General features: G+C 41.2%; 7 protein-coding genes across 15 annotated transcripts; 3 read left to right on the top strand and 4 right to left on the bottom strand.

The window, feature by feature from the left end:
• Nucleotides 1-8453: 8453 nt before the first annotated feature.
• LOC121186167 (syntaxin-12-like) lies at nt 8454-11431 on the bottom strand. Its single transcript, XM_041044825.1, has 9 exons — nt 11332-11431; nt 11092-11161; nt 10888-10987; nt 10526-10663; nt 10339-10382; nt 9882-9987; nt 9713-9785; nt 9548-9630; nt 8454-9064 (listed from the first exon to the last, which is right to left on the bottom strand). Exons 1-9 carry the CDS (start codon nt 11429-11431, stop codon nt 8972-8974), a joined length of 807 nt encoding a protein of 268 aa, XP_040900759.1. The 3' UTR covers nt 8454-8971.
• Nucleotides 11432-28730: 17299 nt separating this feature from the next.
• On the top strand, nt 28731-87132 carry LOC121185962 (dolichyl-diphosphooligosaccharide--protein glycosyltransferase subunit STT3B-like). The gene is made up of 16 exons (XM_041044514.1): nt 28731-29364; nt 61129-61237; nt 62554-62841; nt 64378-64443; nt 71928-72027; nt 76752-76850; nt 77289-77435; nt 77567-77615; nt 77879-78033; nt 81436-81647; nt 81965-82152; nt 82778-82949; nt 83384-83557; nt 83758-83871; nt 84019-84228; nt 84670-87132. The coding sequence occupies exons 1-16, from the start codon at nt 29090-29092 to the stop codon at nt 84748-84750; spliced, it is 2439 nt and encodes an 812-aa protein (XP_040900448.1). The 5' UTR covers nt 28731-29089; the 3' UTR covers nt 84751-87132.
• Nucleotides 87133-87553: 421 nt separating this feature from the next.
• kiaa1143 (KIAA1143 ortholog) lies at nt 87554-89655 on the bottom strand. The gene is made up of 3 exons (XM_041044523.1): nt 89442-89655; nt 89045-89195; nt 87554-88738 (listed from the first exon to the last, which is right to left on the bottom strand). The coding sequence occupies exons 1-3, from the start codon at nt 89553-89555 to the stop codon at nt 88521-88523; spliced, it is 483 nt and encodes a 160-aa protein (XP_040900457.1). The 5' UTR covers nt 89556-89655; the 3' UTR covers nt 87554-88520.
• A 171-nt stretch (nt 89656-89826) lies between these two features.
• Nucleotides 89827-94773, top strand: LOC121185964 (transmembrane protein 42-like). Of its 5 annotated transcripts, XR_005894397.1 has the most exons (5): nt 89827-90188; nt 90860-91006; nt 91112-91256; nt 91790-91861; nt 93180-94773. XR_005894397.1 is itself a non-coding variant. In XM_041044521.1 (4 exons), the coding sequence occupies exons 1-3, from the start codon at nt 89940-89942 to the stop codon at nt 91253-91255; spliced, it is 540 nt and encodes a 179-aa protein (XP_040900455.1). In that variant the 5' UTR covers nt 89827-89939; the 3' UTR covers nt 91256; nt 93180-94773. The 5 variants fall into 5 exon arrangements, 3 of the variants coding, with proteins under 3 accessions (XP_040900455.1, XP_040900456.1, XP_040900454.1); XM_041044521.1 differs by lacking the exon at nt 91790-91861; XM_041044522.1 differs by lacking the exon at nt 93180-94773 and having other exon boundaries at nt 91790-91941.
• On the bottom strand, nt 93186-103370 carry zdhhc3a (zinc finger DHHC-type palmitoyltransferase 3a). 5 transcript variants are annotated; one of them, XM_041044516.1, is made up of 7 exons: nt 103194-103370; nt 101410-101875; nt 101089-101213; nt 100741-100837; nt 100324-100405; nt 99366-99496; nt 93186-93392 (listed from the first exon to the last, which is right to left on the bottom strand). In XM_041044516.1, the coding sequence occupies exons 2-7, from the start codon at nt 101749-101751 to the stop codon at nt 93186-93188; spliced, it is 984 nt and encodes a 327-aa protein (XP_040900450.1). In that variant the 5' UTR covers nt 101752-101875; nt 103194-103370. The 5 variants fall into 5 exon arrangements, with proteins under 5 accessions (XP_040900450.1, XP_040900449.1, XP_040900452.1 ...); XM_041044515.1 differs by having other exon boundaries at nt 101410-101821; XM_041044518.1 differs by having other exon boundaries at nt 101410-101821; nt 103309-103367.
• A 10629-nt stretch (nt 103371-113999) lies between these two features.
• mc2r (melanocortin 2 receptor) lies at nt 114000-116471 on the top strand. Its single transcript, XM_041044655.1, has 3 exons — nt 114000-114439; nt 114901-115446; nt 115761-116471. The coding sequence occupies exons 1-3, from the start codon at nt 114078-114080 to the stop codon at nt 115762-115764; spliced, it is 912 nt and encodes a 303-aa protein (XP_040900589.1). The 5' UTR covers nt 114000-114077; the 3' UTR covers nt 115765-116471.
• A 2408-nt stretch (nt 116472-118879) lies between these two features.
• mc5ra (melanocortin 5a receptor) lies at nt 118880-132091 on the bottom strand. The gene is made up of 5 exons (XM_041044506.1): nt 132020-132091; nt 124112-124355; nt 123905-124011; nt 121493-121681; nt 118880-119450 (listed from the first exon to the last, which is right to left on the bottom strand). The coding sequence occupies exons 2-5, from the start codon at nt 124277-124279 to the stop codon at nt 118880-118882; spliced, it is 1035 nt and encodes a 344-aa protein (XP_040900440.1). The 5' UTR covers nt 124280-124355; nt 132020-132091.
• Between the last annotated feature and the right edge of the window lie 8889 nt (nt 132092-140980).

Here is a 140980-nt window from a genome sequence, read left to right as displayed (position 1 = left end):
GTCCAAGTCATAGGTGACTCTGGCTTTGAAGCTCCTGACCCTCTGGGTCTGGTGGCCTGAGCCCCATTGGGCCCGTGGGTTGTCCATACAGCAGTCAGCTGGTCAGTGAACAGGCTCTAGGTATTATTAGATTTAATACTTACTGTCTGTATTACAAACCACTTACCTACTGACTTCAAATGAAGGTTATGACAGAAAAAAAAAAGGTTTAAGGAATCTGTGTTATATCAAAAATGACTAAGCTTTTATTTTGATAAGCAAAGCAGCTCTTTTCTAGTGTGTCTGTCTCTGTGTGACTTTACACACCGCGCAGTTAAACATGATCTGATAAACATAGCAGTGCTCCCCTTGGCCCTGATTCTAAATATGAAAGGGTGACATAGTGTGGTGAAAAGTAATATGAATTTAAATGAATAAAATACATTAATAATAAACAGCATGTGGCAAAGTGAGTGAGCAGCAGCTTGTACCGGTGCATCTGAATAAGAGACAGCCACAGAGAAAATGAACTGATTCGCTCAGATTTCCTCATTAATCAGAGTTATGGAAGGTTATGAGTGTGTGTGTGTCTGTGTGTCTGTGTGTGATCTTTGTGGACCAGAATAGCAGCAGTCCTTCCTCTGTGTACCTGGTCAAGGTGACTGTGAGTGTTTGCTGGATGGGAGGAAGTGAGTGTGGGTGATATATCTGGGCCAGCAGAGAAGGACAGAGAACCCCTGGGTGTATTTCACATCATGTCAGACATAAGGAGGTCTGGCCCTGGTTCCTCAGACGAGGGGTTAATGATGAAGTGAAGCAGCAGCAGGACGGATCAGATGCCAGTTACTGGAGCTATTTTTATTGATGAGAGAACGTGTGTGTGTGTGTGTGTCTGGGGGATGTATCTGCGTACATGTTTGAAAACATGCATAAGGGATTTATTTCCATTCAGCATATCACCAGACACTGAGAGCCAACTATTTTTAGACCATGGACAGTCTGTGTGTGTGTGTGTGTGTGTGTGTGTGTGTGTGTGTGTGTGTGTGTGTGTGTGTGTGTGTATGATTATGTGCACAAGCAGGAAAGTGTGTGTGCATACATGCAGACATGCTTTTAACTCTGGGTAAACAGCCTGAGATCAGACATCAGCACATGACAATGTGCCCGTCAGCACAGATGTTGGTGTGTGTGCAGGGAATAAGGCCGTGTGATGTCTGTGGTTGAGAAACAGGTGTGTCCAATCACACACCACCTTCCCCCAAACACACTCCGGAGAAACAATGGCAATAATGAATCTCCTTCAGAAGATAAGCTTTGGTGTTAACTGCCAGTGCTCTTTTATTTTTAGCCGTCCCTGGATGGAGCGCTAACTTTGTTGGCACAGGAGCAGTTGGTGGGATTCTCGCTGGTGCCAGAAGGTCTCAGCTTCGGTGTGTGTTGAACCTTCCTGCACAACAAAACTGAAACCTGAGTGGGTCAATCCCAGCACTCCTTTAATTCCAGGACTGGGGACATTTAAGACTTAATATATTTGGTTTAAACAAATGTCCATTAGGCCACAAATTAATAGTACATTCTGATGTTTTCAGAGATTTGAAGCTCTTTATAATAGTCAAAGCTGCACAAGTCAGTATTTTTTTATCTGAAGTGTCAAAATGACGTGAAATACAAAAGGAGGCTTTAATAATGATACAGAATTATCATCAACTCTGCGGTTCCCACAGCTCTTTCAGCTCATTGCTTTCACCTTGACTGTTAAGGTTCAGTCTCAGTGCTCTGTTTAGCCTAGTTTCTAGCAGCAGCAGCAGTTTTGTTCAGTGGAAAAGCTCTGATAAACCCGCTGCACACTGCTCAACACTAAACTGACACCGAAAAGTCAGAGAATAACTGATGAACATAATGGAGAGTCCGTGGACTAATTAAGAGAATCGGATACTGTGTTCCAAGATGGTGCCCCATTCATTCCAGGGAAAGCTGCTTACTGGGTGCATGTGCTGAAAAACCTGGTACCTTCCTGGGACCTTATAACCATTTAGCAGCTAAAGAGCCGGGTATTTTTCTCAGGAGCTGGTGGAGACGGGAGCTAAATAAAGGGATTTCCTATCATTGGGGGACACAAATATGAAATAAGTATTCACGATTTAACGTGAACAGAATATACATAAGCACCACTGTTAAGGTATTGCTAATGGTAGGGAACCACAACCACCATTAGGGAAGATCATGATCTATAGGTTGTCTCTTTAACTCAGCTGGCACACAGATCCCAGCCCTCACTGCTCTGGCTTATTGTTTTGTAAAAGCTCATTTCACCTGGTACAAACTGAAACAGTAAGCCAATGTTTTAATTCATACACTCTGGCAACCTTAGAAAAGCTTAGGAGAGAGAGGGAAAAAAGGGTCAGTGTACAAACGGAACCAGTTTATTAAGGACACACTCTCAGTTTGACCTTCAAATCAAGTGGTTTAGAACATCTGAGTAAACTGTTCTCTTGTTTCCAAAGCTGTCTGATCATCTGACTGTTTGTGTTTCTTAACCTGTCAGAATTTATTATACTGATGTCTCCATGTCCTCCAGACCACTGGCCAGGTATCTCTAGGAGATATGTTTATATCAGACAATTCTGTAAAGCTTTCAAAGTCCTGGATTTACAGTGAGTTCTTCTTCCACACCTTCTACCTGCTCAATCCTGTAGCAAAAATGGAGCTTGCAAATGTTTTCACAGCCTGAGCAGATGAAGTATAAAGACACTAACAACATGATCAGACTCACATTAACCTGTTGCAGCTTTTGGATTTGGGAGCACTGAGCAGGAGAATTTGCTCATTAACTGACAGACAGGTTAGGGACTAGCTTTGATTGAACCTGGTCTTCTCTCCCTGTAATAACTTCCTACCTCTGGCATACCAATAAGATGTACTCCTGCTACCCAGTACACAGAGGTGGTTTGACATGCCTGTTGTACCTTAGAGGAACAGGAATTTGCAGGGAGTGAGAGCACTGGGAGAGCGAGACATACAGTACGTGGCTGCTGACGATGACCTTTTAGGTGGGCTTGAAATGTGGGTAGAGTAGATCTGAGGGTGAAATCAGAGAGTAAAAGGTATGTGAAATAAAGCAGTGGTGGACTACCCATTCTAGGCCAGTTCATGGTTTTCTCATCTGTATGTCTGTGAGGGTCTGTACGGGTCCACATGATGTAAATTTTGGACAGATTTTAGACAGTCACACATGCTGTTATATTTTTTTATTTTGGTGATTTTTTTCATGTTGGTTAGTCAAGTACAACATGGAAGCGCGTCCATGTCCGAGGGCAATCGGAAACCATTAACTGGCCTTTATTCTGTCTTTAAAAGCTTTTTGATGGTGTGAGAAAAAGGCAAACCGTTTGGGATAAGTGCACAGAAAGAGGTTGTTCGCCATCTGATGTGAGGGTAATGTCAAAGAATTTCTATAGCCATTTCTGTCTGGACCAACCCATCAGACATCCATCAAAAGACATAAAATCTGCTCCCTTTCATTTCCCACACTCAAAGAGAGTCTCTGTTGCCTCTCTTCATATATAGAGGGGGAAATCATTGTCACTCTCGCTTGTTGTCTGTCCATCAGTGGGACAAATCAGCGCTGATGATGTGTGTTCAAGTCTTTATGACAGAGGAAATGAAAGAAGAGCACGGACGATGGGTTCAGCCCCCAACAAAAAGAATATGGAAAGCAGATTCACCCTCCTTTTATCCTCCCTGCATAATGAAAGAAGAGCAGACAGGCGATTTCAATCTGACCTTTTTTTTCCTGGGTTACCCTAGAGACGTCTATTCTTTCAGGGAACAGAGACTTTCTCTGCTCTAAAGGCCAGGGGAAAAGAGGAAGAGGAGACCGACATTGTTACATGGACCTCTTCATATTTGCTTTTTAACCCACAAAGATGACAGAGGCTGCATGTAAGAGCTACCATATGTGCACACGTACACCATGAAGCCATCCATATTACCAGTCGTACTACAGTACTACCATCCGTACGACAGTCTGTTCTACCATACTGTGTCTTTGTGTTAATTTGATGAAACAACTGTATCTGGAGCATTCTTCATGTCCACGGTTCTATTATTCTATTTTCATTTCTTATTGTAACCATAACAACAGAGAATCTCTAACTTTAACAAAGTACCTCTTTTAACCCAAATTGTGACCTCTTCCTAAATTTATCCAAGGTGTATTTGTGCCTGAACACTTGCAGACTGTCACATTATAAAGGGGTTATAATGTGACTTTATCAGGAACACCACTATAATGCTGGACAGTTCCTCCCTTTGCTCTTAAAACAGCCACAGTTCAAGATGTTGGAAACTTTCCCCTGAGATTCTGGAACCTGGCGTGGTCTCTGCTGTTGTAGTCCATCTTCCACATGGTTGGATGTGTTGTTCGTTCTGAGATGATGTTCTGTTCACCAAAGTTGTAAAGAACAATCTATCAATATATGGTTGTTTAGGTCAGAGGACTGGTTGGATTTTAAAGAACAGTAAGAAGTATGTTCATATATAGAGCTGTTGACACTGGCTCCGTGTTAGTCAGTGAAGGTTTTAAAATAGTATAACAGCACAGAAAAAAAAGTCTTCTCACACTGTCACAATAATGAAAAACATATGCAGTAATTATAATGAAGCATTTTGTAATAGTGTTATAGTGAGAGACTTAATATGTCATTCTAATCACAGAAATCTTCAGAAATGGATGAAGGTGAGTATTCAGTTATCAAGTTGAACTTCCTTTTAGGGATAAAACACCCTGCTACATCGTTCTTGTTCAGTCATACACATGGGACTCTGAGTATGTGGACACAGAAAAGGATTTTGTCTACACTGTGATTGTGTTGGAGAGCTTTCTAACATATTTGTTAAAAAGTGATACCAATATACTGAAGTTGACACTGAAGACCTGACAAGAAACATTTCCAAAGTGAACAAGTATACAGTGTTCCTCTAAGGAACGTTTCTTGTCACAGTTAAAAGCCTCTAAAAAAGTCATTAGAACGACTCAGGAAATTAAAAGTCTCGTTGAAAGCCTCCTTCATTAAAATTCTCCCGCTGCTCAACAAGCTTCAGGCAACATGAAGCAGCTTTCATGAAAATGGGCCAGAGCAAACCTGCTGAGTGAAATCCTCCTGTACCACACTGGAATGATGGCTTCCAATCAGACGTCTGATAGTAAAACCCCACAGGAGCAATGAGCAGTGCTAACATGCTTACAGTGACAGAGCTAACATGAAGATGCTGTCATAAACATAAAGATTCATACTCTGAGGAAATTCAGCATCTGGTGTGTTATGTTATTAGTGGCTAATGCAGCCTCAAGCCACTGTCCAGATCAAAGTGTTTGACCAACCAAGTGATGCTACCATCTCTGGAACAATGGCTCTAATGTAAATAAAAATACTGATGTGGGCATAACTGTGTGCATCAAACTGTGTCATCAGAATCAGTTGAGAATAAGAGTGTGCTGTGGGCAGTTTTCATAAATAATTAAACTAAATTTTGTCTTCCAGAGTTTCATGATTGTGATTGGCTGACACCTGACACAACAGGCCAGTGTGCGAGTGCTCAGACAAAGTTCACGGCATCATGTTGAGTCACGTCAGCGGGGGTGCAGCAGAGCTGCTGGGACCTGATGACCTTACGGAGATGTTGAGGACCACTCGCTGCAGCCACAAGACGGTGCGTAACCAAGACAACCCTGGTGTTAGCCTCATTACATCCCACCACACTCACTTATTCTCACTTATTAGCTTTTCTGTCCACACTTATGATGCTAAGTGTCTCATTCAGACATTTCAGTGCCTTCTGCCATTTGAACGTCTTGACTTTAACTCTTGAGGACACAAACTGACGTAAATAATAGATAAATATCTGCAGTACAATAACAAGACAATCAGAAAACACAGCGAAGTGCAGTTTACAGTAGGATTTCAATCAGCACAGTACATCCGGATTACAATTACTGCACAAGTCTTTCAGTATATCAAATCAGGCCTCGCTTCAGTGGCTACAAGTGCAATTGAGGTCTGATTTCACTGGCAATCAAATAGTACAAGTGATTAGCTGACCTAAAGCACAAGAGGTACTGTAGGTAATATGTTCTGCACTAACAACTTATTCTCCAAAACTTTCCATTTCCATTGAAATAGCCCACAAGAGTCAGTCTTACTTTGTTTTGTGTACAGTGAGTAGAACATTTAACTTAGCAGAGAAAAAGCAACGATGTCCTTTTATATTTAATGATCACATTTGTGTTTGTGGGTAATATCTGAGGGGTTATACCAGTGATTTAGTACTGTGCTTCCATGGATCTGAAAGGCCCAGATTAAATCATTCATAGCTATTTACACTTAGCATCACCCTAAGCATTTTTTTAAGTTAAAAAGTCGGGCACTTTTTGTAGGATCTGTTAATACCCAGGATAGCAGCGTATTGCTGACCTGACTACTTTATATCAAGACACATTTGAAACATTACTACCCTTTATAGTCTTGTTAAAACAAACCAAAAAAAATCTCTTCATAACAAAGCAAGTCATTGTAAGTTGTTGCCTTGACAACAAAAAGGTCAAATCAGTGCCTAAAGAGAAAACAGTGTTGCTACACTGGCTGGAAACACACTGTGTGAGAGGCAGAGATCAAAACTGAACAGGTCACCAATCAGTCACAGGACTGACCCACACAGGACGACCGTCATACTCACAGGGAATTCAAGTTTGAGGTGCTCTAGGTACTGAAAAATTATATTTGAAAAATCCAGCGACATCTTCTCATTTTCTGCACTACTACTCTAATAGTTCTGATGAAAGCTTTTCACAGCAGGTAATACAACTGTCAGGTACAGAATCAACAAGTGATGATTCTATTTATTTAAGAAGAGACAATCCACATTAATTAACATGACAATGTGGCATCATGTAAATTTGCCTGATTTAGCCATAACGGCTATTATGACAATTAGTAAAACAATGCCATAGCCCCTACTCCAGATTATGACAGCATGTTTGATTGTCCAGTACTCACCGTTTTATAAATTCAGACCATAAAAATATTATACATAAGTGAACTACCTGCAAATTTCCCTAATTTAAGAAATGATGTTTATTTCATATTTTACAGTGATGACATGAAAATGACTTTTTATCCAGTGTGTTCAAAGCCTGCTCAGTTTGTGTTTTTGAATGTAAGCTGTGAATCTTTTATTATGCCTTAATATTTATACTCATACATCAGTGATAGTCCTCTACCTACTATAGCATCGGGGTCTGGATCTCTGTTTGCAGACTTTTAAATTAACATACACACAGTTCTGCTGACACTGAGATACAAACATGAGTTTGTTGACCAATTTCAGATATTGACCATTAAAGATATATGTTTTATATCTGTAAGCTTTAACCCATTTAATTACATTAGGTGAAAAATTAAACTTTGATTCCTTAAAACCTGTTTCAAGCCTTAAAATTTTCCAGAACAAAACAATTTGCAGTTCCAGTGAAATAATGTATTCAAAACCTGAATTGCATAGGAGCAGGAAGTAGCCTTCAAATGTGACATTACCTATTTTTTCTCCAATTTTAGATGCTGTTGGAACCACAGTGAATAGCTCTGTAATTACTAATGACCATGTATTCACCTGATTTGAACACCAGTGTAATTATTGCAGTTTTCCAAGCACTTGGACACTCTCCTTCATAAATGGACCAATTAACAATTTTTGAAATAGGAGCAATGAGTGCCTCCTTATGGGTTTTAATGAATACTTTGCCCGTCCCATATACACCCTTTGCCCTCAAACAATTAAGAGAGGAAACAATCATTTGTATTTTGGAGTTATATCCTTTTATATAGCTTTATGAATCAATGAATAAAGAAAAACGTACTTACTTTAACATTTAGTGGCTTTTACTGTTAATACTTATGTACCTTTATGTGAGTATAGCAGTATGTTTCTGCTATGGTACAACTACATATACTGAAGTAGAATGACAGCTGAAAATATTTTATTTTAATATTATTATTTTATTATATTCCAGGACTGGTTATTTACTGAACTGGTGTCTTTGTTATAGACCCTACTGACTCCCATCATGCTTAGCACACCATCTAATGGACAAAACGAGACATGACACCAGCAGTGCTTCTTCAGGGGGAAGTATTAAAATTCTGTTTCAGGAGGGCAGAGCCAATGAAACGAGGTGTTTACTAAAAACACACAATCACATATGAACACACTTCATAGTCAAACAAGACAGGGTTTATATGGACTTATAGTGTACAAAGTTGTGCAACACTGGATGTGACAAATCACAGTCCTACAGCAGTAATAAAGGCTACACAGGAAATGTTTACTTTAGTGTTGGGATGCAGGGTTAATTTGTCGTACACAGAATAATGTGCAGACATACAGCTCTCTCTGTCACACTCTCTCTCTCTCTCTCACTCACACACACACACACACACACACACAGACAAAGCTAAAGCATTTTCCACCTTGTTCAGGCAGAGCCACACTCCAACATAACTACCTTTAATCTGAGGCTTAGTTAACTCAGTTTGAATGTTGTCAAATTTACATACAATATGCTGTATATCCTAAACTACTCATCTCCTCCTGTCTGCATTATCCCCATCTGATTATTACCATTACTATTAGCTGCAGTAGTGGGGGTAGTTGAAGTACATGGTCTCTAGTGGCCTTTTAATGTCCCTAAACTACAGGAGGAAGCACTGAATACGTCAGGTTTTGACTTAAGGAAAACTTAGTCTGGAATACCATCACGAAATATTGGCAGATTTATTCCTAACATGTTGCTGTTAGCCTTCAAAGACACAAAACGTAAGAAACACGCTGTTATTCCCGCTCATTTATCCCACATAAATACATCCACACATACCCACACACACACACACACACACACAGGAAGTCATCTGAAGGTATCACTGGGCCTCCTCTCCTCTCATTTGATGGCCTGCCAGATGATGATGATGAGGATGATGAGCACAAGCGACAGCACCATGGCCAGCATGCACATCCTCTTCCGGGATTTCCTCTGCACACAACAAATATCATGTCACAATAAACAAATGAAATGAAACTATCCTCCATCTGTGTTTGACATTACAGTGGTATTAGTTTATCAGGTTCAGAACAAGACATCGTGTTAAACTTTATTCATCCTGGTATATTGTACTATTGTTGGAGACTATAGTCAGTCTTTCCAGCAACAGGACAGTGAATGTGGGACTGAGTAAAAATAAACCACAGTGTGTGTGTGTGTGTTCATAGAAATGAAGGACAGTGTGGCTCATTGATGTGTTTTCAGTTTTTGGACGACACTGGAGCTCGATGGCACAGAGGAATAAGATAAATCAAACTCTGATGCACACACAGTTCTTGTTAGGGGGATCACTTCATTGTTGGTTTGGTATTTTTCATGGGATGTAGAATGTCACCAGACTCATTCTTTAACATGCAACCAAACACTGTGGAGTCTTCACATGTAGTGTTTCCATTATTGTCTCCTCTTTCATACCTGGTAATAGGATGCCTTCTGCAGCTGGACTGTCCCTCTGTCTACATGAACCTCAGCACTCTCCACATTGGCCTCGATGCTGTCTGTTAATCAGAACACAGCAGCTTCCATGTGAACACACATGCACACATCTAATGTACAAAGGCTGAGCTCAGTGACACTTACCAATCATATCTCCCTGGTCGTGGATCATCACAGCCAGGTCCTTGAAGATCTGGTTCACATCCATAATGTCGGCCTGTAGAGGACAGAAGCATCAGGTGAACAGGATTGCGTGCGACATTGCTACAGGTGTTCCTGCTCGTGTAGGATGTCATGTAGTTTGGTTTTATACCTCTAGCTGTTTGATGTTAGTCTCTCTCTCCCTGATGATCTCCAGGTCCTCCTCAGTGATGGTGGGCTCCTCAGTCTGAGTCTGGCTCTGACTCCATTCATCTTCCCTGCAAAATCATACAGATCCAACGTTATTTGAAACTTTATTTTACTTAAATTTCTACAGCTCGAATCAGCATTCAAAAAGGCTCAGTTTCAACTGACTGATAGAAGCAACATGATCTTAAAAATATTCTGACAATAACATTGTGTAAAAAGTGTAAAACTGTGTCAACTTTAACTCAGTCTCCTTAAACTTAAACTTAAGCTTACATATCCCAGAATGCCTACAGTGTGTAGTCACTCAAAGCACAGAGAGGAACATATTTTTTCTTTCTTGTGGCATTTTCACACCCTACTGCACAAAGAAAGATAGAGAGTGGACTGAAAATATTTAAAAATACATTGAAGAAACCTACTTTTCAAATGTAACAAGCTGGTCGTTCACATATCCTCTGTCTCCCTGTAGACAGTAACAGATACAGGCCTAATCAGCATCAGCTCACATCACTTCTCCCATCATGTATGTACATTTATCAGGAACAATTCAAATCATCACTATGTGTTTAAGAGTAGTGTTACTGGCTGTAAGAGCCTGGTGTTCACCGTGACTCTGGATCCAGCTCGAGCTCTGGCCACCGACTCCTTCTCTTTCTCAGCTGCTTTCCGCTGCACCACCTGGAAGTTGTTGAGGGCTGCGGAGAAATCGTTCATCAAACGTTCCCTCTGCAGCTTTTGCTGCCTCTGGAAGAAAGAAAAAAAGAAAAGATTTTTTTTAACGGGCTCATGTTGCAGACACACACAAAGGGACAAATATTAAACCTTTAACTTGACCTTGCACAAAATATATAGTCAGTGAAACAGACATTATCTTACAACTCTTACAGTTACAGCTTATCCTGTGGGCACACATACATGGAGCCTGGTGTATGAATAGGTCATGAATGACGGTATAATAAAAGACTGACCTGTTCTGATGGAGACAGTGGCGGGGGCAGTGAACCCAGCTCCTTCAGGTTACTGTTGGTTTCTTTAGCCAGCTGGTTGGTGTAGTGCTGGAGCTGTTGGCTGCAGGGGAGCACAAACACAGCTAAGAGCTAAGGCTTTACTGGTCACAAACTGAATCTAATAAGGACAATATGGGTTACTGCTGGTCCCAGACCAGTACTTACAGCCTCTCCTGGACCTCTGAGGTTTCTTGCTTTGTCCCCAGTTGGTGGAGAAGATTTTTGATCTGACCAGCTGCAGAGAAAAGGAACCACCTCAGCAAGTTCCTTCAGGCAGTTCATTTATGTGTAGAGGTGTTTGCAAGTGATGTGAATATGAACAGGTTGTCTGCTGCTGCTGCTGCTGTCTGTGTACATGCATGAGTGTGTATGTGTATGTGTGTGTTGGATCCAGGAAGCACTCACAGTTTTGGCTGATCTTCTGGATGTTGAAGGTGCACGCCTGGATCAGGCTGCTGATGTCCCGTGGCTGGGACCAGCTGCTGTCTGACCTCATATAGGACATCCTGGCTGTAGCCCACTGGCCTGTCACACTGAACACACTCTAAACACAATCTAAACACAATGAGAAGAACAGAGCACATTAAGCATTTCCTTAAAACATTTTGTGTTAAAAGAATTTTAAATTTCAAATAAAAGATGCTTTTGCTGTTAAACTCATGTACTAAATTTAACTGGCTGGTTATATTAGAAAACATCATAATGTAATAAAATTGGTTAGCTCTGATTTATCACTGACAAGTAAATAAAAAAAAAAAATCAATACAGCTGTTATACATTATATCCAGTGGTAGAGGAAGGATTCAGATCCTGTACCTAATTAGAAATACTAGAATGTGAAAACTGCATTACAACTTCAAGTCCTGCATTCAGTATTATTAAAACATACAGCCTAAAAGTGTGAGACCACATTGAAAATCACTAAAATTTTCACATAAACCTCAAAATAATCATAAAGTTTGATGACTTGGAAACATTTCAAAACACGTGGTATTATGTCCTGTAAAATAAAGAAGAAATATTTAGGATTCTGCTGTTTCTAGCTCAGCAATCAAATTTAATCTTCAAGATGCCTCCTGTATGGAGAGTCACTAGTGTATAGCTCAGGTGTGAGCCTATTCTTCCACACAAAGTCTTCAAATCTTGATGGTTCCGTGGGCCTTTTCTATGAACTCTGATCTTTAGTTCTTTCCATAGATTTTCTATTGGATTCATGTCAGGTGATTGGCTGGGCCATTCTAGCAGCTTTATTTTCTTTCACTGAAACCAGTCGAGAGTTTCCTTGGCTGTGTGTTTGGGATCATTGTCTTGCTGAAATGTCCACCCTCATTTCATCTTCACCATCCTGGTAGATGGCAGCAGATTTTTATCAAGAATGTCTTGGTATATTTTTCCCACTCATCCCTCCTTCAATTATATGAAGCTTGCCAGTGCCATATGCTGAAAAACAGCCCCACAACCATGATGTTCCCACCTCCAAACTTCACTGTTGGTATAGTGTTTTTGGGGTGATCTTGCGAGTAGCACCTGGTCGTGGCCGGTTTATGGTAAAATTATTAAATTTCCACTTCTGGATTATGACCCCAACAGTGCTCACTGGAACATTCAGAAGTTTAGAAATCCTTCTGTAACTCATGCCATCAGTATGTTATGCAACAATAAGGAGCTCTTTGCTTTTACCCCGTCATGATATGTTTCTTGTGTGACACCTTGGTAATGAGACACCTTTTTATAGGCCATCAGTTGGGACTGAACCAGCTGATTTAATTTGCACTGACAAGGGGCAGGATTGCTTTCTAATTACTGATAGGTTTCAGCTGGTGTCTTGGCTTTCCATGCCTTTTTGCACCTCCCTTTCTTCATGTGTTCAGTTCTTTTTCCCTGTGTCATTTCTTAATTTATTTGTTTTGGTTTTTTTGTATGTATGGATTACTTGGGTTGTTACCGACATCTGGTGAAAATTTCATGTCAATAGCACCTTTAGAAATATATTTACTGAGGAAAAAGGGGGACGTGTTCAAAAATTATTTTAAAAGAAAAAATGGCACCAGAACTAAGTGAAAGTGTCAGAAGTCAAATAGTTATTCAAAGCAAAGAGACTAAAGGTCTCTCTGAAACACTTTGCAGAAAGTGGGTCAGTTGTATCCCAAGCACGATCAGGCAGAACAAATATGATGACCATCCTCGGAGGATCAATACATCAAGCTTAGTTCCCTGAGAGATGGAAAAACAACTTCACCACAGATACAGAATCTGCTAAATGAAGAACACAAGACTCCAATCAGTAAGAGTACTGTCACAAGAAGCCTGTAGTGGTCTCAGCGGACGAGCAGCAGTTTTTAAAACACTTCTCGGGAAGGGAAATAAGGCCAGAAGCTTTGGGTGGGCTAAGAAATACCAGAATTTCACAGTGGGTGACTGAGATTATGGCAGTAACAGAAGTTTATATATATCAAACCCACAGAGAAACATGGAGGTGGGAAGATTCAAGTCTGGGGGTGTTTGCTTTCTGTGGAGCTGGACACCTGAATGAACTCATTACACCCAGACAGAGGAGAAGCACCACTCCATTGTTCAGAGACATGCTGCTCCCTCTGCTTTGCATCTTTGTGGAGAGGGATGCACACAGCAGCAGGACACTGACCCCAAACACACCTCAGACCTCTGCAAGAACTACTAGAAGACCGGAGAGGACCACGGAGTCCTCACCGTTATGGACTTTCCTCCACAGTCACCTGACCCCAACTCCACTGAACATTTATGGGGGGACTTGAAGACTGAATATAAAAAAAAAAAGCAAAATAGACTATATCTGGACTTGTGGCCTCAGACTTTTGGACCCACCTAACTATTATATTATTGAATAAGTATTAGTAGTAAATTAGCATGTACAACAACAAGCTTTTTGACACTGTTGAGTAACTACTTGGAGTGTAAAGTGTTCTCCTCTGTATTAATACAACATGTTTCACAGAGCTGATAAGTTGATTTTTCGATCAGTCAGCATTTGAAAATTAATTATTACTTTTGACAAATGTGCTTGTCCCTGCTTCTCAAAAGTGGAGATTTTCTAATTTCCTAATTCTTACATTACAGTAAAATTAATATCTGACAGTTGGTCAACAAAAAATAAAAAAAATAAAAAAATAAAACGCAATTAGAAGATTTGTGTATCTGCTAAGTAACTGTTCATTATAGCTGTATAATGCCAGTAGTGAAATGCAGAGTCCAGTAATTGTCTCTTATATAGTATAAAACACCATGATGTGTAAATTCTCAGGTTAAAAGCTCAAAATTGAAGTGAAGTACAGAACTTAAATAAATGTATGTGTGTTAGTTACATTCACCTACTTATATATTTATATTACTACATTAAAAAAAAAAAATTTTTCACAGCTTTTGCTGACAAACTTCCTTTAGGTCAATTCAGAAAAAAAATGTCGCTGTTTCAAATGTGATGGAGCCAAAACAACAACAACAACAACAGCAACAACCGTGTGTGTCACAGCTCCTCTCTCCTCCTCATCCTCCTCTCTCTGTTTATCAGCAGAAAGCAGTAACCTTGCCCTGAATCCCCGGTGTGATGCTCCGGTAAAAAAGCCTCGGACTCAAACGCAGATCAACAGAGGCCAGCTGGAGCCAAACCCATGGCATCACGTGGATTAATCTTCCAACGGACACTTCGGTAAGGAAAATAAAGCAAACGGCCTACAGTCTACAAAATCTGAACACAAGATTACTAGAAAACCTCTCTTTGACTGAGTATTAAATGTCATTAAAAAAAAAAAAAGGTACTGTCAGGTAAACAAATCATAAACCGACTGTCGTTATTCTGCGTTAATAACAGGTCGCACTGGGTCTCGTGCCTCCCGCTCAGCCTGGATATCAGCAGGTTAAAACAAAGCCTAGTCGAGCTCACACAAATGCCCACAGTAAATGTCTTACTTTGCCGTGAACCTGCTGTGGACAGCGCCTCTTGCTCCAGATGTCTCAGATAAATAATTTTTTCTGTGAGAATGAGCAAACCCAGCCCGTCCGCGTGACGTCACACGCTCACAGCGCTAATCCCCGACGGCGGCTTTGACGCTGCGTTCACTGTCAGTGGGAAAGGTGAGCAACCCACGTTGAGATAACGGCTTCATGTTAATTAGGCCCACTGCTACTATACAACGAAGAACAATTCCTATTTTCTACGTGCTCTGAATGCATTATGCACAAAGCAGTCTGTTAGTTCGTCATGTGTTTCCTCTTACCTTATCCTGAATCCTGAAACCTTAACCAGTCGTGTTATGTACAACCTGACCCTAAACTTACCCTAAACCTAACCAGCTAAATCAAGCCTACTCCCGATCTTTGCAATCTTCTTGGAATTCTTGGAATGTTTACCAAAACGAACAGTTTCAGCTTCATAACGTATACATATAAATTTTTGTTATATCAATTTTGCAATCCTGGAGCCAACCTCTGTGATTTGGAGACAGATACAAGTATACAAGAATCAGAAATGTCCATTAGAATATAAAATGTTGGCTCAGAGTTAATGGGCCAGTTTCTCCCGGAATAATAATCCCGTGCCTGTCCCATGACTCTCCCACAGGCTCTAATAATAAGTCTGCATGTGACAACAGACAAAAGTCAATTCAAACCTAAGGAAACTGTGTGAGTGTTTACTATCTGTTTATAATTACTCTCTCAGTGTGTTGGAATAAGAGTGTGTGTAAAGCAGCAGGTTAGATTAAACATTGTGTTTCTGGAGGAATGCTGTATCCATGAAACAAACATATGAGGTACCATTTGAGCAGAATCGCAAAGTAAAAGCTGCATTACAGTCATGTTCTGTACAGTAGAGAATTCTGTAGAATACATACAATATGACCGTACTGCTACTTGATATACTGAAAACTGTTGTTCCTGAAACAAAAGAGGACTTGGTGGAAACCTCATTGGTCTCTGGGCTTCGGGTGAAGTTTTAGGACAGTGTGGTGGTAACATCACTACATGTGCAGCTGCAGGAGAGAATAGGGTCACACATGGACCAATAATGCTACTATTCTCCCAGTGTTCCTTGCAGAACTGTTGATGGTGGAAGAAGCTATGGAGGGTCGAGAGTTTCCCAATTTTATCATCATAAGGGACAAGATGATAATTTTGTGGGTTTCATGGTATTGTAGGGGACAGCCCTTTAACCTCAGAGATATGCATAAGATCTATACTTTCTTATATTTTTCTTATATCTTTGACTTTTGTCAGAATTATGAGCTCTAATTTGTATTTTTTTCTACTATACATTGAGTTTTAGAAAATATTGGCTCATTATGGTATAGTACTAGTAACTTATACCAATATGTGACTTCATAATATCATCAAATCTAGCAACAACTTTTAATGATTTGTATACTCCGGTTTATAGTAACATAATTAAAATTTTCACTTAACTTTCAATGCTTCCTCTTAACTTTTAATGATTTACGGTTCTCTTCACACAGTTCTCTTTACTCTTCATACACATTGTCAGTGCTTTACATACTACTGCTGGTTCTTTGGTGGGATTGCAGAGCCGTTGATGGCAGGAAATCTTTGAAGGGCTAACAGTTACCCAGCTTTCATCACGGTCCACTGGTTCAGGAGGTGTGCCAATCCCATCCAAGCATATCTTTACTGGGGGCATTTTTTGTGCATTTGTTTGACAGCCAGCTGTAGAAAGGTGACGCAATGAGGGCAGAGAGATGAGAAAAGACAGACAAGAAAGGTCGTTGTACTCATGGCCAGAATCTTAACCCCAACGCCACCAGGACATTAGTGCAGAGGCGTCCATGAGGGCATCCATGGTACTTCAATGTGAAATCACAGACACACATATGTGGTACAGAAACATTTGAGCTCATTAGTTTTAGTAGCTGACTTTTTCTTCTTACATCATATTTGACTGTGTCCAGATACAGTATGTATCTGGATACTGTGTGTCTCTTGAAATAAACTTTAGCTTCATGTATTCCCAGCAGACATAGTAAAGTATGTCCGCATTTTGTCCACAGGGTGGTGCTAGAGACAAGGCTGTAAAACCAAAAGGGGGTTACTTGTCATGTATCACACAAATCTTAAACCTGCTATCTGCTCAGTGAGATACCATTTTCCAAGAAATGGAGAGTTTTAATGCTCACAGGAGGTATCCACTGACACCACTTCTTGGCCCCACTTAAACCTCATTATAAAAGTCTTGCATGATGAGACTTTAAAGCTAAAAATGAAAAAGGTTTGACCCAAACTGGAATTCCTGATGTTGCACAAATGACTGGGAAGGATTACAGAGCATTAAAGTGAAATAACGATAGAAAGACTTTGACAATTTAGAGTAAGACACATAGATAAAGTTTTCTAATTCATATCTCATCTGACAAAGTCACTTCATAATCTGTGTAGACTTTGAGAAGATAAAGTCTCATGTTCCAAATATTTAAACACTTGGGGGATGTCTTTGTATCATTTGACAGAAAGACTCCACTGGTTCTTGATTGCTTACAGTTAATAAGGGTATACATGTCATAAATGCAAAAGACAACAGAATCTAATAAAAATAAATAAAACAATGTATGCATCAATCCCATTTAAAAAAGTGACACAGGTCTCCAGGTCCCCCATTCAACCCCTGGTTCCCTTAGAGTTACAAACCCACATAAGCCTTACCACAACCCCACAATCAGTCTTTTTAAATACACTTAAACGTACAACATTTTGCCCACGTAACTCAAGCAATCAGTGCCGCAGGGAAAATTACCGCCTGATGCCACAAGGCAGTTGATGTCAAGCCAGCACACTTCCCCTAATCTAGCTTGGCACCTCCTTATGACGTCAAAAGCAGAGTGTCCCGCTACTGTAATACCCCCCAAAAAAATCATAATACTGCAGACCCTTACATAAAGGATGCAGTCAGTGGTCAGCTGAGTGGTGCAATGAGTCAGACCCCTGTCAAGTCCCGTGGCTTCCTCTGCTGCAGTGCCCTTGAGCAAGACTCTGAGCCTATGTCAGCTGCAGACAGAGACGCTGCTCCGTAGCTGAGGTCTGTCACAAAAACCAACAGCAGAAGACAGCAGCGCTATCTGCAGTGATGTGGTGTTGACACATTTTAGAAAATCTGTTGTCACTTTGCTGGAAGTGACAACAGATTATTCAGAAGAGGAGGAGCTGTGGTGTTACAAACCTCTCATCTGACTCAGCCTTTTCAGTTTCCTCCCTCACTACATCGTGCAAGTCTGCCTATCCCCCTATCTACTGTACACATGGAAAACCACACGAAAATGTACACATACACACTTTATTGTGTTTTGAAACCAAATCATGAAATTAAAGCTAACATCAAAACCTCTGTCATCCTTTAGTGCCTTAAACATGGACACAGCATCAGATCAGTGATATTACCCACAGACAGTCCAACAGAAACATTTTGGGTTTCCTGCTCTCTACCACCATTGCACTCACTGAAGCCAGAAAATCCTAGTTTGCCCAAAAAGGTGGAGCCTGGATGGAGCTGCATTTCTGAAGCTAGGTCTTACAACACCCCTGTACTGACCACAAAATGGTGGTTGGCCTCAGATGAGTTGGCCTTATGTCACAATTATGACTTACTATCTCCTAATTACAAGAAAAGATCATAGTTCATTCATTATCTATACCACATGTCCTCTTAAGGGTTATGCAGGGGCTGGAGTCCAGCCAACACTGGGCGAAAGGTGGGGCACACCCTGAACCAGTCTATCACAGGGCTGCTCACATTCACGCCTATGGACAATGTAGAGTCGCCAGTTAACATACAGCAGTAGCAGTTGTGGACATATTAAACTGAAAGATTTCTGCTGCAGGCATGGTCTGTCATCATTCACACAGCAACATTAGAGGAGTCACAGAAGGTATGTTTTTCCTGCTTGCATTGCTGTCTGCCAGTCTCGCAAGAGGAGTGTTGTCCCTCTGTTGTGATGTCTCTTGGTGTCTGCAGTGGTGCTATTATCCCAGCACTTCGGTGCATACATAAGGAAACAGCATAAGTGATTGTGGTGAGAGTTTGTGTGATTGCCTTATATTATCCTCCAGTGGAATGGAGAAAATGCCCACTAATGACAAAGAGGAGCATCTCTGGCCAACCTGGCACCATCTGTACCCCCATTTCCTTTGTTTTGTGTTTTGTGTTTTGCACTTTGTGGTATGAATCAATTCTGCTTTCTCCTCCAACTATAGCCTCTGCATTAGCTTTTCATGTGAATACATCCCTGTGCTTCCTGCCTTGGAAGCATGTATACAAAATCTATTTGCACAGTCCTGATGGTGGAGGCAACTTTTGACCTACTTGCCACACACGCACATACACTAACATCAGTAAAGACAATCCTCCACCAGCTTGCAACAGAAATTTATTCTGATGTCACCGTAACTGTCCCTCCAGGATCCCTTAGGAAACTGGAATTAAAGTTGCTGTTAACCTGAATTGGTTATTCAGAGACTGAATATTGAATATAGAAGATAAAAATGAATGTCCCACACTTCTGGGCTTCGTTTCCCAAAACTATCGTAAGGCTTAGATGGGCGTAAAATCCAGTTTATGATCCTTGTGAAGCGTAAGATGTGTTTCCCAAAAGCATCACAAATGAAGACTTTTAAAAATCATAGCAGATTAACGAGTGACTTGTACTCAGAGGTTATGGGCAGACAGCATCTAAAGAAGCTCTGGAACCTGCAGGAGGAACCAAAATCTGTATGTTTACTTAACTGTCCACTGTTTCTGTTTACTTTTATCATGAACACTGATGTTCATGGGTGCTGAACACATTTAAATTAGAAAGTAAAACGAAATCAACCCATGAAATGAATGCATTTTTAAATGACACAATTGCTTTGTGTCATCATCATCATCCTCTCCCTTCCTCTTGTATAGTACACATTTCTGAACTTGACAGAGCAGGCCTTATAAACCTGAGCAAAGTCTGTCTCTATGCTTTACACTATAGCTTTCTGCCTCACTTTCAGAAGCTTCACCTGTAGAGTAATTAAACCAGGCAGCCTCATATCCAGGAACTAAATGGAGGTTTCAGTGTTGTTATTGCCACAATGTCGGGATTAAACAAGGAGCAGTACTTTGTGGTCTGACACTGCAGCTCTCTCATCTGCATATTCATTGTAAGGAAGTCCCTCTGTAACTATAGCTGTTACTATGACAGTTGATCCGACAAGCTATTTTAAAACTAAGTTCCATTAAGTTCTCGGGTAAACTAATTGAAGAATGGCTTTCAGGTCGTTAGCTAATGATCACAATGACTTAATAACTGATTTCGGTTTACCAGACCCTTTAACCACAACCACTGGCTGACTGAGTCTACCAGAGCCCGATGTCAATCTGTCCAATGTGTTGAATGTCTACATGCAAACTGTGAGTCTGTTGAAATGGTAACGGCAGAAACTGCTCTGCCATACAGCAGTATTCCTATAAATAAAAACTTCATCCATTGCACAACACACTCATGAACAAACACTTCCTGTATTAAAACAGTTTAGCTCTGTTGAAATATCTGAAACCATTTCGAAGGTAAAACAATATTCATAATTCTCGCTCTGATGTAACAGAGTCTAACAGAGAAATAACTGTCCTGTTGTTGTAAAGATTTCTTGTTTTGAAGAGTTTAGCTCAAATGTCAACAGAGACAGACTGAGAATCAGAATTAAATCAATTATTCTACCAAGCTATCATTAACTCGTGAAGATGAAAAGGCAGCAAAACATCCTTTCATTCATCACTCACTCCTCTGACAGTTTCTTTATTTGGGATGCATTTTGCAAAGAAACATTACAAAGCCAGCCCATTAAAGACTTGGACAGCTTGTCCACAATGGCTGCTGGAAATGAAAACTTGCTTAGCTACAGATTCACAGCCTATTAGATGAGCCTGACCTCTGCCTGCACCGAAACTTTTCCTCAGAATGATGTTTGAACAAATGTGGCTTCATTTGCTTGGCACAAGTAGGAAAAATCTTTCAAAACACAAACTACTTGTGTTCATTCATTCGCCTTTATTGTAATGTCTGTACCTGTCTGATGTACATGTGTGACTGCACATACATGATACTTCAGCCCTGTAGAGTGACTCCTCATGCATTCATTGCTGTGAGCCTTGATATCTTGAAAACGGGCATTCCTCTCCACATGTGACACATTTCTGAGGTGGTCCAAAGAGCAACACTGCTGCGTTTCTGTAGAAGAGATGATTTTAAAGTTCCACAGTAAATGAACTGATGAAACGGTCATTCATAGTCTGCATTTTTTACTGAGGAGAACAGCAGCTTTAAAGCAGGGAAATTTAAAGGCACCAGATCTAGATTCCTCTGAAGAGGCTGAATAAAAATGGCAGCATGATCGATCTGGGTTTGTAGATCTTTCACAGTCTTGGACATTTAGGACAGAGGGTGAGGACCAGTTGGTGATTTTGAGTTTTAAGTGATTCTTCCCCATCTGAGTTTTGGAGGAACTCTCTGAACTGAAGGGATTTGTCTGGCCACCTGAAAAGAGGACAACAATATGAATAACAAGTGTCATGTCTAAAATATAATGTACTTAATATTTTAAGGTGATTGTTCCATTTGAATGATAAATTCACATCATGATGCCTTACATGTGTTGAAATGTGAGACACAGATCCCCTAACCCTGCAGCAGCGAGGCTCTGTTTGGATTATTGTCTGTGGACTAACTCCACATTTGATCCTCAACGCAACAGAAGTCTGGTTTGCCCCCAGTGGACCAACCCTGCTACAGACCGATGTCAGGACCATCCGCTCAATTAACATACTGACACAGAAATGAATAAATGAATTCATTCATTTTATTTTGTTCTCCATATTGCTAACCATTAAGCATGAGGGCATTAGTGTCTTATGCTTTGGGTCTCTGCTCTGTCTGTGTTTCCTAGACAGAAAGAAGAACAGATTCCATGAAATAAACTGGATGCAAATGTCCTGCAATCGAGAAAGAGAAACTGAAAAGAGGCTGGTTTCTAAAACAGGACAGTGATACAATGCAGACCTCAACTCTATCTATAACTGTCTGTATCTATCTAACTAAATGTAACTATTTGTGGCATTATTTTAAAACATCCTCACTTTACTTTTATTGCCTGCAACTTTATCAAAGTTTTATATATATTATATTTGTTCCTATAGCCTTAGTCATGGAAGTGCAATTGACCGATTCTTGAAACCAAACACTTTCCAGCAGCCTGTTCTGTAAATGACAGTTGAAGGAGTGTTTGTTTTTGGTAAACACATGGTTCCTAAAGTGTCGCAGTTCATGGAACAACACAAGACTGTAGGTTCTGGGAAAGTTATCCTAAACAAAGAGGAGGGCTCCATTTTGGTTACTATCTATAGTGCCTTGCTTGAGTAATAATGAGTAATAATAATCTAAAGTGAACTCTGTACTAATGTCAACAGCACACTGTTGGAATCGGACAGACTCTCTATAGCAAAACGAGGAGGTAAAAACACAAATATCAAGCTTTGGAAAACCTAGAGCAAAGACAACACCACTGAAGATCCAGTCAACGTTATAGGTTCAACCTGGCACGCTCACAAGCTTAAAATCTCTTTTAGAAAGAGAGGTGTGTGTTGTGTGCCTCATCTTCCAGCCTCTTTTACCCAGTGCTCCTAAGGAGCCTCCCACAGACTCCACAGCTAAAATCAACAGATTTAGGGGATAGCTGTGCATCCCACCCCAAGGAAGCAATCTCTTATTATCTGGTGGCCAGTCTGCAGCTTCATCTACTAGAGTTTCACGTCTCTGCTAGAATTTTCAGGTGTGGCAAATGGGACAGTGGTGTTGTTAAACTGTGAACCAACATGTTATTGGTCGTTGGAAAATCTAGCACCCCCATGTTTTGTCTTTCATACCTTGACGTGAGCGCAAAAATGCTGTCAGCTCAGACCTGTGTGATAAACAATCTGATCCAATCTGATAAAACTGGGTTTGGTAAATACTGAGTTCACGAGCTCGATGTTATTACTTGTTTGAAAAACCCTGATCAGGTTTGGCGTACATATCATTATTGACACACACTGAGGAAACAGCATAAAGCATAAAACTATTCAGCTCAGTGTAGTGTAACAGGTTGGTTTTGGTTTGTGGGGGACGAAAAGACAAAGAGGTGAATGGCTGTAGAGGTGCAAAGGGAAAACAATGAAGCAGAGTGAAGTCTGTTCAGTGTGTTCAGCATCAGCTATGATTCCTGTGTCTCATGCCAACCAAGCTCTGTTTGTCAGGTCTTTATCTGTATGCAACTCCAAATACACTACAGTAGGAAGTGTGTGTTTAATGTGTATTGGACAAGTTTACAGTGATGGTCTGTCTATCATTATGAATTCTGAATTATCACTATGTCCTCCCTGTCTGTCTGACTGGGCAGACTGGGTGTGAAATCAGTCTAACAATAGCTGAAGACTGTTTCTTTATTCATCAGCTGCTGTGAGTAACATGATGCCCATAAAATTGTGGGTATGTGTCTGTTAATATGGTGGAGTTGAATGGCTATTGTTTGGTAATGCAGCGTATTTAATAGCCTTAATTTACGTGACTCATCTTCCTTCTGAGGTGATGAACATGACGTGAGCAATGAAAAGAACAACGAGAGGAACGAGATAAAGGGGCAGAAACTGCAGCAGCCATAAAAGCAGACAGCGAGACAGTGGCCTAACAGGTAAGTATATCTTCAGACTAATTTTCAAAATTTCAAACATCAGGATGAATGCTGACATGCTGGCCAATATCGTATGGTTTTCCTAACTTAACAACTACATGTTCTGGTGGATTTTCCTCTCGTCCAGCAGGTTTTCGTTTCACTTAATAATTCGTAAACTACTCCAAGTAGGTGTGAGGTACCACAACCCTCACACATAGCAACGGCTTACACCAATTTCAGGTAAAGCAGGGGGTGTTTAATCCACGCAGGTTTATTTGCACCAACAGACAGTGCCAGCAAACGGACAGATCAGCTGACTGACAATGATAGGCTTTGATATTTTGTAGCCTTCTCTGGGTGACAGCAGTCAGAGTCCTGGACAGATCTTTTTGGTGGGACAGTCAGACGAAACATGTGATCCGATACATCCCTTGCACAATAGTCTGTCCTTGAAGATGTATATTTTACTCCCACAGTTATCCTGTTTTCCCACACAACTCCCCTTCTTAACCAGAGCCAGGTCATGGTGTCCTGCTAGATACTGTCTCCCCGTCAATTATGTAACAGATGCTGTCCCCAGAGATCAGTCCAACATCTCTCTTCTCTCTCAGTGGGCTTCCCTTTCATCCCATTTAGTTTTTGGCGGGTTCACAATCTTCAGTGTGCTACACAGCATGTGCCAATTCAACTTCTAGCTCACCTATATACTGTGCCATCTCAGGACACACAAACACACAACCCCGGGGTCCATACCTAATGGACGTTATAGAGTTATGACAAAGCACACAAATCAATCAGTATTTAATCACAAGTATACATGATTTCACAGTGCCAATGATTTCACACTTGTATATTTGTTTAACTATGGCCACGTGTGTTACTTCAGGTCACATCATGTTCCTCTGCTGTGCATTCATTTCTCACACTCACAACGTCAGTCAACTTTCCGCACACGTCAAATGTGGTTGTGGCATCATTTCCAGTCAGTGTCTGTTCATTTTCTTTAAGAGCACATATGCTCCATCCTCACCCAGCGCACTGCATCTAATGAAGCAGTATAGCTGGGGCAGCTGACTTTGCACCACAGAGACAAAGAATAATGGGTTAGATTATAGAATCGGGTTCAGATCAGCAGGTTAATTAACCCCATATGGTTCTATGGGAATTAATCATTCGTTAATATCATTCTCTTTGCATTATCTGTTGAATGATGTCGCCAAGCTACTGAGAGTAAACGATTCTCTCCAAACAGAGGGGATTTAAGCAAAGCTGCCCACCCATGAATTCTCCCTTTTCAGTGTCTATTTATTGCACAGTATGCATTTGCATTTTGTCCAGCTGCTGAGTGTGGGTGGGACAACAAATGTTCACTGACGAGAACAATAAAGCTCAGGCATCGTGTGTGCGCAAATCCAGCAGATAAACAGATCAGGGGGCTTAAATGTCTTAGTGTTAGGCCTGTAAGAGTTGAAATAGCCTTTGGATCTTCCCCCGCCCTCAGCTTCCTCCAGAAGCCAGTTAGTGTTAACGATGGTTCTTATACATTCAAACAACAAGTCTGATTTTTTTTCTTCTCTCAATGCATACATTTACAGCCTCAATTTGCCTCTTTTTCACACTTTCATTGTACTTTCTGGCAGGATGCTGCAGGTTGAAATGGCATGAAATTATATTTTTAAAAAAAAAAATCATCTTCCTTAACACATTTGAATTGTTCAGATTCAAAGGCAGTTTCCCTAGATACTATTTTCCTTGAAGACATTCTCAAAAATGATTTTTTCTACAAAATAGGAAGCTGGTTTATTCTGCACATAGAAGTTTCCAAGAATATCGTAGCTCAGTTATTTTAAAAACACAAAGCAGATTTGGAATATGCCCATTAGTTGCCACATGGCAACGTCATGCAGGAAGGCTCATTCAGAAAACACCGTCCTCAGTCACCGTTATCTATGCCTTCTATCAATTAATACCGATCGGCAAACACAGTAGTAGATTTTATGATTTGACTGGGTTAAAGGAACCTCACTGGGTGGTTTGCTTTTCTTCTGATAGTGAGGACTAGAGAGCTTAACAGCAAACAGAGTGGGAGAATGAATCACACAATCAGATCTGGGAAGTAAGGTGTGTTTTTTCCTGTGGGTGTCACCACCATAGAGCCAACACACACAAACCACACATTCTTTGCCCTCATAGAATTAGATATTTCCTAAACCAAGCATGATCCATATTTGCCATTTACAAAATGGAAACAGCATTTTCCAAAGTTTAAGGAAGTATGGGGTGGAAGTGAGTAACAGGTTAGAAGGACATTTATTTCTTGTATTTTTTACACCTTTTTTTGTACACTCAAACATAATATGTGTATTTACTTGTATTTTAACCATTTTTGAACATCTGTAGTGAACATACAGTATGAAGAGCACACTGTATGAAAGCTAAAATCTGACACAAACTGCTGCATCTCTACAGGATCCCTGAACTGAAACCATGAAAGCTTTATCACACCTTCACTTGAGTTTACAAATTTATGGTTTGCCGCTGCGCTAACAACAGGAAAGCAGCTCACCACAAACTGTTTCCTGTGTTTCGATGGTAAGACAGTTGCTGATTCTGCAGCCTCTGAGTGCACGGTGCAGATGAGACAAATGAATGAATTTGTCTCATTAGCTCTGCACCACTTCATTAATCATTCTAATAGCTGCCATTGTTAAAACATGTAATGCAGAATTAGTGCAATGGTGGTCCACACCATGCTTATTTATTTTATTTTTTACTGTTTACACATTCCGTTGCTATGTTGGTGTTTTATCCATTGCTTGCTAGTCATGGGTGGGCCCCAGAAAACAGATGACAGCTAGTTAAAGACAGAAAATGACCAGAAAGAGGCTTGAAACAACTTCAGAGAGACAACAAATAGCAACAGAGACAGAAAATGACCAAAAACAGACACAAAACAACCACAAAGAGGTGTGAAACGACCACACAGAGACAGGAAATGACAAGAGAAACACACAAAATGAGATGCAAAACAAATATTAAAGGACCACAGCTGTTGTTTGAGGTCTTTTCAGTTCTCTCTGTGTCTGTGAGCCTTGCTGATGAACTGGTATTTGCTGTCTTGATATCTGGAGCAGTTTTGAAAAAAATCATGATATTAGTTTTCTTCATATTTACTGACCCTGTAACTGATGTGTCCGTGTGAAAAACATTGTTTGCTCTCTCTTCTTGCCATGGTCATGAGAGATTTTGAATGAGTGTGTCCTGAATAGTTGAAATTGTAATAGATAAAGAAGTGATATAAACACAGGTCTCTCTGAGTTCATGCTCAGTGAAACCTTGGATTAATGGCTAGATTTGCACATTACAGTCACATTCCTGTCCGGGTTAAGTCTTCATTCACTCTTGGCTGCTCCTTCTCCAAAGGGCTAACTAAGTTGAGCCCAGGAATGAACTTCATTACAGTCTCCAGGCATTTCTTTTTGACCTCCCTGTCACTTCACTCTGAACTCCAACTGCCCCTAGTGTGACACAGCGAACTAATCAAAGACATCATCAAGTTGCATTATTACAAAACTGAGGACACCTGGTTTGCCTTTTAGCCTAAGCCCAAGAACAATGAAGCCCAATTCATTTGAAAAAAATGTTTGACCAATTAAACTGCAGGGAAAGGAATCAACTGCAACAATCGTCACTATATCCTTCATTAGAGTGATTCTATTCTTTTATTTATTTATTTATTTATATATTTTGCATGTCAACCTTTATTTTACTTTACCATGTCATAGTAGTGTCTTTTTTATTCTTAAAAAAAACTCCTTGGGGAGTGTTAGGGGTCATTGTCATGTTGGAAAATTCCTCTCCTGCCAAGCTCCATGAGACTGGGAGTGCTCTTTTCTCTCAGTATTCGGTTACACAAGCTCGCATTCACAGTGCCATCTATTAACGTCATTTCTCCCACACCGTTTTACTCTCATGCAGCCCTGCATCAGTAAACTCCCACCTCTGTGTTCCACGGTCTGCGCTATTCAGTCACTGTGGCGGTCCTGGCCAAACATGTTGGACCCCATCTGATCCAGACTAATATATTTTGGTTTCATCTGCCAATATCCATCAGGCCTCATTTCATTTTCTTTGGCAAAATTTAATCTGGCAGTTTTGTGAGTGATGATTTCCCTCTTGGGTGTTGTCCATAGAGGCTGCTTTCGTGCAATGTTGCTCACACTGTCTGATCAGTCCCCTGAAATACTAATTTTCCACAGATAGTCCTTGTGCCAAGTCAGAAACACTTATTCATCTGTTTTTCAGTGCAAGGTTGTGTCAACAGCGAATTGTGCGTAACATCGTTTATTGTCGTATGGCTCTTCCTGTACCACTGCTGAAGCTGTGTGTTATGTCTTATGTTGGACAGATTGATGCTTTTGTACATCCTCTCATCTGTATGAAGTCTCTAAATCTGGTTTCTTACTTGTTCAGGCAGTTCCTTGCCGTGTGTGTGTGTGTGTGTGTGTGTGTGTACATATCTTTTTATGGTTGTGTGGACAAATTTAGCTATTACACCATCCTTGTGAGGACATTTTAGCCAGTCCACACAGCTTTAAAGTGCTCTTTGAGGGTTAAGGCTTGGTTGTAGGGCTAGGGCTAGGCTGATGTTGCATTATGCCAACAGGTGTCCTCGCAAAGATAGTAAGACAAGGATGTATGTGTGTGTGTGTGTGTGTGTGTGTGAGAGAGAGAGAGAGAGAGAGAGAGAGAGAGAAAGAGAGAGAGAGAAATACTTTGCAATGATTTACAGGATCAGAAATTTCCGTTCATCTCCATGGAAACACGAGGTCTTTATGTCCCATCTCAGCCTCTCGTGCTCCTGCAAGCCTCGCAGACTTGACGTGCTAACGGTGGAGTCGTCACTATAAATATGGAAAAGTCGGCATGTCAGCACGGTGGACGGTGGAGTTCAGCCTCCTGATACTCTCTCGCGGCAGAGAATCTTCAGCGGTCAGGCTGCTCCTTTGTCATTGGTCGCTTCGCCTGTCTGTCAAGAGCGGTCTATCGTGGGATTGGGCTTCTCCCGGCGCTGTGTCCCTCTCGGTCGTACCTGTCTCGCTGTGAAAGGCTGACAGCTCTTCCTGCTCTACGCGCTGCTCCCGCCTCTTCATCCAGCTCCAAGGAAGGAAGGAGGAACTGCTAGAAACGCATGTGTCACTTCCAGTACGCTGCGAAAACGTGCGGCTGCGTGACTCTGTGGAATTATTTCGCTGTTTTTTTTTTTGCAGTCGGTGGGAAGTAAGTCTGGAATCACAGCAGGGGTGCGGGGCGCATAAGGAAGGTAGCGCAAGTGGTTTCGGAAGTGGAGCGTGGCAGAGAAAAGGAAGACCGGGGGGGGGGGTGGGGGGGTCTTTCCTGTGTGATACCAGATAGCTTGCTTCGCTTGCCTGCCACGACGGGACTGACGTAAAATATGGCGGAGCATCACCCGGTGTCTGACAACAAACACAAATCCTTACTGAACTCGTCGTACTCTGGGAACGGGCGCAGCAGCACGGCGGTCGCGGAAAGAGGCAGCAACGCCGGGGCAGCAGGAGGAGGAGGTCTGTCCGGCGGCCTGTCGCAGCCGGCCGGGTGGCAGTCCCTGCTGTCTTTCACCATCCTATTCCTGGCCTGGCTTGCCGGTTTCAGCTCCAGACTCTTCGCTGTCATTCGTTTCGAGAGCATCATTCATGAGTTTGATCCCTGGTGAGTTTGTTTCTCCACACACACACACACACACACCGGTTTGCTTTGAGCTGTTTTGCTGCTGCATTGTGAGGAAGTTTCTTTAAAAACATGTCAAGTCGACGGTTTGTAGTACAACTCATCACTCGCCTAAACTCATAGAAACGATGCCCGTGCTGTTTGGTTTGTCCACCAAGACTCTGCATGTGTCACATTGTGGGTTTAAATTGGACCAGTGGCTCCATAACTTATATTTACCTACAGAGATTTAATAGTTACACCTGAGCAACCAGTCAGTCATCTTGGACATAGCTCCTCTGTGTCACTTGGTCAAAGTCATTGACAAAATGCGTTTATCCATGACCATTGTGCTGCTAATAAACACACCATTTAGTTTTGAGCTCACCTTTCCTGTACCACGTGACGCCTGTGTAGCCTATCTGTGGTAGTTCATTATAAAGTGCAACATTTAACAGCCAGAGGGGGAGGAGGAGGAGGAGGAGGAGGGTGAGGAGGAGAGTGAGGGGGGTTGGGATGTCACAGCAGAGTAAATGAGGACAATAGTGACAGCTTCATCTGACGCGGGTTGGACCCGCAAAGGAGCAGCCACAAGTTAACTGGCTGAAGTCCCTCTGACACAGATTTCTCCTTTGTTTACCCACAGATCAGGACGTCTGTTCTGCAATAGAACTGATTACAGGGTTTAATAGAGTGTGTGTGCCATACACCTGTGTTTCAGTGGGAGCATATCGTGGCTCATCATATTGTACCTCATCCTGTACATTATTCCTGCAGACTCTTTGTTATGACATTTGAATCGCATCTTTCGAAAGTTTATAGAACTGTTTGTCTTCAGAATGAAATCCATCAGACTCACCTGGAGTACGTGAATGCAGCCTTGTGTGGTTGTGCTACATGCTGCAAGGTTCACTTCAAATGTGAAAAGGGTTTTCCTCACACCGTTCTCAGACATCAGCGCAGCCAAGCAGCAGCTGACAGTTGGACAGTGAGGTTAGCGGAGTTTGCGGCAAGATAGGGTAAAAGGACGCCTTTGTACTTTTTCCTTACAAATACATATGGTGGTCAAAGATTATGCCAGAGAAAAGGAAGCACCTCAGATTTAACAGGCCAGTTCTCTGCCCTGCCAGAGCTGATGTTGATTTTGAAATGACCATCACATTGTTTGTGATTCATTTCAAAATCTGTACCAGCGTGGCTTTTTTTCCCCCCTTTTTTTTTTTTTTTTTTTTTTTTTTTTTTTTTGCCAGAAATTGTCCAAGCTTTTTTATTTGTACACCAAGGGGGCTGTTGCTTGGGCCAAGCCTGCATTGCATCACAGAGAGCATTTAATGATTATTCTGAGACCGGCATTGTGGATTAAAAACTGCCAGTGTCTGCTGAATAAAAGAGGAGGCTTGAAAGCTTTGGCTGGGCGAGAATCCTTCAGTTTCTGCATGTCGCTTGTCTAAAAGACTAACGTGGCATGACACAGAATAAAATTTATTCATGCACCGCTTTATTGTTCTATCAATCTCCCTTTGCTATCACACTGGCAGCATTATGTGCAGACGTGTGAAATCTTCTGTGTGTCAGTGTTTCTCCCACAGGAGGTGATCAGATGATGCAGTATGTTTAAGGTCAGCTAATATTTGATATAAATTTCACACCTGACGAATGTAATAAATCATTTATTTATTTTAAGTTGGATTCCAAAAGGCGCACAAATTCTATTCTATTGATCTTTTTTTTTTTAAATATCAAATCAGTTTTCAAGTAGGCTTTACATTTTATTTTATTCTTCCTCGCTTCATATGTTGAAGGGGAAAATCTGGTGTGCGTATATGTGTGTGTGTGTGTTCCTGTGCGTATTTGCATTGGTGAACAGGAAGAGGCTCATCTTTGCCCAGGTGTTGTAAATGTTTAACTGGCTTGAGACTGAAACTGCTGTTTCTCTGTCATACAGGCATTTTGAATTTGTGGAGTCGCACTAAAGAAAACTAAAGAAACCCGAAAGCGCTCAGGCTTTCAGAGGAAAAAGGCGGTGGCCTTTTCTGATCACTTTTTCGCTACAGTTCAACCCCAAAACCTCACTGCAAGGTTGCTGTCACTCTGTATTTTATCTTTAAAAGAAGCTGGCAGGGGAGCTGACAGTCATTTCACCCCTCTGCTATCCTGTTTGGTCTCTTTTTATCCCTCTCTCTCCCTCACACACTCTCTCTGATGTGTCCTTTTGATGTGGCTAGTTAGTAGTCCTTTTCCTTCAGAGATGTGAGATCGTGCTCTTAGTGGGTCGGGACTGGCATTAGGCAGCTGGCCCGTAGATGGTTAGTTATGCTTTGAGTTTGGGCTGCGTTAATCATGCACTGAAAAGTAGCAGAAAGAAAAAAAAAAACAGCTTCATCAGTACTTATGTTTCTTTTGTTCAAAGCTCCAGCTCCATGAAAAATGGTGCACAGAACATTAAAGTGCAATTAGTGTCACTTGGTGGTCAGTTCTTTTATGAGGAACAACATACTTTGTGTCAGTGCAGATATTAAGTCATTATATGATTCAAATAGAGGTGATCCAAACAAAACCATTGACATTGGTATCATTAGAGCTGGATTGTGGCACTAATCTCCCGATTTGATTTGATTCTTGGTGATTCTGTTACATCAGATAAATACCAATGTTATGTAAAACGCTTCACAGAATTTATTCTGAGAACTTAAATATCTTGCACATTCAGCATGTGAACAACACGTTATAGGCTAAGTTGTACAAACATATCCCGATGACTAAACTGTGGCGCAAGGATTTACTTACCTAGGCAAATGCAAAACGACTAAAACATGATACTTTTTATGATATTTGTTTTTTGCATTTACAGAACAGTTGAGCAAGAATAATAAAAAAAAGCCTGCACCATAAGTGGTGTCATTATTATGCATAAATTAAAAATAAATGCTTTCCCATACAGTATTTCATTGATAGCATGCAAATATATTGAATCTGAATCTAGTTCCGTGTCCACTTACTTAATCCTCTTAAAAAATAAATTTCAACTGTTTTGTCAACAAAAGGTTTAATGTAATATTCCATAATCTTGGGGACCAAATATTAGACATGCATGACAAACACTAATAGAAATTAACTGAAGATAATTAAAACTAAACCATGGACCTTCTGTTGTTCTTAAATGGTGTAGGGCCTGCAGCACGTATTATCACTGTGACATTCATTGACCCTGCACATAATATTTAGTGCAGATGTGACCGTTTACCAAGAAAAGGAGCAAATACAAATATTGATCTTGGAATTTTACTGATATTGGATCATTTCAATTGAAATCAGTCAGTATTGGAAAATCTGTTTTTTTTTGTTTCCAATCCTAGTCATCATATCAACTTTAAAACTTCATTGTTACTGACTAATATACCTACCAAAAGAGAAAGCTGTGATTTGCAAAAAGCAAAACAAAAAAAAGGCTACAGATGTTACAACAGCTGTCTCTCATTTCTAGCTTGATGCTGCATGTTGTGAACATTTAGTAGGCTGACATAAAGAAGTGTAGTGTTTCTGCCTGCTCAGCCAACAAAGTGTACAGATTCCAACTCAAACTTAATGTGGTTATTAGCTATGCTTGTGGCTAGAGGTAATTTTTTTCTTTTGTTTTGATTAAGAATTGGGCACCTGGAGAGTTTTTTGTTGACCACCAGACGGTTTTATAATGAGAAAAGCAAAGTATGCAGGCAACACAGATGACAACTACTGATGATAATTACTGAATGATGTAGTTATCCTTTAGGATGCTCTGTGTGATGTTTGAGAATTGGGTTGGACATAACATGGTAACATGGTATCACAGGACAATTGAAAACAGCAGCTGTGTTTCAGGTCAGATCAAACTTTCAATTTGTCCAGTACTTTGGTTTGTGCTAAACTGATCTGATGAGTAAGACACTAATTATTCCATCTCTCTGTTTTACAAGATACTGACTAATTCAGATATTAGCACTGTACATCTATGAGTCATTACTAAACTATTGTTAAATGCCTGGTGCTTGTTCATCTCCACAACCGTCAGAGTTCAAAGGAGGAGGGCCTGCCATATGATGCTCACACTGTCTTGGCCCAGTGTTAAGATTCTCCACAATATGGCTGAAATGACAAGGATGATGGCAGGATGCATCAGGTGGCACACTAACACTATAAAATAAAAATTGGATCCAAGTCAGCAGTGCGCTGCATAGCCACATCTGGATTGTTGCTGATGATTCGTTAGAGCACGTATAGTCCAGCTGTCTCCTTTTAGTTGCCCTCGGCGGTGGACTGTGCTCGGGCACCGGGGTCATGACAGTTTGTGCCTCTGGTCATCTCTGTTGACAGACTTGAGTGTATTCCAGAAAGCAGGGTAAATGAAATCTCTTGAGTTTATTAACCCTGAAGTGAGAGAAACTCTTCAGTTGTCACTTTCAGAAACCGAGATCACTTTAGTTCTCGGTCAGTTACTGTGGTAACTGTGTCCTCCTGTCCTCCTGAGCCTGAAGGAGCTGTCTGAGAAGCCATGTCTTTTCCTACTTCATACAGTCTAATATCAAAGAGCATGTCAGAGCACATGTATTTGCAGATGTATCTTGCACAAGTCAGGAGATGTCAGAATCTTGGGTTACCTAAGGCCTGTCTGAACGTCAGTTTTTCAGTGTAATGACAGAGACAGTCATCTCTGTCCTTACATTCAAAATTGACACATCAGCTTCTGTCTCAGCTCAGAACAAAATCTACATACTGTCCCTCCACACCGAGAAGTTTACTGTACATTAGTGTTGTTGTAATTTAAAAAAATCTTTATGAAGCTAGATATATCAGTAATCATTTTTTATGTTGTGATTCTTTGCACTAAAGGAACATTCCTATCATAGTTGTCATATCAGATTGGAGGTGTGAACATTTCTGATTGAGGGTGATTGTAGAGCAGCTGAAAAGACCACGGTTTTAACAAACCTTGGTTTTAACAAACTACATTTAATTTAAAAGTGAGTTACTGAATATAGGCCACAAGTAGACTTAACTTGCTTTAACAACCTTTCAGTTATGCTGTTTAAATTCACTACATGTTGATACAGTCATTAAGTCACTGGTTTGTAGGTTACAAACGTAGGTCAATATATCCGATGTCCCTATAGGGTTACTGCTGAATAGTTATATAAATTTACAAGGTAATGGAGCATGTGCTGCAGAAAATGTAACAGTTATTAGTTTAATTTACTATTTTGTGTGTGTGTGTGTGTGTCATTTGTTCTTAAGTCATAAACACAGAAAAGAAAATCTAGATCATACTTTTTTCTCCCTTGCCTCCTGGGGCCTCCGTAGTAACTTACCCAAGGTTAAAAAAAACAAACATGTAAATTTCATAAAAACTGGTCTTTTTCAAGGATTCAGAAATTGGTTAATTTACATCAATGCACAAATAGAAGAAAAAAAAACTAAACTAAAGAATAATGCAAGCAATTCCTGCAGGAGCCTCAACTGTTGTTACAAATCCAAATCCACAAAATATTACATATGATGATTGACTTCATGTGTAAACGGACTGTATCTCCCAGACAGTTCGTTCTATATTGATGTAAATCTTCTCAAACTAAAGCTAAAGAGTCTGGGCACTTTAATGTAAGATCCATTATTTTATATCATTGTCAATGTGCTGAAGCCCGGAGCCTGAACAACAAAAATGGTGTAACCGTCAAATAATTATGGTCTGAACTGTATTTATTGCAGCGGTGTTCTGTTGAGTTGCATTACAGTGCAGTGCACAACCTTTTTTACATTAAGTTACTTATATTTGAACTAATCTCAGTGATCTTTGTCTACACCCTGTTTAGGACTAAATATTTCTGTTCTACTTATTTACTGTAGCTGTTTTCCTTGAAGGATCCTTTGGAGCGTGGACCTAGTGTTGGATCACGGCTGCTCTTTTACCAATGACAAGTGATCTCTGGGAAATACAGTGTAAAAAACAATGTACAGTAGCAATGGACATGCTGTTTTGGGATAAAATATGTTCTCTCACCTTCAGGAAGTTGACAGATTCACCATTTCTTTTAACATCACCACCTGCCTTAGCATAATCAGGCCACTGCCACCGTGCCAGCTTTCATGGCACAGCACCATTGGGTGTGTGTGTGTATGGAAGAGCTGGCAACGTGCAAACTTTGGAAAATTATCATTAATAACATTTTCATGCTTTAAAGCCCAATTCTGTCTGAGTAATTTGCTTTTCACCAGGAAATCCTCCCCACTATGTTGATGTGGAAGATCCCCTTTATTCAGCTTATGTAATACTAATTCTGCTGTTTCATTATGGAACATCCAGCATAGGGATGAGCCATTTTAAGCTATCATTCAAAGGGGAGGCTAAAATTGTCTGGCACTAGTATAAATGAACAATTTGACCACATCACTTTTGTCATACAGTGGCAAGAAATCATTTAGAAAAAAATCATTTTGAACAAAATTATAAACCAGTCAGTTTTAACTAATAACAAAAAACATGAGAGATGTGTTGTTCCTGTCTATACTGAATCCATCATTCAAACATTCACAGTGTAGGTTGGAAAAAAGTATGTGAACCCCTCGGCTAATGACTCCACCACAAACTTTTGACTCTGATCAACAGAATAAGTTTGGAGGTTAGGGTTAGAGCTACTTTGACATTGATACAAGAACCATGTCTCGCAAACAAGACATCTGTTGATTTGCTTAAAGCTGGAAAGGGTTACAGAGTCACTTCCAGGAGTTTAGATGTTCATCAGTCCACAGTTAGAAAAAATAATCTATAAATAGAGATGATATAGTTCTGGGGCTGCTCTCCATAGAGGTGGCCACCCAGCGAAGTTGACTCGAAAACCACAAAGCAGAGGTAAAAATAAATTGCGGAGTAACTGCAAAAGGATTAGAGGAATCACTGGAGCTGATTAACACAGCACAGCATGGTGTCTGTGGCAGGACACCGGTGGAATGAGCATCATGACAGTCTGCCTTTGGCCAGGACAGCTCACCACCATCAGAAGGCCCACAAATTCCCAAGTTTAGTATATATAGTATATATAAGTTTAGGTATTTCTTTCTCCAACAGCACTTAATGCTCAATGAGTGTGCTCAATAAGGTTAGAGTTGTTTATTAGTAGCATTGTGTTTGTCTGTACTTATGTCTTCGATGAAGATGGGCTCACATTTTATGACCAGTTCATGCAGAAAGCCTGGTAATTCCAGAGGGTTCACTTATGTTTGTTTGCCACTGATTCTTTTATCAGATGAAGATGGTGCTTGTCTTTATATTCAGCAGGGTAAGATTTGTCACTGGCTTGTTTGTGGTTCTGTTTTGTGCTATTGCACTGAGCCATAAAGGTCACATTCAGTTTATCTGAGAATACGTTAGAGCTGACTGCGTTATTTTTTTTTCCCCTTTTACTGTCTCCATTTAAAGTGTTAAAGTGTAGGATTGGACTTAGAGGAAGTCATAGATGCGGTTATCAGTGTTTATCAGGTTGTCTCTTTGCATCTGCGAACATGGGACTGTTTGCTCTGTGGTCTGGCTGAGGGCTCGAGCTGTGAACTCCGCTTTATCGCACTCTGAGGCCTGACAGTTCTTCTTCCACTGCTGCGTTTTGATCTGACTTCCACCATGGCTAACACACACACACACGCACACACACACACACACACACACACACACACACACACACACACACACACACACACACACACACACACACACACACACACACACACACACACACGCTCAACACCGAAAGCAACAGACATACCTCAAACTTTTTATCAAATCCATCTCACACAGTGACACGCAAACTGAAAGATCACTGCTATGGCAGTGTGTAGGAGTCTTTAAGTTGTGCTTAGCTATTTAGTATCATCAGACTCATAAGAGGCAGATGAAAAAGAGACTGGTAAAAATCAAAGCCAGCGGAGGCAGACTTATCCTGACTTCTAGTCTCTAGTACAGATCAAACTCCTTAAATGCATTTTTTATTTTTATTTATTTATTTATTTTTAAATAAATCCATAACTGAGAAGACTCGTTTGGTTATTCAGGGAGGCAAACATCTGTTAAACCAGGAGAGAGCTACTAAAAAAATAACATGAGTAGGTTTAAAGCACTAGAGCAAGGACTTTACAAGGTCTGCTAGACTCAGCAATTCAGAATATAAATACAGCTCCTCTTCAGGCTGTCCTGGAACACGTTTACCACCGCTGACTGTATAACCAAAAAACAAAGAATCAGTTTCAGCCGTGTGCCTCATCTCACAAGTTTCGTGACTCACTCATGTCGTGCATACAAGAAAATGATTGCCGTAGTAATTTGAATGGAGTCAACAACTTCACTGAATTTACTGTACTGAAATTTTGGACTTTGAAAACCGTCTTTCTAAACTTACGTGGTCTGAATTTCATTTTGTTGAATTGTGTGTGAGTCGACAGTCATAGTCTCTGTTAGCTGAGCTCCTTCCACTCAGTCACGTTGCCTCCAGCTATAGACTTGAAGGTCAACCAACAAGTGGTGGTGTACAGAGTGAATCTCGCTCTGCTCAAGTATAGAGAAGGTTTCCTGAGGGAAGATGTCAGAAATGAAAGTCACACAGGTCTCACCTATTTGAAAGAAAAAAAAAAAAAGAGAATTCAGTGTGAAATCTACAGCGTCAGTGAGCCTTACCACTCCTTCCTCAACACTTCACAATCTGCTTTGTCTTAGAGCTATTTGCTAATTCACTGTGTCATATCAATCACGACTCTTGGCCAGGAGCTGCACTAACAGCTTCGGTCTAACAATGGAAAAAAAAAAAAAATCAGTTAATGATTAATCACCTTTTTAGTGAAGAGATTGACAGTGAAGATACAGGCAAGAAACAGAGTGAGAAAGAGAAAGAAGAAAAGAGTGTGACATTCAAAATATTTCCCAGAATCAAACAGGAGCCACTGCGGTTACATGATATGTGTCCTAACAAGGCAAGCGAGCTCATCTAGTGTGTGTTTGTAATTCACTTTAATGAACTCATACATTGCTTTTAGTGCTGAAAATGATTAGTTCATTGTTTGATCAGACATCTGACTTAAATTGAATTAAATGAGGAAAAAATTGTCACGTGTGTTGGTTCCAGCCTTTGAACTGTGGGATTTTCACAAAGATCAAATTACTGGGTGTTAAATTAGATCATTTAGCGTCTTGATCTGATCAGACCGATCACATTGTTGCCATGATGGGATAGGCTCTGCAATTTCAAGGCAAATGTTCTGCATATCTTCCATCTTCTGCGATGACTGATCCTGTTCAGTCATTTGCTCTCTAACAGCTCTTCACTGTTCTTTCTGTGCTAATGTGCGTGACATGGCTGGATTATGCTCCCAAACACCACAAGAGGAAGCTGATTTTCTTTCAAAAGGTCTCTAAAACCAAGTACTTTAGTTTACTGTGGTTTTTAGATTCTATTTTGGTTCTGTTTTCATTGTAGGCTTCTATTGTGCATCTTTTCATATGTAGAGTTACTTCACTTATTTATTTGGCTTGTTTAGCCTTTTCTGATCTTATTGATCAGTGTGATTTTAAATCGTAGTTCGCTTATGTTGCTGTTTTTTTTGTGTGTGGTAGCACGCTTTAAGCTGCACTACAGCAGAGAGTCAAATGAAACTAGGTTGACATGAACCGAAAGACAACTAGAATTCACGGTTTTATGCCTTCGCCAACCAATCAACTTGCAGTTTACATCCATGTCTGTCCAGATGCTTGTAATACATGCAGTGAAGACTTTGAAGGTATTTAATCAAAGGTATTAAGGGTACTTGCAGAATGTTAGAATGTCACAGTGAAGTTGACCTTTGAACTTTTAGATATAAACTGCCATCACTCCACAATTAGGCATTTGTGTGAAAGTTTGTCATAATTAACGTATGAATTCTTGTTTTGAGAGGTCACAGCAACCTTGACCTTTAACCCTCAAAATCCAGTCAGTTCATCTGAAGTCCAGGCAGACGTTTGTGCCAAATTTGAATAAATTATCTCAAGGCGCACCTGAGATATCGCGTTCATGAGAATGGGAACGGACGGACGGACAGCCTGAAAACATGCCTCCACCCACAGCACCTGTTTCCAGGCCAAAGGTAGAAAAAGACAGAAAACAAACACTAAAAAAAAAGACATCAGGAGATCAAGAGATGTCAGACAGGAAATGTCTGACAATAACATGAGGGTTTATTGCACAGCTGTTTCATCATCACTGTCTGTCAGTGTGCTCATACAGTACTGGTCTTTTGGGGACAGAGAACTCTAGCTCTAGGATTAATTTCCTGCACAGAAGTGCCACAGCAGATCACAGTCCTACTGCAGAAGTGGACATGCCACACACACACTTTGAAGATTTTTATATCCTGGTGGGGACTTAAATCTGGCTGCACACTAACCCATAGGGACTATGTGTCGGGGCTAGGGAACACATTTTGTCAATGAGCGTCTGTGTGGGTCAATCAGTTTATTCATCAGCAATGCTCTGATCTGTTGGACTAGTAAGGGGGTCAGTTCCACTCATTTAGTTAAGGTGGAGCAGGACGACTTAGTTTTTAGCACCACACCAATTCTTGACCTCATGTTACCTTAAAAAAAGGAAACAATCCCAGTTAGCTCCACACAGTGAGGTTAGGAATTTTAAAGTGCTGGTATCAGTATTTGGTATGAGCATGTACCTGGAGTTGGAGGTATTGGAAATGATACTGGGAAAGAAAACTGGTACCTCCCTAATATTCATGCTGGAATCCATTTTGTTGGTGTGTAGATGTGTGTGAGTTTTGATGCAGGCTATCTCTGGTCACCAAAGCTCTAAAAGAAGTGGCCACCTGTGGGAAGCTCTCCTGTCTAGAACAACCCAAAATTGCTGAGTGAAAAGAGATACATATTTAAAAACAACCTTTCTTACAAACTTTTGCTCTGTAATAAAGACATTGAAATAATGTACCATCCTGTTTATCCATAGAGATCCATCTGGCATCTGGAGTAAGACTTTAACAAGAAGACTTTCCAACAGCGTTTGAGCTTTTTGTTGCCAATACTTCACATGATGTGAAAATGAAGCTTCAAACTTAGTGAATGGCCACTTTAACGAGTTTTACTTTTTGAGTAATGGCATTTTTCTGCTTTGATTTCCATCTCGCTTTGAACCGCTGGTTCCGGCAGTATGCCTCCATACTGCTTAACACATTAGTTTAATTTAGTTTAATCGCATTATAGAGACACCGACTAGATGCACTACTTTCCTTGCAAATTCTCTCTTTATGCAAACATCACAGGCACACACATAGACTAGACTACATTTTATACTCTTTACACACTCCCATACACTTAATGCTGTCTCATTCTGCTGTGTTCATGAAAGCATACTGTGAATGAATTGCACAAAGAGTGAAGTATTTAGTACGACACTGAGTTTAGACAGTTTAGTCCTTGTATTTCTGGATTTATGGGAGATGGTTTTAATTTGTCTACTGAACAAATCCATGTTTGTGTCTGTCCTTGCTTGTTAAATGCAAGGGCTGATTGATAGGTGTGTAGCCTCAGGGCAAAGGAGTCTATTTTAGAAAACCTAGCACATTTCATTTTCAGCATAGTCCCCTCCAACATTTACACAGTCATCATGAAGCATGCAGATCCCTTCTTTGTTGAAATCGGAGTCTAGGACCTCCAGAAAGTGGTCCACAGCGACGATGACGCCATCATCACTGTCAAAATGGCGACCACTGAGCTCCTTCTTCATCTTGGGGCAGTGGTAGTAGTCGGAGGGTGCCAGATCAGGCCAAGGACCTTCTTGGGTGACAGGCCCTTGAGACTGCAGATGACTGCGTGAAGGCCGGTGTTGTCCATTTTCTCAGACAGAGCTGACTTGCAATTTTCAATCACTGGAAACAGAAATACCACAGAAGTTATCAACTGCAAACTGCAGAATCACTCAAAGAGTTGATCTGCACCTGCATGTAATGAGAGCTGTATTAGAAGACCACCGCTTTCCACAGCAGGCCACAACCTTATCACACTTATCACTTATCATTAGTATGTTAAATATAAAATCTGTCAGCTGCAGAGAACCAGTCCAGTTCAGGGACCTACGCTGACACGACTGTCAATGCAGCTATAGCATGTTAGCATATTTTTTGTTATGTGGGATATGAATAGCTGTTACATGTTTTGAGATTTGTTAACTGCTTTATGGAAATCTGGAATTTGTGTATGATTTTTAGTGTGATGATTTGTATGGTATTTAATTTGCTGGATTAGCCAAACTACACCACTGGTTGTTTTAGTTATGTATCAACAATCAATCATCAGTTTTGTTATATTAAATGATTAGGGCATATGATTTTATCTGTATCACCTAGTACCAGTGGTTGATGCCGTTGCTGCAAACTGCTGTGCCACAGAAATGTGACAGAAAGGTTGAAGCTTCATGCTGTAACTTCACCTGTACTCACTACATGAGTACTCACTACATGAGTCCAGTATCACTGTTCAATGAAGATGGCTGCTGGTGTTTTAATGAGGTGGATGGCAGAAGACCACGGGTTTTTCCACAGACTGATGATAGTTTGCACCGAGCTTGGTAAAATGTTTTGTTTTACAGCAGGTGATACAGGGCTGATCTGGTTGTTCGGCAACACAGCGCTCTGCTGCCCACTCCGGCCTGTGATTGGTTGCTTAGGTTTGCAGCCCAAGCAGCAGCAAGCGGGTCAGTTTAAATATCCTGAGGGAAGTATCCGACTGTGGCTCACCTGTTTGTTTGCTGGCTCAGCAGCTGCTTTCTCTAAAGCTGTGCTTCTGTTTGTCAGGTTGCTTATTTGTTACACACTGTGCTCGACTGCTGTTTCTGTTTTGTGAAACCAAGCAAATTCGGAATTGATTTTTAAAACACAGTTTTTCAGATGACTGTGAGAAGCATCGCTTTTTCCTTACATGCATCCGTCTTCTGCTTGTTGACCTTTCTCCAGATGACACTCTCACCTTCTCCCATTTCCCCAGTGATACAGTGGCCCATGCATCTTCGCTCCTGCGAATGGTGTCCAATCAATGAAGAGACACTGACAAGCTCAGTGTCAGCTTTACACAGGCAGGCAGGCAGGCTGACTGATTTAGCTCAGTATCTCCTACTGCATCCGTTTAAAGTGAATGTGCTGCGCTCGCAGATTGTCCAATTACATTGAGGGAAATCATCTGTAACCATTTCAGTCCATTTGCTATCAGTTGATGATCAAATGAGTGTTTTTGGTCTTTGTGTGTATAAGCAGTAAGGATCTGTCACGGTTCATTTGATGAGTAAACAGATGCAGCTTTGCTTTTCTGTGCTTCTGAATCAGTCCACGCTCTGTTTTTACCTGTTGAGATAACGCAGAGATCAGTCCAGATTTATTCATTATCATATCAAGTATTAAAGATGTCCTGAGCGTATCATGAGGATCGGTATCATGTGTGCATACATGTGCATGTAAGAAGCCAAGTAGAAACCTGGTTAAGCATACATAGCCAAGAAATCTGCTCTGAGAAAATCGTGTTTTTCCTTAAATCCTTGTCTGGATTATGGAAACTAGGCTTCTTGGCATGTACGGTAAGAATTCCACTTACTGCAGAAAGCCAGCAGGAGTCCTGTTACTTAAGTGCATGTAAACACACTGATTGGAAGTTCAGCTGGGTAGGAGGTTTTAGCAACTCGGAGTTTCCAAGTACATGGACCACATCATAATAAATATCAAACTTGACATGTTTTCTGCATTTTTGTTGCGCATTAGTGGCACAGAGTTTTTGTGCTGTGGTCGGGGGAAAGTCCCAGCTGCTGTGCTGACTTTCCATTACTTTATCTCCTTATGAGTCAACGCTAGTAATTATTGAATGAGCATTGTGTATATTGCTGCAATCAAAACTGCCGATTTTCTCAGCACGAGTTAAGTGGGACTTCAGGGGCTGACAAATGAAGTCAGTAAGCAGAGAAGCAAGGTAGAGTCTGATGAAGGTGATGAAGCTGCGGTCGGTGCTGCAGTAGGAACACGTTTTCCTTCCCTGCTCCTTTCGCCCGCGCTCACTTGATATTCCTCCCCACTGTTCCTCTCCCAAGATCCACATGAATCGCATATTAAAGCAAGTGTCTGCGCTGCTAACTTTCCATCACAGAAATGTCGTTATCCAGATTAAATGTACAGTGAACGTTCACTGATAAATATTTATCAGGATTAGAAAGTCTTTGTCCCAGTTTGATAACACAGGCAAAACGGGCAGAGCAGCCTGTTTGCCTTGTGTTATGTAACACTACAATTTGCTGCACAAGACAAGAGTAATAATGAAATTGGAAAATTGAATTGAAAATGTTTCTCAGTCTCTCTGCCTAAAAATATGCTTCCCTCCTTCCTTCCTCTCCCTGTGTTCTGTATCTTTCCTCGGTGTTCTTCGCCGTCCCACTGTGCCTCTCCCAGCTGTTCGGTTGCTGCTGGTTGCCAGTTAGATCAGCCCAGAGAGTTATTCTAGCACAGCGTTCGTCTTTGATGTCCCACCACTTTCTGTTTTACTCCCTCGTTTCTCATCTTTCTGTCTCATGGCCTGCGTGGTTCCTTGTGCTCCCCTTTTTCTCTCTCCGTTCTTCTTCTCTTTCCCCTGTCACATGGCTCGACTCCCAGTGGAGGGACAAGCCCTTACACGTCAGTCCAGCAGTGACATGAACAGCAAAGTGAACACACGGGCTTGTTAGTGCTGGAGTGGAGAATAGATGTCTGTTAAAACTGAATACAGTATCTTGTGTAAGGACACCCTGAACAAAAAGCTGGTCAAGTTTTTGATCACTGTTCAAAAAGACTGTAAAAGGACAGTGGGTAACCATAGCAACAATATTTTAATACAGCCTACCTTGTTTTTCCTTTTGCAAACGTCCATGTCATAAGACGATGATCCAGTCGTATGCAAATGACATGTATTGTTGATTTTTGAGGTGAAAAGAAGTGAATCTAACTCCTGCAGCAGAGAGTCACTGTAAACAAGGCTTTCCTGAAATGTTAATACACTTTAACTTTTTATTTCTTGAACTTAATAAAATAGAAAAAGAGTAAACAGTAATTGTGGCTTATCAAAACAAGTGTGGGACCTTCCTGAGTGAGTGCTTGGTAATCCCTCTTGTAGCAGATATCACAGCTTGGAAGTGATTTTCGTAGCAGCTAAGAGTCTTTCTATTTCTTGATTTAGGCTTTTTTTTTCCACCCACTCTTCCATTTTTAGGCTGCCTTGCACGTACAGCATGTTCAAGTCAGGGCTCTGTGAGGTGGAGTCCTGCACCGGGTCGGGTACCCAATGGGTAACTTGGAAATATTATTATTATGGATAGCAAGTGCAGGTTGTGCAGCAGTCTTGCAAGAAATCCTTATTCATGAGGGTCATAATGTTCAGTTCACTGATGTAAATGCAGTGGACAAAATGATAGAAACACCTCAGTCGAACCTCAGTCGAACACAATACAATAGCAAAAGACTTTCCATTGAATTTAGCTCCTGACTTGAGTCGGGTTGTGCTCTTGAAGTTCATTGTGGTCTAGTATACAGAAAATCCTGTCTTTGTAAGTCCCAGTCCACCAGCAGCTAGTCAGGCCCTTACAACCCTAGTGAAAAGTGTTTGGTTTTAGGAAGGATCTTTGTCAAGAGCGAGCTGTGAATTTCTCTCTCAGCCTGAGCGCCAAATGACAAATAGGACAGACTTGCCCCAGAAGCAAGACTCATGAAAACATATTGCCTCCTTCATCATGTGGGCAGCCACCCCACCACGGATAGACCCCGTGACCTCTAATTTAGGAAACAAAGCTCCAGGCCTCTCAATGACAAACTGCGATCGCTCCAGTTACTTTAAATGTATTTGCACCAGTTTTTCCTCAGTCTGACCCAGCGTGACCACTTCGACCTACATGTTCTGTAACGGGAATCGTCGTGCTTTGCTTTGCACTCCGATGACCGTCGTGATAAGTCTGCCACAGTAGCATCCTTGTATTAGTGTCAGTGACCTGCTTTTAATATGAGTAAACATACATCAACATCCAGTTACACTGCTGTAGCTCTCTGTTATTTATTATGAGGTATTTGACCTCAGTCTGAATGGAGGCTGAATATAGAAGAGCAAAGAAATAGGCCAAGAATAAGAGATTGGATGAGCAGCCTGCTTATGCTGTAAGATTGTGTGTGTGTGCATATGGTCATACATACATTTTGTCATATAAAAACCCACATCAGATACACACACACACACCTGCTGTATTGTCTGTATTTCCAATAAACCACATGATTTAATGGTGGTTTTGCAGAGGAGCTGATACACAGTCACACAAAAGAGCAGGCCTCGAGGCGAGGCTGCCGTGACATGAAAGGAAATGGACTCATCACTCGGTGGGAAATATGAAAGACCGAAGGAGACACTTCAAACAGTTCAAAGCCTGGATTACCAGAGCCGTAAATCTGACAACACATAATTTGTACAGTGTCTCAGATTTTATGGATCACAAAGTAGCCATGGTGATTTGTGCAATGCCAATATGTTGGTGACATTTGTAGGAAGATATGATATGTGGAGTGTAACTTTCTGACATCACTGCTCGGAGAGGAGCTTTACAAGCACGTTGCCTTGGACTAAACTTTGATGAGCTGAGAGTTTCTTCTTGAAATTAAAAAAAAAAAGTGAATGTTCACACCGAGGAAAAAGTGAATTGCAATGTGCAAGATGTGAGCTCAAACCCATCTTTTCCTCTTACGCGGAGGCTTTTCTGGCAGTGCGAGCACATCGCTTGTGCATCCATGTTGTGGCCTAAGCACTTAGTAGCTTTCTCTGACATGCAGGCTGAGTAATGGCACTAAGCTACCAGCTAAATGGAGGTCAGTTCTTTGCAGCGGCTGGTCAGGTTGTCTCCTCCGCCGGCCACCGTGGCAAGTTATTGGCCATCGGCTTGACATTTCAGTCAGCGCCAAGACTCTGTTTTGACACCGTAATAAAGTGAAAATAGCTGGTGAACTCTTGAGAATTGACAGACACTGCGGGCCAGACCTACAGAGCTCAGCTGTGTGCCTCGGAGCTGTAACACCTACAGAGCAGAGAACTTCACGATGAGGCTCGTGTGAACTATGAAGTGATAAGAGTTTGTTTGTGCTGTGGATGAGGTAATACACATTATATTCATGCACATTACATCTGTTTAAACTGGAATAATTATTGTCTTGTTTCCTCAGAGGACTCTAATGAGATGTCTGGTTTATTTGCACAGCTCTCTACTGTGTGCTTGTACAGTAAATGCATTGTTGTGAAGACCAGACTTAGTAAAATACCTTCTCTGCAAACAAGGGAATTTTTTTTTAAATCACTTTGCTGGAATAGTTTTGATTAATGCTAAATATGCTTCTGTGTGAATACATGTGCTTGCTGGACATACTACTACCTACTCTGATGGTTTTGGTCTGTGTGAGGAAATATCAATCTAAACTCAAGGTGTGGTTTTATGTTGCTATGCAGATTTCCACATGAATATTTACATAGGGTAATTAGTAACATGTATATTTTGTCTTGTTCAGTGTGGTGCTGAAACTATTTGTCAGTTTATCCATTTGTTGATTGCCGTAAAGTTCACTGATAATTGATTAGTCATTCATGTTTTTAAAGTTTTCTTTAAGAAAAATTGTCAAACATTCTTTGGTTCCAGCCTCACAAATGAGAATATTTGCTTTTTTTTGTGATATTAAACCGAGTGTCTGGGTTTTGATCTGTAGGTATGTAGGCATTTTTTAAAATTATCATTAACTCACTGAGAAAATAATTCCCACATGAACCGATGCTGAAAATAACTGTTGCTTTGTCCAGTAGTAAAATTGGCATCTTTGCAGGCTGCAGAGGGTTGTTTTGTTTCGATGCGTTTATTTGGCACCCTTTCTGCATGTCAGTGTTCCCACAGCTTCAGGGACAGCCAGCGTCCTCTCTCCACGAAAAGCCGTACAACAAATGGACTGACTTTAGTTCTTTGTGTTGACTTATGGTTGGTCATTTTAGACAGTGTTGAGATCTGAGATGTGTCTGTTTACAGTGAGAAATCTTCCTGTCACCTGCTCCGACTGCTGTGCATGTGGAAAACCCGTGGTTGAAAACGTAAGAGAAAAATGTTGATAAAGAGCAACTTCATAAGAGCAGAGTATCTCACTGAGTTTTCAGTGTCACTGATGTTTCACAGAGGGGTGTAAAGGACAGAATTACAGACATTTCTTTGGAAAAGCTGAAGCTGAAGTAAGCCAGCCTGGTGGAAGAATCACCAAACATCTTGAAAAGCTGCAGTGTTAATAACCTGTGTGGTTATGTGTTTAAAAGTACGTATATTTTATAAGTAGGAAGTATATAAGAATATTTTATGTTATATAGTCTTACAGATGTGAGTTGGAAATGGAGGTGAACTGCACTGATCCATGCAGATGGTGTGTCAGTAGGCTTTTATTATTTTTCCAGAGCCTGTGTGAATAGCCCTTGCTTCCTCCATGCGTTGTGTGTGTGCAGTAAATGATAGTAATGCAGGGTTGGGTCTGTCTCATCTCCTACGATCTGCTCCGAAGGCACTCAGATGTCTCGAGCAAAGCAACTCCTCATAAAATAATCATCATGACTGCAATGGGCTGAGACAGTGTTGTTGTTAGCCTGCGTGTGTGCTTCTGACTGACCAACCAGCAATGTTAAAAATGAGCTCACCCCAACCCTGTGAACTCTGCCATCGTTTATGTTGCAGCAGTTATGTAAATTCTGTAGTCCCATGACTTTGTGGTGGCAGATTGACAGTTTAATTCTGTGTAAGTGACTAGAAATGTAAATCTGATTATCTGGAAGAAGAGTTGAAGTTACACATCTTTGTCTGGGTTTATCACGCGGTACATGAAGCCAAAATTGGACATGCCTTGTCTTAAATTGTCAAAGGGCAAAAAAAGTTTATAGTCAGAACAGTGCTGAACTTTGAGTTGCTCCAAATCCTGCTCCTTCTCCCTCAGATTGGAGCTTCAGGGCCTTTTTTTTTTTTCTGACTCACCCCAGAACTCCAGAAAGACACATTTCCTTAATGCATATGCGATGGTGCCTCCTGTACAGTGGGGAGAGGCTTTTTCAGTGTGTTGTGTCAGGTCTCCAAGCTAACCACTCAGCAAGGTAAGCACTTACGGGAGGCTAATGCGTTGCCCTCACGCCCCAGTTAGATGAAAGTTTACTTAAAAAGATGTTTGAGGTGTGATTTTTCTTCACGGGCGTTATCACTGGTGTTACCTCTTGTCTTATACTGCATCTTAAACTGTATTTATTTTATTGATTTCAGTGTAAAGCAACAAAATGTCTGTTCACATCTGTGAAAATGAGTGAATGAACATAGTGGAGAGAAAAGTAAAAAATGAGAAGATGAGCAGCCAAACACCACAAGGGATCCTACGTCTCTGTTGGGCTATTTATCAGCCTCCAACTCGGCTTTGTAATAAAAGTTTTTCCTCTGTTTAGAACGGTTTAGGACACTTTTCCAAATCAGGAAGAAAGCACCTGGCTCAGGTCAGGAGACCAGTGCTACACCGCTGAGCTCTCTGGCTGTCCCACTCAGACTCCCTTTAAGCTCTCACAGGCCTCTCTGCTGTGTATGTGTGTGAGTGGTTTCATGTTCCCATTAAAGAAAAATGCTTGTGGTAATCATTCGCTAACCTTTGTTCTCTCAGCTGCCTCTGGTATTTGAAAATTGACTTAGTTTGTAATAGGGTTATTTTCATTATTGAGTACCCTGGCAACTGCTTTTTTGATTAATTGTTTGGTCTATAAAATGTCAGAAAATAGTGGGGGGAAAAAATTATGTCTGGGCTAAGACACAAAATAGCAGCAAATTCTGGAGCTAGAAGCTGTGAATTTTTGGCATTTTTGCACAAAAAGGGTTCTTACAATAAACTGATTAATAAAACACGTTAACCTTCTGTTGATCAACTAGTCTCCCAATTATTTCATTCTCTGGTTAGAAGTTGAACTCAGTGATTTCCTTTAATCAAATCGTGTTTTAAAGCTGCTGTCATCAGTGTTTTTTTTATGTTAATATTAAATGAAATGAAATGTAATTTGCATGATCTATTGAATGACTCAGATAATAATCATTCAACAAGCTTTACAGAGATTTTTAGCCTCTTTTAGCTTTTTTTAGCTGCAGGGGCCACTTTCAGTTAATAATCTGATAAAACCACCACACACTACCTGCCAGGTGCTAAAGTTGCTGACGGGTAAACAGGCAACTGTTTGAATGTTTAATAGATCCACTTTAAAATGGCACTGATCTCTGTGCGTTTCTACAAGTCAATTAGAAAATTGAACATAGCCTTGGGCTGGAACAGTGAACAGCACAGATGGATGTAAGGACGCTAACATGATGAGATGAAGGGAACAGTAACCACACTAGTTTGCTCCTTCTTAAAGCTTTTCTTCTCCTCTCATCAGTTTCTGAAATGGATTTGAAGTGCAGAGAATCAGACCATGAAATAGACCACTAACTCAAATGACGTTTTTTTTGAATAGGGTTTTTGAGGTGTGCTTGATTTTAGCCAAAAAAAGAAAACAAGGACCAATTGAAAACACATTGTGGCAGCTCTGGCAAAATGATAAAAGAAATGTAGGTGATCTAGATCTAGTTTTTTTTTTTTTTTCAGGTGGATTTAGTTTGTAAATAGTTTTATTTGGCTTATAGAAAGCACATGGAAAATCGTAGGTGAGTTGTGTAAATGTTTGTACTTGTACTTACCCTTGGGTGTTGTTGTTTTAATCAGCCAGTCATACTCCAGCGTCATCTTCATTGTGTGTCCTCGTCTAACCCCTTTTAGCCAAACTGGGTTTGTGGGAATCTGACGAGACATCACCAGATTTGAATAAATGCAGTTTTTGTGTGTGTGGTGTGTGTGTTGTGTGTGTTGAGTGTTGTGTGTTGTGTGATGTGTGTGTGTGTGTGTGTGTGTGTGTGTGTGTGTGTGTGTGTTGTGTGTGTTAGGAATCTATCCTCCCCTGGGCTCTAAAGTGGCTTTGCTTTCATTGTGAGTCTGAATTCCACACATCTCCCCTACTCTCAAAATCTGGGATGTGGGAGGTTTACCTTTTACCCTCTCTTTCTCTCTGTGTGTGTTTGTATCTGTCTGGGTTTTAACTTCTCTCAGCACTAATTATTATCTTTCATTTTGACAGTTAGCTAATGGAAACCAAACGTTGGCTTGGCTTAAATTGTCAGCTATACAAACACCAGTGCTGTCAGTGCAGGGCACAGGGGTCTTTATTCTGCCTTATTTTATTGTTATGTTTTCCACTGTTGAGCTACACACGCCTTCTGCATTGATGAGGCTGGACTTCACTTCAAAATAAGACTCGTCTTTCACCTCCCCATGTGCATGTTCTCCTGTTCTGATCAGTCTTCCTCCCCATAAAACATTTTAATTTAGATCTTGAGAGCTAGTTTTTCTCATGGGTCCATTTCAGGATCTGCTCCAGGTCTAAGTAGAGTGTCTTTTCTCCTTTAATGATACACAGCTACGAACATTTTCACTGTAATTTTTAATCTTATTTTGTGGATCAAGTAACCATTTTGTGTAATGATCAGTGAACATTCTGTGAACCTTTTAATTAGTCAACCGTGAGCTTGTATTAAAAAAGAAATTCTTCTTGAGGTGTTCCCACATTTAATAGACCAAACAATGATTCAGTTAATGGAGAAAGTAGTTGGCAGTTCATTGGATAAAATAAATAATGATTAGTTGAAAAAATACTCAGGAAGCCTGATGCTTTTACTGCGGCTTTAAACAAATGCAAATTGCTATATAATTTTTTTTTTTTGTGCAAGTTTTGCTGTAGATGATTTCACAGCATTTATATTAGAGTGCTGAAGTTCATTCCTGTGGAACGTCTGTGAACATTAGACAAAATAAGCTCAAAAGTCCACTTACACACTGTCACCACATCCGACTGTGCCACCCCGTGAGTGAAGCTGGCTGAGGTGTTAATTAAAGGGAAACTCCACCGATTTATACATCAAAGTCTGTTTATAGGTGCTGGGGAGTGCTGCTGCATAGGTGGAAAAAAGTTGTACAAAGCCTTTTGCAGCTCCAGAGGGAGCCGCATGAAGTCTGATGAACTGCCTCATGTCATTTGAGTCAGCATCGGCTGGGGCTGAAGACTAGAAGTTAGAAAATGGAGGGAAAGAAATCTGCATTGTGGGTAATGTAGGTACAAGGTTTTGATGAGGAAGAATTCATGGAAGAAGAGTAGACAGTATCTCTGGTTCTGCGGCAGTGATTTGATTTTTTTTTTTTTTAAACTATCTGTTGTGTTAGAGGAGTGCAATGCTAAGCTGGTGGAGTTCTCTTTATAAGGCAGTTGATTGATGAGTTGATAGAAAATTAATTAGCAGCTGCTTTAATGATTGATTTTAGGTCCATTCTTAATGAAAAATGCCACATCTTCAAAACAAATAGCATTTCAAGACAATAACGTTTCCTTTGACCTGGCTCTCATTTATTTCCTGTGCTCCTCCCTCACTTCCTCCTACCTTCTTCATGGACTATGAAATGACATTTTACTTTAAAGCGAGCTTTGTTTGGAGATGATGAGTGTGATTTTGGGGGATTGTTATTTGTGGTTGCAGACAGATGGGGGAGGCAGGAGAAGAGAGACACGTTTCTGTATGTAATGTTGGTTGCTCCCATCTCATCAAGCCTGCAGAGAGCCCTGACCAGTTACACAACATGGCTGCTCACACACCAGCACAGGCCAGACAGGTGAACAGAAAAGGCCATTATATTTTCTATCCATTTTACCCCAGGAACTCTGACCCCTGCCCACTCTCCAGCATGATATGAAGCTCTGTATATTTTAGCCCTCTGACCCCTGCCTCCAGTCCTGTGATAAAATGAAACTAAGGCTGCCTGTACCAGCTCAGTCTCCCGCTCTGTTATAATACAGACAACTTGACTTTGACCAGTGCTTCCTCTCCTCGGCTTGCCAGGTATTACACAGGTATTACACAGGTATTACACATCTGTAAATTGGCAGCTGACAGTACGGCCCTGTCCAGACCTGCCATTAACCACCTAATCATGGACTGTAGCGTGATGTTAAGGGTTGTACCAGGTTTTGTTTTCTAACCCAGTAGATTTCTCCTCTTTGGACCACTAACCTATTTACCTGAGTTCACTCCAGCTTCCACCATTTACAGTGAATGTGGTTAAACTTTGTGGGCTCACAGTGACATCTAAACAAAACTCAGTGGAGCAAAACTCCAATGGGACACCATTATGCAACAGTGCAGTGGTTTGTTGAGAATTAGACATTACATGATCTACTGCTGCAATTTAACTAGAGCCTTACAGTAACACTTGGAGAATAATTGACGAATCATCATCGTGGAGCCACAGATTATAGATGTTGACCAGCAGCAGGCTGCTGGTATAAAGTGAGTGGTACAATGAAATCAGTTATTGTCATAGTAAAGACTTGGTTGTGCTTGAAACAGACTTGTTTAACACATCTAACCAACTGCTGAGTGACAAGGGCATGTTGTCGGATTGTTTTGGAAAGTTACAGGAACTGTCAGACGCTCGCTCTCAATTCCAATGTTGGAAATGTTCAACACATAATAACATACAACACATAATAACTAACCGTCCGCCCTCTCCAGCACCGGTAGAACAGAAAAGAGAATTAGTACAAGTTTAGATAATTTGATATAGCATAATTCTTAATATACAAACGCTGACTACAAATAGAAGTAATGCACTTCCAAGAAACTTGTATGTCATAAAGAATTTTGTGTCATCGTTTGTGTGTTTGTGAATGTGCAATAAAGGGGGTAAACGAATGTCAAAATCGAAGAAACTGAAAAGTGTCATTGAATGAGGGTTGCCAGCTTCTGCTGTAGCTGTGTGGCTGCAGGACCCCTTCACTTCTTTGTGTCCTTTATTGTGTTGTACATTTAATTTTAAATGGATAAACCTGCCATTTTGAATAACCCAAAATGACTAAGTGAAAACATGTCCTCAGGAATTCTTGCAAATTTATTAAAAATCAAAATTGAAAAGAAAAATTGAAATTTCTCATTTGCAAAAGTATTCAGACCCTTAATTCAGCACTTTGTTGAATCCCCTTTGGCAGCAATTTCTGCTTTGAGTCTTCTACAGTGAATATTCCAGTTTGTGGACTGGAATATTCGCTCCCTGCAGAGTCTCATTAGCGTTCTGCCTCCACCTCCTCACAGTTCTTGTGGTCGCAGACTGCTGCTGGATGATGGGTGTGTAGGTGGGGGTGAGCAGCACGAGGCTGTGGTCTTAGCTCCCAAGAGGGGTGGGGGTGAGGGGGTGAGGGGGTGAGTGGGGGTGTATGCACATTTCACGTTTGCATACAGTAAATCAGAAGTTTGACTTTCTCAGGTGGGGCAGCTGATGAATTGATAAAAAAGTTGGTAGTGTAAAAAGAAAGGTGTAGGTGTAGTATTATAGTATAGTACAGCATTTATATTGGGGTGAAAGATCAGAGCAGATGTAGCGTTTTAAAGATAATGAATTTAACACAAAACAAAATGCTAATGACAAAACACAATGTTAATGTTATGCAGACCTTTGTGATAAAACAGAATAAGTAGAGATCAGGGCAAGGTTATAAAACCGTTTCTAAGGAAATGGCTTCAATAATTTAAAAAGAAAACAGTTTTGTACTACCAGAACTCTCCTGGTAGCTAATGCCATCCCTACAGTGAAGCATGGTAGTGGCAGCACCACCAGGCTATGGGAGTGATTCTCAGCAGCAGAGAAAGGGACACTGGTCAGTATTGAGGGAAGGATGAATGCAGCCAATTAAATGAGATGTCCTTGAAGAAAACTGCTACTCCAGAGTGCATGAGACCTGAGACTGGGGTGCGGTTCACCTTTCAGCATGGCAATGACCAGAAGCATACACCCAAAAAACTCCAGAGTGGCTTCTGGGCAAGTCTCTGACTGTCCTTGAGTGGCCCAGCCAAACCCCATAGAACATCTCTGAAGAGACCTGAAGATGGCAGCTCAGAGACTCTTTCCATCCAATCTGACGGAGCTTGAGAGGATCTGCCTGGAAGAATAGGATAAATAGCCCAAATCCAGGTGTGCAAAGCTCGTAGAGGCTAATCCAAGAAGAAGATTTCAGGCAGTATTAGCTTCCAGAGGGGCTTCTACAAAGTACTGAATTAAAGGTCTGAATACTTCTGTAAATGAGAGATTTCAGTTTTTGATTGTTAAAAATTTAGAGTGTAGGTTGATGGGCAAAAATGGCAGTTTTATCCATTTACAGTTAAATCTACAACACAAAGTGTACAAAAAGTGTCGGGGTCTGAATGCTTTCTGAAGCCACTGCATATGGTGACAAATCATTTCACTGAGAACATCCTGCTTTAAAACACTGGCCTAGTGTCTAAAGAATATGAATATGTGCTGGCCTAATCTGCCCACAATGACCTGTTTCCTTGAGCAGTGTTACAACACGAAACAATATATGAAACAAAATACATTAGCGGTGCTCGTTTGCATGATAATGAGGAAGCTCTATGAATTGCCTCTGTTATTGGAGCTGTACATGGTTAGAAAGGCAAACAATTACTGTGGAACAGGGAACATCTGTCTGGGATGGCACTTGGTGGCAGTGTGTGAATTAGCAGCTTTCTGTTCGCTCCATGGTGTCTTAAACAAATTGTCACTCTCTACACATTATTCACCACAATAGAATTATGGGTTTGAAGGATGAGATAGGGTAAAGACTCTCTGTGTCAAAGAGGCTGTGGGAAATGATGCAGCCCTACATTTTCTTTCTCTATCGAATCACATTTACACCTTGCATTGTAATGCGGCATGTACCATGGTAATTTGTCTGAACATGGGTGAACATGTATAAAATTAGATGGTCTGGATTATTAACATTTTATAGCTCAAACAATTCATTGATAAATTAATAAAGAAAACTCCCATCAGATGCCGTCCCAATTAATGTATTTATAATTATCTGTGAAATTTTAATAATAATGCCTGAGCAACAGACGTGGATTGACTCCCGGCGTTCCAGACCATTTGCTGCATGCCAGTCCCCTACTTTCTTTCCCCACATTTCCTATCTGGGCCAAAATACACTATAGTCATAGGTCAAAACAAGGTAGCATGTTTTGGGTGTTCATTGTTTAGGAAGTTGTACTGTCAGGGTGTGAAAAACCTTATTTCTTTTGGGAGTTTTTGTTTAAATCTCTTAGCATGTGTGACTTTTTGATGTGCTTATCAGCCACTGCATCCATACTCTTTAACTGTGTGTGTTTGTGAGTGAGAGAGAGAGCATGTGTCTGTATATGTGAGTAAAGCATGCCGCTGAGCATTAGTCTCTTTGATACCACCTCCTGTCATCCCCTCAGAGCTGTGTGTTTTGCAGTCCTCCTGTGCTGGGCTCCCACACACACCATCTGAAAAGCAGCAGGGTGCACAATTACCCTGCAGACACTGCTGCTGCTGCTGCCTCGCCTGTCCTTGGAAAAGACAGTAGTACGGGTCATTAAAAGGTGACGCTGCCCTCAGTTTGGCTGCTGTTTGGCCGTCTGCCATGTTTAAAGACGCAGTAGAGCGATTGTCGGCGTGCACACAGTAGAAAAAGGGTCGGAAAGGGGCTTGTTATCAGAGTTGATAAAGCAAAGAGTGGTAACGCCCACATCTAACATTGTCCTGCCCTGAATAGATGACCAAAGACATCAAATTATCTAAAGGGATTGTCTGTAGTGAAATGGACTCTTAAAGGTGCTACATGTAAGTTTTCTGTGCTGCTGAATGTGGTTTCCTGGTGGCGTTGGATGGTGGGGATAGCAGCTTCTTGCCAAGAGCTTCAGTCGTCGTCGTATTTACGAGACAAGAGGCTAGAATACGCCCTCTGGGCAGTGCTGCTCTTTCAAGCTCTCATGCTGAACTGAGGGAAGACTGGATGCTACAGTGACTCACTACCAAAAAGTAGTATTACGGGACGGGCCGGGCCTGGGTGGTAACTGGTTAGCATGCTGTAGGAGAAAAGAAGCAATAAATATAGAAACAAAACAAGTAACACTGAGCTCACAACGTTTCTTCTAGACTGATAAGCAAATAGCTGTTAATGTTAGTGTTGGCTATGTAGCTATGGCAAAAACGTATTGGCCCATAATTCATGTTCACAATTAAACAGGGAACAAATATCTTTTTACTGTCATATACAGTATGCAACAAAACCACAGTACTTTGTTGCATTTCAACCTTTATTTTGGATGACAGATTCGATCCTCCGGGACATGGATGCTTTTCAGATGCTCTTTGTTGAAGCAGTTTTGTTGCTCTGTTTTTTCCTTTAACATAGTCTAAAAGTGTTCTGTTGCATTCAAGTCAGGGGACAGGTCATAGTTTTCACTTTATTATTCTTAAACGCTCTTGTGTGATTTTTGCATGTGTGTGTGTTTGCGATCATGTGTTGTGTGTTGGAAGTTTCCTCTCCTGCCAAGCTTCTTGAGCTTTTTGCTCTCATGCAGACTCATATCAGCACACTCCCACCTCCATGTGTCACGATTGGCACTGTGCAGCCACTCTGGTAGTCTTGGCCAGGTCCACACCAAACATGCTGGACCCCATCTGATCCAAACCAATTTATTTTGGTTTTATCTGAGTCTTGACTAATGGTTTTCTTCTTGGACGCTGTCCGTAGAGGTTGACTTCATATAATGTCCTTCATGCTGTCTGATCAGTCATTGAAGCACTAATTTCCACAGATAATCCTTGTGCCAAATCAGAGGCAATAACCCGTCTGTTTCTCAGTGCATAGTCTAAATAGTAATAGTAGCTGTGTGCGGTGCCATTTTTGGAGGATGGAAAACGACAGGTGTAATCCCTTTAGTTCCAGTGATCACAGATAAAATGACCTTTTTTGCAGAACTCACAGGTGTACTCACTTTTGTTGTGTTGAGATTGTACTTTGGGGGCCTGTATTTTTAGTTTATCTGTCTAACCTATTGTTTTTTTAGTTATACATAAGATAAAACAGCCTACACTGCAACTTAAAAAATAATGCAATTTCTGTGAGATAACGCAGTTTCAAATGTAATATTTCAGTTTTATTCATAGGCGTGTACTATTGTTCTGCATAGTGTATCACATATTAAAGTTCAGCAAAGAGATTTGCATCATAGTATAAATGATCTTATGTATTCAGTGTCGGGCTGCCCCAGGTGTTGCCATGGAGATTGGTCCGATTTATGCAAAGACGTTACCTTGAGCCAACATGGGGCAAAATAGATTTAGCTCAGTCCAATGAAGCTTTCAGCTCTGATTGGTCTAACACTTAGTTACCTAACAACGATTGATGAAGAGTGATTTTTATTAATTCTGCGGCGCTTTGCTCCTCGAGATGCACTTGTATTTAACCCAGAACACTGCTTCTAATAGAAGCTCAGAGCTGTGATATATATATATATATATAAAAATATGTGGAAAATTGTGAAGAAGACAGAACATTGGTTTTCCTCCTTGCATTTGAACAAATGGCCACCTGAATATATTCCACTTTGCTCACTAAAGCTGTTATCTAAGAGTGAATAATGAGAGTTCATCCAACCAATAGCAGTGCCATACATCTTATATTTGTTTTATTAGTTTATCTTCCTGGCACAGGGAGGTGCCTGACATAAGTAGGACACTATCTGCAGTCGCTGGCTGAGTATTACATTAAGCTCTGAACTCATCACTTGGTTTCATACTATGTAGGAATGCTTTGATCAGGCTTTTTCAGGGCAAATACCGATCACTTGTTTAGTGTAATTAGAATAGGCCCTGATCTATTACTTATCCATTGGTTCCTGGTCCCGCTTTACTCCACAAACAACTATTCCATCACTTCTCTTACTCATCTGTTAAAAGGAGAGAATGCTTCTTTCGTAGCCATTAGTGCTATCAGCCATCCGACCTTTAAGACCACAGCGTAGCTGCTTTCTTCCAAAGTCTCTAAGTTTTGAAGTCGCAAAGCTTAATCAGGGGCTATGAAGCAAGAAATTGAAGCTCCAACTCAGATACTAATTAGTTCAATATATAAATCTTTGATACACACAAAATTCTCCAAAAGCCCATTTCCTGCTGTAAAAGAAAATTCTGTCAGTTTGAGCCTCACAGCTGCCCCCTTATGCCCCCTGTTCAATCATCATGTCAGTTCTAGTTCTCACTGGACCAGGGTAGAAAACTGGCACAGTGGCAGGCAGTTACAGGCCGAATCACAATTGGAAACCAGTGGGACAGACTAATTGACCAGCCACAGCTGACATGTAGCAGGATTTGTTTGGTGGTCCTCGTCTGGCTTTAGAAAGGCTAGTTGGTCTATTTCTGGTTGGTCCTCCCATTAAAAGCCCCATGTTTTAATGAGCCTGGATTTGATGGGTGAGACTTTGTCTGAGACCTAAGCTGGAAAGAGCGACGTGTGGGGGGTTAGAGTTGTTTTTTTTTTTTTTTGTTCATGCGCTGACTGAAATCTTTAGGAGACTGCCGGCTTTCTGGGACTGTGATTGCAGGGGGAAAAACGAGACACATTCTGTCAAACCAGGCAGGAATCAGAGCACCAAAGACACAATGGATTGTGTGAGTGTGTTTTATATGTGTGTGTGTGTGTGTGCAGGCACTTTTTCTCCCCCACCCTTTTTTTTAAATCAAATTACTAAGCCTCAAGAGTGAGCATGGACGCCCACACATGTACCTGCAATCTGGAGTCAGTCTTCAGGAGACTGAGCACGCTACGCAACTGGTCCTCCATCAAAGTTCCTGTTCTTCACGGAGGGACAGCTTTTACCGAGAACTTTGATCTCAGCAGGACTCGCAGACTAACAATCTCTGTCTCGGGGCTACGAGGCTCGATGCAGGATTTGTACAATAGCAGCACTCATCTGTTGACCTGTCCAGTTAGAGAAGAAGCTGGAGTTGGATGGTTGTTCTCAAAGTGTCAGTTTCTGTAAACAACTTGAGAGGTAGAAGCCAGACAGAAGGATGGGGAAGAGTGAGAAGGTGGAGAATAAAAAGGTAAAAGGAGTATGAATAAAACCCCTGGAGAGAGAGAAAATCTGCAGTAAAACCTTGTGTCTGCTTCGCTGTTGTTTCCCCAACAACCTTTCAATTAATAGTGATGTTTTTTTTCTTTTTATTTCTTTGATTATTGGTTACCTGTAGACCTGACAACTGTGTTTATGATCTCCCTCCACCACACTGTGGCTCTTTCAATCAGATGCAGTGCAAACCTCTTTGTAATGATGTATGATGATCTCTACTGATGGTATCTCATGAACCAAACTGTAAAGAGCTGACTGGTTACAGCCAGTATCATCTTTACTTTCACAGCAGTCTGTGCTGTACAATTCATTAGAGCCAAAACAGTTAATTGATTAGTCAGAAAATTTATCAGCAACAACTGAACAATTAATAATTCAGTCAATTTGAAGCAAAAAGGCCATACTTTTATCAGTTCCAGCTCGTCACATGTTAGGATTTCATTCCTATAGCATATTAATTGTAATATCTTTGTGGTTTCGGACTGCGGTGGACAAAAGATATTTGAAGATGTCACCTTGCGTCAGCTTCTGACATTTTTATAGACAAAATGATTAATTGATTAATTACGAAAATAATTGTTAATTGCGCCCCGCTTTTCATCCTACCTCAGTCACCTTGGGTTATTGAAGTCTCAGTTGTCTCAGGTGCTTGAACTGTAGTACGGCCGCCTGCAAGTCGAGTTCTTCTCTTTACTCCATTTAGATCCTGAATTCAAAGTGTGGTAAGGAACTTCCCCCGCATGAAGATACAAACACCCCAATACTATTAATACCATTTTCGATTTTAAATATCTCTCTTGTCACATCTATAGTACCTCCAGCTGACAGCTGCTTCCTTCCTATGGCACTGATGTTGCCAATGATTTTCAGGGCATTTCTGTATCTATTTTTTATGCTGTTATAACTTCAGTCTCAGTCTTGCAGTTTTCTGGTAGAAGTTATTCTGCTTTTCTTCGTGTTGATAGTATTTCATCAGTTTACCTCTATGGCATTGCAACTTTGAAATCTTCTCCATGCTGGGACTTTGTTGTGACAGTCATAACTGCAAGCCTTGTTCATAGCTGGGACTTTGAAGTTTCTTCTGTTGTGTTTTTGTCAGTGCTGCAACCTTTAGATTCTGTGAACTGCACTGAGCAGTTGCAGCTACAGCAGCTTGGCCCACGTACAGCAGGTCAGCAGAAAAATTAAAAGAAGATTTTACCACATAGTCTTTAAGTATTTTGTTCTTTGAATTCAAGGTTCAGAAAATGTCTATACAATATCAGACCTTTCATGAAAGTTTGGTATTTGCTGCGATTTGGAGCAGACTGAATGAACACATCTACATCTGTTCATTGCTTAGTTTAGTTCTTGTTCTTGTTTTTGAAACATTTCCACTGCTGTACATTAAACAGCATACACTCTCCATGTAATATGCTAATATTGTGTGCTAATATTAGATACTAATAATATTAGCACATTTTTTCGTTGAAGATTGTATTGTTTGGTTAAAGTTGAGTGTCTGTTCTGGTGAAACCTAAAGCCAGACCCAAGTCTGTTCACCTCAACAACACACTAATGTTCTTTGCAGCTTCTGTGTTTGTTTTGGTGTCCCGTCCTAACAGCCCTCTCTGTCTCTCTGTTGCAGGTTCAACTACAGGTCGACTCACCATCTCACCACCAATGGCTTTTATGAGTTCCTCAACTGGTTTGATGAAAGAGCCTGGTACCCTTTGGGTAGGATAGTAGGGGGCACGGTGAGTGTTTCTTATGCTGAGGGTGTGTGGATGTTCGATTTGTGACTTCGGGGGGTGGGGGAAGGACTGTGTAATTGATCAATAATTAGCAATATACATTTAATACTATTAATGAGAAAGGAACATGTTTGTTAGACCACAAAAATATACAGTGTGTGTGTTGGTGAGTAACTCTGAATGTAACTGTAACTCCACATGGAGCCTTTTACGTGGGGTGATTGGCCAAAGGTAGAAGGAGTCAGTTTTAGACACATTTACACACTTAGTCCAGCAGTCGCAGAGCATACAGATCCCTTCTTTGTACAAGTCAGTGTCTTGGACCTCCAGTAAGTGGTCCACAGCAGCTATGACGTCACCATCACTGTTAAAATGGCGACCACTGAGCTCCTAGTAGACTGGTAGGTAATAGGTGGTAGATGGAAGGAGCCTTGGGCAAATAAGTCCTTGAGATTGAGGTAGCAGATGACTGTATTATGGCTAATGTTGTTCATTTTCTCAGACAGTGCTGACTTACAATTTTCTATAACTTCAACTCTCTGCATGATCACTCAAAGAGTTGAACTGCACGTGCATGTAATGAGAGCTGTGTAACTCATCTTCTACTTTAGGCCACGAACATATCAATCACCCCTCATAAAGTGAAGGTCAAGAATACTAAATAAATCAAATGATTGTTATGGTTCTGAACAGCTAGAGTTGACCCAAATGCAAAACAGATTCATTTATCATCAACTGTTCATTGGTTTATCATCTTTACTGTGGCTACTTTTTTTCATGATAACTATTAGGGCTGTCCCTGACTAAAGATATTAAAGAAGCTTTAATCATCCTCTTAATCTCACTCTCGACTACATGTTGATTGTTTTGTTGGAAATACAGCAACACTAGCCATTATCAGAACTTCGGATGTTGAGGTAATGATGCAGATAAGGGAAAAGTACACTCTGTACAGCATCTCTGTGAGCTCCCGAGAAGCTTGTAATGTGATTGTTTTTTTTTTTTTTCTTCTGTTTGAATTGTTCATTCGGACTGTTAATGATGGCATTTTGCAGGCACAGCAGAGAAAAGATGCATGAAGCAGTTTTTTCACTTGCTCAGAGTTCTCACCAGCTTGTCAATACTGGTTCACCTCTCATCACATCAAATACACATTACACAGGGGAGAGACAACAGAAGACTGTTTTTCAGTATTGAGACTTAATTAATAAGACTTGATGTATAAAAGCTATAGAAAAACTATAGGGCTTCCTGTTTTAAGAGAGTCTGAATAATATCTGCCTGCTCCTTCTTCCCCTCTGTCCACTGCCCCACTGTAGGTGTACCCTGGCCTGATGGTCACGGCAGGCCTCATCCACTATGTGCTCAACCTCCTGCATGTCACCGTCCACATCAGGGACGTGTGTGTGTTCCTGGCCCCAGTATTCAGTGGCCTGACCTCCATCTCCACCTTTCTGCTGACGAGGGAGCTGTGGAACCAGGGGGCGGGGCTGCTGGCAGCATGCTTCATAGCCATTGTCCCGGGCTACATCTCCCGCTCCGTGGCTGGCTCCTTTGACAACGAAGGCATCGCCATCTTTGCCCTGCAGTTCACCTACTACCTCTGGGTACGCTTATACATACTTTATTAGTCTTCCAATAGACTCATTCCTCCATTATGCAGCTATTTATAACAGCTCCCATTTCTGCCTCAGCTGGCTGCTCTTTGTTAGGAGTTGAGGATGAAGTTAAATAGTCAGACTACAATACAAAACTTTTTTTTTTGTCTACCTACACTGATATAAAACTGCACTAATCAATATAATTATATCAACAATGGATCAAATAACTGTGTAATGTGAAAGGCATTGCTCAAAGTTACGAACCCACAGAAAATTATCACCCAAACTGGCAGTGTCCCAGTCTGATAATCAAACTTCTGTTTTTGTTAATGTTCATGTTTGGAGCTTTGTTCTTGGGAGGGGTTATTTTTGCTCTAACCAGTAGTAACAAGCGGCGTATCTGTCCCTCCGATGTTAGATTCAGTCGACAGATGCTGCAGTAGCAGTTGCAGGGACCGTTTAAGTTTGCTTATTCATGCTTATTCAAGAAATGTGCCAGTTTTAGAGTTGTTCATTCTGTTGGTTGACTTACAACAACCTGTCCCTCAGCTCTATGGTGCCTGTTTTTTATGGCCCCATAAGTTTTTATCTCATAAATCCCATTTACAGCTGCAGCAGGCAGTCAGTTTCCAAAAAGAAAAAGGTTTCGATAAACCCCGTGTTACACTGTTACACTGCTTGCTCAGCACCACACAGCAGACAGACTGAGTTAGAAATTCATCAGGTGGCCCCAATAATGTCATGGTGTGGAATTAGGCAAAAGGGAAAAACAGCTTTATTAGGTCATAATCTGTCAGATGTTTGTGTTGATGTGTTTTTAGCTTGTTTTGCTGCCATGGAGAAAACCCTCTCCATGGCACTTCTTCACACCTTCACATTCATACATGTGATCCTGTAAAGCTCAGTGTTCATATAAGATGCTTCCAGTTTGTGATGTGTGATGATGAATGAGACAACAAATGACAATTTTTTTTTAAAATTAGTATAAACATCTTCCTTTAACCATAAGCATCTCTATTTCCTTTGGATCTGTCACTGGGATCCTCAGAGGTTTGCCCATGTGGCCTTAAGGGCTATTTTTTATTCCTAGTCAATTTGATCAACTATTACATTTCAGGCATACCACTAAGATTTAAATTAAAACTCCGCTATCCCAGTTGTGAAGTGCTAGAGCAAATGTTAATTGGTAGCATGGCGGGACGAGGAATATTATAAGCTGATTTAAAGATGAAGACTGAGCTTTGTTTCTATTCCCTGGCATTTTAAACACATCCTAAATAAATTACGTCATGAATAAGTCATGTACATGTACAAACACAGAACTGGAGATCTGCCTTATCCCTGGGCAGAAATACAGAACAACATTAATAATATTCTCCAGTGGATGCATCTCTCCTCCTGTTTTCTTTCACTCTTATTGTCCCCACCTCACCCCTGAAAACTGGATGTAGATTTGACTGTGTGTGCATGTGAGGTTGTGGGTGCGTGCGTGCCTGCATTCATGCGTGTTATTGGTTAACGCTGTCCTGTGTAAAACTGCAGGTGAAGTCGGTGAAGACGGGATCGGTCTTCTGGACTATCGGATGCTGCCTGTCCTATTTCTACATGGTGAGAACACATGCAAATGTGACGTTGTTGTGATAACATTCGTGAACCGCATTCATATTCTGATCTGACTTTATACCCAACCCAAACACCGAACTAAACACAAATCTGGGCCCAGATTTATCAAACATTTCAGAATTGGAAATCACTCCTTACTGGCAAAACAAAGAATCCTCAGCATGATGCATTTCTGGTCCTACTTTTAGGAGTAAGAGGATTTAATCAGCTTTCTAAACTGAGGAAATGAGTTCTGTCTTGACAAATATTTAGCAGAGCTCAAGGGGTGTCCAAACCTGTGGTAGGAGATGGTTTTAAAACAGAGGTACTCAACAAGAGGAGAAATGTTTTGGAAAGGCTTGATGACATTAAACTTATTAAACGATCAGAATAAGTTTTGAGGCTGGGTGTCAGGCCGGGCTCAGACAAAGGACTCAAATGCACAACTAGACTCAGACTCAGAGGACGATGAGTGAAGGCAGGTTTATTAACAGGCAAGGGTCGGCACACGGTAAGTCAGAATAATCAGGCAAAGGTATCCAAATCGGCAGGCAATACTTGAGAAAACGCAAGGGAAAGCTAGGTCAATGATCACTGGAAACACACTAGGAAAAAACTGCTGGAACACTTGACACAAAGGACGAATACGAACTGGCAGAGAACAAAGGAGAAGGCACAACTTAAATACATGAGGGGGTGGAGAGACAATAGGAAACAGGTGCAACACATTAGGGTGGGGCCAGGTAATCAAACAGGCGGGAAACATAGGAGGGCAGGAAGTAAATCTGAAAAGAGACAGAGGATTAGAGCTACAAAATGAAACAAGAACACAACAAACAGACATAACCAGAATCAATGGCTAGTCGTGACAGTACCCCCCCCCCAGGGCCGACTCCAGACGGCCCAGGCTCTTCAGGGTGGTCTCTATGAAAGTCCCGAATGAGGGCAGGATCCAAGATGTTACTAGCAGAGACACAGCACCTCTCCTCTGGACCATATCCCTCCCAGTCCAAGTACTGGCGACCTCGACCCCGCCGCCGCACTGCCAGCAGCCGCCGAACAGAATAGACCGGTTCTCCATCAATGAGTTAGGGGGGAGGAGGGGGCTTGGAGGCGGGAACTAAAGAGCTCTCTTGAGTGGGTTTGATTCGGCTTACATGAAAGGTTGGGTGAATCTTCATGGTCCTAGGAAGTTTCAGCCTAACATCCAGTGGGTTAATCACCTTGGAAACTGGGAAAGGGCCGATGAAGCGAGGGGCCAGCTTCCGAGATTCCACTCTCAGTGGCAGGTCTCTAGTTGATAACCACACTCGATGGCCAGGTCTGTAGGTTGGGGCTGGGATTCTATGACGATCTGCTGCCTTCTTGTAACACTGAGAGCTGTGCCATAACATCTGACGGGCCTTGTTCCAGATGCACCTGCAACGACTCACTAAACCCCAAGCTGATGGTACCTTGATCTCCTTCTCCAGGGCTGGAAACAGGGGTGGTTGGTATCTGTAGGCGCACTGAAAAGGAGACATACCAGAAGAAGAGCAGGGCAATGTGTTGTGGGCATATTCAACCCAAATCAGATGCTTACACCATGACGTCTGTGAATGTTCTCATTCATCCAGGTCATAGTTCTCTCTTAGAAAATTGAATCGAAGGCAACTGGACATATATTTGTCTGGGAAGACGTTTCGCCTCTTATCCAAGGGGCTTCATCAGTTCATACGCATCGGTCTATCTAGTCCGCACTAGTCTGACGTGGGGTTCTGGGAGGTGAGGCATCGTAGTCCCGTTTCGAGTTCCTGATTGAGACGCTTGGTCTGTCCATTACATTGAGGATGGTACCCAGAGGAAAGACTGAGCGTGGCTCCTAGCAGTGAGCAAAACTCCTGCCAAAAATGGGAGACAAACTGGGGCCCCCGGTCGGAAACCACGTCCCTGGGAAAACCATGAAGTCTAAAAACATGACAAAGAATGGCCTCTGCCGTCTCTTTGGCAGAGGGGAGCTTGGGCAATGGAATGAAGTGTACCATTTTGGAAAAACGATCCACAACTGTAAGGATAGTGGTGTTACCATCTGAGGGAGGAAGTCCTGTGACGAAATCAAGGGAAATATGAGACCATGGTCGATTGGGCACAGGAAGAGGTTGCAGCAAACCAGACGAGGGGTGTCGGGATGTTTTGTTTCGGGCACAGACAGGACAGGCAGACACATATTCCTTGACCTCCCTCTCCATGGACGGCCACCAGAAGCGCTTTTGGATGATGAACATAGTTCTCTTGATTCCAGGATGACAGGAGATGCGGGAGGTGTATGCCCAATGGATGACCGGAGAACGTAAACCAGAGGGAACAAATAACCGGTTTGGGGGAACCCCGCCCGGAACATCAACACTTTCAAGGGCAAGTTTGACTCATTGCTCTATCGCCCAGGTGACAGCCCCCACCACACATGAGGAAGGCAGAATGGTAGTGGGAACCCTAGGTTTGGGGTCCGGCTCAAACTGGCGAGACAGAGCATCAGGCTTAGTATTCTTCGACCCAGGATGATAGGACAAGGTGAAATTAAACCTGTTGAAGAATAGGGCCCACCTGGCTTGACGGGCGTTAAGCCTCTTGGCGGACCGAATATACTCTAGGTTTTTGTGGTCAGTCCACACAAGGAATGGTAGCTCGGCCCCCTCTAGCCAGTGTCTCCACTCTTCCAGCTCCCACATCATAATTCCTCTCTGCTGGGGATAATTTGTGAGACAAAAAAGCACAAGGATGAAGTCTGTTGTCTCTCACTGACCTTTGGGAGAGGATGGCTCCAGTACCAACATCTGATGCGTCCACCTCCACAACAAACTGTCGTTTAGGATCGGGGAGGCTCAGAACGGATGCCGAGGTGAAGCTCTCTTTGAGTCTCTTGAACGCCTTGTCCGCCCTAGTAGACCACTGAAAAGGGACTTTAGGAGAAGTCAGTTCATGCAAAGGCGCTGCCACCATGCTGAAATTCTTCACGAACTTCCTGTAAAAGTTAGCAAACCCCAGGAAACGTTGGACCTGTTTCCTATTAATGGGAGTTGGCCATTCACCGACAGCACTGACCTTAGCTAGGTCCATCCGCACCTCTCCCTCAGAGATGATGAACCCCAGGAACGACACTGTGGAAACATGAAATTCACATTTCTCTGCCTTGACATACAATTGATTGTCCAGAAGTCGTTGGAGGACCTGTCGAACATGACGAGTGTGAGTCACCTCATCAGGGGAGAAGATGAGGATGTCATCCAGATACACATACACATTCAGCATCTCCCGGAGAACATCATTCACCAAAGCCTGGAAGACAGCTGGAGCATTGGTTAGTCCAAATGGCATCGCCAGATACTCATAGTGAACATTAGGAGTATTGAAAGCTATTGATCTAGCTTAGAGAACACTCTGGCTCCTCTCAACAACTCAAAAGCAGTGGAAATCAAAGGGAGGGGGTACCTGTTCTTGATCGTGATGGCGTTCATCCCTCGGTAGTCGATGCAGGGACGAAGGGTCCTGTCCTTTTTATCGACGAAGAAAAACCCTACTCCAGCTGGAGATGAGGAAGGGCGAATGATCCCTGCCGCCAGAGAAGAGTCAGTGTATTCCTTCATGGACTGCACCTCCGGTTCAGACAATGAGTAGAGTCTCCCCTTGGGAGGGGAGGTTCCAGGTAAGAGGTCAATGGCGCAGTCGAAAGGACGATGAGGAGGCAGGGAGGTGGCCTTGGACTTGTTGAACACCTCCTTAAGGTCCCAATAATGGGGAGGCACATGGGACAGATCAGGAAAATCCGTCTCAGTGGAATCCTGGGGAACCTGAATGGAACTGAAAGACTCTGAAGAAACACACTCCTCCCTGGGAAAACAAGTCTCTTTGCAATTCTCCCCCCAAGAAACCACAGTCCCTTTAACCCAATCAATTACAGGGTTATGTTTTAACAACCAGGTGTGTTCCAGAATTAAGGGGTGAGAAGGAGCTCTGTACAAATGAAAACTTATTGTCTCTGTGTGGTGGTCGGGGAAGGTAAGTTCAACTGGCTGTGACCTGTGAGTTACCCGGCAGAGTAAACGTCCATCCAGAGCACTGGCTTCCAGGGGTTCAGGGAGTTGTGTCTTAGCTAGGCCCAGTCTCAGGGCCAAGTCAAAGTCCATGAATTCAGCATCTGACCCCGAATCCACCAACACATCCTTAGAGAGACAGAGGGAGAAGAGAGGGTAACAAGAGGCAATGTACGAGAGGGACAAACAGTACATGTGGTATGGCTCACCAGTGCCCTCTTCCTCACTGATGAGCCCGGTCTTTTACTGGGCAGGTGGCCAGGAAATGCCCCAACTGCGCGCAGTAGAGGCACCTCCCCTCCCGCAGTCGGCGCTGTCGCTCCTCCGGAGTCAGCCGGGTCCGTCCCAGCTGCATGGGTTCCTCCGACGCGGCAGGGGGCGCTGGAGGGGCAGGTTGCTGACGCCAAAGGGAAGGCTCAGAACTGGAGTGCTGCCTCCTCTGGTGAGGTGGGGATTCACGCTGCCTTTCTCTGTCTCTCTCCGTTAGCCTTTTATCAATCTTGATTGCCAAGGCGATGAGAGAGTCCAAATCCACGGGAAGCTGTAAAGGAGCAAGTTGATCTTTCACGGCGCCAGATAGTCCGTGAATGAACGTGTCTAACATCGCCGACTGATTCCAGCCGCTCTCTGCTGCTAAGGTGCGGAACTGAATGGCGTAATCGGCGACCTGCCGCTTACCTTGTCGAAGTCAGACTAATGCACGGGCCGCCTCTCGGCCTGGAGTGATGTGTTGGAAGAACTGTGTGAACATTTTTGAGAACAGAGAGAAAGAGGAACACACCGGGGATCTCTAATTCCACTCCGCCGTGGCCCAGGCTTCGGCTCTACCGGTGAGATGGGAAATGACATAAGGATCAAGGATCAAGGATCAAGGAACTTTATTGTCATACCAGGACATTTACATGTTATGGTACGAAATTAGTACTCAGGTCCCAGTTTAAGCCATTCAGAGCAAGACGTGAACAAGAATGAAATCTAAACGTAAGGGCAATAATATAAGCTATCTTGGCTCTGTCGGTTGGGAAAGCTGCGGCTTGCAGCTCAAAATGCAGGCCACATTGAGTAAGAAACACCTTGCAATCCCCGGAATCTCCGGAAAACTTTTCTGGTCGGGAGAGGTGAAGCGGTAATGCGGGGTAGTGAGGAGGAGGAGCAGGATTGGGTGCGGATGCTACTGGAGGACTGGCTGGACTCACCACTGCCGCAGTAGTTTGACTTTGCAGTCTCTGGAACTGTTCATTCAGAAGAGCGAGTTGTTCCCCGACAGCAGTCATGACACTCCCCTGTCGGTTCGCCATCTCTCTCATCTCGTGTCTCAGGAGACTAATCTGTTCCTCCTGGTTGCGGTTCTTGTCCTCTTGGATCTGGAGGACGAGGCGGACCTGGTCGGCGTTGGCTGAGTCCATATTGGCCAGTTCGTACTGTCAGGCCGGGCTCAGACAAAGGACTCAAATGCACAACTAGACTCAGACTCAGAGGACGATGAGTGAAGGCAGGTTTATTAGCAGGCAAGGGTCGGCACACGGTAAATCTGAATAATCAGGCAAAGGTATCCAAATCGGCAGGCAATACTCAAGAAAACACAAGGGAAAGCTAGGTCAATGATCACTGGAAACACACTAGGAAAAAACTGCTGGAACGCTTGACACAAAGGACGAAGACGAACTGGCAGAGAACAAAGGAGAAGGCACAACTTAAATACATAAGGGGCTGGAGAGACAATAGGAAACAGGTGCAACACATTAGGGTGGGGCCAGGTAATCAAACAGGCAGGAAACACAGGAGGGCAGGAAGTAAATCTGAAAAGAGAGAGGATTAGAGCTACAAAATGAAACAAGAACACAACAAACAGACATAACCAGAATCAAGGGCTAGTCGTGACACTGGGATGCGTGGGATGTAGAGAGGACAACACATGATGTCTCCTCAGAGACCAATGTCCTCACAACATTTTTTTTTTTCCTGTGCAGCCGAGATGATTCTGTCTGAAACATTGCAGAGCAGTAATAAATCAAACTTTGATCGCTCTTATAGCACATTAATTCATTTCCCCACCACTTGGTGTCAGGTAAATGAGAAACAGGCTGCGCCCATGCCAATTGTAGGGTTATTTACTTTATAATTCGTTCATTCGTATAAAATGATAGATGGCCGATCTGAAAAAAAAAAATTTCTCCACCTGCAAGGATACATAAATGAACAAGTGGTGAAGCTGGAAGGCGAGCTGGACAGTGCAAGCTCATTGTTTTGTGTTACATAAGTGATACTGCACAATTTGCAAGATGTGATTGGGCTGACTAGAGTGTGTCGTGCAACTGAATCAAAGCTTATCTAGCCTATAAGTTAAAATTGTATGCAAAAGATATATATGTATGGGTTTATGGGTAAATATGATTTTAATGTTTAAGCCTGTATTTATTGCCCATCATAACCTACAGTAGATAACTTCTATAGATAGATAAACAGTGCTATTTTCTGCATTTTACATTTTTTCATTGTTAAATATTTGAAAAAACAACAACGTGGCGTAATTTCTACTCCGTAGCTGTGACTGATTTAAAACAGCAGCATTTTTCTGAGTATTAGTTCTGGTCCTTGCTGGAAGTCAGTGTAAGATGAACCCTGAACAGGTCGTCAGTCTATCACAGGGCTGACATATAGAGACAATCAACCATTCACGCTCACATTCACACCTACGGACAATTTAGAGTCACCAATTAAACTCACTGTCAGGTCCAGTCTGGCAGACAGATCTGCTGAGGAACCTTTTCCCTGAATCATTTATCATCCAGCTTAACTGTGATGAAAGTGTGATGAATCATTTGAACACCTCACGCTGTAAATTGTTACTCCGCTTGTCTAACAGACATTCAGTGCCTGGCAGATACACGACACTTTGAGACAAATAAGTATAAATCTTGAAAAGAGGTGCGTACGTGTGCCTGCTGTTCTGAAACGTGTGTGCCTTATGAGGGTTATATGACCAATATAGCAACGTAATCATGACCAACGTAATCTGAATGGCTTAATGTCCTAATGCTGTAAGTCACATTATAATCGTTTCACAGCTCTCAGGTGGGCTGCACAGCTTTGCACCCTCCCTCTTATTGCTAGCCATCTCATTATGAACGAGTGTTATGTGTGTGTATGTGTGTTGTGAAAAAGAAAATACAGCCACCCTTCAGTCCCCAGCCTACAGGGACTCGTGGGCAGGTTACAATGCTGATTATTTTCTGCAGTTGAAAGCATTGCACAGATTCAGCAGGATGCAAAAAAAAAGAAAGCAGTAAACTAATCATGTTTGTGTCTGTTGTTGTTTTTTCAGGTGAGTGTGTGTGTGCATCCAATAATTACTGTTATTGTAAACATTTTGAATAAATTGAAAAAATGCTGTTATTAAATGTGTTGTGTGTTTCACAGGTTTCAGCTTGGGGAGGTTATGTGTTCATCATCAACCTTATTCCTCTTCATGTGTTTGTCCTGCTGCTCATGCAGCGCTTTAGTAGGAGAGTCTACATAGGTGAGACGCAGCGCACACACACTCACACTCACAAACTCACACACAAACTCTTCATTTATGTTCCCATTAATTCAAGGGCATAAACAGATGACTTAGAGGTTTGCAGTTATCCTTTTGTGACATCTTGTGTGCAACATCCAGGATAAACAGACAACAAACTGGGCAAGGTAACTAAACAGTCAGCAGCTAGACTAACTCAAAGAAAAGTTTTACGTTGTCTTTGACAAGACTCAAAGCCACGCACATTGATTTGGGGACACTGCGCAGAGTAGCTTGTTATTCTTTGTCATATCTTCACTGTATAAAAACTCTTAGCGATGATTAATAACATCCATTAGCAGCTGATGTTGTGTCTGTAATGAGACGGATGTGAGGTTTACACAAAATCCCCCAGTGAAGGGCAGAAGGGAGATGTGATAAAAGTAGGGAGATGGAGAGCGGAAATGCAGGCGGACAACAAAAGAGGAGAAGAAGAAGAAAAACACCCACAAGATTAAAGCTTTCTTTCCCATCAAAGAGCTTGTCTCGTTGCACGCTCATAACTTTCCTCACTGATCATGAATCAAGTCCTGACCCCCATGTTTACGGCTCGCAACACTGTACCATTGTTTCAGATGTAAATCAGTGGCCCCATGCATACCATACCTGTTCATAATCCCGGGGAAATAATGAAATATCAAGATGTCATTAGTGCACAATCGGGCGAGGTTAACTTGGTAAGACAGCTGTGAAATGTGGAATCAAACAGCCATACTGAGGGCCGCGAGGACTCAGGGCGAGTACAGAGACCGAAGACTGAAACGAGAAAAGGGGAGATGAGGCAGGGCGACTTGTGTGTACTCCAATAGGATTATTGGCAAAATGAATAAATTAGGATCAAGCTGACTTTCCCATCGCCCTCCTTTGGTCTGCTACCTCCTTCATCCTCCTCCCCACGCCGTTCTTTCCCTTCACCTCATCTGTTCCTCTCTCTGTCTCTCCAGACCAGCACTGTACATTGTGCCTGCAGCAACACAGTAATTGAGTTAGTTCAAAGTTGTAATAGCTCACCATGTTCTGCGATGCGTATCTTGTACGGTGACTGGGAGTCCAGTCTGTGACGGTGTAATAGGAAATCACTGCAAATATATATATAAAAGAAACTATATATTTGTGACCTGTTTTGAAGATTTGTGTCTTGAGTACGAACTGATGAATTTGGGGACTGAGTGCCAGACACAGGAAGGTAGAGAGGTCAGAACGACCAGAGAGACCAGCAAATTGTTGGTTTCTTTTTTGGGATTTGTTGACAATAAAAAAAACTGTGCATCAAAGTGCAATATTTTCCGTAGAACTCTTAGTCCTCCTAGTAGCTTTTTACAGAGCTCAAGTCTTTATCTCCAGATAACCTTAGTGCTTAGTTTTCATGCAGATCATTCTTGAGTTAAGACTATTTTGTCAACATAGAATAATGTCAGCCTTATCCTTCACTGTAGCCAACATGTATTTAAAAGTGTCAAAAGATAAGATCTTATATGTTTCCTTACACAAGTATTTACATTAAAAGTTTTTTTTTTTTTTTTAAATTCATTAAAGAAAGAGCCAACGATCACTCAAAAATGCAATGAATGTACAGTATGCCTGGTTATACACATGCAGGGTTAATAGGGTCCAAGCACCAATGTTGTTGGAGCCCTGTTGTTTTTGGTCTGGTTGGATTTTTATCATTATTATTATTATTATTATTATTATTATTATTATTATTATTATTATTATCAATAAAGCTTCTCTTACTTCATATCCACTTCTTTCCTGCATTAAGCTGCATCATCTTTTTTTTTTTTTAAATAATGAAAACAGCCTTTAAATGTCACTGTATTATATATGTCAAATACACCTCAGTCTGCTACAGCCCTAAAGATCCTTAATGCAGAACAGTTCCTCTTCTGTCAGACGCCTGTCTGAGTCATTTCCCTGCATAATGCCACTGAGAGATTCCAAAACAAATGTATGGATGAGAAGTAAACAGAGTACAGATTTTGAAACGCTCTCCGCCTGAATGACTTTCTCACTCTCATGTTTCTAACAGTGAAGTGAGTCACAGAGCCCTTGTCCCTGCAAGTTGAACGTCTTATCGGGTGCATATGGCTGCCGTCGGCCCCGCTCCTTAAACAATGTCCTCTTTGATTGGATTAAATTGTAAATATTTTTCCTGTTTTATGTTTGCCTGCCTGATGTCTTAGATAGAGTGGACGGGAGTGATTGCAATGGGGACACAGTGAACTGCTACTCAAAAAGAGTGTGGGACAGGGGTGTAAAGTTGGGGGGCTGAGTGGGGTCTCCTGCTGCACTCTATTTTGACTGGCTGCATTGTCATTTAAGGCTGGTGCAATATGTTTTGTTGCCATGGAGGAAATAAATTCATGACCAGTGACAATGAGTTCATAGGCTCTCTCAACATCTTTACTGTAGAAATGAACACGGGAGAAAATCTGTCAAACAGCCCAGAAACACACAGCTGTCAAAATGATAAGCTCGAAGAGACAGTGTGAAGAACGCTGTCGAGAGAGAGTGTGAGTCTGACCACTTCAGCAGGATAGAATGTGACTTTTACTGTATTTCATGTTTCCCCTATACAAGAGAAAAGGTTTCCTCTCCCTGGATTAATAGTATGTCAGGGAAACTTTCGCAACTGGACTGAAGTGTAAAAGTTTTTCCTACACTCAAAGCGGATAGACTCCACCTCAGAGCTGGTCAGAGCTCATAGCCTCTCAGTTGCCCTGCATTGAAGAAGCTGGCGGGCAGTATTGTTGTTAGTGCAGTGTTCTAATAAGTGGCGTTGCTTGACTGGACACAGCTTCCAGCTGTCTGGCTCACACAGGTGTATGGTGTCTGTATGGTCTGTATCCCATTCACATCCCTTGTCCCTGCAGATTGAACCATTCCACACATGTTTTCAACAGTGTATCTTTCCATATTTAACCATTGTGTGCATGTTGCTCATTGTGCTTTATACCTCTTCTGTTTCTTCACTGACATAAAAACTGACGACCTAATTCTTCTTTAAGTTTCCCTCTCTGAAACTCGCAAATTCAGCACATTTAATTTTAACACGGTTCAACCAAACAATATATTCTCACAGCCAATTACTCCTGCTAACACAGCTAAAAGCTTTAGTTCACGGGCAATTACACCTCTCCTCCAAAATGTAAACTTGAGATGGCTTTTTTCTGCTCGTTGTGTTGGCTGGGTAGTGAGCGCTGCATCCTTGTAAACAGAAGGTGTGGAGTTCAAACTCCGCTAACAGCAGTGAGCAGCCAGAGGAGGCAGGGCTCAGCACTCACCCTCACAGTTTGTTCAGGGGCTGCCATCTCTAGTTGGTGTGAGAGCTTTGTTCCTCTGTTCAGCCATTTTTTTTTGTCATCTACTCAACTAGTCCTACATGTTTCGTGCTGCAAACATTTGTTGCAGCAAGCTTGTTCAAGAGACTCGTGCTGTCACTCTGTGTGTTTTTCCAAGTATATCCCACTGATTTTACAAAATCCTGTTCTTAAAATGGAAGCCTGTGGGCTCTGTTTTCCTGCTCAGACATTATTTATGCTGGGTGTTGTGTTCTGTCACACTGCTGTGGATAAGTTTCAGGGTTCAGTCCTTGTTAAAAAGCAGACAGATATTCCCTTTAACTGCAGGAGCCACCATCATACAGCCAGAAGCTTATTGGTTTGATCCCCACTACAAGCAACTTTAGTTATTAGTTAACAAAGATGACTGTGACAGTAGTGTATTTCAAAATGACGTAGTTGCTCAAAATAATAAGAAACTCACAAAATAACTTACTATCTCAAAGTGATGATAAGCTTTCTCAAAATTACAATTTAGTATCTCAGAATAGTTTCTTAATAACTTATCTCAAAATGAGAATGAGAAACTTACATAATGAATTTCACATTGTTTTGTGATACGAACTCGTGAGACAGTTCAGTTTCATTATTTTGAGATACTAATTTTGAGTAGGTCTCTCAGTAAAATGACTTTCAGCGTCTTTTCTTTTTCATCACATGGCAGAAATGAGCTTCCATACTTTTATGAATATTCCTTACAATAACTTTTCTCAATACAGTTTTTTTTCCTTCTTTCTGCTCTTTTTTTATATTCAAAAATGGTAGCAATAGCACCACCATGTCACCATCATTAAAGCTCTACATCTGTACATTTTTCAAACACTCCTGCTCCCTCATCTTCCAGCTGGAAGCATGTTTCCAGTCTTAATATGTTCAGCATAATTAGGAGAGACTTGCTTGCATTTAGCTTGGTGATCTATGGTACAGTATTTGAATTTTTTTTTTTATGAATATCTGTCACAGTCAGTATTAAAGTGTAGCATTACATGTGGTACAGCAATCCTCCTTGATACATTCACACTGGGAATGTGATTAACATATTGAACCATGCTACACCATGACAAGTTATTGAGCTCTTATCTTGTACATTTGTGCCACACTTCTAATCCCATTGGTGCAGCTAGAACATGGTTCCAGTTCTCTGTACAGTTCTCACATTTGTAAAATTATTGCCTGTAGTCAGCTTGTGGATATACATTATGGTACAGTTTTTGAGATACCGATGAATTGTCCATGAATGTTTTATACGACACAGTCAAACGTTTAATGTATTTACATGTACTGTATTACTGTCAGTTGAATTTGGTCTGTAACTGGTTTTAACTGGTTGATATCTCCCTGCAGCCTATAGTACCTTCTACATCATTGGCCTGGTCCTGTCCATGCAGATCCCCTTTGTGGGATTTCAGCCGATCCGGACCAGTGAACACATGGCCGCAGCAGGTCAGTAACCAGTCACCTGGGGTTTGGTTGGAAATTGGACAGGGGCATTGGAAGCCAGTAATCTGTGCTCACTGCAGGCCTCTGGAGTAAATCTTATTTTGACAGTCACTGCAGAAACATTCCTCTTTATACTTAAAACAACACTGAGTTTCCAGTCTGAACCACACAGACATCTGCTACAACATTAGATCCTTTAATGCAGCCTGTGTATGAGCTCTCACATCAGTGTGTCACGATCTTGGACAATTCACATGAGACAGTTGTCATAATGTCAGCAGCCAGAGACAGCGTTACCATGGAGGCAGGCTTTATGCATGACTTTAAAATCTTGTGTTCTGTTCATCAGAGAGAAACACAAGGCCACTCCACTTTAGTAGCAGTAGTTTTATATCATGTTAGGGTTTCAGATCATAATCCCTTTGTGCTCCGTCTCTGCAGGTGTGTTTGTGCTGCTTCAGGTCTATGCCTTCCTGCAGTACCTGAAGGACCGACTAACCAGGCAGGAGTTCCAGACTCTGTTCTTCCTTGGAGTCTCTCTGGCCGCTGGAGTGGTTTTCCTCTCCGTCATCTATCTGACATACACAGGTTGGTCACAGCGTCTCTCAGACGTTTTGGTCGACTGAATTCTCTGTTGGCTGGTGATTGGACGTGTGTTTGTTTAAATGTACTCAAGTGTATTTATCTGAGTCCATGTGATTTGTGTGTTTCACCTTCAGGGTACATTGCTCCATGGAGTGGGCGCTTCTACTCCCTCTGGGATACTGGGTAAGTCATCATGACTGATGTGTTGTGCTGATGTCTCGCACTGGATTTAAAGCACCTGACAACAGCACTGATAAATAATTGGATTTAAATTATGTACAGTAGCACATTAAGCTAAAAATCAGTTAAGCTTAAGGAGACAGAGGTGGGGATAAAAAACTGTTATCTTGAATATGAGGATTTGATACTGTTATTATGCAGACCTGTTTTTTTCTTCTGCTTCTTTGTGGTGTCTCACTTCTCTCCGTCCTCCGTGTCATCCACAGCTATGCTAAGATCCATATTCCCATCATAGCATCAGTATCTGAACACCAGCCCACCACCTGGGTGTCCTTCTTCTTTGACCTTCACATCCTTGTCTGCACCTTCCCAGCAGGCCTCTGGTTCTGCATTAAGAACATCAATGATGAGCGTGTCTTTGGTAAGAGCCGCCTCGTGTTGAAACAGACGCCGTGTTTAAACGTGGTATTACCCATTCCTGAAAAAGCAGAAAGAACTTGTCAGAGGACCTTTGAGTTGAGAGCTTTTTTTTTTTTTATGTCAAAATACATTAGAGCGCTATAGCAACTGAGCAGAATTTCAAAAGGTCATCTCATGAGACTTGAGATAATAAAATAACACTGAAGCAAGAAAATACAAGGCGAATAATGGAGGCACTTTCAATTATGATACTTTATCTGAAGTCTGAGCCCAATTTCATGCCCTGCTGTTGGGATTTCTTGGAAATACTGCTAGAGCACAGCAATCAATAGATGCTAAAATAGTTACTGCCTCTCTGTCAGATCAGATCACTTTGCTGACTGCTTGTTTCATAAGAGACGGTAAATTGTTAGATGGCAGCCCTAAACTGTACAAATATACTCGCTTTCCAATGGCCACAGTCATCTAAAAAGCTTGTCTCTTTCCAGTTTGGTCATGAAACATAATTGCTTGTCTGGCTCTGCATTAAAGTTGTCAAAGCAAATCATTTTCAGATGCCTTCTAGAAACATGAAAGCAGCCAATCTATCAATCTTTATCGTGAGCTTGAGAATTACTGTTGCTCACAAAAAATGAAAGTGCAAATTGTTTTTGAATTGATTTTCCTGATTAATTATGCAAGTGCAAACACAAATCCCTTGTGGTTTAAAGATTCGATTTCTGCATTTTAGCTTATGTTTGGTGTCATTTGGCAGTATAGTTGGCGTCCAGACAATACTTTCTGGTCAAAAAGAATCACTCTGTCCCCTTCTCTGTCCATGAGCTTGTAAATATTGTGATCTTAACCAGCAGCGAGTGGAGAGAGTCCATCTCTCACGGGCTCTGTCCTTCTGTTTGTTTGTCCTGTTACAGTTTGTGAAGTCAGTGCAGACCTGGCTGTCCCTTATCTTGACCCACTATACCGCACACTGTCTGATAAAGCTACAATTTGATAAAAGTAACCACAGGAGGAAAAAAACATTGTATTAAACTGTCCTTTTATATCTGTTGGCAGATTTTACCAACATGAACTGTTTATATCCAGCACTCTGCACTCCCTTGGTTATAATTCAAAAACTTGTGTCCACTCAGTTTTCTTTATTTTTTCCAAAGATGCCACAGTAAAAATAAAAAATAAAAAACTCCTTTCAAAGCTGTTCTTAGGAAATATATTTTAAAAAATGAATGTTGCTTGATGCTTATTTTCTTTTGACCCCTTTAACCAGCCAATTTTACAGTTTAAGACAGATGCTGTATATCAGCATCAGTTTACATGTTGGCCAAGGTCAATTTAAAATTCACTTATTTAAAATTCAGATTTATTTAAATATCAAAATACATCTTGCCCACACTACACAGAACTGTATTTAATCTACATTACAATTTTATGGTATAGATGTTTAAAAATGTTTTATGAACGTGAGCCTCAGTTTTCATATCACAGCTTAAATATACTTGAGCAGTGCCTCTCACATATGTTGTTTTATGTTATGTTTATTTCCTCGCTGTGTCCATAGCAGTGAGCTGTTTACTGTTTCTATTTCGGATTTTCCCCACTGCTCATTATCTTTGTCATTGTCAGTTTATTCTCCTGCTCACTGACACTACTTCATTCGTTATGCATATGTTTTGTTTCCGAATCTGTTTGTGTGCATTGTTGTTACTTGATCAAAGTTGCTTGATTTGAAAGTAAAATATACATATACAACAGGAAACAGCAAATATAGAATTACATTTAGGTAGTTAACATGACCGGAATATAAGTTAGTATCCATGTAATAGATAATACTCGACAGGTTACATGTTCCACGACTGAGATGAGTGACAGATCCATTGCCAAAGTTACACAGCCTGCCTCTCTCTCCCTTCTATCTCAGACATGTTGTGACCTCACTGTCTCTCCCTCACCTCCTTCATGTTTCCCATAACTTAACATCTCTTTATGTTCTGTGCACTTTTGGTTGCATTTCCTCTCCACTCTTCTCTTTCTGCAGATGTCCCTCAGACTCAGACTTGCAGCTTCACCGTGGCTAACGTTATTTCTATCCCCTGCTCAGTCCCTCCAGGATTTTGCGGGCTTTGTTTGGGATTGTTGCTGCCTAAAATGCCTGATTTCATGGCAGCTTTTCTGAAAAGTTGCGAAGCATGTTGCAGTGTTTTTAGGTGTTTTTGTGGGGTTTTTTTTTGCTATAAAATTGCAAGGGCAATTTAGTTATTAGATATGTATTATGGTTTTAAATTACTGGATGTGTATTCTGGTATCTCAGAGGACAGGAAAGAGAAAACAAGCAACATTGTCTTTATGCCACTTTTGAATTGAGTAGACCATTCTCTCATGTTACTTACCAGATTAACGTCTTATTATTTTTGTTGTGAAGTCAAGAGTCTGTCTCATAGTGACCCTGTTCAGCTGTGCATTCAGTTCAGTTCTTAGTTGAAGCACCTTTAGCAGTGATTACAGCCTCCAGGCTTCTTGGGTATGATGCAACAAGCTTTGCACACCTGGATATGGGGATTTTCTGCCATTCTTCTCTGCAGATCTTCTTACGCTCCGTCAGGTTGGATGGGGACAGTCAGTGGACAGCCATTTTCAAGTCCCTCCAGAGATGTTCGATTGGGTTCCAGTCAGGGATCTGGGCCACTCAAGGACGTTTACAGAGTTGTCCCTAAGACACTCCTGTGTTGTCTTGGCTGTATGCTTTGGCCCTGTCTGAGGTCCTGAGTGCTGTGGACCAGGTTTTCATTAAGTCTATATGCAATAAGGAAAAGCTTTTCCAACCATTATGTCATCCTTTCAGAGACATTTCAGCGTTTCTTGTTTCCAATGTTTAGAAACACATTTCAGTATAATTCAGTCCAGCACAGCACTAACTACGACCACAATAATAAAGATGGAGTTGAATTAACACCTCTATGAAAGTTTTAACACAATGGACACTATAAGCTTTGTAAATGTATGTTGTAGAGCTGTTTGTGTATTATATTGTAGGTGTACCTAATAAAGGGGCCAGGAAGTGTTTACCAATAATTCTGCAGTGAGCTAAAATTGGCCAATAATATCAGGGTCTGTCTTGCCAACGTAAAGTTCAGTCCTCTGCTGCCCTCCCTTGGCTGAACCATCTGTTTGTCTGTCCACAGATTTTTATGTGTATCTCTTTCTTGCCGTTGACTGCTAATCTGAGACTCTGATCTCAGTTTAGCTGAAAACACTCACATTAATACAGGCACACATTCACAGATGAACACATTTAGTTTGATCATGTGGGCCTCTAAATCAGTTATCATGCTTGTATTTTAACATCCTGTTCACCTGTAACCTCTCTCTCTCTCTCTCTCTCTCTCTCTCTGTACTTCCCTCACTCCAGTGGCCTTGTATGCCATAAGCGCCGTGTATTTTGCCGGCGTGATGGTGCGTCTGATGCTCACTCTGACTCCGGTGGTGTGCATGCTGTCAGCTGTGGCTTTCTCCAGTGTCTTCGAGCACTACCTGGGCGACGATATGAAGAGGCAGAGTCCGCCAGCAGAAGACAGCAGCGATGAGGACGACAGGAAGAACGCCAGCAACCTCTATGACAAGGTTACCAGAATGAGTGATCAGTCATGGTGTTCAATGTACATTCATCTTCTAAATGTCTTGTTGTCTTTGCTGATTGATGTTCTTTATACAGCGGAAAATGTGTGATGATAACTCGTCAGCGTGTTCTAACATATGTCAGCTCATTGTTTTTGTTTTACACCTGCAAAAATACTGGTTCAGCTTCACTATCAACCTCGTAGCAGGCAGCTAACTTCTGTGTCTTCTACTACCAGCTAATTTTTACAGTGCATAGGCCTTGTTAGAGTTTCAGTAACTTTCGTGAATGGTTAACTCTCAGTGTGCTGTCCCCCCTGCAGGCTGGTAAGGTGCGTAAACATGTGTCAGAGCAGGAGAAAGCTGAGGAGGGCCTGGGCCCCAACATCAAGTCCATAGTCACCATGCTGATGCTGATGCTGCTCATGATGTTTGCTGTCCACTGCACCTGGGTCACCAGCAACGCCTACTCCAGCCCCAGTGTGGTACTGGCATCTTACAACCATGATGGGTGAGAATATTACACCATGTGCTTTTCCCACATGTCATATAAACCAGGTTTTTACCAGTATGTTTGGGTGAAAACTGATAACATGAGATTTACTCTGTCTCAAAAAAACCTTTAGACTAAACATTAAACTCTAAATCTAAAGCGTGAGATCAGTTTTCTTTTTCCAAGCAAAGCCTCTCTCCTGTTAATAACAGGCTTGTATTTACTCTACAGCTGCATATACAGCTGTATGTTAGGGGAAAATATACAAATAAGATCAGGCAAAAAAAAATCATGATTGGACATCCGTACTTGTGACTGAGCCCTGTGAGCTTCTAACAGGAAATGCTGATAACATTTACTTTGATAAGAGGCTCTTCTTCTAAGGCCATTCATCTGCATTGTATCGGGGGGAGGCAGACACATCAGAAGACATCATAAGACCATCATAAGACAGAAACTATGTGCATGTTAATAGTCCTCTAGAGATAAGTGTGAAAAGAATTTGGGTGAACTGACCCTTTAAGGCGCAGGTTTCACTTTAGCTTTAGTTAAATCATATCTCCAGTGTCAGCTAATGCTAACTGACCGTACCTCTTTCTGCTGCTGTGCCATCACCATGTCCATCAATAACTGTTTCTACCAGCTCCCGTAACATCCTGGATGACTTCAGAGAGGCTTACTACTGGCTGAGGCAGAACACAGATGAGCATGCCAGAGTGATGTCCTGGTGGGACTACGGCTACCAGATAGCGGGCATGGCAAACAGAACCACGCTGGTCGACAACAACACATGGAACAATAGTCACATAGCACTGGTGAGGGCTGCTAACCTGCCACTTCTGTTTCATCTAATTCTCTTGATTAAAGGGGCACTTCACCAATTTTACACTCAGCCTGTGTAAACAGTTGTAATGTCTTGTGTAATCCTGAATGAACTTTATCAGTTTTTTAAATCAAAGCTGCTGAAACAATCTTGTTTTTTTGTTTTTTGTTTTTTTTTTTTAATATAGCTAGGCCAGGGTCTCCATTCAAACCTGTTGCTGTTATTGTCACCGTCTCATTTGTTTCTGTTTCTATTTTTCTTACTATGGTTGCACAGCAACACAGCTCTGCCTGTCTTGGCCTATTGCTCCACCAAGTGGACACACACACTGTATCACTGCACTGTACACAAGTGAAAGTAACCTCCACATCATGCTAATCTACTAATTTAGAATGAATGGCCATCCTTCCATGTCTTTGTATAAAGGTGGGTAAAGCCATGTCATCAAACGAGAGTGCGGCCTATGAAATCATGAGGTCCCTGGATGTGGACTACGTCCTGATCATCTTTGGTGGGGTGATTGGCTACTCAGGTGACGACATCAACAAGTTCCTGTGGATGGTTCGCATCGCAGAGGGGGAGCACCCGAGGGACATCAGGGTGAGAGAGATGTTGCAGGCACAGCTGTGAACACAGCTGTGTTTTTTTAATGTCCTCTCTGAAAGGACAGTCTGCTGTAAGATGTCTAGTGGGTAAAGTGTGCTTCCAGATGTCTGGCTGCAAAATAAAAAAAATCAAAGTGTGTGTCAGTTCATTTATTGATCCCAACATCGGTCTCCTTGTTTTGTCTCTCAACCCAGGAGAGTGACTACTTTACCCCACAGGGAGAGTTCAGGGTGGACAAAGCCGGCTCCCCCACGCTGCTCAACTGCCTAATGTACAAAATGTCGTACTACCGCTTTGGAGAGATGCAGGTATGTCATTATTATTAATCCTTCTGCAGAAGGTTCCTCTCACACAAGAGAAGTGATTGATTTTAAAGGACACTGTAATCACAATGAGCTTAAGAAAATAGTGTCAAACAGGACATAACAAGATAATCTGTCTTTGTTTCTGTTAAGTTGGACTTCCGGACACCGCCGGGCTTCGACCGGACTCGTAACGCTGAGATCGGCAACAAGGACATAAAGCTGAAACACCTGGAGGAAGCCTTCACCTCGGAGCACTGGCTGGTCCGGATTTATAAGGTCAAAAAGCTGGAAAACAGAGACCGTGTGGAGCACAAGCTGCGAAGCACCGACACTGTTAAGCAGAAGTACACCTCCAAAAAGGTAAGCTGCTGTCATCCACTCAAGACACTGGACTCTGTGTCAGTCAGAAGGACATGGCAGGTCTACGCTGCCCTCTGCTGGACACCACTGATACACTCTACACCTGTTTGATTTGGTTTTAATGAGACATGGAAACTGGCCTCCTCCCATTTCATACACAGCCTCCAGTTTTTAAAGAAAGCCCAGGCACTCTGGTCCAGTTCATTTCAGACCTGGACTTTCTCAGTGGTCCAAACCTCCACTTCTGTTTTCACCATTCACTTCCACTGGCACCACTAGCAGTTATAAATATCTGTTTTGTGACATAGCAAATATGTTCCTAAACCTCTGACAGTCTTACTTAAGATGTAATTGAAAAAAAAAGAGTTTAATCCAGTTATGTTGAACTTTTACTAGTCAGTTTTTACTGACCTGTGTTTGTGGTTATTTTTCTCTCTACAGACAGCCAAGAGGAAGCGGGGATACATCAAGAACAAGCTGTCCCTCAAGAAGGGCAAGAAACAGATCAAGAAGTCTTTATAGAAAGCCCAGCACCATCAGAGGCACATCGTGAAAGGGGGGGTGGGGGGTGGAGGGTGGTTGGACGGGGGGTGGGTGGGGAGGTAAAAATCTTAAACACAGAACTTTCAGCAAAAAATTAAAAAAAAAAACAAGCAGCAACAGTAAAATCCACCTATTGAGATGAATAAAGAAGACCAGGGGCTCTCCAGTTATCTGTCACCTTGAGCGTCCTCACCTGGAGGTCCTGGCTGGAAATGTTACCATCACCCAGGAGAATGCGTTTTTAACCCCAGCTGACCTTTGACCTGATAAGCGGGGGCAGCGAAGCTGGAGGGAAAAAACGGGAGATGTCGGCCAGTCCGAGATCCTTCCCGCACTGGTGTTTTAACCTGAGGAACTGTGACCTTTGATTTGCTTTTCTTTTTGTACTTGAACGTGAGTGAGAGGCGACAGCGAGAGCACGAGAGATTAGACGTCCTTAACGCGGTGACTCAGTTTGGGACAGCTCTATGCATCGTTCAGACAGAGACGGAAAATTAAACACTGTTTTACCACATCATTAATCCAGAGACGAGACACTAGACCTGCTCCAGCTGAGACAGAGGGTGATTTTAGGATGGCTGAAACGGTTGTTTCCCCTTGTTGGATTTCATAAACATTCTCACACTTGACAAGTTTGATGGGAAAGGAGACAGAGAGAGAAACACAAGTTTACCTGCCCACCACCCTGCTTTCTTTAGTTCCAACCAGCTGTCAGTAACAACACCACAGAATTGAAGTTAGCAGAAGTTTGGTCGGCTCACGGCGAGCACATACGTGATAGGGTAGTCTCTTTTAATGTTGTTCATTTCCCTCTTTACTTTCTCCTTAGAGTCCACGTCCAACAGAAATATGCATGTACGCGTATGTGCCAACAAGGAGAAGCCATCACGCTTCCTCCAGCCTCACACTGCTGCACTGACAGGACAAATTATTTTCAGAGCAGACTGCACAGGCTATGTGAAGTGTTAACCCTTCGTTTTCATAGTTTCTGTCAGTCTGTAATAACAACACTGGACCATCCGTTGCTGAGACCTGGGAACGTGGCTGAAAACAAGTCTTACCAACCACGAGCAGTTAGTTAGACAGGTTGTAAACAAACTCACTAAAACTTACTAGGAGGAGAAAACAAAGGTGAAGTCTAACATTATTACCCAGACTGTCTGTTGTAGCTTTGACCCACTGAACTGGCTGAAGGTGTGTATATACACACACACACACCAACATTTCAGGTACACTCACACTTTCAGCTTTAGCACCAGTTAAAGAGTCTTCCTGTGATTTCAAACTGCGTTTCCAAAAAGTCAGAGGACTCACAAGAAATTATTTAAAAAAAGAAAAAAAAAAAAGTTCAGAGCAGCAGAAGCTGAAGTATCCTGACTTTGTTTTCTAGTATGGATCTACATTCCTACATTTCCCAGCCTGCTCAGTCAGTAAGTGCTTTAGGTGTTCTAGCTAAACTATGGGTTTGTTTACAGCCTGTCCGATCACCTGACAGTGTTATCAAGAACCGACAGAAATAATGACCAAAACTATGAGATTCACCAAAACCCAAATTGTGATAAACCAGATTTATCTGTTAAGCTGTGCCAGAGATTCTTATCTTTATGTAACGTTCATACATTTTTGAACCACACTGGACTCTGTACTTAACAGGCCTGACCACAGAGCTGCAGTCCACAGTGTTCCTGCTGCAACTCAGCGGGAATAGCACCAACTTATCTTTGTTTAAGGTGCTTCAGGAAAGCCAGACCAAGAGCCAGGGTCTTTTTTTTTTTTTTATCAGTTAATGAATAAATATGTGGCCTCTCCTTTCACAGGTCCGTTGACAGCAGGAGGCAGCCTTGTGTGAAGGGTTTAAACGTTACACAAGAGTTTTTTTTCTTTCCCAGCTGAATTAATTTTTATCTCTATTGTACATCCAGTGGCATAACATTGCTGGTGGTTCCTTCTGTAAACCAACCTTCCCTATAACTGAATCCGCTTTATTCTGTTTCTCCAAAATATCCTAATAAACATATCCATCCTGCGAGAGCCGACTTTGATTCTGTGGTTAGAGGAACACCATTGTAAGACGATCCCGGTGGTGAGGATAGAATTGGCCGTCAGAGAGAAATTTCTAAAAATAAAAATACAAAAAAAAAAGATATTGCTTCCAGAGCTCAATACAAAAGGGTTAGTGAGTGTATTTATTACATGAACTGTGGAGGCTGCGATGAGTAAAGTGAGGGTAGCATGTAATCACAACGTGCAAAGGATTATTATTTTGGTTTTGGTTTTTTGAGGTTTCTTCCATCAATTGTAACGATCTCGATGCAGGTATGAGAATGAAACATGCCTTTTTGAATAAAGAGGTTGAACTAACCGCTGTCTTTTTATTTCTTTCAGCTCGTGGGCAGAACGTGTGCTGTTGTCATTCAGAATGAGCAGTGCCCACACAGTGGGTTTTACTGTGCATCGCTACAGTCGGCTGTGGTCTCTGTATGGGAAACATATGGCTATAGCCTCTTAGCTTAGCTTAGATAAATGTTGAAAGCAGGGGAAACACAGATTAGCTCTTCATACCAGCAACTCTACAGCTCAGAAAACCTAAGTGTAAAATGTGTTGGCTGTGAGCGGTGACCCTTCTCACCCAGCCAGGAGCTTGTTGCTGCTAGTTGTTGAGACTCAAAACCTCAGATGACAACCTCATTGTGGCTCTAGAGTCAGAGGATTCATATGTCCTGAACACATGACAGTGCAGTGTAACTGTGATACACAAACTCAATGAGTTTTCAATACAGGACATTATACAATTGTTTTAATGTTTTATATTTCAAATGTTACAGCCATATTCATTCTCTAAAAAAAATGCACACAATAAAAACAAATTCACATGTAAAAAAAAAAAAAAAAACCATATATCACCCAACTGCATTGACAAGAATGCATTGTTTCCCCATAAACTGTTACAGCTCCTTTGTCGAAGCTAGAATATATTCATACATTCAACACATCACTGAATGTGTCGGAAATGTATCTGCAATGAGCTCTTCCACATAACATGGGAATACTATCACAGTTCTGATGACACCGAAGATGAATACAGATTAGCAGGAACAAACACGAGTATTCACACACAGACACACAGCAACAAAGTGATCTTCATATGCAGGAGGAGCAGGTGGGAGTTCCCCCTTCAAATGACAGTTATTTTTATTACTAACTATCAGTTGAGCTGCTGTTCCTCCTGGTTTCCGTTTATCTAATTAAGTTAAGAAGTTTTCAAGGAACTCAGAAGAGCAGCTTCAAAGACAATGTGCTGCTGCATATACACACATATGTTGAATGAAAAAGGACATGCTATCTATAGAATGACTCAACTGGTGCTTTTTTATTTTTAGTAACTCTGATTATTGAAAAGATAAGGGCATCAGATTGTTTCCTGTGATGGATTACTTACTTACTTCCGGCGATTTGCTTTTCTGCAAGTTGCTTTTGATAATATACTAAAAATTAACAGACAAGTCGTAATATCAAAACAGATTATTTGTAGTCAGTGGGCTCAGATAAGCAAAAAAATACCAAAGTCCTTTAAAAGAATCCTCAGAGTGGACAGTTTGCTGTGGACAAACTCCTGACTGGATCTGATTAGAATATAATGTCTGTTTTATTTTGTCCCTGTTCCTATTGGTCAATAATCAAACACATGACTCAAGCTTGAGTCACCTGTTTAGAGGATTAATGACAAGTCTTTATGTCAACATTACCATTTAGTCCTCCTCGTCCTCCTCATCCCCTCCAAATGACAGCAGGCTGTTATTCTTTACTTTCTTTCCAGACTTCACCTCTTTCTTCTCCTCCTTTTCTCCCTCATCACTCGTCTTCTTCTTCTTGCTGGAGCTGGCGGTGATGCCCTGGAACTTCTCTGAGGAGGAGCGCTTTTCTGGTTTCTTGAAAAGGATTTTACCATCAGGAGGAGGCCCGTCATCTGCAGACAAGAGGGTCAGGTGCACTTCATCAAACACACTTTTTTTGTGGAGTGGATGTTTGTGCAAAGACAGGGATTTTCATTTCACATGCTCCTTTACAAAACACATCAGTGTTTGAAGATTCCCCCCTCAGGCATGTTCCAAGATTGAGACCCAAGAGAAGTAACACTGACTAAAACACAGTTTTCCGTGGAGGGAGACTTTAAATTTGAGTAAAAATGACCAGCACTGATGTGATTAAAACACTTTAATGGGACTGTGCTACCCTCCATGCCAAGAGGAATGAAGGGACGGTTGTTGCTCACCTTTCTCTGCACCACCTCCTGGCAACTTTTTACCCTTGATCTTCTCCACCTCCTCTGCGGTCAGGTCTCCACTTTTTAGGACCACAATCTGAGGGAGCTCATCCTCTCGATCACTCCCGCTGTCATCGTCCGGCGTTGGCATCACGTCACGCTGAGAAGGGGAATCGGGAACCGAGACAAAAAGGTTTTCTTAACCACACAGCCAGCCTATGAATGAAGTGACCCCGTTTAAAACCGTGTTAGTCACAGCGCACTGGGTTCGCTGCACGGGTAAAGCAATAACGGACGTGGCTTATTTCAAAATATTTTGCTCTCAACTGAGCCAACATTATCATTATCCTGGGTCCTGGCTGCTAGCGTACACAACTAACAGTTATCCAAACTAGCCAAATCATACCTTTGTATCAACTGTCGGCCCTTCTTTGTATCCCACATCATTTTTAAACTTCTTCAGAAAGGAGGGTTCCGCTGGTTTCACCCACGACACGCCACTGGCCTTATTTTTGTTCATTGCTAAACAGCAAAAACAATACAAGCGACCAAATGGAATAAAAGGCCCCTTAACAGATGTTTCGTCGTTCGCTAAAGCACAACACACGTCATCAAAATGCGCCGCTACGAGTCATGTGACCTCAGGAGCTGCGACTTCTGAAATGAAAACATTGGGTCTTCAAAATAAAACCGTGTCGTTAAAACGAATACCTCTCACCCGGTGGTAATGGTCTGTCAACCACTGAAAGTGAGTTAAGAATACGCCTAATGTAAATATTTAGACCAGTTTGGGTTAACGACTCATTTACTGCCTCAAAGGCTTGTTTTTTTCAGCTATCCGGTCTGCTGTAAAATATTAATGTTAAAGGTAGACTAGCAGACTTTTGTTGTGAAAATTTCTACCATGGTCTATATCCACTGTTTCAGTTTTGACAGAGCTTTAGTTTCACCCGAAGAACTTGTACTGTTTTGGTTTCTCCCTCTTCCAGCTATGTTTTCAGGGTCTTTCTACGCGTTATTGGCGGGTTTTTTGAGTGCGGCCGCCTCTTTGTCTGCCAAGCTGTCCCTCGGTGCAGACTACCTGAGAGAGATGTGTGAGTCCAGGATGGACAGGTGGACGGAGACGGACGGTGGAACTACAGCTTGTGACTGGGTGAGACGGACCATCCCCGCCCCCCTCTTCTGTCTCTTTCTCAGTCATAGACTTTTCAGTTCAGTTCAGTTTCATACTGAATACTTTGTTAGACCCAGGGCCAGTGTTTGCATGCAGTGAATGTATGTAAATAACTTTCCAATACATATGAAGTTGTCAGAAATCAGAGGGACCAACAAACCAGGACATATTCATGGAGTAAATCACAAATATCAAAGAATATATATATATATATATATATATATATAAATAGTAATTTTGTTACGTTTTGTGTGTGTCTTGTAATACTTAAGGAAAATCTTTAAGATCAGTTCTTATACTCCTTTTCTCTGTGTAGGAAGGAAAAAGATCTGTAGTAATTATTGAACAAATAAATCTATGACATCAGTGATTAAAGTTAACTCATAACTTTATTAGTTGCACTTGTGGTTTATTTTCCCAAGGTTGTCTGCTCTGTTCATGAATGGCACTGCATGTGTGCGATGTGTGATTGAGCATTTATGCAGAATTGCTGTACTAATCATGTCGATGACATACCTACATATGTTTAGCACATATAACCTGGTGACAAATTCAGTCAAACCAAACACCTGTAGGAGATTTTTCCTTTAAAGTGTCACCCATCTGTAGCTGACTGTTGCCGTCCCCCTTTAACCTGTATGTGTTTCCAGCTCCACATCCCCCTGCGGCTGCTGTGTGGAGGCCTGCTTTTTGCCTGTAATGCCGTCATGTGGACCTTCTTCTCCAAGGCTCTGCGACACTGCTCCTCATCAGCCAGAGTCACGGTCACCACCACTGCGTCTAACTTCATCTCCTCGGTGAGCTCTCTTAAATCGCCCGTGGTGCTCTCGTACTAACAGAAGCTTTAGTTAAAGCATTCAGCTTCATGCCATTTTATGAGCCTCCTCTGTTTGTGTGTCCAGGCTTTCCTGGGGAGGGTCATTTTTGGAGAGACCCATGCTGCTCTGTGGTGGGTGGGCATGTCTCTCACTCTGTGTGGACTGCTGGTGCTTCATGCATCCACATCTCAGACACATACACAGGGGGAGGCCAGAAAGGACAAGTAATGTGAGTCTTCAGTGAGTCTGCAGCCTCTGCTCTTCACTCAGGGTCTAAACTGGTAAAACTCCCTCAGAGACACGATGGAACTTCTAAAGCACTTGGGAGTGAATCTGTTCCTTATAAGAAGAGGAAACTCAGTGTCCTGATGTTAAGATCAGTTAAATAAGATGACTGTGTTGCACAGGCCTGACAATACATTCAGTGCCATCAGTTCTAGATGCTGTGGCTGTGGTTGCTTTTCTTTCTTTGTGTTTCAGTGAGAGGCCTATAGAAGTGATTGTAACTGTTAAAACTCTGTGTATTCATGCTGCATTTTGCATGTCTGCATAATATTGTAAAACCTGTGAGGATGTTGATGAATATTCCCAACTCCACAGCGTGGACAGAATTTCCATTTGCCAGTGTGGCCAAACACATTACATTCAGACTCCACCAAAATGTTTGCAGTGAGAAGTGCTGAGAAATGCTGGGATTTTTCTGGTGATAGTATCAAGTACACCAAACTGGACTGGTGCGCCATTTTTGTTTTTTTTTTTCAGTTAAAGAAGGCTGAACGCATTCCAGCTGCTCTGCCAGGAACACTCAGGTCATTTACTGCAGACGTTCTGGACGTAAGTGCACATTCTGGCAGTGAAGACAACCCTGCTCAGTGAGCCATATCTATGTAATGAATTAAAGGAATAGTTTGACATTTTGTGAATTACTTTTTTAGCTGCATTCTCGCCAAGAAGTAGATGAGAAGATTGATAACACACCATCTGGTGATTATGAAACGGTAACACAACAAACTGGTGGTTTAATTAGCTTAGCATAAAGACTGGAATCAGGAGGGGGAGACAGCTAGCTTAGCTTTGTCCAAAGGTAAAACTACAGCTGTTTTGTTTTGTTTTTTTTTTACACCCAGTTTTTGTGCAAATGAAATAAAACAGATATAATGTGTGACTCAATTGATGATTCTTACCATGGCCAAGGTCTTAAAATGGTATTATTATATTATTACTAATAATATAATAATATCATTTTAAGACCTTGGCCATGGTATTATTATATCATTACTAATAGTAAGATGCAGCTTTCATATGAACTGTCACTTTATTTTAGAATTTAAAAATAAAACCCACACAGGTGATACAATGCTGTTTGTTGAAAGACATGTAAACATAATAAAACATGAGTGGTCCCATGATATCCAGCACCCATTTAACAGTTAGAAGCCCTTGCCCAGCAGACATTTTCAAGCTCACTCAGTTACACAGCAATCTCTTTACAACATCAAGTCAACGACCATCGGTTGGCAACTCCAGACAGATCCCAGAATTAAGATGAAGTTGAACAATATGCCGTATGTATGTATGTATGTGTGTCAAGCTACAAGGCACAATGTGAATTCAAATCCTCTGAAGAAAAGAAAAACAGAACAAAGGCAGCGGATTAGTGACGTTCTCCTGAGACAAGCTCAATGAGATGCTTTAAAAATCGATGATCATGAGAATCCTCTCAGACAGTTCTCTCATATATTAATCATTTCAGGGAAGTACAGCAGGTGTGGCAGCATGTGGTGAGTGGTTAAAGATCATTTCCACATGGTATCAGATTCCCTCTTACAGTGTGTGCAACGACAGTATGTTTATAAAGGGCCAAGATGCTGAGGTTTGGTCAATGTATTCACAAAATCAAAAGTTTGCTGGTGCTGTGCACCGTGCAAATGGCTGCACTGACACTAGGAGAGAAGTGGACGTGTCAAATGTGATATTCTCACATACACAAGAAGTCTTTGAGATTAAAAAAAAAAAAAAAATATATATATATATATATATATATATATATATATATATATATATAAATAAAAATTTAAAATCCAGATGGTTTCTTGCTACATAGAAAACCCTGGAAATGTCTCTTAATCCTAAATGTGTTTCCCGACTGCAGGTGGTGTTAGTTGAGCGGTATCTCAATGACGTCCTCCTCAATGATCTCCCCCTGTGGAACGCTGACGTGCTCTGTGGGGCTCTTCTTGCAGCTCAGCCCTGTGAAGGGGCTGCACCAGGACAGAGAGAACGGGCCTCCAAACGCCATCTGCGTGGCCTCCCAGCACGGCACCTTCGCCCACTTCCCCGTCTCACCCTTCAGACGCTCGATTCCCTGGAGAAGACACAATGAGGGCCGTGAGGTGAAAGGAGCCGAGCCAAAAGGACCGTATGTTTATCACGTACATGCACTACAAAGCACAACTATGACACAGAGTCGATGACAGTACTAAAAACTGCAACAACACACTATGGTTTAGCTTTTTTGGGGCGAGTTTCTCAGACGCAAGTGAAACTTTCCAGACTAAATATGATTGGTACAGATTGCAGCAAATCTAGAGTCACCTGTTAGCTTATCACCCAATGAGGCCACAGAGGCACTGAAAAGAACCATGTGAATTCTGGGTACAGGGGTCGTCTTCAAATTAATTTGAATAAATCATTGCCCTTGAAAATCCCCACTTGATTTGGCTGAAGCTTCATATTAACTTCAGCTAAAATTTGGACAAACAGCTTGATAAGTGTAAGAAATTAATGCTTACAGTGAATTTTACAGTTTGCATGTGAGCACTGTATTAGCAAAGACTTTATTAAAAAAAAAAAAAAAAAAAATCCAACCCAATTAAGAATGCTCTCGTATCAGGTCTGAATCACTTGCTTTCTAAGAAACAAGCCACAGATTTACTAAAACACTGCGCCAAATGAGTCACATGAGCTTTGAGAAAAGAAATAATAAATAATAAACCCCTATGGAGGAAGCACACGTCAAATGTTCAGAAACAGCGCATGCATCACTCATTCATTCATAATGTTTGGTTGAATCTGAAACAGCAAAAAAAAAAAAAAAAAAAAAATTTTAACTAAAAAAAAAAAAAAAAAAAGAAGAAGAAACGAAAGTGCACGTTGGCCCTCTGACCCGATATCTGCATGCTCATGATGTGTTAAGCTTTGATGCGACGGCTAATGTGACCTCTGTGTTTCAAGCTTACCTCCGTCAAGGTTATAAAGAGCTGTCTGCTTCAGAGAGCTTTCGGCAGAGTGAGTTATCAACCAAAGCAAAATGCATGAGTGTGGAGAAGAACATTGCGTGGGAGAGAGGGAGGGAGGGAGACTACACAGTGAGAGGAGAATGGAAGATGAGGACAGAGGGAAAATGGAACAATGAAAAAAAACAACTATGCAGGGGAAGTAGAAACCTTTTTTAAACATTATTTGAACATTGAAAAACATATTTGACCATAGTAAGTACAACAAATACACCACCCCCCCCCACAAAAAAAGCCAGCAAACACAGTTTTTGCATTGCAACTGAGAAGTATTTATTCTCTGCGCATGTGCTGAAATATCTTCAGAATATTTAGAAAGAATTCAAATTTCTGTAAAAAACAAAAAAAACCCCAAAACAAACAAATCGTCTCAACCATTACTCTGCACCATCGTACCAGCAGTGTTTCACATACATCACTAAACCAGCCCTCAGCGGTACCATGCATTCACATACCAAGAAGGATACAGAAAATATCATGTAAACAAAGAACAGAAGAATCAAATGCTGTAGAACAGAGAGCAGTTCACACAGGAGAAAATCTTAAAAGGATAAATACAACGTGTGAATTTAGCCACTTCAGTACTTGTGTGAACGTGAATGGTGAACGTCGAGTTAATACTTTGTTAAATGCTTTGAAGTTTTCAGAGGTACAGTCCAGCTGATCCCCAGCTGCTGCAGAATAACATCTGTATACAGTGCTTCCCTTTAACTCCGCTGTTTAACAGGGTTTAATACGTTTTCACTGATCGTTGAATCTGGTGCACGCTCACAACATTAACACACCACATGGGGCCTGAGAGCACAGGGGCTGTTTCACTGGCCACTGATCATGCACACACACACACACACACACACACACACACACACACACACAGAGGGAGCGTTGGCGTTACTGCAGGAGGCCAAAGCTTTCATTAAAACAAGGGAGAGAGAACATGGAGTACATTCAGACAGAAATCAGATGCCTTCTCTTTTCCACATTTTGTTCTGTTGCAGCCTCATGATAAACTCCATTAAATTCATTTTTCCCCTCATCAATCACTCTGCCCTAATCAATCCACAGAGCAAAAACTAGCAAGCAAATTTATTAAAAAGGAAAAAAAACCTTTGCCTTAGACGTCTCCCGTTTTCTCTCCTATACTTTGAGATGTTTCTACACTTCCACCTGAGCTAAATGTAAATCCACCAAGCCATGAGGTCATAGGACTGTGTCGAAGCACAGATCTGAGGAAGGCTACAAAAAAAAATTCTGCTGCATTGAAGGTTCCTACGAGCACAGAAGCCTTTGGAATTCTTATATGGAAGAAGTCTGGAACAACCAGGACTCTTCATGGAGCTGGCTGCCCAGCCAAAACTGAGCAATCAGGAGAGACGGGCCTGGGTCAGAGAGGTGACCAAGAGCCTGATGGTCTCTCTGAGCTCCAGACATCCTGTGAGACGGGAGAAACTTCCAGAAGGACAACCATCACTGCAGCACTCCACCGATCTGTGCTGGACAGAGTGGACAGACGTCAGCCTCTCCTCAGTGAAACCCACTTAATGTCCATGTAATGTCCAAACGTAGTATTTCCAGTAAGTGAGAATGCATGTGACATGGACATTCTCCTATTCTGTGTTAAAGGACAACACCGGGCAATGTCTGGACCTCATGCTCTGGACATTGTCCCGATACCATCCCAGTGATGAAGCATGGTGGCAGGGACAGGGAGACTAGTCAGGGTTTAGGGAAAGCTGAACAGACCAAGGTACAGAGATAAACGTAATGAAAACCTGGTCCAGAGCGCTCTGGACCTCAGACTAGGCCGAAGGTTCACCTTCCAACACAACAATGATCCTAACCACACAGCCAAGACAACGCAGGAGTGTCTTCGGGGACAGCTCTGTGAGCGGTCCAGAGTCCTGACTTGAAGCCTAAACATCTCTAGAGAGACCTGAAAATGGCTGTCCACTGACCGTCCCCGTCCACCCTGACAGAGCTTGAGAGGATCTGCAGAGAAAAATGGCCGAAAATCCCCAAATCCAGGTGTGCACAGTTTGTCACATCATACCCAAGAAGCCTGGAGGCTGTAATCACTGCCAAGGGTGCTTCAGCTGCGTACTGAGAAATACTGGTACTTCACATTTTCCTTTTCACTCTGTCAGTATGGGGTATTGATGGTAGATTGATGAGGGGGAAAAAATGAATTTAAATGTTTTTAGCTTAAGGCTGCAACACAGAACGTAAAAAAACTAAAGATGTATGAATTCTTTCTGAATGTACTGTATGTTAACATACAGTTGCTGACAGTTTGCCAACAACATTCTCATAACCATGTTAAGCTGTTGAGAAACATTTGTACTGACTGAAACCATTTCATTTCCTCAGTGAGCGTAAAATGTGCCAGGACCACATCAAGCCTGGCAATTAGATTCTGGATGTTGTTTCGATTTGGTGGCACAAACAGAAACCTCTGCTCTCCAGCTGCAGCTTTGATCATGTGCATGTAGGTGTTTAAAGTCATTTAAAACACATGATTAAACTGCAGGGTTTGGCCTCGTGTGTAGTTTTCTCAGAGGGACGCTTCAGAGCCTGTAATGTGAGACTCAAATTACACATCTCAAAGGAACTCTGTTATTTTTCTCTCCAGTTAAAGTGATTTGCAGCTTTCTACTTTCTGGACTTGGGTTTTTCATTGGTAGAGTCAGATACTGGCTGTTCTAAGGAGGAAATATGATAGGATCTGATGAGCGACATCAGGAGCAAGGATGATAGTGGCATATTGAAGCAGATCAGGTGTCAAACAGAAGCAGCCAATCCACATTAAACTGTTTTTTTTTTTTTTTCATCAGAGTGATTATAAAATTGTTAATTTCATTCAGTCACAGCGGGCTGCCAACTCTGGTTTACCAAATTGAAATTTGGGAAAAATGGAGCACTGATTTTGAACTGGGAACTGGTGTTATCATATCAGGACAGGAAAAGTGGGATCAGTGAAAGAGGAAAAATAGCCGTGTTTTGGCCAACTGGGTGTTAACCACAGTTAACCAAATAATGACGGCATACTGTTCCTTCATGTGTTGTATTTGGCACTGTTTGAAAGGTTCAGTCTTTTGTGGAATGGCCCCCACGAGGACTGTGAAACATGTAGAGACCATTACCCTGAATCTAACCAGTCCTTATTTTCAGTCTCCCACTTTGTCCATGTCTGAAACACACTGATGCCTACTATCTGACAGGAAGATCATTTCAAAGGTCAATTCAAAGGCCAATTCACCCACATTACAAAAAGACACAGTTTACCACTTACCTCTTGTTGTCTCTTGTTTGTGGTGCTTTGAAATTTGACCTTTAAATAATTTAATTTCCAGGAACATTGTCTTGGGAACTGGATAGTATTTGCTGGTTTTCTTCGTCGTCTAGGGGAAGGTGATACCATATGATTTTTTTTTTTTTTTGTAATTTAGCTGAAATAACTTTCACAATGGAAAGCGAGAAAAGAAACAACTGAGAAAACAGAGCGCGAAATAGATCAGGGGAAAAAAAAACAGATTCATCACAGTGTTTGCAAACAGGATTCACAGACTCACAAAGTTTTTCTTATCCTCTGCAACTTGACTCACTCAAGGCAACACAAAAGTGAACGGATAGCGCACTTAGTTTGGCAACACAAAAGAAAAGCAGATGAGAGGCTGTCCATGGCTAGTGTGGGAGATACAGTGTAAATCACATTCAGCACTGGGAGCAACACAATGCCACAGCTCTGCTCAGCGGGGCTGGGCGTGGGGGGGGGGCTCCCACTTTGGTTCTGACCCCGGCTGCCTCGTTCCCCCCTGCGCTGAGCTCTCACACCACATACTGGTATGTCTCAGCCTTCCCTTGGTCAGGGGTGGAGAAGGGACTAACCCACAATAAGGAGAAAGGGTGTCCAAATACCGCCCTCATGTTCATCCACTTAGTTTTTTTAGCCCATCTTCTCTCTTCCTTTTTCAACTGCTCTATACCCTGAAAACGAGAGATAACCAAACTTCAGTTGGTGTGCTCATTGTGACCCTTGTCAGTAATCAGAAAACCAAATTCAGAATATCCACTGCTTTCAAACCACTAAAGATGGAAATAAATAAATGAATGAATGAATGAAACATTGGCCGTTTCTGAGAATCATCCGGGCCACAAACCCAGTAATTCAGGTTTGGAGTGAGACCACCTCCCTCCTCTCCTTCTCTCAGTTTCTCTCTCTCTAATTCCAAACTAGTTTTGCTGAGTGTGTGTTAGAGTAGAAATAAAAATACAATTTTGACTTAACAGTCAATAATTCACGAGCGAATTTCACGCTTCAGAAATATGAGTCGCTCCAGCAAAAATAGGCCCAACGCATAAAGATATCAGAGGAGGTGAAGAGCCAAGGTCATGTGTGGCTCGTGGACACAGTAGACACGCACGCACATGAGTACACACACACGCGCCTTACAGACGGGAATGGCATTAGACTGCCTTCAGCAGCCGCGACAGACGTTGAACGCGCCACAGCCTGATGCAAACGCTGATTAACCGTGAGCATCGCCACCTCACAGACTGATGTAGGGTGGAAGTAAAGGAGCAGTTCCTATATTACCTGACATGTCACAGTAGATATTAAACTATTCCAAACATATTCCAGTACAGTTTAAAACATCAGCACAAAGCAGCTGTTACAGCACATGGTAGTCCAGCTCTGCATTAAAACCCTCTTGTTCAAACACAGTGCAGAGAGCAGAGCTCTGATTTCACAGCCACTGTTTAAGGTACTCTATATTGAAGCTTCTTTCAGTTTGGCAGTTACTTTTCAGACACTGTTTTCAGTCAAAGTAAAGACCTGGGAGGAACTGGCTTTGTCTTACTCTACCTAAGGCTGCAGAGAGAGAAACGTCACTTAAGTTTGAATCAGAGGCAAAAGGTCAAAGATGTTAATGTTTAAAAAGCAAAGGGTGGAAGCAGCAGGGAGAAAATCTGAAGAGCAGAAGGAAGTAGTGAGATAAGAGGAGGGGGAGCAGGACTGCTGGTCACTCAGTGGGTCAACTTACGGTCTCGTCGGTACAGATGGAGTGGACTTGGGTGCCGAACATCACAGAGGTGAAGATGAGGAAGAGGAGACCCTCAAAGCACAGGAGTATAAGGAGGATGACTGTTGCTGGGGGAGAGAAGGAACTGCACTCTGGGGGAGGGATGGAGGGAGGTGGAGGAAGAAAGAGAGGTGAAGGGCAAAGAAGAGGATCATATGAGGAAGTGCTACACTACAATCAAAGAAACTAGAGTGCTCTACTGTTGAATTGTCTGCAACGCTACAGTCAGGATGCAAAGCTTTGAAGCAGTTCAGTCTGCAGGTACGACCGCTCGTCTCCTGCTCAGGTTTCTTCAGTGTGAGGGAGGGGTAGAGGGTGTTTGGGATATGGAGATTCAGGATGAATTTTTAAAACAGAAAGGAAAACTTAGAGCAAACACAATGCAATATTTTACCACCACTGTATGTCACTCCTGCTCCATCCTGTAGTTTTTAAACCACAACTACCCCATGAACATGTACATTTTTTTAACTAACACATTGTTTGTTTTTGTTAATTATTTGCATTTTATGTGAGTTTCTATTTTATGCTACTTCACGCTTCCACAGGAGGGGAGACAGGCAGTGGTTTTTATATATGTGAAAAAACAGTGTCAGCTGTTTAGATTGTCATCTACTAATTAACGTGATCATCACCAAAAAGTGGAATGACCTCCACCTTTTCTTATAAACCTTTCCTCAGAAAAATCCTGGGTCATATAAAACAAAGCCTTACATATTGTTTTATGTTACTTATCTTAATTTGCATCACAGTAAAAAAAACATTTCACAGAATAGTTACAGTCAGTACAGACATACAATGTCAGTGCAGGACTCAAGCTCAGAGAGATCTGAAAAGAGCCTTTTTTTTTTTTTTTTTTTAAGTCTTTTTTAGAGTTTAGAGGAAATGGGGAGCTGTGAGCTCTAAATAAAATACTCACTGGTCCAATCATCTTCAAAGCAGTAGAGGAAGTGGAAGACCACCATGACCAGAGCGTGGAGAGAGATGAGTGCAATGTACATCTAGGTTAAAAAACCAATGACAAAAAGAGGAGAGGTCACAATGAAGGACAATTCACCACATACATGAGCTGCCAACAGGGTGGTAATCACTGAGGAATCATTGGCGTCTGTGCTGTATTACAACAGCAACTACGACTGATTTCCAATGTAACACCTCCTTAAGAAGCAACAGTGTTACACAAAAAAAAAAGCTGGTAAAGACGGTTACGTACAATCTGAGGGCAACTTCTTATTGTCCAAGGCTGGACATTGGTCTTTGGCAGCCTTCTTCAGTTAATAATGTAATGTTTTTTTTCTGTTTCTGCCCAACAGACTCCTTGTTGCAGTAAACTTACTGTGAAAAGCACAAAGTACTTTTGGTTGTTCTCCCCCACACAGTTATTGACCCAGGGGCAGTGGTGGTCCATCTTGCGTATGCAGCGTTTGCAAACACTGTGAGAGAAAGCGAGCAAGGAATATATTAAAATAAATATTGCACCCACTGTGCTCAAAGACAACATTAGTAGAAATGCGCTACATTGTAGGAGGAGCAGTTTCTATTTCATAAATTAACTGAAGTTAATTAGAGCTCACACAGTCTGTCTTTTTTACTGTCAAAAAACAAAAAGACACTGCAGCTGTGACTGTGGTATTGGGTTTGTACCAAATGCTGCAGTGAGAACTTCATATCCTTTTTGACCTACCTGCAGTGGTGAGCTCGGTCAGGCTTGATGCTGCAGCATTTGGGACATTTGTAGACCACCTGCCCTGGTTTCAGCTGAAGGCTTTCTATGTATTCCTTAGTAGCATTCCCTTTTGGCACCGCCCCCTAGGCATCAACACAGAGAAGATGACTTCAGTGTAAAGTTCAGCTAAATAATAATAATAATTATTATAATTTTATGACAGCTACATTATTCTGGATTATTTAAAGCTAAAGACCCAAATCTTCTCTGTAAGACACTGAGGGTTAAAGCAAGGCAGCCTGTCATCTCATTTTGTGTGTATAAACAAGCCAGACTTACAGGGTCAGTGCACATGGCCCTGAGGTGAGAGGCGAGGGCAAGGAAGGCCAGAGTGTTGAACAGGGTCCCATTCACAATGCTGTATGTCAGGTTCTTGGAGGGCAGCAGCATTACAAACATCACCACAAACTCAGCATAGAACACCAGCAGCCAGGTGATGACGGCGCACACGATGCCGCAGGCGTCCTTGATGAACCACATGGCGGAGGCAGAAGAGGAAGTGATAACATCTTTGGAGATAGGGATGCGCTGCTCGGGCTGTAGGCCGTGGACTCCTGCCCCGTCCCGGGCATGCCCACGCCCATGTTCTACATCCCTGCATCTGTGCACGGGGCTCTTCATCCTTCATCTAAGCTGGATGCCTGCTGCTGCCACTGGACACACTGCGCCGTCAGGCCTCAGTCACCGCATGCTGGGAGAGAGGAGCAGGAGGGTCGCAGGTTAGCATCCACAGTTTTGTGCATTTCTGAGGGGAAAAGCATTTTATTAATGGTTGAGTGTGTGTCCATCTGTGTTGGATCTGTTTAATTCACCACTGTTAAGGGCAGGATATGTTCCAAAACAGATGCAGACACAGCCAGCAGATGTGACCGCTGTTGAGTTAAAACCTGAAACAACTGATTGTTTTGTCTATTGGCATATGATCCATATTCAGCTATTTGGATAATCTATTAATCATGTAAAATTCTGTAGTTTCAGCTTTTCAGCTGTGAGAATTTACTCTTCTTTTTGCCTTAACTGATCATAAACTAAATATATTTTGGTTTCTAACTGCTGGGTAAACAAGCAATTCAATGAGATCAGGTTGGGATTTAGAAAACCGAGATGGGCATTAATTACCACTAAACTGGCAATTAAAGCTGCAACGTTTAGTCAATTAAATTGATCTGTTGATAGACAGAAAATTAATTTCTGACTATTTTGATGATCAGTTAACTGTTTAGATTCATTTTCCTAAGAAACACTGGCAAAATTCTCTGTTCAGATTCCTAGATTACTGTATTGTAGTATTATTGTATAGTTTGTACTAATGTATTATTCTTACTATCAATGAGGTGTGAGAAATCCAGCCAATCAGAAGCTGGGACCACATAAATGTTATAGAAACTTTCATTTAAAAAACAAAAAACTAGGAACTGTCAACAACTCTGTGTACATTTACAATCATGAACACCTGTACAACACACACAACCCGAAGCAATGAACTGCAGTTAACTGAGAGATGTGTCCGTGTGCTGATGCTACACCTGAAGTAATTATGACACAGCAGATTTGTGAATGATGACAAACCCATCCGACACAGAGAAGGCAGACTGAAACTGAACTTTCCTGTTCTACAGTAAAACGTGTCTGTGTAAGCTGAGAGGTGACCTGCTGTTGGTCCTTATCAAAACATTAAAACACTCATTTAACCTCATTTAAATTTAAATTCACTATAACCAGATACGACATATGACATGATTCAAAGACATTATTATTGTTGTCAGAATAATAATAAAAACACTGATTACCTCTTCATGCAAGGTTTCCAGCACACCCTTTTATTCCAATGGGTGAAAAAGTTTCTATGTCGCTGCTAGGTAAACAAGCTAGCAGCGTTATCTTAAGTCAGTACACAGTGTCTAGTAATGTCAAACCAGCAAAGCCTGCCTTAGACTGCTTTAATGCCTGGTTAGACAGTTTATAGGCCTGTATACCCACTGAAACCTGACACACATTAACATCAGTCCATTTTAGCTTACGCTAGCTGCCGAGCTAACGTGTCAGAGACAGCATTCACTAACCTGTTTATGTATTCCTGACAGTGTCCTTCCCTTGAGCTGTAAGGTGCTAGACGCCCAGAGACGTCTGTGTGCCTTCACTTGAGATTAATTATCATTATTTCCCCCTGAATCTCACCTGAAAGACGAGCATCCTCCAGCCTCTAGCGCTGCGGCTGCTCCGTAGGTCCCCACCCCCCCTCGCTGTGCTGCTCCCACCCCTTCACCAACAACACGGCGTAATGACGTAGAGGAAAGAGGCCGATGGAATCATCAGAAAGGCTGACGTCAGAGGACATACCTCAACACACACACACACACACACACACACACACACACACACACACACACACACACACATATCCCGATCAGCCTATTATTTTATTTACCCATCTATTACACAGTTATTTTAAAGGGGACCGAGGTTTTGTATATTGTTATAAAATCAACATATGTTTTAATGATGACATGAATGAGGTGGCATTCTTTTTAAATGTGACACAGGTTATACTAGGTCTAATTGTTTTAACTCTACAGTTGCTCAATCACTTTAAAGTCAAAATAACGCAGGAGCATATCACATGAGGCACCAAACATTTAGCTTGGCTATATGCTTCACTACCACATCATAGCTAAATGGACTGGTAATGAAGGACAAACAGGTTCATGACAACCCCACAAAATCTGAATAGTTGAAATGAGCATACTGTTATAAAAACAGTACAAAACAGAAAATAGTTCAGCATTATTTCCTAATGGTTCCCTGTTTTCTGTTATATCTCCATCACCAGCCCCCACTGTTAATTTGGTGATGATATAACATTAAAAAAAAAAAAGTTAGAACAAAGAAAAGTGAGAAAAGGGGTTTTGTCTGGAAATAAGACATGAGGGATTTTGTCCCCTGTTGATTCCACTGAAAAGTTGCTCAGCATATGAGTCTTTAAGAACAATGGGTATTTTTTTTACTATTATTATCATGGATGGATTTAGCAAAAAATAGTTGTGTTTTATTGTTTGGTAACCTTTAGCAGCCAGTAGTAAGTAATTATGATAGGAGCAATGGAGGAAGTCAGTTGAGTCAGAGAAGAAATGCTAGAAATATTTTGGGACTGATAAAGCCAGGCTAAGGATATAATGTAAATATGTAGAGGAATTAAGTTTCTTACTGAACTGAAATGAAAGAAACTTTCTGTACATATCTGTTTCTGTTGCCGGGTAAAAGTAGTTATTGTCTGATAAGGTCAAACTGGCAGAAATGTTTTATAATCATATGAAATATTTAACATTGTGTGAATCACTTTTCTAAAAGACATGAGAGGGTTTAGTTTTAATTTTAATTATTGTCATAAAGTCTCCTCATGTTATTCTGAGCTGCAATGATGGAATGAGAGTAGAAGCATCAACACTGTCAGGACTTGTCAGATTAAAGAATCTTTGTTCAGTTAAAATTAAGCTATAATAGTTATTATCTTGTTATTTAGTGATAAACTTTCCCTCTGTTTTATTTTGAAACCATAGTTAACACATGGAAACCCTCCAATGGCAAAATGATTCGATTCATCTAGAAAAATATCTGTTTCTTTATTGTAAACTCTTTTGTCCCTATCCAGATCCTGTAGGATCCATTTTTCCACTGATCTGATTGGTCAGTAGTTTGGGTTTTGTTCTGATCCTCTGAACTTAACCTGCTCAGGAGCAGGACAGGTGTGCAGCTTAAGTTACCAATGGAACCCTGTAAGAAGTGAAGCACCAACGTAAACCTGGAAACCCAGAGTTAAACCTGAAGTTACCACTCTCACCATAAATCCTGCTTTGTAGTACAGACCTGTGGCCTGCATGTCACTCATATGCAGCTCTTACAATAAATAGCCTGTTGTTGAACTTTAATACACAAACATTTCTCTGAGCAATCTTTCAAATACATTAGTCAGTAAATTTATCAGTATTGTCCATTACAAAATTTGAGAGTGCAGAAGTGAAGTAGGAAGAAACCATAGAAAGTCTTCCACTTTTCCTGAAAACATTTTTGCTAACACCTTTAGGAAATGTGGGACACTGCTCAAAATTTGGTTTGGATTTGATTTTCAGGATGATATGATATTGTGAATTCTTATTTTTGAAATATGATCACAGACAACATGGCTTTGTGAAATATAATGTTTATAATAGCTGGCCAATGTGTATTTACTTAAATCTCTCATGTTTTTTTTTTTCAATTCCTTTTCGAGTCCACTTTCCCTCAACACATGCCAACCACTCTCTCCTTTACTTTCAACCATGGCCCATAGTGATGATGTCAAATAACAAAGAAATGTGTCCATTCATGGGCAGTAGCAGTAGTGATGTGGCAAGGCATGAAAAATATTGCACTGGTTAAGTAAAATGCCAAAATAAGACAACGCTTAAATGTCCTTGTTTTGTTTTATCCAAATGTATTTTCCTTAGATAGTCATGTGTTTCTGAGTTTATGTTCCTCTGCTCAGACGTATGCCAAGGATTCATATTTTAACAGTTGTATTGTTCATAAATCGTAACATTGCTCAATGCATTAAAAAGAAGTCAAAATGAAAGAGGACGCTAGCACACACCTCTAAAGCTTCATAGCCATCACTAGAGGGCAGTGCCATACAGACAACTCTTTCTGTATACTGAGCTGCAGCCTACATGGACTGATAATTGATTGACTGAAAATGTTCACGTACTCCAAAGTAGGACTTGAGTTTGAGTTCTGTCAACACAAATTAGTTACAAAACTGTGAGAGTTTGAATACAGAGAGTGGAATCTTATATAGGAGCCTTCATATGGATTCTTATGTCAGCCTCAAATAAACCAGAAAATCTCCCCCTCAGCCAAAAGAAACACTGTGAAGGCTTAGAAAAACACTTTTTAATACATCATATGCAGAAAACGTAGTTTCAGTGCAGTTAAATAAACATTTGAAGAATATTTGCCTTTGTTCAGGCAGCAGTGTTTCCCATGTATGGCATGACCTATATGAAAATTAAATGTTAAGCCGAACTGCTGTGCATGTGTAAGAATATTACTGACTGTGTTTTTTTTTTCTTTTTTCTTGAAGGTTTCAGAAAAATATTATGCTTTCTCTTCATCATCGCTTTGCAGCTGTGCCTTCACTCCAGGGTTCAGGTCAGAAATGTCCAAATTTATCTGGTCTCAACTGGATCCATGCCATCTCTCCCTTGTGTGCACACACACACACACACACACGCCCTCACAGCTACAAGCTAGCAATCCTCGGAGACAATATCAGCCTCGGGAAACTTCCTCTATTAAATAACTTTAGTAGAACAGCATAGGAATGAAAGGCCTATTAATTTCCTTAATTTTTGTGTTTTCATTTAGTTCAATTTGAATGATCTTCCCATGCTCTACATCAGCTGCACCAGGATGGATTCAGTCTCACCCTTAAGAGGAGAACAAATTTGGTTAAAGCAACAGGGGATATTCATTCCACAGGAAATGAGAAAGCTCAGTGGCTCAAATTCATTTTCCATCACAGCTTGGTTCTCATCTGCATATTTCCTCTTGACTGTATAGTTTTCATTTGGGAATTGCGGCTGACCTGTTAAGAATTTGAAAAAGTAATCAGTTATCAGTTTAGTATAAAGAGGCATGAGGGAGGCCTCTCAAGTGCAATTCCTAAATGTTTATGCTCAGATTTGATTCATCCCCTACAAGCTACCCCTGACTTCCTACTTCATAATGAGGACCTGTAGACAAATTGACTTTAAAATATTGTGCTCAAAAACTGACATAGCTTACATAATTTCAGTTTTGGTTTTTGCATTGTGTGTTGTTGAACTGCGTTGGTGGAACATCAGCTACAGCAGCCTGTGTATCCATATTCATTGCATATTTTGTATTACTGATCACTCTTTAAAATAAGCCCTACAGACTCGTCTTATTACAGTGCAGGTGTCCATTGCACCTGCACTGCCATCACCAAGGTATATACTTGTATCTCACAGCACTTAAAAAAATAAAGTGAGTGATTCTGATTCCATTACCATATGACTAAGGTATGCGAGTCATGTTTGTTTGTGAAATGAAACTCAAAAGAGAAAAACTGAGGGTGTTGTGGTTATATTCCCCTTCAGGAAGGAAACATTTAAAACACCTCCACACAGTCAGCTGAGCCAAACTTCCACTCAATGCAGATTTATGTCATTTGGCAATTTCACCTTTCTCTCTGTGGTTTCTCACAGGGTTCTCTCAGATAAGCAAGGGGCCAAGGTCTTCAAATAGTGGGTGTTTTTTTGCAGTTACCTGTGATATAACATATGTATGCTGAACTCCATGGAGGATAATGAATGCTGTGTGAGTTCTGGCCATGCAGGGATCCACGGTGGGGAGGCAGTGGAGAATGGGAACAGTCTAATGAATGAAGATGCTCTGGAGGTGACTCACCAAAGCTCATACTCCACCACGTTCTGATCCTGTCTCCCTCACGGCCTGCCTTCCACCTCCTCCTTCACACATGCTTCCAATGTGACTGTCACTTTCTCCTCTGCCTTCTTGCTGTGTCTCTACCTGTCTCTTAGCCTTTCCATCTGACCTTCCAAAAAAAGTCCTGCTCACATTTTTCAATCACACTGCAGTCTCTGTAATGCCTTTTTCTCAGCACATCACCCTAGCTGTGGCTATCTGCAGAAGGTCAGAGCACCTTTATTTAAAAAAAAAGACTTGGCAAAAAAGGAGGCAGTTTGATCAATATTGGCAAATTAACCATACAGAGCAAGAAAATCTATTCCACTGCTTCTGAGATCACTGCCTCTTTGACGGCCCTCTTCAATAAATTCAACACGCTCTGACTCATCCCCATCATTGTGTAAGTTCTTCAAGTTTAAAGATTTCATTATTATACTAGCCCCTTAAAATGAGAGGGACTTATGCTGCTTAATGATAAATGGGAAATGGTTTTAAATTTAGAATTTAATTTTAAATATAATTATGACAAGTTACGCAAAATATGTTTTTTTCCAACTGCTAAATTTCTTGTGCCCATTGATTTCTTTACTAAGTTAGCTGCAACAGCTATAAACTTTTCATTCATGCAAGGCACATATGCAGTTTACAATAGTAACAGTAACCAATTTACCATAAAAAAAATTATAGCAGTTTTTGAAACAGTGGGTCTATTAAGCTAACACTTGTAGCTTATGTTAGGGCAAATTAAAAAATGGCACCCCCTTCCAAACTCTTCCGAACTCTAAACATCACTTTAAACATCACACTTGACAAACCTGCTGGCCATAATTACAGTTGCTAAGTTAGTGAACAATTGCTGTTCAGGGGGATTAAGCGAATGGTCAACCAGCAAAGATTAGGAGATGTACCATTTACTTCATTGAAGATCCTTGGAATAGTTAGTAATACATACACTATGTACATAACTGAGCAAGACTTAAAGCACTTGCTGTAGACACATTGTATATGTACCACTTTTAATGGCCTCTGTCCGTGAACAGGAAGGATTACATTTCATAATTCTTTAGCACCAGTTTCCAATCCACCCACCAGCTGTTGGATGGATTATAGGGTGTTGGTTTTTATTTTCCACATTTGGACCAATAAAGGTGTAATATCACCAGGTATGATTTAATTATAATTAGTAAAATGCAACAAAATGGAATATCTGTCAGACAGAGAGAGAAAAAAGTAGAGAGGGGCAGGGACAGGGTCAGTGAACTGACTGTCCTTGTGCTGATATCATTAATGGACACTCTGACGAACAAGAAAAACACAGAATTGGACTAAATAACATGCATCACAAGCCTTGGTGAGGCAGCCTTTCAAGGCTAAAACAACAGTGTTCCCTGTCTGTCCCACATAAACACAATCCACTGCCTAAAACCCTCTTGAAAGATAGGTTCACTTCAGCTCTTCTATCAGTGCCTTTTGTTTAGATGCTCAGCAAAAAGCATGACAAAGAAACCAAATCATCTTCTAAAAGGCCTCTAAACAGGAAGGTTGTTTCAGCAGCCGGCAGTGGAGCGAGGAACAAGTAAGGCTTTTACACAATTCTTAATTTAATTCAAGCTTTTACATTTACATTGTCTCATCAAGGATTCAGCAGGGGACGTAAATGTAGATCTATGTTTTTTCTGTGGATATGTTTTATATAGGAGTGCATTACTATAAGTGGATGCTCACATAGCAAGTACCAGACATCCAATGTTCTGAGTTTTTAAAGCCTAATGTAGCTATAAAGTAGTTAATAATGTTCTGATTAGTATGTCTGTCATGGCTAACCTGGAGGAGGAGATCGAGCCAATCAGGGTTACATTAGGAGAACTTGCAGAGAAACCTTTTACCCTGAAAATGCACAGCAGAAAATAACAGCTTTGATCTGGCGCTACAGTGTTATGAAAAGACAGCAAGCAGATGTAGACAGGTCTGACATTATGTCGACCTGTAACTAAAGCTCCCTCCATTACCATTGCTGCTCCCACTTTGTGCAGTTCTGACTGATTCATATGGCTTTGGTCCTCTTTCAATGTCACTGTTGAGGGACTGTTCGTCATGGCTCACTTGAGAATCCGCTCTAATAGCAATCATGATAGATTTCAAGGAAACAGGAGCAAAATAGACATGTTTTTCACACTCTTCCTTAGTGCTGAAAACTCTACTGTGCTTACAGTCATATTTCTGCCAAAAAACAACCTCACCCATCAGTGATCCATCTGTAGACTCACTGGACTCACAGCTGTGTGTGTTATGCCATATACCCACATGACTTACCTTTTTTGGCTGATGACATTTAGGGATTTATTCGAACGTGCTGCTGAACTCGAAGGATATCAATTAAGTGCTTCTGCTGGGCATGATTGGCTCATTATGGCTTTAATCATCTTTCTGTGGGAGCTCGCTTAAACACCTGCTCTAAAAGGAATCGTGACAAATTTCAAGAAAACAGGAACAAAACAGACTCACTCCTTTATACGTCAACCTAGTGCTGAGACCTGTATGATGTTTACAATCATATTTCTGCCAACCCCCCCCCCCCCCCCCCCCCCCCCCTCAAACAACACATCAGGGGCACATTTATAGCCTCACAGGACTGCTATTCCTTACAGTTAAGATCTGCTGCTCTGCATACTGAAGTCTTCCTCAATATGCAGCAGGGGAGTATAGATCATATGATCATGAGGGTCATCCAGTAGCCAGCTGTTTGATTTTCAGCACATGATACACGACGTATGTATCATGTGCAAGTGAGTAAGTGGGGCGGTAATGACGACGAAAAAATGCCGAGACTTAGATGCGTATGGGTGTTGGCATTGTGAAGGGGATGAGCACAGACAGAGAGACAGAGGCCTAGAGTGTAAAGAAAATGTTTGGATAAGTAGCTCTGGTGACAAACTCCTCTTTGAGTTGATCACAAGTATTTCATGTGATGGTTATGCCTTTCTTATCTTATCATTCCTGATCAATGGTAACTGTGCCGAAAGATTAGGACACCTCTGTGCACATATTATGATCTGGGGTGGCTCATGACTTCATTGAAGGGAAATCTTAATGCTGCCACATATATATATAAGCTATATATATATATATATACATACATACATATACATATACATACAGATACATATATACATTTTATACTATTACAAATAGTACAGTCTAGACCCGCTCCATATGAAAAATGCCCTAAGATAACAACAGTTATGATTTGGTGCAACATGTCGAGAATATCTCAGCCATTATTTTACCATTTAAGAGAAATCTTAACGTGTACCTGACTTTGTACCAATAGTTTGGGAAAGTTCCAGATTCCCAGTTTGGTGTTAAAGAACTTAACTGGCCTGCACAGAGCCCTTAACCCCTCAACAGCATCCAGCACATTTGGGGTGAACTGGGACCCTGAGGGCTTACCACCCAGCATCTGGGTTGGACGTCACTAATACTGTTGTGGCTGAATGGAAGCAAATCCCTGCAGCCAGTAACCAACATCTGGTGGTAGGCCTGAATCCAGAAGACTAGAGGCTGTCATAGTAGCAGACTAAGACCCATAGACAAGGGAAAGATGTGCACTTGACTTTGTACATGAGTCAAAGACTTTTGGCCATAAAGTGTGTTTTGTTATGATTCTACGAGTGTGGTCAGTTTGCTTTTATTGATTATTGATTATTGATTTTTGCCTATAGCAGACAGTTCATAGAAGAGAGTTTTGGTAATTTATTTGGTCATTTTATTTAGTTACTGTCTGCAGCAAGAACCCTTTTTGCTCCCATTTGATATCATTTCCTTATGATGAACGGTTTAGTGTTGATTTTTGAATAAACAGTAAACAATGAGGGGAGATTCAAATGAAACATTAATGATCCCTGAGGCTAAACTTACCATGGCAGTGGCAGAGGATACACGTAGAATGAAAATGTGATCAGAGGATACAGAGCTTAACAAATCACATAGTGATCGAAGTGAATGCACAGAGATGCATAATAAGCATGTTCACTTTAAGGGATAAGCAGATGAAAGAGCACACTCGAATATGTGTGTATGTAGAGAAATCTGTGCCGATGCTTGCCGGAGTTGGCTGGCTGAAATCACAGAAATGACATCATGAGGATGCTTTAATCCTTAACAACAGGAAAGATGTAAGTGGCTGAAAACAATCTGCAGGGCTTCTCTTCAGTGTGTTGAATCAATTTTATTTAGTTATTTAATCAATAATGTGGCGGCTCCCTGCCAATTTTACCCCAAAGGTTTATCTGACCTTAAGTTTGATGACATCCGAATATTGACCATGTGCTGGGGGATATATAAACACACACTTAACCACCTACACACACGCACAAACAGAGGTTTGTATTGCCACACAACACTCAACCATAACATTTTAGGCATAAATAAAACTGGAACTGGCCAAAAATATTTTAATTTGTAAATAATTTATAAACCATTTTTAGCATAAACCCTCTACAATGATGGCAACCATTATAGGTTGAGCTAATCTGTCCTTCCCGAGCACAGAAGGACACACATACACACACACGGAGAGACACACAAGGCATAAAGAAATGATTTGCTGAAATGTTTTCACCACCAGTGGAAATAAGTCCGCTCTCAATGTTATTATGTTGTCAATAAATCTCTGTGAGACTGTGAACAGCACAGATGAGGGTATGAACAGGTCTTTTCATAGCTCCGTCTGTTAGGGCTGTGGCTGTTATTTGTTCTTTTCATGTTGTGCTTATCCAAAGCTGAGTGATGAGTTGGACCTCCTGCTGGAGCTCATGGATCACACAGGCGTCTTTGAAGGTGCAGTGAAAGTTTGAACAAAGCTAGCAGCAGGGGTCCAGAGATGGCAGTGTTGGTCAGCTAGTCTGGCCACTGCTTTGGTCCAGGCTGAAACATCTTGACAAATATTGTATGGATTGTCGTGAACATTGGTTCAGACATTGTTCCTCACAGGATGTACTGTAATAACTTATCTCTTAACTGATCTGTGCTCTGCTTATTTAACTGCTCCTCTCTTTCCAACTGAATTTAAAAAAACGACAGAAATATGGAGGCAAACGATGGGCCGCTGCAGGAACTCACCACTGCAAAGCCCAGTAAAAGCACTGGGTTACTTTCATTTCACTTTTACTTTGCTGCTTTTGCACTGTCATTTCTATAACAATGAAAAAAAATGACTCAAAGCTTGTGTCACAGGTGGTGATGAAGTTTGTAAAGTTACAAAGCAGTTTAAGTTTCCATTATTGGATTAAACATAGCACGTTTGATTGTTCTGAAAACACTGAGGCCTCTTTGAGATTTATAAGGCAAAGAGGGATCACAGGATTTTGGATAAAAGCTTAGTACAATTATAATAATCATCATCTTCAGTCTGCAGCCTGACAGGAATTCTGACTCATAGCCCAGATCACAAAGTATTTCCTTCATTTTAATTATGATTGTGGTGATCAGAAAATATTCCTTTAAAATTGTGTTTCATAACCGTAAGAGCACTGTCCAATTACAAAGGGGGAACCAAACATTTTCAAGTTGAAGGGCAGAATACTCAGATGAGGTCGTATGAGCTGTTAGACCTTGGACAAAAGGTCACACTGGTCATCAGAAAGAAAACACGTCTAATGGAAATGATTAAGTGCAAATGCATGAGTCACACTGAATTCACCTGGTGAAACACTGGATATTGAATCTGTACAACAGAAGCAGGAGGATTATGCCTGTGGACTGTAACTATGCATTTTGTTATTGTGTATTCACAGGTGAAGGATCAGGCAAACAGTCTCACCAAAGCAGACAAGACTGGATCGAAGCAGTGTAAAAGACTGGCAATGTAAACCACTGTGTTGCAATTTCATGTAAACCACTTTTGCAGTAACTGACTGTCTCTAAGCCCCTGGACAAACACTGCCTGTCTTACTAAAACACCAAAAGGAAAGCACCTGTTCCTTTTGCGTAAACAGCAGAGTGGAGGCAGATACAGTCACATGGCTGGAGATCATGACTGAGCTGTGCCAAGACCACCACCATCTACTATCCCCAGCTGAAAATAGGACGTATGTGAAAAAGGGACATTTTGTGAAGAGCGACAAACCAGCTGCAGAGAGTGGCCTGTTGCCAGCATTCCTGTGTGTGTTTCCTGAGATCTGACCTTTGCTGGAGTGATCACAAAGAAGGAAGTAGTCACACTGTATCAGCTGAGAACACCCCCCCCCCCCCCCCCCCCCTCACCTGCACAACTGTTTCTGGTCATTGCTGGTCATCACACTAAACTACACATTAGGAGTAGGGCTAATTTTGTGTATTAGTCTTAGTCATTAGATTTTTTTTTTCCATCAAGAAAAACTAATGAAAGCTAAAACGAAAACTGATTCTAATTTTAATCAGTTTGGTTTTTAGCTTTTATTTGCTGATGAAAACTGGAAAACATGGAAACTATGAACACTACCTCAGTGGTCCAGTCAGACTGCCCCAACGTGGAAGTCCCCGTCCCTCTCTTCTTCACCATTGGATTAGTGAGCCTGGCTGAGAACCTCCTGGTTGTGGTGGCCGTCATACGGAACAGGAACCTTCACTCGCCCATGTACTGCTTCATCTGCAGCCTGGCGGGCTTCAACACCATTGCCAGCCTCACCAAAACCTGTGAGAACGTGATGATTGTGTTTGCCGATGTGGGACAACTGGAGAAGAAAGGTTCCTCTGAGACCAAGCTGGACGATGTGATGGACTCCCTGCTGTGTATGTCGTTCATTGGCTCCATTTTCAGTTTCCTGGCCATTGCTGTGGATCGGTATGTATGTAGGGCTTAACATTTTACAATACTTTTAAACCATATATTTGGTTGGTAGATGGATGCTGTGAATATGTTCCACCCCAAGTCCACGAATTGTTATTGACCAGAGTACCTGTTTTCAATGGCAATCTAATGCTAAAAGCTATTTTGTTCCATTGTAAATCAAAGGGAAAAGTGGTTTTATTGACTGTAAAGTAAACCGGAATCAAGGCGGGCACACTGTAGGTGGTTAACAGAAGGTTGAGTGATTTGATCTGTTTGTTTGCTGATCTGCTCTGTGGCTGTTTTAAACTGTCTCTCTGTGGATTTGGGGCCCTGCAACCATTATCCTCTGCTTATAATCCCGTCTCAGTAACTAAGACTGCGGGGATAATTTCACTGGGCTCTTGTTTCCACTTCACTCAAGTGGCCAAAGTGATTTGAGAGCAGAGAACAAAACTATTTGTTTTCATTTTCAGTTACATCACCATCTTCCATGCACTGCGATATCACAACATCATGACAATGCGGCGCACCAGGGCCATCTTGGTTGTCATCTGGGCAACGTGTGGGGTATCAGGTGTACTCATGGTGAGGTTCTTCGAGTCCATGATCATCATGGTTTGCTTTGTCGTCTTCTTCATCATCTCCTTGGTGATTATCTACTTCCTCTACGTCTACATGTTCATGCTGGCACGCATCCATGCCAGGAAGATCGCAGCTCTGCCCACCAGCAGCGGGAGGAAGTGTCGGGGCCAGCGGAGGTGGGGCAGCAGCATGAGAGGGGCCTTGACTCTCACCATTCTGTTTGGGACATTCGTGGTGTGTTGGGCGCCGTTTTTCCTCCACCTCATCATCATCATGGTGTGCCCCACGAACCCATACTGCGAGTGCTACCGATCGCTGTTCCAGCTGCACATGGTTCTGCTGATGAGCCACGCCATCATCGACCCAGCCATCTATGCCTTCCGCAGCGCGGAGCTCAGACAGACCTTCAGGAAGATGCTGCTTTGTTCAAACTGGAAGTAAATCCTATTTACACGTTTTATTTTAGCCTTTCACGTTTCCACAGAAAGAGCACGGTTACTCTTCACCTGCACAGTGCTTCACATTCACTGAGATGCATATATTTACACCTGTGAGTTACTGTTGGTGCTCAGTTGCATCATGCAGCAAATAATTCCCTATCTTCCTTCAATTGTCCCCATCTGATATTTGACACAGGTTAAATCAAAGCTACTGCCGCCAGTACATGTGATACTTGAGTGAGCACGGGTTCATGTGTGTTTGCATGCACCTCTCCAAAAGTGAGTGTTTCTTTGTATGTTTTTTACATTAGATAGCTGCCATCTGTCCATCCTTGCTGGCCGTCTAACCATCCACCCCTCGTCCATAATTATTTTCCCTCAAGACTTGGATGCGATCTCATTTCACCCCAGGTGTCAGCCCCTGCAAATCCTGTTTGAAATCACCCATCTGCAAAACATTCGCATGAGAAGCACCATTTCCCAGAACCTACTTTACTCAAAGAACATGTTATTTTTTTACGTGGATCATAACATTGATTTCATCATCACGCTCAGGACCACAGTGCACCTCAGCTACAGATAGGAACAATAAAAAGACAGCACCTCTGCATTTTGCTTTTATTTAGACATATATAAATAAAAATTCATTTTAAGCAACATGGCCAACACTGACTTCAATCGCTTCAACTGTAGCGCACATTTATATTTCTGCATGCCACCACTTTACAGTTAACTAACATGAAATATGTCCCCACAGCCGTTAACACTGTCTCACTGTACATAAATGTAAGACTGAGCATGCAATTAGTGTTCAACATGTGGTCTTCACCTCTGTCCAGTGTCACATCATCATCATCTCAGTGGTTTTTGATGCTGTCTGTGGGAGCAAGAACTAAGTACTTCACAATCAACGGTAACAAGGTAAAGATATGTCATTTTATAGGTGAATATACATTCTATCACTCTTCAAACCCATAGGGAAAAGAAAAAAACATACAAATATATTTGTATCATATATAAATATATAGATAAAATGTATAAATAACATATAAACATAAAATATCAACATATATATCTATATGTTTCTATCTATATATACATATAAAATATATGTATATTAAATATATGTATATACATATTTATGTGTTTTTCTTTTCCCTCTCTCTCTCTCTCTCTCTCTCTCTCTCTCTCTCTCTTTCTATATATATATATATATACTGGGTTTTAATAGAAGCACTTTTTGATGTACATTTTTGTGTATTCATTTGCTCTTCTTTTGATCTCACAATTGCAAAACACTTACAGTAAACATTGATACATTATTGAAAACCACAGGAAGCAATTACAACACAAAACAGAAAAAAAAACATTCCCATTCATAATACTTTTTTTTCCACGTCTGTTCTAAAAACATCTTTTATCTTGTTGTCTATGCATAAAAATGCTATGGATCAGTCTGAAGATACAAGCAATACAAACGACTTGCTTTTCTTTGCAATAAATATTAATATGCAACACTGCAAAACAAATGTTTAGTATCTACCATGCGGCAATGATGCATAACATTTCGCATGAAAAGCAGTTACAGCAGATAGTTGATCTTTGTGATAAAGTTCTGTCAAGCTTCTCAGTTGGGAGGTAGGCACCACCAAGACACACTTACAGAGAGCACTGTGAAGCTATTTGTACATTCATTTTTACATTTCAAGTGTAAACGTATAGTTTAAAACAGTGTGGACGGGAAGGCAGCATGAGGAGATCTGGGGGCCCATTGACATTATACAGCAGTTCTAACTAATATGAAGATAGAGGATAGAGACAGGCAGAGTGACTGCATTCAAATCACAGCAGAAACTGCTGTGCTACTGAGCAGTTGGCAGATTTGAGGCTGATTGTTCATTTCATCATTAACGCTGCAGCAGGGGGAGGCAGGGCATACAGCAGCAGCAGAAAATTGGCAAGAGGAGCTGTCCAAAAGTTCAGTAGCAGCCAACTTTATACCCCATTTGCAGATAACAAATAAGGTAACACATGTCTTAGGCAAAGTTTTTCTGGCTGTTGGAGGTGTATACAATCAATCCACCAAAGGGACAATCGGTCTGCATCAGCGCTGTGGCCTAATTCAAATGAACGTGTTCATACATCTGAGCCTAATGTTGCTGTTGTTCAAATTTACATACAGTACATGCATGTATACTTTGTGTGTGCTTGGAGATAAAGTATATCCACTAATCTGAATCATCTCTGGGTGACACACCTCCTCCAAAACTTTAGATTTTGCACAATAATAAATCACTAAATGTGTAGAGTTCTCAAGCACTGAACTCCTACAAAGCCCTGATCATAGTCTGGCAAAGACAGTGAAAGCTGCGGACTTTCATGCAGGCAGTGGACACACATACACTTTACATACTACAATCAGGGGTATGTAAACTTGGACACGTCCCATGTGGACCCTCTAACTTCAAGCAGAGCTTAGGATACAGAGGATGCAGAGTTTGGTAAGCTCAGTTCTTTCTAACTCCACACCCATATTTTTTTCACTTTTAAACTTGTAGTTTTCAGCCCAAACTGACACTGACTCAAATGACATCGTCTGAGGACATTTATCAGACTATGCACTGAGTCCCTCTGGAGCCACAAAAGGCTTTATACTACTTTTTTCAGCAGCAGCACTCAGCACCATGCAAACAGACTTCAATGTGCAAAATCAGGTTCCCCTTTAACAAAAAGCAGCCGCAGCAAGAGATGTCAAATAAATAGGGGTAATTGCGTACAGGATCCATGAGGTTCTGTTCAAAACCTTACCCACTTGTTGCTGACTTCACTGCCTCCATCATTTGTACACAACCAGTGATCCGAAGCAAAGATTGGTAACCATCATGAGCATGCTAATGTATAGTTAAAAGAAAATATATAAATACTCCTTCACAACAGTGTTTACTAATGATGAAAGTGAAAAGGAAAAAAAATATATATATATATATAAACCTGTCAAAGAAAGAGTAACAACCTTTCACTGATTTAAAAAAGAAGGCTGAAGCAGAAGAATAAAATAAATGACAGTGAGAATGAAAGGCAGAACACAAACAGTTTTCCGTGACACATTTTCAATGAATCCTGACTTCAAATGGTCTCTAGCTGGGTGGTTAAATAATGTACCAAGTAAAGTAGCCTTTGTTTTTGTACTTTGTGTACATGGCCGATACATTAGGCTATGTGGGATTAACCTTCCTACACAATGTGTGAATCCCCTTTCTAGTTCATAGTGGTCAGATGGCAAAAAATGTGCTTGATTATACACTGTACTGGCTGAAAGGTGCAATGGACCAGTTCTCAGTGTATTTTGATAGAACTTCCCATGGTTATGCTCCAGTGTTGATTTCAGTCAGTCCATTCTACCCATTCTGTCCATGGTCCTTTCAGTCTCTCAGTACTTACCTGTCAGAGCACAGATGCTGGTGCAGGCGTTTCTCAGGCTGCAACAGCAGATGATCTCCTTAAAAGTCTTCCTCATCTCCTGACTCCTGAAGGCATAGATGAGCGGGTCGATCACAGAATTGCACATGATGAGGATGAGGTACATGTTGAAGTGGGACATGAAGCACACGCAGTAGAGATTCCGCGGACAGGAGATCATTAGGATCAGGTGGAGGAAGAAGGGAGCCCAGCAGACAATAAAGATCCCCAACAGGATGGTCAGTGTGATGGCGCCCTTCATGCTGGCCCGCTGGTGGATGGAGTTGTAGCCGGGCAGGGCGGCAATGCGCTTGACGTGCGAGCGGGCCAGCATGAACATGTGGCTGTAGAGGGAGGCCATGATGAGCAGCATGGCAAAGAACATGGAGACCAGGCAGATGATGACAGGGGTGGTGTCTGAGTAGATGATGAAGACGATGCCGCAGCCCGTGCAGAAGGTCCAGATCCCCCCGATGATGCAGCCAGCTCTCCTCACTGTCATAATGTTGTGGTACCTCAGTGCATAGAAGATAGTGACGTACCTGTAGACACAAATAGATATTGATTTTGGAAGTGACCTGTGATTTTCTCGCAACCTTTACAAGCCACTGAGGAACTGGAGAAAAAAATGAGGGCAGAAACCTTTGAGATGTCTAGAGACATGGCAAAATATATCCCTGTGCACAACAACACTGCTTTCTTATTTGACTTGTATTTGTTATTTACTGGTGTCAAGCCAAATAGTTCTCACAAAGCACTGACCAGACCATTTGTCATTACCTGAGAGAATGTGTGAGCAGACAGAGCTCTCAGTCTGCTCATGGTTGTACAGTGGTGTTACAGAGTGGAGATTCTGCCCTCACTTGTCATTTGTCATTTTAACTTGTGAAAGTGATGATGATGGAAACCTGAGAAGCTGCTTCCTCAGTATTATATATAAGAATGAGAGTGGAGAGAACTTAGGGAGTCTGTGTATTTCAGTGTCAGAACTCAGAGCTACACCGATGCACCCCAATGATTTTTCACATTCACACACTCTAATTTTCACTTGCATGTGCAGTGCCTGGCTGTTGTATAGGAGAGCGGTGCTTCAAAACCAGCAGGACAAAAGAAACACAGCAGAGGACAGTAAATAATATATCACATTGTGATCAGGTTTATTTTATCTGATAAGATCCATTTAAAAAAAAAGCCCAGACTGACACCAATGCCAATCTTTGGGACTGTCTCATCTCTAGCTGAAATCAGTGCAGTGTAACTGGGTGGTGTAGGGGGAACGAGAGCGAGCAGCATTTAGCAGAAGTCCCAGGACAGCTAGTTAGCTTAGAGAGCCGACAGATAACAGCTGAATGGGGATATCCACACTGCTGCTTCATTCTACAGAACTAAATCAATCATTCATTGCCAAGTCTCTATGGCACCACATTCACCAGTTATACACAAGCAGTAGAATATCATAACCTGGACCAGCAGTACCACAGCATGTGTGCACACTGCACTCAGGTCTAGTCCATCATATCAAAACAGAGGGAGGCACCACCTTGTGTGAGATATCCTGACTCTTAGTCCATAGTGTGGGTCAAGCACCAATAAAGAGTGGCTCCTACATTTCCCATAATGCAGCTCCATAGTCATTCTAAAATTTTTATTAGACCATCCTTGCCTGGGAAACATTCATGTCCTTCAAAGTCCATACCCTTAATATTTAACACCTGATTCCCGTTAAGATTTTAACTCAAGCTAATGGTTTGGGGGTTTTTTTATTTCAATTTCAAAAGCAGTTTTCTCATTCTTGATAATGCTCCTCCAACAGGATATTATATTCTAATTACATAGTTTGGTAGAGAGGTTCTTGATTTCCAGAGTAATTCTTGTAAGAGAATTAAATCTTAAATCTTATGATTTAAAGAGATCACCTGAAACCAAAGTAACTATTCATTCATTTGTTCATACTTGTGGAATTGTATGCCTGCCTAAAATTTGAAACCACACGGAAAGAGAAATGTTGACATTTTTGCATGTTCAACTGAAAGTCTGTGCACTGACACAGATAGTGCCCAGTACTGGGTTATTTCAATTGCAGAAAGAGACCCAATTGAGAACTACAATAAAATTACATGGTCCTCTCTAGGACCCTTTCTAAAAACATATTACATGTCTGTTATTTTCTAGGAAATTATTAGTAGACTGTTGGAAATGAAAACCCTGTTATTAAGAGCACCAGCTGTTGTTACCTAATTACGCTGCTCAACCTCTATTGTTAGAAAACTTATGTAAGTCATTGTTTTCATTTATCATTTACATTAGCTGAACTAAAAGGGCAATTGTGCGCTGTTTCAGGACAAAACAGAGCAGTGCAATTATGCACTGTGACTCTTGTGAGAATGCATTTAATTAAAAATTCAATTTGAAAAGCTTTGAAGCTTTGAAAGAGCTTCTGAAAGAGCTTCTCCTGTGGAAATAATGAGAAGAAGACACATGTGCAAGAGTGTGTATGTGTGTACTGCAGTGACCTGCAGGTTATATAAGAATTTCAAGACAAAAGTGCTTGTATCTATTCATACACATGTCCTTTCATTGTTACCTGTCCACAGCGATGGCCAGTAGGCTGCACATCGACGCAACGACAGAGATGCAGATCATGGAGTCAAACACGTTGTCCATCTGCCGGATGAAGTGGTCCTCCACCACGAGCTGTCTGTTGTTGAGAAGGTAAATGATGATGGTCTCCCAGGCGTTGGACACACTCACCAGCATGTCTGCTACTGCCAGACTGCAACAACAAGACAAGTTAGGTCAGACTTTGATCACAGAGATAGGTGTTCACAAGTCTGTACAGCGCTTCCTGCCTCATGAATGCAGAAGCCTGCAGAGCAGCTGTCCTGGCCCTCCCCTCTGTGTAATGACACAATCATGTCCCCTGTGGGGAAGCCACTTAAATGATTTAATGATTGAAGGTACATTGCGCAATCTGTGTGACATTTTCACTTGGCAACCAGGAGACAAAATGAGACCAACACATTGTCTTGGCACTCATGTGGCACAAGATGCCCGTCCTGCTCTGTGTTTTATAAAATATTGAAGGTGGGTGACACACTGACAAAAGCACTTCAGTGTACAATTAAAACAACAAAAAAGAGTCTATAACATTTCTAACAACAAGCTCTCATCAAGCCCTAACTTTTTTACACTGCAGGTCAGTGCTGCATCTCCCAGAATCCTCAATGTCTTGCAAAGCAGTTCACTCGCATGAACTTTTTGAACTGAGACAGTGCTAATCACTGCAGCTCCATGCCACCCTGTCAGCATGCTAACATTAGCTATTTAGCTTTATAGTCAAAGTCAAAATAGAAATTTTGACCTGATGATGGCACGACATTAAAATGGCCAGAGTTGTCAGGACTCATCCTCTGAGGACTGAGGATAAACCATACCCTTGGGCACTGTTCGTTGGTCCAGGAGTTTGGGGGTCACATGTACTTGGATCCGGGCCTGGGTCCTTGATGTGAAAGCTCTGTCTCTCTGTGTATGTACTCTAGACACCTCAAAGTTAGCTCAAAGACCACATCAAAGCACGCTTTATCTTCTAGTTGACCAATAATTTGAACAGTGACCTGAATATCAACCGAAACTCCTTTGCTTTGGTCTTGCAGAGGGGATTAAGTCTTTCAAGTCATACGGCTCAGATCCAAATAAAGTCAAGTAAGTAGTAAGTAATTGGTGTTAATGTAAAAAAAAATTGAGTTGCAGGTAATTTTTTTAATTCTGTCAAGTTGAGTCATCAAGTTGGTGACTGGACTCTGACCTGAAGTCCATTCCATGTCATGTGTCACGACTGAAATCACATTTAGAGAAAACAGGTAAATCAAAATGTGTTTTCATCAACAACAATTATATAATTACTCTGAGCAGGATACAAGATTTTAACATCAAAATAATGTCAGAAACTCTTTTTAAAACTCTGGACTCAACATGGTACTTTATTCATCTTTTCCCCTCTGGGGGAACATGCTGTGTGATGTTTTTTTTTTTAGGAGGAGAGAATAAGCAGAGGCACATCCTACATCGTAACTCATTTGAACCATTTGTTGCTGTCAAGCTCAAGATGTGCAAGTTACCGTCACTTTTATAAATAAGCCCACTTTGCCACCTGAGGTGAGTGGAAAAGCTTCATTGTGTACCTGAGTTATTTCTTTTGATATGTGATGTTTTTTTATTCAGGTCTTGTGTAATTCAAAGTGTGCATAAAGCAGGTGGTTGGAAAACCGAAACTCATTATCTCCTGAAACACAAGTCTCCACTTTTGGCTGCAGAACAAAAATGTGTAGTCTTCACAAGTAAATGTGTGGCCTTCACAAGTGACTTGCTGAGAAATCTACTTGTAACTCAGATAATGAGCAGAGAACCTGCCGTGTAGGAAAACAAGCAAGAGTGCTGTCCCCCCTGTTTACTTCTGTGTATGCATCCATTTTCATCAAATACTAACAAGAAAGAAATGGTCAAGAATTCTGAGATTCCCCATTTTGAATATTGTAATCTTAAAGCCAATTACATTCATCATGTCAGTAAATGAGATGTGGAAATTTGACCTCCACTATATTGGTAATTGTTAATGCCATCAGATCATCTGAAAGCTGAACCAAAGCTCATTTGCTCCCCTCCATATTCATGAAGCTAATCCCAGCTGACACTGGTAGAGAGGCGGGGCACACCCTGGACAGGTCACCTGTCTATCACAGGCCTGAAACTTAACATAGCAATTTGATATAATGTAGAGTGTGTTACAACATGAACTGAAATGAAAGGGCCTTAAAAAGACATCTGCATTATTACCTAATCTCGAGGCCCCAACTTGTATGTGGAGCAGAGTTGAGATCTAGATTAAGGACTTTTATTATTTCACTGCATATTGTGTTTACGCTCTGCATATTCTTAAATAATACTGTGATTATTCAAATTATTAAAGACAGTTCAACATGTAAACAGAGAGATTTACCTGCAGACAAAGAAGTACATGGGCGAGTGAAGGTTCTTGTTCTTTACTATGGCCGTGATGACCAGGATGTTCTCCAGCAGGGAGATGATACCCAGGATCAGAAAGACCTGAGGGGAGAGAAATACAGCGGGTGAATGAGAAGAGTAGACATGAATAGATCAGAAGAGCAGCAGAAAAATGAAGTACCACTCACACACAAATACAGACCTCTACAGCGATGTGGACCTGCTCACATGCTGCAGGTTTGGAGGTGCTGGTCTTGTCTGGTAGCAGTGGAGGGGGAAGGGTGTAGTTTTGGTGATAGTAGGGGTAGGCCCAGGTGGAGTTGCCCATCAGGAACTCCTCATGGTAGGAGGACTCATCAGACATATTCATCCCTGCTGTGGCTTTGGTCCAGATTACTGCTGCTCTGATGTGGAGGGCATTTTTCAAGCAGGCTGCAAAGGAACAGCTGAAAGTGACATATTTATTATTATTATTATTATTATTATTATTTTGACTCTGTTACTCAGACATGATGTTTACCCTCCACACCAACTTCAATCAAGTTTGATACAGCATACAAATTTCTTTCACAAATTACGTACTTAAATCTCCAATAATATAAAAATGTCTTTTCAGTTGATATGATGAACTTGTTAGCAAACGGTTACATATTTACACATAAAGACATTTTGGAGCAATGTTCTCATTATGGCCTCTTGATAAATGTCTAGTAGCCACTCTCTTGTAGCTCTGTTTTTGGTCTCTACCATCTCCACACCACTCTCATGTCATTATGGGTAAATATAAACCTACAACGAGAGGCTGATAAGCTTAGTTTGGCATGAAGACTGGAAATGTGGAAACTTCTAAAGCTCAGTAACTGATATGTTACATCTCATTTGTTTAATCCGTACAACAATGGAAATGTAAAATCAGCACATTGTGGTTTTACAGGGTGTTAGATGGTGGACTATTTTTTCAGCTGGACTTTCTGCTGGATGAGGTTTTGTAACCAGTGTTTTCATGATGACTGGAAAGATCGGAAGTTTCAGTGGAATCAAAAGAGTGGAATCAAAAGATGGTATTTAAATTGACGCACCATTATATGGCAATTAATAAATTAATCTCAGCTGACCACACCATAATGAACTGAAGTTTGTTTTGAACATTCCACTTTGGCTAGGAAAGTAAAGAATTAGGACGTCCTGATATGACACTCCTATGGCAAGTGAGTGGGACATAAAAAAGCCTCAGTGTTAGGATCCTATCCACAACTAATGAGATGTGATGAGGTCAGACTTGAAAGAGCAGCTTTAACTCTTCCCTACAGGCAAGTACCTCCTCTGTTCCTTAACTCAACTCATGATCGGACTAATGGACCCTCCGGTGATGTCAAATGACTCACTTTCTGTGGCTTATACGTTTGCGTGGAGGCAACATAAACACTTTTACTATCTTGAAAATTCCCCAGTGTTACACGGTGCGTAAGGGATTTCCAGGAAGAGATCTTCCTTTAAAAGGGGATTAAAAAATAATGGCTTGACACTGAATGGGAAAAGAGAGGGAGGCAAACACATTGATGACACAAAGAAACCATTCAAGCATAGTCAAAACGAACATTCTACATTATGGCCATTGTAACCCATGTCATTTCAGCACAATGCCATTATCCAAATCCCCACTATACAGTGACACTATGAGCTGAGGGGCTACAGTAATTAACCTTTGTGGCAGGGCTAAACTAGCAAGCTGTTTGAGTAGTTAAGACATTTTACTGCTGTCATGGAGGCTCTTTGAACACCATAATTGCAGGAACTAAGAACGACATTGGTGTGCTTTTACTATTGGAACTTCATTTTTCCAGCACTAATTGACACAGCAGTTATCTTAAGCTATTCAAAAAACGAGAGGCAATTACTTTGACTACAAATTCATAAGTCATGCTGGAACTATTTACACTTTTTGTAATTATAGTGGCTGGAGAAATCATATTTCAATTATTTACTTTATGTGGTGTATTTTTATTATACTATCCTATCGTTTCCTATACTATCCTATCGTTTTAGTTTATTATCTGTTCATATCAGTATCAATCTCTTCAAATATACAAAAACTGATCTGTTATAGTGACTGCAAATATGCCTATATTTGGTCTCCAACTTGTTGATGTTTCCGTATGTGATCCTGCATGATAGCAGTAGAAAATATCATTGACCATCTGTCCAACCCATACTCACTGCTATGTAAGGTACCTCCCATATTTCAAGCATCAAATAATAGAAATTAAAATGACACGATCCCCATCACGTACAAGGTCAGAAGATGCTTTAGAAAAGTGAGACCTTTGCCCTGCCCTGCAGATATTCAAGACAGAAAACATCATATGAAAGACATGTGACATTTGATGATTCAAACATTACAATGTGATCCACAGCGGGGTAAAACAAAATCGTGACACAGACAAAACTGTGTGTGTGCAGGTATGTCCTCAACTGGAGTCATGTGGTAGTTTTAACAAAAGAAAGCCTGTAACGATACACAAACGGGCCACCCTGAAAGCAACGTAGTGTCATCGAGGCAGCAAATTCAGGCATTTTGATATAGGCTGCCTATCAGCTATAAATCCAGATGTTTGCTCCTGGAATGACACCTGTCAAAATGGGCCCACTGTGCTCCATTAAAACACTGGAGGCTTAGAGAGCGAGTGACCTGCTGAGCCACAAAATATACAAACATAGCTGTTGTTTTCTGTTTCAGTTATAAAACAGCCGCAGTGAAGGAAGTGAGCAAGAGGCTGATTTGCATTTGTTTCAGTGATATTTAGCAGGTGAACCCACCTCTACATTCCTGCTGTTAGTCTGGCATTTTGTTAATGCTGAGGTTAATGAGTATTTGTCTAAATCCTATCCAGACCTTCCTGCTACAAAGGATTCACGCTGACATCCTTTCTCTTAGTGTCAGCCTAAAGTATCCCCTGGAAGCTGTATAATTAAGGAAAAAAAAAAAAGAATTAAAATAAATACTGTGGTCAGGACAGCCATTAGTGAGAGTCTTAGAGATATGAACAAAATGAGGTTATGTTCTATGTCATATCCTCAATGTGGTTAAAACCAGGATAAAACATGACAACTGTCGTAAAATATTCTTATTAAAAACATCCAGTCCCTGAGGGGCTCCAGCGAACGTCTCGCTTAGGACACCAACATGTCCAGAGACGGCTCTGAAACAAAGCACTACTACATAAACAAGAAAAGGTTGATAGATGGGTGTGTGTTCAGCTGGAAAAGAAACTCACAAATAGCATTACAAATTGTGTGAGGCTGTGTTTTAGTAGCCTTTTAGTATATTTATTGTAACAGTAATCTACTAATGTCACATGTTATGATCAGCTGACTGCCTCCACCCAACCTGCATCAGGTGTAATGGATAAAAAAGTAACAAAACCAAACCTACTCAAAGTGACCACGGACAAATCAGGCTCCCTAGTGTGAAAAAAATAATTTTAACAATGTACACTTTTATAAAATGAACTGTGGGAGTATGTCAGACAGAAAAGTCTGGGATCTACTGTCCAGTGTAGTTGTCAGTGTGGATCTGTTATGGCAGGTGCAGTTCAAATGCACAGCTTGCTGCTTTATTTGTTGGTTTGTTTGTTTATCAGCAAGATTACACAAAACTGATTTGCACTGAACTTAAATGGAGTGTTGGGTCACGTTCCAGGGAAGAACCCGTTAGATTTTCGGACAGGATCTGGATCATTTACTATTAATTTGAATTTTTGTCTTTGAAGTTCGGTGTGTGTTGTTTGACTCTGAGCCTTGGCGGAGGCATGTCTTCTACTGAGAGCCATTCTGGTTTATTCTAAAAATTAATTGGCCATACACCATTTAATTTCAAGACCAAGGTTCTGCAAGAAAACATCTTTGTCATATTTTCTGAATGTCTTGTCCCAAATGTTGCATCACACTGCAGAAGAAAGGACTCTTAGTTTCAATGGAAACCTCAACCCACTTCAAAATCTATTAACAGCCTTTTTTTTTATTAGCTGTGGAGTCAGCGTGGCCCAGACTGACTAATGAGAGGGAAAAAAAGCCTGAAGGATCCTTCATCTGTTCAAAAACAAATACACGTTATTCATATACTTATCCATGTGATTCATATGCAGGTTGTAACCACCTCTTTGCTGTGGTGTGTTGGTCTGATCGGACTGGTGTTGCAGCTTGAAAATGTGATATCAGAGATGGGGAGCATGTGCTGCACACACGTCTGCTGGGATGTGAAGATGTAAGTCATTGAAATTAATTTCTTTGAGTGTGTGACTGATTGGGTGCTTGAGTTAATACACTGTGTCTGTCATAATCACACCTGAGCTGAATTCACACGGGAGGAATTCAGCTGCTTTTATCCTTTGCTCTCTGTGTGTCCCTCCCTGTTTCTGTGTTTTCCCACACGCCCACTCCATCTTTTTTTGCCCCAACCCCCCAGTTTTTCCCAGGGGGTCTGTTATTGACTGGGAGCTTGTGCCTCTGTCACAGAACAGAAAACAACATCAAGACATCTTGACGCTACTTAACACTGACAGCTAATGATCATCTGACTTCAGCTCCCTCTGTGGACGTGCACTACCCACTGTATTTCTAAAAGGAGCATGTGGACAAGTGTTTTAGTTCCAAACTGCTGAAGTGTGACTTATTTGGATGTAAGAGCTTATACAGTATAAACACTTTCAACACTTTCAGCCCACATATGCAGAAATTACATTGTAATGAATGGAATGGCTCACACAGAATTTATTAAACGGTTATTAAAATTTTGAGCCTATTTTTGGGTTTAAAGTTTATCTCAACATCCGTGTGCGGAAGCAAAATCAAAATAAAAACAAGCAAGAACTTCCTTCTCTCAAGTGGAAGTTTGTGTTTGTGTGCCTCTCTGCATTATTCATTGGGAGAGTAGGACAACATCAATTATGCACAGTGCAACAAATGTAATTAAATCTAATCACATGGAAATATTAATCACACCAGAACAACAAACTGTGGGGCCTGCAGTGTTTGCACATATGACACATTACGGTTTGTGAGATTACCACTGTATATTTATACAACAAACCACCTGGTCATACAGCACAGTTAAAATTTTGGAGATAAAATTTGCCATTAAACAAAGAGGCCAACGATGCAGAGTTAGTAATGTGCCCTAGTTTACCTGTTATCAGTTCACGATATGAATATTAAAGCAGTAATTTGGATTTTGGGGAATACATTGTCTCAGTGCTGTGATCAGGGTGTAAATGAATCATTGTTCCATGTCCTTGGTGCTCGTTTTCAGTGATCTTGTTCTTTCATGGTGTAATAACTATGTACAAACTAACACGAAGCCCCAGATAATGGGGCAGTAAAAGATTGAAAATTAGAACTGAATACATCAGTGTTATAAAAAGAAATGTAGAAAGCTCCACTTTTCCTTTCATCCTCTATCAGTTGGTAAAAAAAAAAAGAATAAAGCTTTAAATATAGTTTCTTTGCCACCAATCACTTGATAAAATTAATTAATTTATTTTGCTCTTATATTTATTTGCTGTATTTCCTGTTTTTTTCACGTCCAATATTTCACATTTTTTGAATCCGTCCACGCCGCTCTCTGGAATATAATTCTGAGTTGGCATTTGGACAGTGACCATATCTCCCACACGGTGAGAAAAGTGTCAACAAAGTGCTGGGGAAAAAAATGGCTGCAAAGCCTCAATCGTTGGCAGCTACATGTTAGTGAAATTCAATTTTAGCATTAATGCAGGATTTGACAGGATGTATACACAGTTCGTGCGCCGGCTTCAACAAATCACTGCAAATATGCAGGGCTAACTGTGTATGTATGTATGTAATATGCATGAATTCTTTCAGGTTGCTATAGCAGGAGGTTTTCCCGCTTCGCCCATTCTGCTGACACTGTGTGAAGGCAGCATTAGGAGGAAATGTTAGGAAAAGGAAATGTTACATGAGGAAAGTAGGAAACACTTAAAGCATTACATATGTACTGATACCCCAAAACAGAAATACTGAGGAGCTGAAAAATGAAATGAGCTAGTGAAAGATAAATAGAAGATTATTATTATTTTTACTGATTGATTGGAGGTTAAAGGAAAAATATAAAGAGTCGCATTTCTTTTAACACTCTCAAAAGAACACTTTTATTTAACTGATGTGATTCAGTTCTGTTTTTGACTGTTGGGCTCCATTTAGGTGAGAATTTATCCCCCAGTTTGCACAAATCAAAAAGGACAGCCGTGCTGAATGCTTGTTATCTGTCAGGTCCACAGTGAAGCAGAGAGCTGCTCCTGCTGAGCATCCTTTCGCTCTGATCTGGACAACACCAGCACAACAGACTGAGAAACAACACTGAGGTCTCTGAGCTCTGTAGCTAATCCCATGATGTGACTGACTCCAATGACAATGACACGGGCGGTATCAAAACATGATGATCATGAGCACTTCTTCAGAGGTTGCCATGGCTACATGATCACAAACATAGTGTTTAATGGCATTTTGTTATTAATGGCATTTTTGTTATTTTTTTTCTCCCAAAGTAAGAGCATCACCACCATATATATAAAAAATGAACTTGTGCATGGAGGCAAGCTTTTCTTTCTCCAGCAGGAGACGCGTTTATCAGGAGCCCAGACTCGGGTCAGTCAGTGAAAAGACAGCTCCTCATCTTACACTGAGTGATGCTCACTCCTGCTGCTTTGCCACAGTGGTGACTAATCTTTGTGAAAAAAAAAAAAAAGATATTTTCTCCAGACAATTATTACAGCATCAACGACAGATGCAGCATCAGAACAAAGGCAGAGTATTTCCTACACAGTGCAGGCACCTACTAAGTTTTCTCAGTGCTAATGAGTCAGTGGTCTCACGGCTTTTACTGTGTGTATTTTGTGCCCCCCAGCCAACAGACTCCTCTGTGCTGTGAAATACAGCTAACCTACAGTATTTCTTGGCCATGCATTGGCTGAGTGATGTGTCGTTGTGGAGTAACTTCAGCTAAAGTAAATGCACGCCTGGAAAGATGCCAATGAGACTGAGCAGCATCTGGACCTCTCTTGTGTTTGTGTTTCCATAGGAAGTTGCGGAGGCAGCTCCGAGGGAGGTTCTATCTGACTGAGGCTCTATCTGTGCCGTGAAGTCAATCCTGCACATTTCACAGCAAATCATAGCCACAGCAAATGGAATGAGCTGTTACAGTGGAGCTTGGAGAGTGATGTATTGAGACAAAACAGTTGTTTTTTGTTTTTATATCCAAGGTGAACCATCTTATCTTATCTCATCTCATAACTATGCCCATCTCATATTTATGTATGTACATACTACAGATCTTTCTTAGTTTTAGTTCTTAGTTATTCTGTTATTGGAATAGTGCCTATTTAATCTTGTTCCAGCCATATTGGCCTCTTACTTATATTTACTTACTGTACTGTACCCCTGCTGTTGCTGAATGCAATTTCCCCACTGAGGGACTAATAAAGGATTTCTTATCTTATCTTATCTTATCCCAGATGGTGTCTGAACAGTCATGGTTATAATGCAAAGTGTCACAAAAGCAAAATACAGGTGGCTGCCTAAAATGTTTGATTTATCCCCTGTAGGATTGTTTGGGGATGTTAAAATTTATTAAATATATATATATATTTAATTTTTTAAAGATTTACGGGTTTATGTGCTGAGATTGGTTTTTGATCTCATCATATTATTGTGGGTGGAAAGACATCCCCAACAAAAAGTAGAAAATACTGTCTAAATGTCACACAAAGTACATATATAGATATATATATAAATAAATTTGACTGCAACATATTCAACAACATGTATGATCCTGAAAGTGTTGTAAATTCCCCTCAAAGTCTACACATTGAATCACAGACGAACATGAAGTTTCCATCATATAAAACCTCAGAGAACAAAAACATCAGTCAAGTATGACACTATCACTTTAAAAATAAATCACAGACACGCTCCAGGTCCCTGTCAGTGTATGTAAAACCAGCAGTGAGTGACAGTTTTGACACAAAATAATGTTAAAATGCATAAAGATGTCTCCTGAATCCATCACGAGAGACAGACATGAAAAATGACTCACCTCTCGCAGGAGCTGTGACTCAAATCCTCCCCACAAGTGATCAAATAGACAAGACGATGCCTGTGTGGAGCATCAGATTTGTGGATTTACGCGTCGTGAGAGTGAGAGATGCTGAGCTGTGAGGGAGAGAGAGAGAGAGGGAAAGGGTGGGAGGGAGAGAGAGGAAGAGAGAGAGAGAGTGTAAAGAGAGAGTGCGGGAGGGAGAGGAACCTCCCCCTTCAGATCTGACAGTATGGACACGACATGCAGCTACTGCCAGCAATTTTTAGCCATCTCCCTTGCAGTGGGTTAAAAGAAGAGCTTCCTCCGTGTTGAAAAGATTCTGTCTGTGAGGATCTGCATCTTACAAGAATTTAGCTCCTTCATGTGACTTTATGCAGAACTCTAACCAACCTGCCAACCATATTTAGAAGTTATAAATGAAGCAAGACAAAACAATGGATATTTTTATACAACTTCTAGTGAATGTGTGTGTGTGCGTGCGTGAGTGCGTGTGTGTGTGTGTGTGTGTGTGTGTGTGTGTGTGTGTGTGTGTGTGCGTGTGTGTGTGTGTGTGTGTGTGTGTGTGTGTGTGTGTGTGTGTGTGTGTGTGTGTGTGTGTGCGTGTGTGTGTGTGTGTGTCTTGGGTTAAAATTAAACAATTCCTTGTGAATACATTGGTTCAAGTGGGAATTAGTACTGATAGACATGTACTGTGCTGGATGCTGTGCTTATGACACCCTGCAGAGAAACAGTAACGTAGCAGAGCATCACTGACAGATAGATATCATGACCGTCCACGTTATTTAGCAGCATTATCACTGCTGTCAGAGACTGATTTTGGGAGAGAGAGAGAGAGAGAGAGGAGCTAAAAGGGCTTTTAGATAAAGGACGTTCACTCTGAAAACTGTTTAGCAAGGAGCAGTTGAAAAGAATCTGTTTGGGAATGTAACATCACCACAGGATTAACCACTGAGCTGGGAATTTAGTTGGATAAAGATGGTGCCTGCAAACTTAAGTAATTCATCTGTGACTGTGTATCACTCGGCTCACGTTCACTGTGTAGATTCAGTCAGCTAATCTTTGAACATCCATTGTTCCCTCACAGGCTCAGCCACCCAATCTTTTCATGTCACAGGTTTCACCACACACCTGTGCAAAACGTTTTGTTCATGTACTGTGTCTAATAAAGCTTAAACAGCTTTTCTTATTAGAGAAGTCAGAAGCTCCACATTAGGAGGAGTTATGAGAGCTGTATTAAAGTGAATGCCCCTCATCCGGGCCTTCAGCTGCTGCTTTGAGAAATATACAGTAACTCAATTATACATCAGACCCACAGGATTGTAGACTATTGTTTCCACTGAAGTGCATCACAGTGTGGAGGGAGACTCACACCTCACAGACACCTCGCAGCTACGAATCACTCACACATCACGTGACGTGTTGTGTTGTGTACATGTGTTGCTGCTGTGACCATCTCTGATAAACTAGCTAACTCAGTGTCAGTTAGATTAATGGAAGTGTGTTGATTCAACTGAAAACATTCAGTGTGACTCATTCAGTTTTATTGATCAAGGTTTATTTTTTCTCTGTGCACCTACTCAGCCACAATGTTTTTAGGATAAGATAAACTTTAATATGGCACAGACTGCCTGTTATAATAAAAGTAAAATACAAGCACAGGAGATAGATAGATAGATAGATAGATAGATAGATAGATAGATAGATAGATAGATAGATAGATAGATAGATAGATAGATAGATAGATAGATAGATAGATAGATAGATAGATAGATAGAAAATATAAATAAATAAGAGTCAAAATTACTGCAGAGATCTTCTGACTTTTGGTCCACAGGATCCCATCCCACAATTTCCACAATTCCCACAATACAGTTTGAGAGAATCTTTTCATTCGATTGTCTGTAACACAGGCACGAGTTATCTTATGAATTTCTCGTCTCCAATCCCGAGCTGAGACAGCCGTAATGACATCACTGTGACATCACTCAGTTTATTTACTCAGACTCGAGAGTCTCCTGACTGGGAAGCAAACATGTGGTTTAAAATAGTTGCTGTGCACCTTTAAAAAAAAAAAAAAAAAACATCTGCAGTGGTTTGTCCTATTTTAGTATGAGAGTTTATATAAGCATCACTTTCCTCGTGTTCTGGTTGACTGTTGCTTTGTTTTTCTGTGGCTTTCTAATGAGCCTGTGCTTGATCAGCAGGAAAAGGAAACAACCCACCCCTTAGCAGGACCAAGGTGGTGGAGTTAAACTGTGAGTTTCTTATCTAAACACACAATACACCAGATCTGTTCACCTTTTAGACGATGGAACAATGAGAACCGAGACTAAAACATGTTCTACAGCAGATGACACCTTCACTCTCCTGCAAAACTAATATACCAAATTATTTCCCACTGTATGAAGCCAAATTAATGAGTTCTATGAAAGTTATGCATAGAAGCTTTTTTTTCCCAAGTATTTTTCTCTGTGAACTGATTTACCAACAAACTGGCAGTTTAAAGTAGCTAATTTCTTAGAGGCAACTAGCTTAATTAAGTTTGGCCTTTTGTTTACCCTCCACATTCACCAAACATTATTTATTTATTTATTTTTTATCTCCTATGTGCAGCAAAGGAGGGTTTTATGGGCTGGAATTGTTTTAGAATTACTAAACAACATCAAGTAAGTCACATTGTTGGTTGGAATTATGACTGTAGTCAGTGTGTAAAGTATTAAATAAAGCCTATATCAGGATGGTTAACATGAGATAATTTCCTCTAGAAAGATATTAAAATGTACTGAAGGTAGTTCAATGCTATAAACCTGGAGCACTTCTACACAAAAGAATAACTAATAAATTTTACATTCAGGCTATGTGACATATTTTAACATGCCCTTTTAAAATGACTTAATTATGGAATTATTGTATCTATATACACACACTGTGATTGTGCATATGAAGAGGTAGTATTCATGTAAAAATTCATGTAAAAGCTAACAGAATGAGACTCAAAGGAAATCAAAGTGTCATGACTAGCTCCTAAGGGGGCTGTTTTCTGAGCCCTTGTTTTGTTTGGAACCCTTTCGTGGACTCTTGGACTCTTGTTTTGTTTGTTAAGTTTTGTTCATAGTTCCCTGTTTTATTTTGAAATCATGGCCCTTGTGTATCTTGTCTTGTTCTACTTCCTGTCTTTGTCTTGTTTCCCGCCTTTGTGATTGTCTGCCCCGCCCTAACTGATTTCACCTGTTGCCCATTGCCTTGTGTATTTAAGTCTCGTCGTTTCCCTGTGTTCTTGCTGGCTGTCTGTTTCCATGTCTGTGTCCATGCTCGAGTCTGCAGCACGTCAAGTCCCTGTGCTTGTTCGTGTTCCTGTGTCTTGCATTTTCCCCCTCATGGACTTACCTTGGTTTCCTTTGTTTCAAGTAAGGACTACTGTATTTTTGTTTAGTTTCGTTCCTAGGTGTTTTTCTCCCTTGTGGAAGATTTTTGGTTGTTTGAGTTTTGTTCCCTGGCCTTGGACATTTCCAGTGATTTTGCTTTATTGAAGGACTGTTAGTTCTCCCATTCTGCCTGTCTTTGGGGTTTTTGCATTTGGTCCATGCCCCCCGTGACACAAAGAAATGCTACAATGAACACATTTGAAAAATATACACTGTAAATAAGTGGGAATCATACCTTCCTATACCTACACGAGTGTTTTCAGTGTTTTCAGATCATGACAGTTAATAGTGTGGCTGTTTCTGCTGCCAAAACCAGAGAGGAACACTGCAGTGTGTTGATACGTATACTGTAATTTACTGAGAGCTAATTAACATTGGTTTGACAGTTTCTTTTCATATTTTTTTTAAACCAGACAGTGGTAGACATACATCGTGTTACATTACAATCCCTATGTAGTCTCAAAAGATTCTAAAGCAGTAGACAATTATTCTCATCACTCAGCTGTAGTGATGGAATAATAGTGTAGAGGCCACAGCAAGAGTGAATCAGTCTGCCACTCATTAGGCTTTGAGTACAGTCAACTACAGTGTGTGTTCTGTTAGAACATACAGAACATACTTTGCACTAATGCCAACTATGCTGCTGCCATACTGCACATTCTGATTGTACATAGGTTTTCTCTCTTATTCTAATTTATTTTACCTAAATACTTATCTGTACATAGGTTTCACTGTTCTATTTTTTTAATCTGTATTTTTACATAATGGCACCTCTCACTTGGTGATGGAGAAACAGTATTTCGTATTTTGTCTGTACATCCTGCACATATAGTGAATTGACAGTAAATATCTTTTGAACTAGACAAACTCAAACCATGGTTGCAGACTTGGTCTTGTAATTTGTAAAATGTCATTGCCGCTTGTTATTTCTTGTGATGTTAATCATTACATGTCATGTGATGCTTTCTGTCCATGCGCCTACAAACCAGTCAGCTCACTACTCATTCCCACAGGACTCGACCATGCTGCATTTCACTCAGACCTCAGTAGTTCTTTTTCTAGGCTTATAATATTCTTAATATTCTTAGGCTTACTTAGTATATTTGGATATTTTCTTTCTAAAGTATCTGTTGCTCATCTATCTCATCTGTTGTAGTAGATTAGTGTGAGCATGTCTGTGTGTCTGTCTGTCTGTCTGTCTGTCTATAGTGGATGAGTTTTATAATAATCATGGTCTTAGATCAGCGACTTCAGAGTAATTACATGAGTCTGTCACAGATGTGGAATTTGTCTCAGGATCCAACATGTCGTCATGTTGAGACCTGTGCTGCCTCCTCCTGAATACAGGTCAGTTAGATTCCCTTGAACTGGGACAGGCAAAAATGATTAACTTCAATTCAGTCTTCAAGAGAAAGGAAGGGAAAACGAATTCTCTCAGACATGTAGTGTGAAATGATGGTGGTGCTTGAGTCATTACAGACCTTACTAACAGCCTCTCAGGGCACCTGTCATGAAGGGCATGCTGGAACCTTGCACCCGGTGTTGGATGAGAGGTATTACTGCTGCATTTTCACCACCATCCCTTGAAACATATCAATCATACACAATCTGTTTCTTCTAAAGCCTTCTCCTGGCAGCTTTTTTTTTCCATCAGCATGTCCATCGGCTCCTTGAGGAAGTCTCTGAGAGAGGGCACCAAAGGCTGTATGTGAGAGCAGTGCTGCCAGAAGATCACAAAAAAATGAGGCAGTCAGCTCATTTTTTTTTTGAGTATAAACAGTATTCACAGTTTCCCATAGGACATTAGTGTGAAACCAGTATGGATGCTGTGGTTTCCAGTTTTCAGGCTGAGGTTATAAGTCAACAAAAAGTCAGCTCACTTCTACAGTTTGTATCCACGTCACTCACTGAATGAAGTTACACTTTCAGTCACATTTGTTTGTTACATATTTCAAAAACCGTGTAAGAGCTTTTGATGAAATCTGATAAACAATTAACCCACTGTCCAGGGATCAAGTTTTTTTTTTCTTCTCGGCATTGCAAGATAAATTTTGTGTTTCTCTTCTGTTTCTCACTTAAAGAAAAAAGAAAATATAGCATACATCTCATTATTCTCTGTGTGTATTCTGATGTAGAGCTTGGTCTGATGAGCCCGAGTCATGAGGTCAGAGTCCAGGATGCTTCTGGCAGGAACCCAAGAGAGCTCCTCGCTGTAACCCTCCCTGTCACCCAGGCATTGGAGGTCTCTCTCCCCCAGCGATGAGACTTGAGTCGCCATCTGCCCCTGTATGCGGGCTCACCATCAGGTGGGCAGAGCACTCCCAGTCCTGATGGACTTGATCTGGGACACATGTAAGGTGGGATGAATCCCTGTAAAGTGTGGGAAGAGGAGACAGACGGCTGCTGGGATGGGCCACAAGAGTAAAAAAAAAAAAAGAAAAAGAAAAAACACACACACACACACACACACACACATGGTTTGCATGTGTGTTGGTTCTGTGTGAATCTGCAGCACTGAATTCCTTCAGAGGCCCAGTATATCATGCTTTTCTCTGTCCCAACTTGCTCCTCATTTCCTTTAATGTTAGCGCTCTTTGTACGGGCTATATTTGCTTTGAATGTGACAGTCAGGGTGTCCAGTAAATGTTTGAATTGCCCCGAGAGTGGCCTGTTTGACACAGAGCAAACATTATAGAGATGAAAATGTGCTCTGTCTTCTGATTGAAGACAGAGCACAGTACTGTATTCCCCAAAGCAATGCCCTGCCATATCTTACAGATCTTTAAAAAGCATTGTTATCAGAGTCTGAGGTTGGCTTTCAAACAGAACAAGCAGTCTTATTTCCTTCAACAAGTCCTTTGAATAAACTCTGACACAAACTGCCAAGAAATTTTTTTTTACCAACCCTGAAATCCCACACGCTCCTTTCTCATTAGTTTGCATTTATGAACAGCATATTAGCAGCAGGTAAGGCTGGACCATTGCATCTACCATGCGTTAGACTTCAGATTAGAACCCTCCAGTGACATAACTGACAGGAATCACATTTGATTTTGCAGCAGTGCAAAATGTGATCTTAGTGATGATGACTGTTGGTGCTGGGCTGGTTTCAGTGTTTGTGAAACTGCTGATCTCCTGAGATTTTCACACACTGCAGTCTCTAGAGTTTAACTCAGAATGGAGCCAAAAACAAAAACCATCCAGTGAAGCAGCAGCTCTGAGGACAGAAACACCTTGTTAAACTCACTGCAATCACATAACCACTTTACAACTTTGGTGAGGAGAAAATCATCTCAGAATGAACAACACATTCAACCTTGTGGTGGATGGACTACAACAGCAGAGACCATGTCAGGTTCTAGTTCCGTCAGCAAAGAACAGAGATCTGAGGCTGCAGTGGACACAGACTCACCAGAACTGGACAGATGAAGACTGGAAAAACGTAGCCTGGTCTAACGAATCTGGACCATTGACCATGTCCAGATTCCTTTTATGGACACATACCATCTTCATCCAGTCTCCAGACCTGAATCCAGTAGAACACCTCTGGGATGTGGTAGAACAGGAGATTGGCAGCTTGAATGTACAGCTGATAAATCTGCAGAGATGATGTGATGCAGTCATGTCAGTGCTTCCAACATCAATGCTACAAAGAACTGAGGCTGTTTGAGAGCAGAGGGAGGAGCTACCCAGTGTTAGTGTGGTGTTGTTAATGAAGTAAACATCTAATCTACTATAGAGTGTACATCTGTGCATATTTTCCCTTCTCAAATTAATTGCACCAAATGAAAGATGCATTAAAGAGAGCCTTGTGGGAGGCTACATTAACCATGGTTGAGTGTCTATTAGACCCAGGAAATGAGAGTGCAATCTCCAGCCAGTCCCCAAATAATCTGTTTATTTTTTAAACTATTAAAATCCAAAGACCCACTGGAGCAACAGCGAAGGAGACACATTCATTTTTTCCCCCTCAGGCTTTTCAGTTAGTGAGACATCAAACCTGATCTTCTGTCTACGTTTTGTATCACAGCAGCAAAGTGAATGTTAGCACTTCTGCCATGTTGCACTTTGCACACACGCACACACACACATTTTCTTTTTTTATTTACTTTTTCCTTTCCTTGTGGCAGAACAGTCAACAGAACAGTATCTCATCATGATGAAACCTACTACCTGTCAGCTTTAAAAGGGGGCTGTGAAAAGTTTGCACTTTGCTTCTTCATTGAGTTCAGCTGTAATTGACTTTATTTGTACTGGATTCCAGTGGTGACAAGCTTTTATGTTGTGTGTTTGTGTGTTTGTGTGTGTGTGTGTGGGGGGGGGGGGGGGGGGGGGGGGGGGGGGGCACTCTCCGAAGAATAATGGTGCTTGAAAGGGTTCTTCAGAAGGGTTTGTGGTTCTACACAGAACCATCTCCATCTCCTCAGATGGTGTATCAAAAGGTATTCTTGTTTGAGGTTTTTAGTGGTGTGTGATGCCATGAAATAAAATAAACATACAGTGTTCTCTGTTGTTCAGAGAGGCTGGCTGGTAATAGCCAAATTGTAAATTAGCCCATGCTAGGCAATTATAAAAAAATAAAAATAATAAATAAACTATTACCAAAAACACTCCTGAAAAAGATAGACATTGATTAAGACGTTGTGAGAATTTCTAACTCTTACATTCTGTGATCTAATTAATTATGTTAAATGAAATTATGTTCTCTTTCTCCCCAAGAAATACAGTAGACCAAATAAATATTAGTTTAAAAAGGCCCTTCTTATGTTAGCTCATGCATTTTATAGAGAATATAAAATAGCTAATTAAAAAAAATTATATTCCAGGTCCTAGTCTGTGATCTACTCTGTGTGTGGGTTCTCAGAGTAGATCACAGAGTAGTCTGTGATCTACTCTGAGAACCCACACACAGAGACCCCCTGTGCTTTTCTAACCCATCGGCCCCTGGTTGGGCTGTAAAGATATATGAAGCTATAATAGAACAATTGTACTTGTCTTGGTTTATACTTAAATGATACAATGGTACTGAGGATTGATTCCTTGTATGGAAACTATAGCAGAGCAGGGATGCTGATATGTCTCCTGTATGTTATTCAGGTTTACATGTTATTTCCAGAAATGTCATTTAACCTGCACTAAAGGTTAAACTATTGTATTGCAGTTACGTTAGGACACTCATATCAAGGTTTTAACCATTTGTTGTGACAATAATACAGATTTTAGTTTGTTGGTGTGGCCCTGCTCATGTCATTCTGTGGATCATGTCAGCCTTGACACAGATGTTCCCTAAGATCGTGGTAGCAGAAAAAATGCAGAGCTCAGCACTGGTGTACACAGATGGAGTGACCGCTAAATGTTTATATGAAGCATCTAGTGTTGGAGATGGATCAAACATGAGACCGTAAAAGGAAAATGATGTTCTGTAGGAAGCTTTGTGAGGCTCTGTATACACTCACTGAGTACTTCATTAGGATCATCACACTAATACTGGGTAGTTCCTCCCTTTGCTCTCAAAACAGCCTCAGTTCTTTGT

This window comes from Toxotes jaculatrix, chromosome 8 (genome assembly GCF_017976425.1).
Source record: "Toxotes jaculatrix isolate fToxJac2 chromosome 8, fToxJac2.pri, whole genome shotgun sequence".
NCBI lineage: Eukaryota > Metazoa > Chordata > Actinopteri > Toxotidae > Toxotes > Toxotes jaculatrix.
This window is presented reverse-complemented; position numbering and strand designations above follow the sequence as displayed.

Bases quoted from the DNA above. Each gene is read 5' to 3' on its own strand.
- LOC121186167 (XM_041044825.1), bottom strand. From the start codon at position 11,431: ATGTCCTATATGAGGTCAGACAGCAGCTGGTCCCAGCCACGGGACATC. The intron at 10,383-10,525 runs GTGAACACCAGG...TACTGTCTACAG, and splicing joins GAGCTGGATCCAGAGTCACG to GGAGACAGAGGATATGTGAA. The intron at 9,065-9,547 runs GTATGAAAGAGG...TGTTGTGTGCAG, and splicing joins AGAAGGCATCCTATTACCAG to AGGAAATCCCGGAAGAGGAT.
- LOC121185962 (XM_041044514.1), top strand. From the start codon at position 29,090: ATGGCGGAGCATCACCCGGTGTCTGACAACAAACACAAATCCTTACTG. The intron at 62,842-64,377 runs GTACGCTTATAC...GTAAAACTGCAG, and splicing joins AGTTCACCTACTACCTCTGG to GTGAAGTCGGTGAAGACGGG. The intron at 81,648-81,964 runs GTTACCAGAATG...TCCCCCCTGCAG, and splicing joins CCAGCAACCTCTATGACAAG to GCTGGTAAGGTGCGTAAACA.
- kiaa1143 (XM_041044523.1), bottom strand. From the start codon at position 89,555: ATGAACAAAAATAAGGCCAGTGGCGTGTCGTGGGTGAAACCAGCGGAA. The intron at 89,196-89,441 runs GTATGATTTGGC...TCCCCTTCTCAG, and splicing joins GGCCGACAGTTGATACAAAG to CGTGACGTGATGCCAACGCC. The intron at 88,739-89,044 runs GTGAGCAACAAC...TCTTGTCTGCAG, and splicing joins AGGAGGTGGTGCAGAGAAAG to ATGACGGGCCTCCTCCTGAT.
- LOC121185964 (XM_041044521.1), top strand. From the start codon at position 89,940: ATGGTCTATATCCACTGTTTCAGTTTTGACAGAGCTTTAGTTTCACCC. The intron at 90,189-90,859 runs GTGAGACGGACC...ATGTGTTTCCAG, and splicing joins GAACTACAGCTTGTGACTGG to CTCCACATCCCCCTGCGGCT. The intron at 91,007-91,111 runs GTGAGCTCTCTT...TTGTGTGTCCAG, and splicing joins CGTCTAACTTCATCTCCTCG to GCTTTCCTGGGGAGGGTCAT.
- zdhhc3a (XM_041044516.1), bottom strand. From the start codon at position 101,751: ATGAAGAGCCCCGTGCACAGATGCAGGGATGTAGAACATGGGCGTGGG. The intron at 101,214-101,409 runs GTAAGTCTGGCT...GTTGATGCCTAG, and splicing joins GGGCCATGTGCACTGACCCT to GGGGCGGTGCCAAAAGGGAA. The intron at 93,393-99,365 runs GTAAGTTGACCC...TGTCTTCTCCAG, and splicing joins CCATCTGTACCGACGAGACC to GGAATCGAGCGTCTGAAGGG.
- mc2r (XM_041044655.1), top strand. From the start codon at position 114,078: ATGGAAACTATGAACACTACCTCAGTGGTCCAGTCAGACTGCCCCAAC. The intron at 114,440-114,900 runs GTATGTATGTAG...TTTCATTTTCAG, and splicing joins CTGGCCATTGCTGTGGATCG to TTACATCACCATCTTCCATG.
- mc5ra (XM_041044506.1), bottom strand. From the start codon at position 124,279: ATGAATATGTCTGATGAGTCCTCCTACCATGAGGAGTTCCTGATGGGC. The intron at 124,012-124,111 runs GTCTGTATTTGT...CTCTCCCCTCAG, and splicing joins AGGTCCACATCGCTGTAGAG to GTCTTTCTGATCCTGGGTAT. The intron at 121,682-123,904 runs GTAAATCTCTCT...TTGTTGTTGCAG, and splicing joins ATGTACTTCTTTGTCTGCAG to TCTGGCAGTAGCAGACATGC.